At 42.8% G+C, this 144,179-nt stretch overlaps 1 protein-coding gene and 1 long non-coding RNA gene across 9 annotated transcripts; both read left to right on the top strand.

Moving 5' to 3' along the window:
- The first annotated feature begins 1,618 nt into the window (after window positions 1–1,618).
- EMSY (EMSY transcriptional repressor, BRCA2 interacting) lies at window positions 1,619–78,006 on the top strand. Of its 8 annotated transcripts, none has more exons than XM_024572542.3 (21): window positions 1,619–1,834; window positions 3,531–3,639; window positions 9,163–9,262; window positions 10,883–10,957; window positions 12,261–12,302; window positions 15,688–15,863; window positions 17,495–17,647; window positions 19,572–19,831; window positions 28,260–28,536; window positions 35,618–35,872; window positions 41,405–41,554; window positions 44,141–44,311; window positions 48,230–48,366; window positions 50,784–50,957; window positions 52,804–53,002; window positions 62,845–63,009; window positions 64,763–64,918; window positions 68,098–68,249; window positions 70,120–70,683; window positions 71,634–72,134; window positions 74,912–78,006. In XM_024572542.3, the coding sequence occupies exons 2-21, from the start codon at window positions 3,570–3,572 to the stop codon at window positions 75,104–75,106; spliced, it is 3,972 nt and encodes a 1,323-aa protein (XP_024428310.2). In that variant the 5' UTR covers window positions 1,619–1,834; window positions 3,531–3,569; the 3' UTR covers window positions 75,107–78,006. The 8 variants fall into 8 exon arrangements, with proteins under 8 accessions (XP_024428310.2, XP_045037766.2, XP_045037768.2 ...); XM_045181831.3 differs by having other exon boundaries at window positions 17,498–17,647; window positions 74,912–77,508; XM_045181833.2 differs by lacking the exon at window positions 17,495–17,647 and having other exon boundaries at window positions 74,912–77,509.
- Window positions 78,007–136,326: 58,320 nt separating this feature from the next.
- Window positions 136,327–138,428, top strand: LOC123477920 (uncharacterized). Its single transcript, XR_008426996.1, has 3 exons — window positions 136,327–136,396; window positions 136,492–136,739; window positions 137,824–138,428. It is a non-coding gene; the product is annotated as an uncharacterized lncRNA (long non-coding RNA).
- The last annotated feature ends 5,751 nt before the right edge of the window (window positions 138,429–144,179 follow it).

Raw genomic sequence — 144,179 nt, forward strand, 5'->3', positions numbered from 1 at the left:
TAGCTGTGTGAAATTGGGTGAGTTCTTGAATATCCGTGTTTTTCTCACTCATAGTAGGAAGGAATCTTACACCTGCTTCACTGAGATGCTGTGAGGCTGAATTCAAAGAATGTATGTTAAACTGCAAAATCTTCTACTAAGGTTTCATTTACCACCTTTCCAAGAGTTCTTAAACAGGACTGTTTAGAGGTGGTACCTCAAATTAGAGGGGAAGAGCTGGAAGAGAATTCATTGGCAGATCACAGAGGGCAAGGACGGAGAGCTGGCAATAACTTGCCCCATTTCATGACTTTCTGAAGGGGGAGGCTTGGGTTTCAACAATAACCATTTTTTCTGGACCTCAGAGAGTATTTTTGGCTAATGGGTGAATAGAGGGAAACTTAAATACTGTTATTTATTTTCTAACCTACAGCACCATTCAAGATCATGAAGAGTTTCACGTTTGTAGAGTGGTCCACAATGTACAAATGATTCTTCCACGTTGTGCACCACAACTTCTCCACGGGGCAATATATACAAATTTAAGATTTTATTTCTTGTTAGAGAGAGGGGAAAGGAGGGAGTGAGAGAGAGAGCAAAGCATCGATGGGTCGCCTCTCTCACAACTCCAAGCCGGGAGCTGGCCTGGGTGGATTCCAGGACAGGGCCAGCAACCCAGGCCTGCGCCCCGACCTGGGACGGACCCAGCCACCCCTCCGGTTTGCGGGATGCCGCCCAACCCCCTGAGCCACACCAGTCAGGGCTCCAAAGCGTAGTATTGTCCCCATTTGTTTCAAGAACACTTTGTTAATATCAGAAGACTTATCAAAAACCACTTTTACCAAATGTTCCCAAAAGTACAAAATTTAAGACGGCAATCACAAAATTTGACGGAATCTTCAACACCAGGCACTCGCTTCGATTTTATGGCCGCGAGTAATTATACATTGGGTCCCTTTTCGATCTGCACAACTGGGAAAATACCTTCACACAATTGTCCTGTGTTTAAGAACAAAGGCTAAATTGTAAACATACCACGGGATAAGGCCTCAAATAAACCCCTTTTCCTTCTTGACTTTGGCAGATACAGCACGACACATCACTGTCTTTCCCACTTCACACGTGGAGAACCCCGAAGTCAAGGACGCTCGGGTTCCCCGACTCCGCAACCCCCACATCAGGCACAGGCCAACTGTGAAGGCTACTACATCAGCTCTCGTAGCGCAGACTGTGTCTCCCCGAACTGCGTCTGGGGGGAGGGGACGGAAGCCGCTGATCATGGCTCCTGCCGCTCCGATGAAAACGATCCTAATCCTCCAGGTCGCTTCAGGGACTAGGCTGCTTTTCCAGCGTCCCTAACCTCGCTTAGGATAAAGGTCGCGGTAAAACTTCAGCTACAGTCACGAAAGCCATTTTGGCCGTTTCGTGTGACGCCCCACGTAGCACAGAGCGCAGCTAATTGGCTGGAGACGACGGCTGGAGGCCAGGCGCGCGAAGGCTCAGAGGAGCGGGTGGAGGAGAAGTCAAGGAAACTACAGTCCCAGTCCTCCTTGCGCGTGCGACAGCGCGAGTTTGGGCTCGGACCACAACTCCCAGTACCCCTCGCGATGCCTATCGTTTCCTTTCACAACGCGGAGGATCAGAGGGACCGGGAACATGGAAGCCTTCTGCTGTCTGTTCTCCCAAAGGCGGGAAAGGCGAACTACCTTTCCCGATTGGCAGCGCGCGCCTGCGCCTGCGCCTTGACGCCTGTCGCCATCTTGCCCCTTCTGAGGCACCGCAAACAAACCCAATTCCTGGTGTCCCTTAGTCTTGGCGAAGGAGCTTTTTAGATGAGCCCCGAAAGGCCGGGCAGGTGGGTGACTCTGAGACACGGTGCTGGGAAGAGCTGGCAGATTAGCCAGGCTGGAGGAGCGCTGGGCCGAGCATTCAGAGCCCGGCTTGGGGCGCCCAGCCTCATCCTCCGTTGTCTCCTAACGGGTTCGTTGGGCTCCCGAGGTGGGTTGAGGGGGACTCTGGCAGGCCTCGTGCTGGGATCTCGGAGGTCCAGCTCAGGGACCTTCCCGGTGAGTCTCGGTCGCCTGCCTGCTGTCCACGAGTCTACTCTCCTTGATGTCCTCTCGCAGAGGAGGGAGCGAAGCGCTCATGTTGGCCGGGGCCCCTTGACACCGGCTACTGGTCCGAAGGGCTTGGGTCGTGGGCTTGACATCAAGGTCGGGGCTGAGCGGCCGCGGTGAGGAGGGTGGGCTGGCTGCTCTGGCGGTGCTGCGGGAGTGCGTGTTTGGGGAGGGGGCGGGGCGGGCTTGTCTCCTTGACACTTGAGCAGGGGAAGGATTATACAAATCTCGGTTCCGGGATCCGGCGGCTGTAACTGCTGCCCGGGTTTCCAGTGCGATGCGGTGGGGTCCGCTGGCGGGGACTCGTCGGGATGCCGTTACGTGGTGCTTGACTCCGGCGGTCGCTGGCCGCCTCCGAGATCCTGCCGGGAGGCGGGGACTGGGTTGTGGAGGGAGCGGATTCCTTTGGCTCTGCCCCTTGTTTCTCCTCCCCACCCCTTTTCTTTATGTCATCCTGCCGGCTAGGGCGCGCTGTCCACTTCTCCTCGCTCGGCGTCGGTTCTTAGTTGAGAGGACTGGGAAGCAGGGGGATGGGGACTCAACTCCGGGTGAGGAGTTGGAATTTAGCAGCCCCAGTGACCGGAACGGGATATAGTAGTTCAGTGCTCAGGCTTTGATGTCTGACTCCTAGACCAGACAGTGAGCTCGCTCCTTCGTTCATTCTTTTCACTCATTCATTCATTTTGCTCTTCTCAGTCCTTCATTTATCTATATGACAGATATTTACAGCTGACCTACTGTGTGCTAAGCAGGTGTTGTGCGGGTGCCCAGCTCTGTTGTCTTTTTATCCTCCAGATTAGGGAATTCCATTACCAAGTAAGTTCCTGGCATCTAAACTTTTGGTAAATGGTTGTTTAAAAACTATAGGGTGTACATTCATCTTTTGTTATGATAGAGGAGAATGTTCTTCATTAAGATCCAGTAACCCACTTATCGTGCTAGGATCTTTGCATATTTTATCTCATGTAACTCATAAGTTGAAAAAGCCAGCAGAAGTCAAGTAACTTCAGGGTTAACACACGTAGTAGTGCCTGTTTATTCAACAACGTAGCAGCCACGGTGATAAGAACTTCGCAGAGACAGTTCTCCAATCCTCATAACAAACCGGGTGATGATACCTCTGTTTTAAAGATGAGTAAACCATATGCTCAGATATATCAATTTTCCTAGGATCACACAACCAGGCAGTTGAAACCTGAAACTAGAATTTAGAGGTGCCTGACTCCACTGTCAGAGGTGCCTTTTCCACTGTCATAGACTGGAATAGTAAGCTCCCAAATGGTGGTTTAGTTCTTCATTTGTCAGAAGTTGGAAAAGTGTGGTGGTGAAATAGGATTGTGAGATATCCTTACTGGTTTTACTTCTTAGCCTTTGTTTCTCCAGGTGAGTGGCCTTTTGAATGTACTTTGGTAATTTGATTTTTTGTTTTGATAGAAAAGACAAGCTCTTTGGGGCTACCAAAAAGAAGCAACAATGCCTGTTGTGTGGCCCACCCTTTTGGATCTCAGCAGGGATGAATGCAAAAGGATTCTTCGAAAATTGGGTATGCTCTTCATTTTTGATGTTTTATACCTCAGTGATACTTTTCTCTTTTTGTTTGGATCATGGCCATTTGCATGGATGACATATCCTTTTTTGCACTAGAAATTCTTTGTAGAGGTATAGTCCCATCTTACTCATTGTTATTTCCCCAATGCCTGTCATAGTGCTTTGTACGTAGTAGCTGCATGAATCATAATAATCATAGCAACTAAGAGTTCTTGAGGGTTACTGGGCTATTCTGAGTTCTTTACATTCTCATTTAATCCTCAAACCAAAACGGTAGGTTTTTTGGGGTTTTTTTGTCCCCATTTTACAGATGACAAAACTGAACCTTAGAATTCAAGGTAATACTGACAGTAAGTCCTGGAGTCAGGATTTCAACCCAGGGAATATGGTTCCTGTCATATTCCCTGGCAATTTGAATGTGTGAATTACATGTTGTTTCTCATTTGTAAGTTAATAAACTATGCTGACTTTCCCAAATTGTATTTCACTATCAGTAATAAAACACTCTACATGGTTATAATGAATTATATAGGATATATTTCTTTTCTGTTTACAGCAGCCTTGCTCAACTAGTATTTAGGGAATTAAGCCCCAGTGCTAAGGCATCCATTGCATGTAATGAACTAACTTCTCCTCATGCAACTAGAATGGTATTTGTTATGGAAAAAGTGAGAAAAAGAGTTACTCAAATCATTTTCTATATTCTCTGGTTCAAAATGAGGATACTTGGTTGAGAAATGCTGCCTTAGCCTGTAAGATCCAAGAAAGACCTTATCATCTGTCTTATTTACCACTGTAGTCTTAGGCTAGCACATAGTAAGTGCTCAATAAATGAAAAAATACTTGAAAATAATATTAAATATTTAGCAATAGATGTGAATTATTTAGATATCTATGATTTTGAAGGGGAAAGTGTAGGCCTTTAATTCAGACTGACCCTTGCGTCTTGGTTCTGTTACTGATGACCCACATAATCAAGGACAAGTTATTTAGTCTTCCTAAATCTGTTAACACTTTTGTAAGGGAAGGCTAACGATACCTGCTGCCTGAGCTTGTTTTGCGGATTAACCATCTATAAAAAGGGCGTATCACAGTGCCTGACATCTGAGATGATAGTATTTTAAAGCAGTTGCTTTCAGACATTAATTAATTTTTTTTCAGATGAATCTTTTCTTCAAAGGAAATGTTTGTTGGGAACCCCTATGTATAAATCTGGTCATAGCTGTTCTGGCACTGCCTGCTAATAACTTTGGCCATTTTTATTTCCCCTCAGGCCACTGTGAGAATTTCTCTATTTTAAACTACTACTTAGCATTGTATTTTAGCACAACTAGAGAATTTTTTTTTTTTGGTCAATCATTCCTTTATCTTTTCTTTAATCTTATATTCAAACTTTTAGTACCAATTTGAGTTGGTTTTCTATTCACTTACATTCAACTGCTTTAACTTGCTAGCTATCAACTACACAGTTGGGCTTATATTTATTTCATAGCTGAAGTAACCACAGAGGAACAGATCACAACTACAGCAGACTGATTAAAGTTTCTGGGCTTTGGGGGCCATGAATCAAGACATTAAGTTTAAATATAAAAATGGTAACCTTTAAGTCTAAATTATTCCTTAATTTTAGTAAAAGCCGGGTGAGTAATGCTACTGGAGAGCTGCTCTATACAAAAGAAAACAGCCTTCCTACAGGCTAGTGTCATCTACAATGACCCTTTTACTTTGGGAGTTGAGCCTTGACGGTGATTTGCAGAGAGACTTCCTCTCCACCCACTGGCTAATTATCATAATAATGAAACCTTTTTTTCCAATGCTAGCTCTAGGTTCGAAGTTTAGAGAAGGTACTGTATTTAAGAATTGGCTTAAAATATTTTAAGAATTAGCTTTGTCCTTTTAAAAATAGTTATAAATCATTGTAAGGTAAGATGCTGAACATACAGATTTTACTTAAATATGAAGAAACTGGGATAGAGAATGTTTTTTATGATCTACTGACCATAACAGTGATAGTTAAATGCTTCCTTTTTTTTATCCTGCCCTCCCCCACCTCCCTGTTTAAAATGAGGATTCTTGAGCTACAACTCGTAACAGGGGGCTTTATGGACTATAGTATAATTAAATGGCTGATGTGTTTAAATGGAATGGGTTGAGAGCTTTATAAAAATGATTTGGTAAATCTTATATTTTCTGTAGTGTTTGCATGTGTTTATTATTTCACTGTACTTATGTGTCATTAGAATTCACATTACAATAGAATGGCATCAAAATTAATATCAGAAATTGATATTTGTCAGTATCTGAGGATACCCATCAAAGTAGAAATCAACAAATGTGAAGGAGGTTGGGAAGCTATTAAAGGTCTTTACAATGAGTGAGTTTCTGGAGAAGGAGAAGTACCTTGGCGTTTGTAGCTATGATAACTGTTCTGAGTCTCAGTATTGTGTGAGGTTGCCACCTCTTACTTTTGTGCATGATTTTTTAGTTAGACTTGGAGTGAGATTTGAGATGTCAAAAATCTTTGTCACATTTCTGAAGAAGTTAATTTCACTTCTTTTGAAATAGTGTCACCCTCACCATAAATTTCAAAGGCAAAAAGTCAACTTCTTTTTCCTTAAACCACTTTCCCCTTTCTGACCTCTCAATTTCCTATGATATTGACATTCTCCTAAATATTCTGTAAACTGCAAAACCTGATTTCTTTCTTTCTGCCATTCCTTCCACATTCAATTACTGAGTCCTATCAAATAAAAACTTTTTAGACTGGAATTAGAGGCTTTTCTTAGTCTGGCACCAAACTACTTTTCCGTTTTTATCCTTCTGTATTCCCTTACATGTGCCCCTTTTTGAATTTTAATCACCTGAGGATAGAGACTTTGTTTTGTTTATATAAATATTCTCCATGGTATCTAGTAGTACCATGTTCAACTGGGAATTTGGTTTGAATTAGTGACTGTCCAAATACAGAGATGTTTTTATTCCCTATAGTATAAAACTCTCAAAATAGTCACTTACTGGAAGTTTGATGTCTGTATGAAGTATTGTCTGCTCTCTTATTCTCTATCCCTTTTGCACATTTGCCTTTTTCTTCTCTTGCCTTTTCTCCCCTTGCCTGCCTTCCTGGAGCACAGTTCTTTTTCTGATTAAAGCTTATGCTTTCAGACTAGATGATGAGTTTCTCCCCTGTGCCTTTACCATTGTATTATAAACTGTATTATAATTATCTGATGACTTGTCTCATTGTAGCTTTATTCTAGAGTTAACTCCTTGAGGGCAAGATTTAGCATACTATCTGGTATATATAGTAGGACTCAAAACTGACTTGTTGAATAAAATATTTCATAAATGGGGCATAAACATTAGAGTATAGTGGTTTCTTAGTTTGTTATCCCCAGAGCCTTTCTGAACTCTGCTTGGGTCCTGATAATAGCTAAAATATATTTTCTGGAGCTAAGGATCTCCTTCACTACTCCAGAGCATCAGAGCTTTGTCCTTCCAGAGAGACCTTGTGAAACATCGCCCTAGTATCCAGCGCAGATTGGACATGTGGGATGTTTACATCTGGGATAATTCAGTTGGACCAGAAATAAAGCTTTTTTTTCTTTTCTTCTTCTTCTTCTTTTTTTTTTTTTTTACAGAATTGTGAGTAGTATGACCTGAATGAGGCTATTAGTTTATTATTCATGTAGTGCTTAGGATACAGGTACCCTTGCTTTCATTACTGGCTGACATTGAGTGTCTCTCGTGTGTCAGGCATTGGCTATAGCAAATTCTGGTAGCAACTTGCATTTAGTAAGAAGATAACTGTAGGCTGGACACTTACTTTCCATCATTTTGTTTTACTCAGCTATAACTGTCCTATAGTATTACTAATTTAAAATAACCACTATTTTATAATTTCTCAAGATTCTGTGGGTTACTGGTCTTACCTGAACTGTCTCATTTGGCTGTATTCAGTTGGTAGCTTAGCTGACTGACTGGGCTCAGCTGAGATGGCTGTACCTCTCTCTCCATGTGGCCATTTATTCTGGGGTTTTACATGGCTTGGTGATTTCAGGGTTCCAAGGGAGCCATGCCCTGTGTGCAAGTGCTTATCTGTTTGTATCACGTATACTGATGTTTCATGGATGAAAGCAAGTCACGTGCCAAATCATTGTGGGAGGGGATCAGTGTATATGAGTGTACCTCATATACAAAGGTAGTACACAAGGAGTGCCCTGGAAGGCAGGCATGGTTCATTGGGAGCCTTTGAGGACTTTCTGGTTTTATATTTTAACCTGCATTAGGGATTGACAGTCTCATTTCATGGTGGCTGTTGCTGTGAAAAGATAGTGAAATGAAACTATCTGGCAATAGGGTTCAGTATATTAAGTCCTGGTTGCTGTAAGAGCAATTCATGTTCCCTAATCTGCCTTAATTATTTTTAAATTTTATTTATTATTTTCAGAGAGAGGGGTGCAGGGGAGAAACATCAATGTGTGGTTGCCTCTTGCATACCCCCAACTGGGGACCTGGCCTGCAACCCAGGCATGTGCCTTTACTGGGAATTGAACCAGTGACCCTTTGGTTCACAGGTTGGCGCTGAATCCACTGATCCACACCAGCCAGGGCTTAATGGTGGTTTTCATAGAAGATCTTAGCTCTGGGAGGAACCTTTAAAGTCTCTTCTAGATAAAGAAACTGAGGCTCAGAGATGAGAGAGGGCTTGCTCAAGGTCACACAACTAGTAAATGGCAGTGCTGGAGCCAGAATTTGTTCCAGTAGTTTTTCTCTTCTTTCTTTCTTTTTTTAAAATCCTCACTCAAGGATATGTTTATTGACTTTAGAAAGAGATGGAGGAAGAGTGGGGGTGGACAGACAGACATACAGACATTGATGTGGGACAGAAACATTGATTGGTTGCCTCCTGTACATACCCTGAGTGGGGATTGAACCTGCATCGTAGGTATGTGCCCTGACAGAGATCGAACCTGCAACCTTTTGGTGTATGGGGACAATGCTCCAACCAACTGAGCCACCTGGCCAGGGCTCTAGTAGTTTTTTCAGTGGCACTGTACTCAGTACTCTCACCTACCCAGGGGGTATGTGGAATACAGTTTGAATTCTTAAGCAAGCTTAAGGAATTGTTTAAAGGATTGTAGTGAGGGCACCTTACAGTAATGCTAAGAACTTCTTTTATCAGCCTTATATCATTTAGAGCCTGTTTCCAGTTGTTGGTAGCATCTGAGTTAAATGTTCTTTAGTGATAATGTGGGAGGCAAAATATTTACTATTAGGTTGTTCTACTTATACATTTTATATATATGACTTCTTGAGGCAGTAAAAAAATGATATAAAATTATGAAAGCCACATTTTAATCTGTGTTATTAGATAAAACTTTTTAGAGGAATTTTAAAAAGTATTTATATATTGATTTTTAATTGATTTTTAGGTTTCTTGACCTGAAGTTTCACTATATGTAGCCACAGTATCGAAATATTGAAGGCCTTTCTTGATAAAATAATTTTCTTTTTCTAGAATTGGAGGCATATGCTGGAGTTATCAGTGCACTTCGGGCACAGGGGGATCTCACCAAGGAAAAGAAAGATCTTCTTGGAGAACTCTCAAAAGTTCTTAGGTAAATTATCACAAAAATTTGTGAGACATGACTCTAGAATGTTCACTTTGAGGGCTGTCAGTACTTTCCACACTCAGGTTGAAGACAGACCTTGAAGTTGTTGGTGCTTAAACATCCCATCCCAGTTGTGTGCTTTGTTATAGAAAGTTACGCAGTTTACCATTTATTCTGTAACATAATCAGAAAGGCTTTAAGGGAAGTTACTTTTGGCTTGTGCCCTCTAGGAAAGGGGGGTATTTTTGACATGGGTGGAGGAAAGAAGGGCTGGCAACAACTGGATATGAAGATCTAGGGTGGCCCAGTCACATTTTTTTTCAAAGATTTTATGTAGAGAGAGGGAAAGGGAGGAAGAAAGAGAGGGAGAAAAACATCAATGAGTGGTTGCCTTTCACGCACTCCCTACTGGGGACCTGGCCTGCAACCCAGACATGTGCCCTGACTGGGAATTGAACTGGCGACCCTCTGGTTCACCAGTCACATTTTTTGAGGGGAAAGAGGAGACACTAGAAAGTTGCCTTAATTTATAGAAATGGGTGGTGTTTTTGTAGTCAAAACCTTAATGATAGTTTATTCCTTTAGCTTCCCATTGTTAGAGTGGCACTTGAATTCATTAAAAAATTATCATGAAAAGGGTTCTTTGATATTTTAATTAATCCATTCTAACATCTTGAGCTTTCTCAAAAAATGTTCTGTTTTAATAGAAGTTTCCTTTCTACATTTAAAACAAATTTTTTAAAAAGTGAAAGTAGGGAACAGGCTTTTCCTATATTTAACATTAGCATAGGGGCATTATTAAGACAAATCCTCAATCTTATTGTCTTCATATTTAACAGTTTATATTTTCTTGTTTGTTGTTTATACTTCCTCATAAGTTCTGCTTTCTAGCCCCTTAAATTTTATTTTAGTCCATAAGGCTTATGTAATAAAGATTACAATTTGAAGAGTGGCATTTAGTTTATTGAGTATTTGTGAATGGAATGGGTGTAGCCTTTTTTCAATTGTTTAGTAGTATTCATTTTACCTGTATTTAACCAGGGTCAATTTAAGCACATTTTTACCATAGTGGTAACATGATATACTGTAGAAGACACACAGCTCAAATGTGGCCTAATAAAGGGGTAATGTCCTGGTGTTAAGTTTCGTAGTATCTAGCCACCAGAAGCAGATTATTTTGTCACTTTTATTTCTTTATTATATTCATTGAACATAAAATTATGGACTCTTGAGCTTTAGAAGGACTTCAGAAGACTTTCTCCTGCGTGATTAGGGGTCATTCATTGGCTGTATATTTAAATAATAGGAACCTCTGCTAATCTTGAACATGGTCTAACATTACTGAGTTTTGGAGGTAATGATTTGATATCAGGCTGAATTTGTCTTCCTGGGATTTCTCATTTGTAGCTAATTCTCTCTGCAGTTACACAGAATCAGTATGAATCCTTTTCTATGACTTTAATTCAATAAAGCATTTGAAGATATATGTTAGGCCCCATCTTTACCTTTTCAGAAATTCATCTTGAGTCCCCCTCCTTCAAGCAAAATGTTGACTTAAACATTAATGAAAGTATAGAAAGAGCTGCCTGCTTGGCAGAGTTCTATAATGGCTATTTTTTTTCATAGCATCTCAACAGAACGCCACCGTGCTGAAGTTCGGAGAGCAGTAAATGATGAACGGTTAACAACAATTGCACATAAGTAAGCCATTAGTCATACCACCCCTGATTTTTTATGATGCAGTATAATATAGTTTTGAAACAGTCTTCTTATTGTGTAGCAGATTCCTGAGTCTTTTATCCTAATACTAATACGTCTATACTCAGGGATCCTGACCATAATGGTATTAACTGTTTATTCAATTGGTTATGGTTTTGCACTTGGCTAGGCAAGCTCTAATACTCAGGTCAAATCCCGTTACAATGTAATCTCTATATAACCAAAGACCACCACAATTTAGCCCATGATTCACTTGAAATAAAGTTCAGTTACAAAGTGATGTGCTGCTCCCCAAATTTGACATTACCTCAGAGGTTCTTTGTAATGGTATTTGATATATATATTGCCTTATAAATTGGCATTATAAATTTTTTGATAACATTTCATGTGTTTTGAGATTCACAAAAAGATTATAAAATAGGCTCTGCTTTTAAGAAATATGAATACAGTATATTCTTAAAATCCAACAAAATAAAATTAGAAAGCATTCTTATCAAATTGTTTTTAGATCATTGTAACTACTTGACAGATGGGGTGGAGGGTGGTGGAGGACTAAGGGCATGGATCTAGCATTAGTAGAGTGCATATGGAGACAGTGCCTCCTAAAGAATAGAAAAAGAAATATAGATTATCCTTTAAATGTGAATGCAAGATGATAGGAATATTTCATAAAATACGTTATAGCATAACATTTTTAAAAATTTTATGTCTTAATGTGCAATAAAACTAAAGGAAAAAATTCAGTGCATTTTCATAATGTGATAAATAGTGCATTTAAACTAGTTGACCTCAAAGATTCCTTAGCTTCATGTTGTGCTTCACTGTTCCTCATTTTACTTAAACTATAAAATGGGGTACTTCCTTTTTAACTGCAAAGTTTGAAACGTTAGCTATTTGAATTTTGAGTTTTCAGTGGCAGATATATGCACTGCAGAAATTTAAAAGGGAAAAAAAAGAAAGAAATTTTCCATTAGAGATATTAAGTATTTAGTTGTCAGGCCAGCATGATTGAAACATAATATTAATGGGTTCCTTCTTTAATTTTGAATTGGGATGCTCTAAAAGTAATTACTGAACCTAGATTCTAATTTTAGAACTGGTAATAGGAAATGTATGTACTAGATAATGGAGTAGTTAACAATAGCTTGCATTCAGAGGCACTTAGATACAAAATTGAAACCATTGGAACAGTATTGTGGGGCAATTAGTTGTAAGTTGATGCATCAGTGTCATACGTAAAGGATAACATTTATTTAGTCTCCTTTTCCTTTTTTCCCCTTTAAAGAATGAATTTATCCTTATATTTGGGTGAAAGACCAAGTTACAGGTATGCAAATAGGTTATTATTATTTCAGGCTTTTTCTTGTATTTATTTCAAAATTGAAGCTCTCAATTATTCAGGGGCGCATATTCCATTTACAAATTAACCGTGCCCCTCGCTTTTCCTTCTCTTCCCCTCCTCCCCATCTAATACTGCCCACCCTTTAGCCATTTTGCTGCTTGGGAGTACCTCTAGTCAGAGGGTGGGAAGGGAGAGGAGGTGAAAATTTTAATTAGTCATTTTACGACTTACTAGTTGTCTTGGAAAAAGTTTGCTGGAAGAATTTTCAAGTATTTGACAAAGTATTTTTAGATAATATGAGTTTCTTTAATCTGTTTGACCTCTCCCTTTCCCTCCTCTATCTATTAGCATGGATAATTGAGAGTTGGCTTTTATCTGCCTGTGTTTCTTTTTTTTCCCCCTCTTCTTTCTGATTTCTTTAATACATGAATTTAATTTTTTGAAAAGAGTTTATCTCAGTGTCTATTTTAAAAGTACTTAGGTCTTTCAATATTCCTGTTTTAATATTTTATATTGTGATTTAATTTGACCAGATGTCACATTTACTTGTTGAGCCCAAAGGTCAGTGAGTGGGAATTGTGAGGAAGTCATAGATCCCTCATTCTCTCCGTCTCCTCTGCCTTTCCCTCAGAGGTAGCAACAGAGCCTAGTTTCAAAGAATATCCATAGGAGGGGGTCATACTCTAAGCCTGAAAAAAGCAACTTAAGCCAAGGAGGAATGCATCTGAACTGACTGCATTCCCCTTCTCCTCTCCCTTTCCTCCCCTCCCCCACTCAAAACAGCAGTTAGGCCCTAGGAATGTGGTTGAAAGGTGAAGAGAAAGCTGAGAAGATTGAGCACAAAGGAGGTAGAAACAAAAGGCGTGGGATGTGTGGAATCAAAAAAAAAAAACAACCCCCCCCCCCCAAAACTTGCCTGTGGCTTGAAGCATAACACTTGTTTATTATTTTGCACCAGACCATACATTAAGTTTAATTCAGTTCAGAAACATGTCAGAATATTATAGTATTAAAGCCTGGAATGTCAAGGGGCTTCAGAGTTTTTAATTAAGCCACTTTTGCCAGCATTGTCTCTAGAGTTCACAGAAAGTGGCAGTCTTGAATTTTTGTTCTTTTAACTCCTTCGCGAGCCCAGCATCATAGGATACTGTGTGATTTTCTATGTGAAGATGAGGATTTCTTGCTGATGCCCTGTACACCAAAGGATGTCATGTTAGATTTCTCAGAACAGGGGCTGGAGCCAGGTTTCCATCTTAGTATAACTCAGGTATGCCAGGGAAGCCCTGGAGTAAGATGTTAAAAACTTCTAAAATTTAGTTTAGATGATTAGTGCAACTAATGCATATTTACACCCTCATTACTAAGCAGATAGGAATTTTTTATCTAAATTTAACATGATGTTTAATTTTTCATCACTTACAAAGTTTGAGCATGTTTGCATAAGTCGAAATTTGGAAGATTTATAGATTAAAAGTTGTAGTTGTGTCTTTTGCGCTGCAAATTTTATCTTTTCAATAGCATATATTTGTGTGTTTCAAATTATCAATCTTCCATAATTTCTGCCACCATTTAAACAATGAACCAGGTAAGTGTAGATACCACTTTATTTGTGTGGTAAACTCTCACCAAGCAAATTTATTAGTGATATTCTAATAAAATGATAGCAAAATAGGAGTTAGCCAAGAAAATGCTGAATAGCTTTTAGAACTTTTTCCTTTGACAATTAGCGGTAGTTGTTTTCTGTGTCTCTTGTTTATACCACTCTGTTTCAGAACTAGAATCAACTTGGAGATAATGTAACACATATGTGAGAGTTACTGGGGTCCTAGGAACTCTTGTCTTGTCTTAGGTAGGACTGTGTTAAGTCAGGAGGGAATTTTCAGGTTTCTCATAGTAACCCAGTTGAATTCTTTAACTCCTAGAAATTCCTTTCTGAAGTGAAAGAAAATCCTTCTCAAGCTGTAAAGTAATTTATTTGTTCCATTCAGTGAAAGTTGGTAGTAATTAGATAGCAGTGCCCCATTAGTATAAATCAAAGACAAAAGTTAGACATAAAACACATTTGAACATTTTAATACTTTCTACTTATAATGTGGTGAATAGTTTTAGTAGCATGATATATAATTATTGAAGGAGACATTTAGTAGCTGTGTGACCTTAGGCAAGTTAGTTAAACTTTCAGTTTCCCCATCTGTAAAATGAAGATTAGTGATTTCATAGGATTTTTGAGAGAATTACATGAGTTAGTGATACATGTAAAATGTTTAGAACAATGCCTGACATATAATAAGTGCTTAGTTGATGTTAGCTATCATTATTACCGTCATTATTATTATCATTCCCCTATCCCTTAATTAAGGGCTTTTATGTACTCTAAATATGAAGAATCAGTGGACATAGAGAATCTTAAACTCTAGGTTGGGTTGTAAAATCTTTGATTTTGAAAAAGGTACAGAAATACTTCTGATTTAGTGAAGAGGTTGATTGATTCTGAGTGGCTTTTCAACCTCAACCCTAGACATTAATTAGTCAGGAGAAGTGACACAGCTACCTTTTACGGAGCCAAGTAATGAGAGGTGATGCAACTATCTTTTCATATTTCAACCGCTGTTTGGATTTCTGGGATAAAATTTGCTCAGAAAGTTTAGAGAAACTGAGAGTAGTGTCTGCTTAAGGTAGAGTTCAACAGCCTCAAATACTTAGAGTGAAGACTGGTATAAATAAACAAAATTAAAGTAGTGGCAGATTTCTTCTGGCGTCCTCAGATCTAGTCTATTTTAGTAAAAATAATAATATAACACATTGCCAGGGAAACGTGCAGTGATACATTCAGTCCTCTTCTACCTCTCCTGGCTCTCTTGTTTACTGCCTCAGTTGCCCATCTTTGAAAGCCTTAGAATCTCTGACCATGCAGGCAGTCAGATAATTTTGTAAAGGTTCACTGAATTCCATCCTTAATTATTAAGGAAAATCTGATTTTAAAAATTATGAATACTTTTTACCTTTCTAGTTTAACTACAAAGTTTTTAAAGTTAGTAGAAATGCTGGTTTTTATTAGCACCACTGAATTTAAACTAATGAAAATAATGTCGATATTTATTTAGAAGGCATAGGAAAAATTTTTATAGTTTCAATTATGTTCACTGTAAGATTCAGATTATAGAATAAAAATATGTAAGAAACTAAGTATATGTAAAATTCCTTGAATTCTGATTATTGTTCATAATTTTGGTCTTGCTTAAAATGAACCCTCTCGTATTCATCTAGGATATTTTATAAATTTAAAAAGTTATATTTGTTTGAGAAAACATATTTTATTCTCCTTTTGGTGATTAAGAATTCTTGTAGCAGCATTTTCTTTTTTGTTCAGTATGTCTGGACCTAATAGCTCTTCAGAATGGTCCATTGAAGGTCGTCGTTTGGTACCACTGATGCCTCGGCTGGTTCCCCAAACTGCCTTCACTGTAACAGCTAATGCTGTTGCCAATGCAGCTATCCAGCACAACGCATCTCTTCCAGTGCCTGCAGAAACAGGAAGCAAGGAAGGTGAGTAGAAAAATATTTGTGAATAGAGATGACTTTTCTTAGATTCTTCAAGAAAAGCTGTCTTATTTTTTTCATCTGTTTTTATCCCGATGTTTAAAGGTTGCAAAACACTGAGCAATTCCTATTCTGAAACTATAAACTAAGTTTTTAGTCTCAGCCAGAACTAAATCTCTCTTTTGTTCAAAGTGTAAATTATATTAATCACAAAATTGCAAAAATTTTTGGAATGAATTTTTGTTATCAGTGTATTTTGTTAGGAGTGAGTAAAAGGTCTTAATGGGTAACATGGAAAATAAATAAGATGATAGAAGTCATTCATTTAGCTGCTGGGGAAAGATGCTGAACTTGTACTTTAGAATATAAAGCTCTGTTTTGTCTTCTGGAATCAATGGTATATGTTGCTTCTCTGTTCTAGTCAATGTGCCAAATCAAATAGGGATTACCTGGCAGATGGAGAAAGCTTTCTTATTGTTATTTAATCTAGTGATTGATATGTAGTTTAAAAACCTGTGAATTCTCCTGAGGTCACCGAGCGTAATATTAAATTTGAGAGCACACATTTGGATTGACTTAGGTAGCTTACTTTGGTGTTACATGAAAATCACCCTGAAAATAATGTGGTTGTCAGCTGACTTTAGGGAAGTGTCTTTTCTGGACTTGCAGTGGGCTGTGGAACAGAGTGAAACACGCTTTTCATGCATGCCAGGCTCTCTTTTTAAGCTGAAGAAAGCTATATTCAGAGAGAGACAGTTGCCAGTGTACCAGTGTGCAAACCTGACCTCCATTGAGTTTCTGCTTTGTTGTAGAAGAGGTGTCTTTTCTTCCACTTTACCTTTTCTATCCACCAACTCTCTAGTGGAGCGGAAAGAATATAGGATTTCCAATAGTGGAAACTATGTTTGAATCTTAGTTTTGCCATTTCCTAGCTGTGTGACCTCCAGTGAATTTTTTAGCTGCTGTGAACCTTGGGTTCCTCACCCTTAAAATGTGGGTGTGGTATTGTGACAATTAGTAATAATATATGATAAGATTTAGCATAGTGCATGGTACTCAGTAAATAAATACCTTAGAGCTATTTTTGCTTCTTGTTATTCAAGATACTGAAGTATGATGTTGTCATTACTTTAGTTGAGTTATTGTTGCACTGCTTGGATGGCAAGTGACTAGTGAGTTGGTTTATAATACTGGAACCTTGCCTTGGTTTCCCCCCAGTAGCCAAGTTGGAAATTGCTATGGTTAGGAAAAAAATTATCCATCACCCCATCAGTGGTGCTGCTATTAATATGAAAAGGGAATACAAGTCCTGCCTATTTAACTCCTACCGTGAATGAAAAAGGATTTTCATTTTTCTCAGTATAGTTTTAGACTTGATTTCTTTGTAACTGTGCTCTTCTCCATTAGCAGTGTCACCTCTAGAAAGCTGTTAAATACTTAGGGGAAACCCAGTTAAGTGATAATTTTCAGGAAAGGATATTAATGCCTATTAACTTACAGAACTAATACCTAGCACTGGCCTCTAACTTCTCATCATTTGAAAATGTTAAAATTGGCCTGCAGTAAAAGCTGATTTTTCTGTATGAGTGGACAGTTTTGGTGAAAGTTAACAGCAAACTTTTTTATCGTTCCTTCAGTAGTGGTTTGCTATTCCTACACAAGTACCACGTCAACCCCAACCTCTACCCCTGTTCCAAGTGGCAGCATAGCAACGGTTAAGTCTCCAAGACCTGCCAGTCCTGCCTCCAATGTAGTTGTCTTGCCAAGTGGAAGTACTGTTTATGTCAAAAGTAAGTGATTTTCTCAGTGTTATTAGGGCCTTCTTGGCTAAATGCTACACAATAGGCTCTGATTAGATCTGCCTTCCTGGATTAAATTACTGATCCACTGGCTATTAGCAGTGGTTAGTTTTTGAAGGTTCTAAATAATTTTTTTCTTTACATGTGACTAGATATATATTGCTTTTTAATCCGTTATGGGGGTTGAGAATATTACTTCTTTTTAGTTCTGTGGGGAGTCTACCTTGAACAGTGCTATCTTTCAAGTATTTGCTTGTTTTGATTGTCCTGGAATAGAAATGTGAGTAGAAATGAAGGAATAAGCTTATTTGATTTATTCAGTGTTTATTCCTATAATTGTAATCTTTGTAGTATTTAAGAAAATTCTTTATGTAACAGCTTAGATTCAGTGAAGTGTTCTGGAGAATCCATCTTTTATATTTCTAATTGACTAATTTTTTAAAATTTGTTTGCAGTTTTAAACCCCTTGATTCTACCTTGTAAAGTAGTTTGATGTCCAGTTCGATTTTTTTGTTTTTAATGTCTTTGTCTGTTTTTCTGCTTTTGATATCAACTGGAGATCATTAATATTTGATTTACATTTTTCTCAATATCATTATAAACTTGATTTTTTTGTGTAACTTTTAGAGGTGGAGTTTGCCGTTTTAGACAAGAATGATTTTCGGTTATTGCCGACCTCGTTTAAATTAGAGTCTAAAAGTTGAATGTGTAAGGAGTTGTGTTTTATTACCAGTTTCATGAGTCATGCTGTATACTTTTTAAATGTCTGCTCCAGAGATTTTCTGTGTATGTTGCAAGGTTTTATGTTTCTCACTTGATTTTTTAAAAAAATTCTACAAAACTACTACTTGAGGCTTTAGTACATAAAGAAAAAACTAAAAATTTGGGACTATTAAGTTTATATCTGTTTTCTGTGGATTTAGCGAAGATGATCTTTTAAAATAACTTTAGAGATCTACTTTTTAATCATTTTGTAAAACCTTGAGAGTGAATCCCAAACATGAAGAAGCCATTTTATATAATATGTAGTTTGAAGTAACAGGAAGCTTATTGCTTTATTCTTAGAAGTCAGTCACACAGGCAGCATTAGTTTGGGATATAATCATTCATTCACCTAACTTTATACATGCAAGACATTATACCAAGGAAATCAACCAATGAGACTTAGTCACTCTGGGAGCCCATTAATTATGGGAGACACTCAGACTGACAGTCACATTGCCATGAGACAAGTGATACAGAAGAGAATGTGCAAAGTGCTTTATAAGCTCAGAGGAGAGGCGAATTCACTGAGGAGATGGCTTGCAAGATAGTGATTGCAAAATGGCGAGGTGGCCATTGATGCGAGGTGGTATTCCCAAAGGTCAGTAGTATGTAGAGACTTCAGATGGAAAGAATGTGGCAAGGCTTTGGGGAATGGTGAGCAGTTAGTTCAGTGTGCCAGGATTACAGAGATACACAGGTTTGAGTGGAACAGGACACTGACTTCTTGTAAAGAAATGGGACTTTGAATGATACAATAATGATTTTGTGCCTCATCTTGTAGGGAGATTAAAACTGTTGAAGAATTTGAAGCAGGGTGTTAGCATGAAGTAGATGTGAGATTTATAACTGATAGTAGGTTGGAGGGTGGAAGAGAAGTGGAGATTAAAGGCATGAAAACCTTTTAGGAGGTTGTTACTAAAATATAGGCAGGGGATAAGAAGGTCTTGACATGGCCACAGGGTTAAATAAAAAGGAGGGAAGACATTCACAGCCAACTTCTCTGAGGGAGGGTTTATAGTACTTACTGTCTGGTTGGACATGAGGCAAAGGGACAGATCAAGGATGATTTGATAACACAAAGATTTTAAAATAAAGTATAAATGCAATGTTAGATTGGTATAAATACAGCAATATTGTTATTGCCTTTCAGGTGTTAGCTGTTCAGATGAAGATGAAAAACCCAGAAAACGAAGGCGAACAAACTCTTCTAGCTCCTCCCCTGTTGTTCTAAAGGAAGTTCCAAAGGCTGTTGTTCCCGTCTCGAAGACCATCACTGTGCCTGTGAGTGGCAGTCCTAAGATGAGCAATATCATGCAGAGCATTGCCAACTCCTTACCGCCCCACATGTCTCCTGTGAAAATAACCTTCACCAAACCATCGACGCAGACGACAAACACAACAACACAGAAGGTATGTGGTGGAGGGAGTCTCTGCCTGCCAATTGTTATTTCTGTCTCTTTCAGTCAGTATTCAGATTTAACAAACATGCACTGAGTGCTTACTATGTGCTTGGCATTATGCTGGGAATGTTCACATCTCTTATTTTAATTCTGCACATAAAGCTTTGGGATAGGTATTACTTCATTTTTTTCTAGATGAGGCTCAGAGATGTCAAATGACTTGCTTAATATGTCATAGCTAGCAGATCTTTTACTTCTAAGACTTTCATTCTATTCTATTATTGTGATGCTATTTGGAAAAATTTAAAATACAAAAGATTTTTTAAATCTGAAATAAGAATAGGATGACTTTACCTTTACAAACTCAGTTTTCACTTTGCCTGAGTAACAAAGTTGTCAGTTAGGTGTTTCATAGAAGAAGGAAGCATATGATTAAGTGAGTAATTGTTGTCTTCTTTTTTGTTTGCGATCATCAGTTTATTCCTAAACTCGTGTCTCAGTACGTTCGAATCATCTGTCTTCTGTCAACTTCATGTTACTAGAACCCTCTAACACCCCACACTAATCTGGATGCTGATGGCATGCTAGATTGGTTGGATGCACATCTGTGTTTCTGGGATCTCCCTTCACCACATTCTGATCTTCCTCTTCCTTGGTTTATTTACTCATTTACTAGACCGTGTCCTGTAGTAGCTTCTTGGTGTACAAATGGATGGAGGGTATATTTTTGAGACCTTGCATGGTAGACTGAAAATTTCTTTATTCTACCCTCCCACTTTCTTGATGGGGACATATTTGAGGATTGCAGTCATTTTCCCTAAGAATTTTGAAGATACTGCTCCATTGGCTGTTGGCTTCCAGTATTGCTTTTGAGAAGCCTAATTCCATTCTAATTTCAGATTCTCTTTTTCTTTTTGAAAACTCAGTAACTTTCAGAGTTCTGAAATTTCAAGGTAATTTTTCTTAGTGTGAGTCCTTATTTTATCCACTGGGTTAAGTACTCAGTGGCCTCTTTCATTTATTTCTTCGATTTTTCTCTGTTCTCTCTTTTTGGATCACCTGTTATTCAGGATATTGAACTGCCTGGATCAATCCTTTAATTTTTCTTATCCTTTCTCATGTACGTTTTTCATTTGTTTGTGTTTTCTCTCTACTGTAGTGTAATGGTTAAAAGTCTGGATTTTGGAATTAGACTTTCTGAATTCAAATTCCAGTATTTGCCACTTACTATCTATATGGCTATGGGAAAACTAAATTCTAGACCTAAGTTTTCTCATTTGTAAAATAGGAAAAACAATATATCTATTTTATAGAGTTTGGTGGTATAAATAAATGAGATAATAAGTATAAAACTGCTAGAAAAGAGCCTAATACATAATAGTGTTTTGTAAGTATTATTTTTCTTTATCCTTTACTACTTTATGGAATTTATAAAAGTTTGCTGTCATACTTTAAATTTCTTGTCACTCTTTTTTGTTCTCTAAAAGTTCTTTTTTTAAAAAAAGTAGCGTCCACATCCTGCTCTTTCTTATAATCACTATATTCTCTTTGTCTGATGATAATTCAGGGTAATTTTCTTGATGTTTCTTTCATGTTTTCTCTTTAACCTGTAAGTTTCTTTGATCTCTCTCATATCAGAGTTTCCTTAAATGCTGGGTATCTATTTATATATGAAAGTGGACATTAAAAACCTGATAGAAAGCTCAGTATATAGGGTGGGCTATGTTGGCTGGTGACTTTCATTATAGGTTGACCTAGATGGGATGCTTTGTTGAGAAACACCCACTATCCCTGTACCTCCATCAAGCTGCCACTCTCACTAAGGCTTTTCATGGACTGGTCACTTTCCGTAGAGAATCTTTCCATCTCATACCTAGAGCAAGTCTTTCTGCCCTTATTTTGAGAGTAGTAAATGGAGAGAGAGGGCTGGATAATCCCACCATTCAGTATACAGACTTTACCTCTGCTTTCAGAATAGCACCCACTCCATCCAGCCTGGTGTCATCATACTCCCTTGGATTTAGTCTTTCTTTAAAATGAGGGAGGATAACTGGGATTTAAATGCTATTTAAATGGACTCTCAACTAATTTTTTTCTCTCTAGTTCCACTTTTATCCCCACTTCAGAAGTATCTGGTGCTTTCAGCTCCCAAGTCCTTCTGGAGTTCTCTGATGCAAGTTGCCTTGTTTTTTGTTCTTCTGTTTGCTGTTTTAGGTTTTTACTTTCTTGGGAATGCTTGCTTGCTTACCGCTTGTCTGTTTGTCTTCCAGTTTCCAAAACCTTTATCACTGTTGTCTCCTTTCCATTTTGACCTTACAGGTTTATGCTCTTCCCTTTAAAAAAAAAAAAAAAAAAATCCCTGCATACTTTCAGAGGGATTTGGGGGAAAGAGTGGAGGTAAATTTTTGTGTTCAGTGTGTGGTCTTCCCCATCTTTGAATCTTCATATCCATGATAACTTTCATTTAAAGAATCTCCTTGACTTTCCTAGAAAGATGTCATTAGATAATATATAAAAAAGATCATTTTCTTAATAAACTGGAAGTGATAATGAGTTCATCTGTGGAATATAATTCTATTTTCAGTCTTAGAATGAGGCATTATGGTATAGTATTAAAATCAAGCAAGAATTTTTGTCATTGAAGCGGCCAGGGTTGGACCCCAGCTCTTCCAGTCTGAACTAAGATAAATTAGTCTTTCTAAATTTGTTTATTCATCTGTGAGTTGAGAATAATGCCAATCTTTAAAGGTTATTGTGAGTATTAAATGAGATTAGATGTTTTAAACTGCAATATAACATATGTACTCAAAAAAATGTTAGCTCCTTCCTTTGCAGTTATTTTATGGAATGCAGTGCTTTTTTTATTTGCACCTTTATCAGTGAGCTATTCCAAAAAACTGAATTCATCACTTAAACTTACCTCTTAATATATAGAAGTTGACTATTTTTAATGACTTCTTAAATGTTACACTGAACATAATTTTTGCATTTGTATTTGATGACTCCAAGGTAATCTTTCTGAGTATCACTTTTTATGTGTTATTATAATATAGTTATTCTTTCTGGGCTAGCCCTATATTAGGTGGCATCACACGCTATACTCAGCTATACTGAGTTTTTACGTCAACATATTGTAATTTTTTTACTGTCCCTTCTTTGCAGGATCTTATTTTATCAGTAATTCTCTCCTTCCCCATACCTACTTTTTAAAATTTGGTATTTGAGAAATAGTGTAGCAAAGTTTTAGCTAAAAGAGAACTCACTTCCCATCCATGTCCTTCTATTCCCTTACTGTTTTATTTTTATTTGTTATGCTTACAACTAATTGACATTATATTACATATTTGTTTATTTCCTATCAGTATAAATTGCGAAAGGTAGGGACTTTGTCTTATCATTCCTTGGTGGTTAGAATAGTGTCTGGCATGTAGTAGATATTAATTAATATTTGTTGGAATAAATGAATAAGTTTGGTTCCACTACTGGCTCTATTACCTTTCTTGAGCCTCAGTTTGCTATAAAACAAAGTTACTGTCAGTACTTACTTCCTAGGGTTATCAGGATAATTAAATGAGATGATTCATAGAAAGTGCTTTACATAATGCATACGCCAAGCTCTCAGTAAATGTCACCTAACATTATTAACTTTTGAATTTTCTTTGGTAGACCTATATAAAGATACTTAGAATAGATGGGGGTTCACATGTAAGTGAAGTTGGTGATTTTTTTTATTTAGTGACTTTACCATATCTTTATTTTTGTTTTTTCCTTCTGACTGGTCAAATGAAAATGGATAGTTGAGGTTGTCACACTTACGATGTTTATAAGTTGGCATATTTATCTCCTGTATGAGCCATACTATGAGATTTGAAGCTCAGAATCTTAGATTCTACTGTGTTTAAAAGATAAATATTTAAAACAAATTTTGTTAAAAGCAAGACTTTTATTCATTCCACAAATATTATTTACTGAGTTCCAGATGCAAAGCTACTCTTTATTTATACTCAGTACCATTAGTTTTATTATTTTTTGGACAAGCTGTGTATGGGTAGGACTAACAGATACTCTTTGGGATTTTTGTTTGTTTTTGGAATTTTCCTTTTGCTGGGTAGTTGGATTTTTGAAATCTTTGTAAGGCTGTCAATATTACTGCATTCACCTTGGATTTCCCACTAATCCTATATAAGTTAAATTAGGAATTATTTTAGGTGAAGTGACTTTTACATTGAATATAATTATTTATGGTTTTGTGGACTTGGTTCAAATTCAGATAGGTCATATATTTTCAAGATAAATTTCCACCTATGTTAATGTGGTGCCATCATTTTAAGTATAACATTGGTATAGCACTTATATAAACAAAGCAACAGAATATAGCTTTGTGCTTTCATGTGCTTGATTGATATTTTTCATTTTATCCTTAGGGTGCAAGTCCCAGCACTCTTAAGGAGTTTTTGTGAGTGCTAGAAGGTCAGTAATTTGAATTATGGCCTGAATAAACACTGTTTGGTACTTGGTTTCAACATCCCTTTATTTTTCCCTGTTGTAATAAGTAACTTTAAAGTGCAAGTAAATTTTCTTCAAGGTAGATCTCTAATTTCGGATAACCCCTTTTCAGATCAGAAATCAGTTTGCAGACTGAAATCCCAAAATATGTTTTATCTTTGTATCTATAACCTAAAATATGCTCTGAAAGACTTGAGATTTATTTTCTGAAACTTTGTTACCTTAATGTTAGAAGCCTACAAGCATAGTCCATTCTGAAACTGCAAATATTTCACACAAGTGTGAATGCTTCCCCTTCCCTTGCCCATGACAGGCACTGCTAATTAATTGTGTCATACTTTTTTGCCAAGCCTTGGTGAATCCTCATCTGTACTGCAAAGTCCTTATAAACACTGTAGTCTAGAAAGCTGCCACTGTTACTGTAGTTCAGAATCAGCAAATGTGAAACCTAATTGCTATTACTACTCTAATTGGTTTGGCTATGATAGTAGCTATGTGAGTTTTTTTGATTCTCAGGGGTATCAGAATTTTGGGAAAAGGTATCTAAAATTTTTTAATGAAACAAAAGTAGAGTACACTAAAATATATTTCCAGATTGATTTGATATGTAACGTCTTTCCTATATTCTTTTAACATTTATTAAGCAGTAATAATAAGCTACTAATAAATACCATTTGTTGACTGTCAAATATTGATCACCTGCTATGTGCCTAGCACTGTGTTAGATGCTTCACATCATTACCTCCTTGAATCCTTGTAATGATTTGCAAGGTAGGTATTATCATCCCTATTTTACAGATGAAAGTTGGAACCCAGAGATTTGAAACTTATCCAGAGGTCTTTCAGTTGTCAGTGGCAGAGGCAGGATAAGCTCAGGTCCCTTTGACTCTTAAGTTTCTGCTCTTTTTACCATATTTGTCTACTTCTCCGTTTATATGATGGCTGATGGTTGTTTTTGTAATAATACTGTATCAGTATTTGCTGATCAAGTCTATACAGAAGTATGCTGGTCAGCTCTATTTAGGTGTTTGCTGGTCAAGACTTGTCTCGACTGCTCAAATAATTAACAAACTCCTTAAAGTTATGGACATGCACTAATTTTCTGTAATACTTGAAATATATATAATAATAATATAGTCAAAGCTTCTTGAGATGTAAGTACTGAGTAAAGACATAGTAATTTGACTGATTTAACTTCAGGCCCTCTTTAGGACTAATAAAAATTAAAAAGAATTTCCCCCTTAAATCCTTTGGAGTTTTCAAAACAATTTTCTGCCCTTGTATAAGAAATTTTGGTGCCCTGGCTGGTGTAGCTCAGTGGATTGAGCACTGGCCTATAAACCACAGGGTCACTGGTTTGATTCCCAGTCAGGGCACATGCCTGGGTTGCAGGCCAGGTCCCCAGCAGGGGGTGCGTGAAAGGCAACCACACATGGATGTTTCTCTTCTTCTCTCTCCTTCCCTTCCCCTCTCTCTAAAAATAAATAAATAAACTCTTAAAAAAAAAAGAAAAGAAATTTTGGTGAAAGAGGAAAAAGACACTCTATTCTGATTTGGATATCACTGTAACCACCATTATACTCACCCACAAAAAAATTGTGATACTACACATTTGTAAATTATTTTTGTGTTCTTAACTGTAAGATAGGGATAATAATAGTATCTGTGTCATAGAATTGTTGGTAAATTTAAATAAGTTAATGCATGTTAGCTCTAGGAGCTAATCTGGATTCTTTTCCTTAACACTGCCATTTCCATACATCAAGTCCTATCGACTCTACCTCTCAAAATAATCTAACACTGCTCACTTCTCTTTATTTCCACTGACACCCCAGTGCAAGCAGCCTCTGTCATTGCCAAGTCTACTGCAATAGCTTCTTTACTAGTTTCACAGCCTCCACTCTTGCCTCCTATCACATAGCAGCTAGAGTGATCTTTTAAAATAAAAATCAGATATTTTTGTTTTCCTACTTAAAAGCATCCCATGATTTCCATTATACTTAGTATAAAATTTAAATTTTTTACTCTGGCTTACAAATTTGATATGGCCTCTGCTTGCTTTTCCACTCCATCCTTGCCCTACATAGATGGTTTTACTACACTAGCTTGCTCTCTGTTTTCAAGTACATTGAGCTAATTCCCACCTTAGGACCTTAGCTCCATCCTCTTCTCTTTGAAATGATTTATGCCTATGTTACAATGTTTTAGCCATACTGGCTAAACTTGAAGTTGCTTTCTTGCCCTTTATTTTTCCTCTGTTCTCTATATCACCCTATGAGCAAATCTTATTGGTTTTATCTTTAAATATATTCAGAATCTGTTAACTTTTCGGTACTTCTACCACACACACTTTGGTCACCATCATCTCTGCTTTGTTTATTGCAAGAGCCTCCTGATCTGTCTCCCTGTTTCTATGTTTCTACTGTGTCTGCTATACCATACCTACAGAGTAATGGTTCCTATTTATTTATTTATTTATTTATTTATTTATTTGTGGAGGGAAATGGAGGGAGAGAAACATCAGTGTGTGAGAGAAACATCAGTCGGGTGCCTCTCGCGTGCCCCCACCCCAAGGCCCAGAGTCCAGGCATGTGCCCTGACTGAGAAATCGAACCAGCGACCTTTTGCTTTACAGGACGATGCCTAACCAACTGAGCCACACCAGCCAGGGCTAGAGTAATGTTTTCTTTTTAAAAATACTTTAGTTTTTGGACACTTTTAGATTTACAGAAAACTTAAGAATAGTACAGAGAGCTCTCATATACCTTGCACTGTTTCTATTATTTTTAACATTTTATATTAGTATGGTACATTTGTTACAATTAATAAACCAAATTGATGCATTGATATTAGCTGAAGTCCATGGTTTATTTAGATTTTATTTTTTGTTTAACCTATTACCATTTTTTGTTCTGGGATACCATATTATATTTACTTACCATGTCTTCTTAGGCTCCTCTTCGCTATGAAAGTTTCTCAGACTTTCCTTAATGTTTGATGACCTTGACAGTTTTGAGGATTATTATTCAGTATTTTGTAGGATGTTCCACTATTGGAATTTGTCTAATGTTTTTCTCATGACTGGACAAGGGTTATGGATTTTCAAAAGGAGACCACAGATGGAAAGTGCCGTTTTCATCCTGTCAGATTAAGGAAATGTACTGTCAACATGGTCTTCCATCATCTAGTCCTCCATTACTGCTCTGAGTCTGTCTTCTATTGTGCTCTGCTTAATAAATTCCAGTTTCATTTATTAGTCCTTGAAGTTTCTTGAACATACCAACTTTGCTTCTGCCTCAGGGCCCTTGTGTTTACTGCTCCCTGTGCCATAGGATGCTCTTCCTCTAGGTGGTCACATGTTTCACACCCTTTGGTTGTTTACATCTAGTTTCTGCTCAGATGTCACCTTATCAGAGAGATCTTTAAATACTTTATAAAAAGTCATAAAGCACTCCCATTATTTTTTATGTCCTACCCTGCTTTATTGTCTTTTCCAACATGACATTTATTTACTTTTTTATTTGTTTATTGTTACTCTCTCCCTGCTAGAATGTAGTTCCATGAAAGTACACATTTTGTTTTGTTCATCCCACTATCCCCAGCATCTAGAATCATGCCTGGCACATAGTAGATGCTCAACAAATATTTGTAAATGAACAACTATTTAAATTACTTTCTAGAAAGATTGTGCCAATATATATTCCCTTAGCAGTATATTAAAGGTCTATGTCTTGAGCATTATTGAATGTTGTCTTTTAAAATATTTGATTGGTAAAAATTTTTTATTTAAATATTTTTAGTTGTATATTTGTTGAATTGTTTCTTCATGCTTCGTGTTTTGTAAGCTATTTTTGAATTATATAAAACTGTGAGTCTAGATAACAATAGTTGTCTAGTAGGTATATGAAAATAACTTCTTTTTCCTTTCTTAGGTTATTATAGTGACCACATCACCAAGTTCAACCTTCGTACCCAACATTCTCTCCAAATCCCATAACTATGCAGCAGTCACTAAGCTTGTACCAACGTCAGTAATTGCTTCCACAACCCAGAAGCCACCGGTGGTTATAAGTGCTTCACAGTCCTCTCTGGTCAGTAGTAGCAGCAGTGGCAGCAGCAGTTCTACCCCATCACCTGTTCCTAATACAGTTGCAGTAACAGCTGTGGTATCTTCCACACCGTCTGTGGTCATGTCAACAGTAGCACAAGGTGAGCGGTGATTCAACCTGTAATTCTGTCCCTCTGGTATAAGAGAATTTTGAAGAAAACTCGACGGGTTTATTTTTCTTCTTTGGGTCTGAAGGTCCCTCCTGTTTTATCACAGATTACCACTCTCCCTCTCCGAGTTTAAGAATGTCAAGACAGTGGGTTACTTCGGTTTTTTATATTAGTATGCTCACTCCAAAATTTTTTTTCACATGCATAGTATCTATTCACATAGGCAAATAACATTCCCAAAATGTAGGTTAAATCTTGACACAACAAATTTCAAAGGTATATATAAATATCTTTAATATAGTAGGATTTTTAAATAAGAAACATAATTATTTTACTGTAGGTTCTTTAGAACAGATATTAAGTATATAACCTCTTCAAAGTAAGTCACCTGATGATAAGAAGTAGGGGGGAGAGAATGATTTCAAAGACCTGTCATTGGCCTTTTTTCAGTTTCCTAAATTTTTCTGTATGGGTGGGTCATGGGAGGTATTGAGAGGCACTGCGGCTGAACTGAAGGACAATTGCTTCCTTATAGTAGAGGAAAGGATAGGTGGAAACCTGTTTTCTGTTAGCTTAAATCAGTTTAGACCTCTTCTATACTTTTGTGTTCCTCCCAGATGAAAGGCAAATAGCACATTGTTAGAAATTGTTTTTTTACCGTGTTGGTAAAGTCTTCAGATGGGGATCAGAGAGAAATATTTACTATACAGAATTCATACCCATGGGAATATTTATTGTACAGAATTCATACCAAAGGGAGCATAGAAGCAATATAGAAGAGTACTTAGTATTTTCATTGAATTTTATTTAAGCAATATATAGCTCAAGATAGACTGAGACTTGGAAATATCCTAGTTTATGAACTAGTAGCAAATGCAGTTGAATAGGGAAATAGTGTCTTTTATAATTGCTTTAGTCATGTTCATTCTGTTCTGTATCACTGTGTTAGTAAGGAAGAGGTTACATAGGTGTGGTCAGTATTCCTTTTCTATAGCCCTAATGGTAGAGTGTGAGAACAGCTGTCATTATTTTCTAACTCTAATACCCATTTAATGTCTCAGTCAATAAAAGGAAATAGCAGGCTTGAAATGTTCTTTTATTTATTAACTAATTTTTTTTGAAAACAACATTCTAACTTTTCTATTTGTGCAGCAGTAAACTATAATGTAGTATTATTAAAAATATAAATAATTTCTCTACAGAAAGTTTGTTTAAAATGCTGGTTGCAAACATGATCTAAATTCATCATTTCAAAATTTGAAGGTGCGAGAAGGAAAGGCCACCTGTCTCTCAGAACTATCACCCATTGACAGTTGTTTTTCCCCTCTAGTCCTGATTACACAGTTTGCTAAAGTTTTACTATATTAGAAAGTTTACCATTCTTACAAGTTATTATATGAGATAAAAGGAGTATCCCTCTTAGTTACTAATGAAATATCTTTAGACAAAATGACTATTCCATGCTTCTGTTTTTGATTCTTAATTTTTTCCAGGTACCCTCTGAAGCTCTTGGGAACTTATGACTTCCCTATTTTCTTCTTTGCTTGTGTCATCCTGTATTTCTTTGAGCCTTAACTAGTTATAGGGGAGCTGGATAAGATGCCTCAGAGATTTCTTATAAATTCACTGGAATTCAGTAGAGCATGAGAGATGTAAAAGTATCTGAATGTAGGTACTCATGGAAACTATATGATTATTTTGAGTTTTCTGTTTGAGATATTAATTTAGAAATTATTAGTGCTAAAAAATTAAGTCACCTTCTCTTTAACAAACTATAGAAATGATCCCTGAAAGTATAGTCTTTTTTTTTTTTTATTGTTATTCAATTACAGTTGTATGCCTTTTCTCCCCATCCCTCCACCCCACGAAAGTATAGTCTTAAGGTAACTTATTTTGGAAAAGGTAAAGTTTAGTGGAAGTGGTAATACACAGATTGTAGTTGTGATTCTGACTACAGGGCTTCTGTAGCAGCTCCTGTGTAGGTGGGCACCTGGGGGACAAGTGCATTGAGTGTCTGCTTTTGTTGGAGTTTAACGACCAGCTGTTTAGAGCGGATGTATCCATCTCTGGTTATTCTTGTAGGGGCAGATGATGGTGGTAGAGGGGGAAGATTCTTAGTAGCAGTAACTTAGCTGAGTGATTCCTTATTTATAAATGTAGAGATGGTTTCAAACATAGGGAGTTGGGAGATTGTATATGGTTGGCTCATGCTGCAGGAAGGAAAAGGAACTCCTTAGTATTTGGAATGTGGGAATTCTTAAAGTTCTGATTAGAATGGTTGTTCTGAGTTGGTCATCTAGAAGAAAGGATAATTTTAAAAATTTATTATGGAAAATGCCAAACATATATAAGTAGAGAGAATAGTAAAAATACAGAGTATTTACAGGTTTTGGTATTATAGATTAACGCTAGTGAACATCTCTATGAATTTAATTGAGACCTTTATTTTCTTAGATCCAGCTCTCAAGAGCAGGATTACCATATTAAAAGGTTAGAAATTTTTAGTAGGGTTTTTGCTAAATGATATATTTTAGCTCTAAGAACTGTATCATCTTGGAACATTTCCCTAATATGTGTTCCACTGTTAAATCCTTGTTCTTCCTGTTTACCAGAAAAGGGAGGAGTATAATAACAAGGATTTTAAAAAATGCATGACATGCTATTTAACCAGTCAGTTTAATATCTGATTTTTTTCTTTAAACTCTGTGGGTATAAGACAAAACACAGTTAATATCCTTAGAGTCATGTATTCTTTCCCCTTTATTTACATGACTTTGTTTTTTGGTGTTTTCTGGGCATCTTTCTTTAGAGTTATTAAAACTATAAACTAAGTATTTTACATTCAGAATGAAAATGTCGCCTGAACTGTGTGTAATTCCTCCAAAAATGGACTATAATGTTTGCCTCACAGGTATTAACAGTAGCATATAACCTTTTAGGCATTCAGATCTCATAGGTAGTATGTGTTCATGTGTTGAAGGCATGATTTGAATACTGTTCTCTGATTCTGAAGTCATCCTGACTGCTTTTATTTATTTTTTATTTTTTATATATATTTTATTGATTATGCTATTACAGTTGTACCAATTTTTCCCCTTTTGCCCCTCTCCAGCCAGTACCCCCATTCCCTCAGGCAATCCCCCTGTTAGTTCCTGTCCATGGGTCATGCATATAAGTTCTTTGGCTACTCCATTACCTATACTGTTTTTAACATCCCCCAATTTCGTACCTACCAATTTGTACTTGTTAATCCCTGTGCCTTTTTCCCCATTCTCTCCCCTCCCCCTCCCAACTGATAACCCTCCAAATGACCTCCATGTCTGTGATTCTGTTTCTGTTCCACTTGTTTGCTTAGTTTGATTTTTAGATTCAATTGTAGATAGTTAGGAATTTATTGCCATTTTAATGTTCATAGTTTTAATTTTCTTCCTTTTCTTATACAGTTCCCTTTATCATTTCATATAATAATGGCTTAGTGATGATGAATTCCTTTAGTTTTTTTCTTGTCTGGGAAGCATTTTATCTGCGCTTTGATTCTAAATGATAGCTTTGCTAATAGAGTAATGTAGGTTGTAGGTCCTTGCCTTGCATGATTTTGAATACGTCTTGCCAGTCCCTTCTAACCTGCAAAGTTTCTTTTGAGAAATCAGCTGAAAGTCTTAGGGGGATTCCTTTGTAAGTAACTCTCTGCTTTTCTCTTGCTGCTCTTCAGATTCTCTCTCTATCTTTAACCTTTGGCATTTTAATTATGACGTGTCTTGGTGTGGTCCTCTTTGGGTCCAATGGGTCCAACTTGTTTGGGACTCCGAGCTTCCTGGACTTGCATGTCTATTTCCTTCACCAAAGGAAAGTTTCTTAGGGAAGTTTTCTTTCGATATTTTTTCAAATAAGTGTTCAATTTCTTGTTCTTCCTCTTTTCTTTCTGTCATCCCTATGATTTGGATGTTGGTATGTTTGAAGATGTCCCAGAGGCTCCTTACACAGTCCTCATCTTTTTAAATTCTTTTTTTTCTTGCTCTTCTGATCAAATGTTTTTTTTTATTCCTTATGTTGCAAATCATTGATTTGATTCTCGGCTTTATCCCCTGTTGGTTCCCTGTAGATTTTTTTTTTAAGATTTTTATTGTTTTATTTTTTAAAGAGAGAGGAAAGGGAGGGAGAGAAACATCAATGTGTGGTTGCTCACACACCCCCAATGCGGGGCCTGGCCCACAACCCCAGCATGTGCCCTGACTGGAAATAGAACTGGTGACCCTTTGGTCTGCAGGCTGGCACTTAATCCACCGAGCCACACCAGCTAGAGCTCCTATAGATTTTTCTTTATCTCACTTAATGTAACCTTTATTTCTGCTTGGGTCTTTTTTATGCTGTTGAGGTACCCAATATGTTCTTGGAGCATCCTGATAACCAGTGTTTTGAACTCTGCGTGTGATAGGTTGCTTATCTTCATTTTGTTTAGTTCTTTTACTGGGGTTTTGTTCTCTTCTTTAATCTGGGCCATATTTCTTTGTGTCCTCACTTTAGCAGCTTCCCTGTGTTTGTTTCTGTGTATTAGGTAGAGCTGCTTTGACTCCCCATTGTAGTATCGTTGCCTAATGTAGGAAAGTACACCTCTAAGTTGTATGGGGTGGAGCCTTACGTAATTGCCAGGGCAGAGTAACCTGTGTCCCTGCTCTGTGGCTCTGTGTGTGGGAGGGCTCAGAGAGGGGACAATGCTGCTGCCTGGCTTGTGGTGTTTTGCCCTGGAGGAAGGTGTCTCCCGGCACTCACCCTGATGCCAGTCATTTCAGTTACTCCCTGTATGCCACTTGTACCCTTCCAACTGTTGCCCTGGTGCTGAATCCCAGAGAGAGGGAGCCTTTGTTAAGTCCTAAATCTATTGAGGGCCCTTTAAGAGGAGACTCCTAATAATCCTGCAGTTTCTTCTGCAGCCCCAATCCCCAGTGGTTTTTACAGCCAGAAGTTATGGGGACTTACCTTCCTGGTGCTAGAACCCTGGGCTTGATGGTCTGGTCTGGGGCTGGGATCCCTCACTCCTGAGGTATCCCTCCCGATTTTTATCAACCACACGTAGATGAGGGACCACCCATTCTGCATCTCTGCATCTTTGACCTCTCCACCTTTAGCGCCTCTCCTTGTGTCTCTGCATCTCTGCTCCTCCTACCTGCCCCTAATTCCTTGGTTATTGGACTTTTATACAGCTCAGTTTTCTGATGTTTCTGGGTGACACTTGTTTTGTAGTCTATTTGTAATTTTTGCAGTAGTTGTGTGAGAAGGTGAGGTGTGTTTGTTTACCTATAGCTCTATCTTGACCAGAAGTCCCCTACTTTTACACGAGACACTTTTTGTGTACAGAAGTATATGGAGAACATAGTTCAGGTAGGGAGTTTCTCATGCACAATTTACCTAATAGAGTTCTTTAGGAATGCAATATAAAGGTTAAGGCTTTTAAATAGTTTAAAAATAACTTCCACTTGTATAACATATTATACTTACATAGTCACAAAATGTTGGTGCCTAAAGGGGCTCCAGACATAGCCTAGTTCAGCCTAACTAATCAATATAACACACATGTCACCCAAACTAGTGTTCAGTGGGGGGTTGGAAGTGGGCAAGGTGGGGTCCCGTGTAAGTAATTGAGCCCCCCATTTTGTAGACAAAAATATGACTATACCTTTTGTCTGCTTTCAAGTATTTCTCATTCTGTGAGTTTACCTGACCCACAGAGCAACTATAAGACTTGTAGGACAAGGAAAATTCAACAAATGGGGAAGCTGAGGCCCAGTGAGTCTGAGTGACTTCTCAAGGTTTCTTCTTCATCTTCATCATTCTCCAGAAACATTTTACTAAAGGATATGATATTATTTTAAAATCTTTCTGTAATGCAGTGTCATAGTGGGGTGGTGGTGGAAGAGGGTGTGAAGTAGCCTGAGTACTTGATAATTAGGGTATTAATTTATCAAGTTCTTTTCATTGTTTCAGCAGTGTTCAGCAAGTTGAGTATGGTGGGTTATATTCTAGGTTCTTTTTGTTAGGAATATTAATTCATTTACAAATAGCAGTCCTATTGTGTTGTTGATGAATTATAAGATTATTGACGAAATATCTGGGAGAGGGAAGAATTTCAGATTCATAGATTTTAGTGGAAGTTATTGGTACTCTTAAATTATTCATGCATTCTAATATTAGTTTTGCACTGAAAAGAAATGTCTTACAGCCTTTTTTCATCAGAGTTTTTTTGCTGTGGATAAACTGAGTATGCCTACTTGTAAATTTTCATATGATTATTTAATGACCCAGTTAGAGGGTTTTTTTTATTATTTTATTTTTGATTTTAGGGAGATAGGAAGGGAAGGAGAAAGAGAGGACAAGAAACTTTGGTGTGAGAGGAAAACATCAATTGCCTTCTGCACTTGCCCCAGGGGATGGTACCTGCAATCCAGGCATGTGCCCCACTGGGAATAGAACCGGTGACCTTTTGGTTCACTGGGCAGTGCCTAATCAACTAAGCTACACCAGCTGGGGCCCAGTTAGAGTTCCTAAGAAATGACTTTAATTTATAGATTATTGGGAATGAGATATAGAAAATCTACTTTACCATGCTAAGTAGTTCAAAAGATAAATGTTTCATTGTGAGTTATTTTATTTCATGCCATGCTTAAATTGGTTCACTAGAACCTGAAAAGTCATTTCTGAAAAAAATATATTAGAAGTAAGATTCAAAACTTAGTTTACTTTGTTGTTATATTACATTGAGAAACCTGTGTTTTCTAACAGGAAATTTACTGAGACATCTGTGAGAATGTCCTGCATGCTACTTTGTTCCTTTTGTGTTAACTCTTCACCAAGAGAAAATCAGTTTTTTTTAATGTGAGAGCAGTGATGCCTCTCTTGCAGAGTTTGGTGATTAGATACCAAATGTGTAAAATAACACACATTATATCTGACAGTAGGTGCTTAATAAATTACTGCTTTTATTGATTTGCCTAGTCTGTATTATCTACTACAATAATCAGAAGTAACTTTAATTATGCTTCACTGTTGAATTTTCTTTTCCCCAACTCTTCTGCAGGTGTATCTACATCAGCAATCAAAATGGCATCAACCAGACTTCCTTCCCCCAAAAGCTTAGTGGGTGCCCCAACTCAGATTCTTGCACAGTTTCCTAAACAGCAACAACAGTCTCCTAAGCAGCAACTACATCAAGTACAGCAACAGACACAGCAACAGGTGGCCCAGTCGTCTTCAGTATCTCATCAGCAACAGCCTCAGCAGTCTCCTTTGCCACCTGGTATCAAGCCTACCATTCAAATCAAACAGGAGTCAGGTAACTGGGAAATGCTTACACAATATGATAATCCTCCTGTCACCAGGTCTCTGCAAAAATACATGGATTTACTTCCATGTACAGTTTCCTTGAGCACAAGATTTTTAAGTTCCAAAATGTATTTTCAGACCCTCCTATTGGAAATACCTATATATAAAAAATTGGAGCTTGGGAATAGAAAAGGAATAAAAAGTAGGTTGCACTGCAGGAGGAGTCTTTTGTTTGTTTGTTTTTTCTCCTAATGAACTCTGAGGAGAGATAAAGAAAGTGAGGAAATAAACCCAGAATTATACTCTGGGGCACACTGTGGTTATGGGAAGTGGGCAGTGGAAAAACTAGTCTGGGGAGTCTTGTGTTAGAGGGCAGTTCAGATATACGAATATGATGTAGCATTGTCATGAGCAGAAGAGGTGCTAAGACTATAGGACATTGTGTACAATGTGGAAGTTTGTGGTTTGTGTAATGACAATTTAGCAGTTTATCGAAAGCATTCCAGCCCAGTGGGAACTCAGATATAGGAGTCAATTACTGTAAGTTATCAAATCATAAAAGTATTGAATAGAAAGGTAGATAGGATGGAGGCTGAGTCAAATGGAAATTAAAAAGCCTCTTAACATACTTAATATCTTTAAGAAAATGGATATTTTTCTCCAATGAACCTGTACTTTATTTGGTAGTAGAGCAGGAATTTGGAGGATGCTGACATTTTCAATTTGTTTTGTTTTATTTTTTGATAGGAACATGTAATTTTTTGAGATAATATTGTCATGTAACATTGTATTAGTTTAAGGTGTATAACATAATGACTTGATGTATGTATACAGGCGTAGGCAAAAGTAGGTTTACAGTTGTGAGTATGTGAATGACAGAATTATTTATTATTGCACTATTTTCCATATGAACAATTGTACCTATTTGCCCACCTCTGTATATTGCAGTGATGACCCTAATAAATTTAGCTAACATCCATCATCACACATAGTTACAAACTCCTTTCCTTGTGATGCGACTTTGAAGATCTCCTCTCTCAGCAACCTTCAAATATGCAATACAGTTTCATTAGCTGTAGTCACCATGCTGTACATTGCATCCCCAGGACTTACTTACCTTTTAACTGGGAGTCTGTGCCTTTTGGCCACCTTCCCAATTCAGCCAACCGCTTTACCTATTGTTTGTTCTCTTGTACCTATGAGCTCTGCTTTTTTTGTGTGGGCTTTTTGTTTGTTTTTTAGTTTCTGCATATAAGTGAGATCATACAGTATTTATGTTTCTCTGACTTATTTCACTTAGCATAATGCCATCCTGTTGTTGTAAATGGAAGAATTATATCTATATACCACATTCTCTTTTTTATTATTCAGATTTAATGTTTTATTTTTTTAAGTATTTTCAAAAATTTTCCACATGATTTTTCACTCACGTGTAAGCAAACCTTAACATAATGTGTGATAAAATCAGTGATGAAAGAAATAAAGACTTGTGTGAGTGAGGATTATTGCCAGTTCACCGCAGGCATCAGTTACAACTTTGTCAGCAGCAAAACTGGAGAGAGCAGTAACATATGCCATACCATTTATTTTAGCTTTATCTACATTATCCGTGAAAGGAAAGAAGGCATCAGAGCTGATAGAAACTTCACTAAGTTTGTAAGACCATTCCTTCTTTTCATCTTTGGTTAATAATTCAGGGACTTCCTGAAACAGTGTGTTCCACTTTACTAAATCTTCATCCTCAGGTTACTAGAACCTGATGGTTCTAGTAACATATCGATCGATGGCATTGGAGATTTCTGCTCTGTTCGCTACAGTTTTAGACTTCATTAAGAGCACTCGCGGATGATGTCTAAGCCACCAAAAGTTTGCCGTATCTTCTGCAAGGCATGTGCAGTGTATCCGAGATGGCTGTCCTGCTCCAATGCCAATAACCTGACTGGGCTTGGCGTAGCACACAGAGTCGAACTGAGTATACCTGACAGTAGTGGTGGCCACGATGAGGTCTCCGAGTGCAGATTCCAGCAAATCTTTACTCTTGGTAACAACATTGCTAAATAATGACCTGTCGATGACAACATTATTTCTCTTCTGACTTCAGCGAAGACTAAAGAGAGTCAAACTTTGTTTTCATTTGAACTATAAAACTGATCCATTTGGAGAACACAGTAGTTCCCATTTTTTTTCTCTTTAGGTTGCATAATCTGATCTATTTTCAGTTTTGCTAATTATTTTTTCTGCCAGTTTAAATTTATCGTGAGCCTCTCTAGTGAATCTTTTTACTTCAGTTATTGTACTCTTCAGCTCCAGATTTTTCATGTTTTTATTATTTCTGTCATTTTACTAATATTCTCTATTTGATGCCACTTTGTCAGTACTCTTTTACTTCTGAAATCATGCTTTTCTTCAGTTTTGTGAACATATTTATAATGACTACTTTGATTTCTTTTGTTGTTGTTGGATCTGACATCTGGTCATTCTCATAGGCAATTTCTGTTGCTTTTTTTTTTTATAGTCTATGGGTTATATATTTCTGTTACTTTTCATGCCTCCTAATGATTTTTGTTGGAAACTAGACATTTAGATGTTTATGTTGATATTTTAGGTAATAGATATAGCTGGATACTACTCTTCTCCTATCCCTACGCCCCTGATGTATTATTTTTATTCTCTTGGTTGTTCATTGTTTAGTAACTAGATCAATTATCTTAGTGAAGTTAAACTTCTGATGTTGTTCCTCAGGGAGGTACAGCTTTGGTTCTGCCCAGTCATTCTGAGATGACACTAGTGTTGTTCTCTTTCTTTCCATGGCCACACTCAGCTGTTAAACTCTACTAACTGATTGATCTATTGATTTCAACAATGCCCTGGAGCGTAAGTTGCTCTCTATAAACTAATGAAAATTGTGGCTTCTTTGAAGGAATAGTTTCAGAGGTCTATTTTTGATATTTGTTCTGACCACAAGAGGATTCCTCTCAAGCTTCTTTATTCCTCAGTTTTTTTCTTGCAAACTGGCCTATAGTCTCTAGAACATGCCTTTATTAAATCCGTGAATCTCCTTGCAGTTGCCTTTTATCACATCCTCCTCTGTTCTCAATGCCCTGTTACAAATGATGTCAGTTCCTTTGGGAAGAGATTAAGAGTTAGGTTTTATGACCTATTTCTGCTTCAGACATCCCTGGAGCTCTGGGGATAGGGTCAGTGGCATGCTTCTCTGAAGGACACCCCTGCCATAGGAGTTGAGCACTCGGTGAAGGCAGGGGTAGAGGATGGGTATCTGTCTGAGATCCTCTTAGCTTTCTTTTCCTGGCATTGGAGCCGCCGCCTCACAAGCCATGGCAGTGGTGATCAGGACCCCAGTATTCTCAGTGGTACCATGCCTGAGATGGAGCCGTGGATTCATGAACTGGGGGCTGGGCTGAAGAGGGGAGCAGCCACCTCTTGACTGTACTTGGCCAGGACTTAGTCCTAGCAATAGGTATCTGGGGACAGGATGCAATAAGGTGAAGTCCTGTTGCTCCTCAAAAGAAAGCCTTCCAAATGGAAGCTGGAGGAAGAGGAAACCCTGTCTTCTTGACTGCAGCAGTCTGGAGAGGAATCTGCCTCACTTATAGCAGGGGCAGGAGGAACTAAGCTGTGTATAGTTAAAATGCACAGATCTTGCCTTTCTTACTGAATTTCTCTACATTTTCTTGAATATGTTTCTTCATTTGTCTTTGGGACCATTTCCAGAGCTTTTCATTGGTGGTTTTATCATTTTTTTCAGTTTCGTCGTGCTACCTTTCCAGAAATTCATCTCTGGAATGGCTTTTGTTTATTTGTTTTTAATTGAGATATAATTGACTCATAACATTGTATTAGTTTTAGTTGTACAACATAATGATTTGATACAGATTTAGTTAATCTCCATCGTCACACACAGATTTTTCTGTGTGTGTGACGAGCACTTGTAAGAGGAGTGGTTTTTAAATACATTATAATTACTTTCTTTTTAAAGGACTGTAGAATTATTCTGTGAAAATATCTGGGCCTGCTATTTCTTGGTAAAGGGGGGGAATTTATCTTAAGGAAATTTATCCATGCAGACATCTCTTTTTTTTGAGGTCAGTTTTGATAAATAATATTTTTCTAGAAAATTATGTTTTATCCAAATTTTCAGCCTATTTATAGGACTGAGCAAAGTAGTCTCTTACGATTCCCTTAAACTTTTCTGTCTGTGATTATTTCTTTGGGGACTTCTTATGTGCCTCAAGTATTATCATAAATTCACTAATGTGATAATATTAATGCTAGAAGTAATTTCTCCCCACAGCTTCACTGTTTTTGATTTATTATAATCAGGATTTCTTTATTTCTATGATAATAATACTTTATTGAATTCTTGATATGTACTAGGCCCTTTACAGTTTTGATTTAATTTAATCTTCACAATAGCTCTAGAAGGTATATGCTAATAGTATCTTTATTTTGGATGAGCCAACTGAGTCGTAGAGATTAAGTTATTTGCCTAATTATGCTTAGAAGTCATAATTTTAACTTCTTTGTTGGCATATGAAATTTAAAATTATTTAAAGCTATTAAGGAAATAGCTTTGTTTGTTCCCTAATGTCTCAACCTAATCACCATTTTAAAAAGTAGTAAACTTTTTAATTGTCTATGACAGTACACTCAATTCCATGAAAATAAGCTCCTAGTGCAATACATTCAGTTCCATGAATTATTTCAGTGACATTAATGGGAGAAAAAGTGTTCCTAAATTTTTCTTCCTCAGTTAACAGTTATTAATACTTAAATTTGTAGTTAGCATGAAATATTTCTTTTAAATTCACATTTTACATTTGAAAAGTCAATGTAACAATTATAACATTTAAATAAAATTTTTGAAAAATGTAAAGAAAAAATCATAACCTCACCACCCTAACATAATTGCCTTCAAATTCTTGTCCACATGCACATTTTTTGTAGATGCAATAATGTTTCCTTTATTTTGTATTTGACAAAGTGAGCTACTAAAAATACTTTTAAAAGCAATTAATTTAAAATAAAGGTTCAAAAAGAAAATGTTACTGCTCATTTATAGTTTTCAACAGCCTTTATCATTTAAGAGGTTAGAGAACTGTTTAGTGTAGTTGGGAATATATAAAAACTACATTAGTGTTTGTTTTTGACTTCTTATCCTAATTCTTTTACCCCTTCTCTGCATGGAACAGATTGTTTATTTGTCTGTAAAAGTTCAGGTCAATGAATAATTTGGTTTGAAAAGTCTTATATAACATGATCATAGACAAAAGAAAAAGATGTTTTTCCCTAAGAATTTAATAGCTTCTGTAATGTTTTAATTGTGTTCTTGAATGAGAGGAGTTAGGAAAGAAAGGGGAATTTGAGGAATAAAAGTTGGGAAAAGGTTCTTATCCATATGAAGAAAGCTTCTCTTTAGGCAAGGCAAAGTAAACGTGTGTAACTACTGCCCTCTTGGGTTGGTATATAAGGCACATGTATTTTAAATAGTCTGTACTGATATTTATTTTTTCTTCTTTCAAAGGTGTTAAAATCATCACACAACAAGTTCAACCAAGTAAAATCTTACCCAAACCAGTGACAGCAACTCTGCCAACAAGCAGCAATTCTCCTATTATGGTGGTTAGCAGTAATGGTGCAATAATGACAACTAAACTGGTAACCACTCCTACTGGTAAGTTTTCTTGAGCATCAGTCCATTCATTCATCATATTACTCACTGAGTAATTTCTCTGTACCAGCAAAATGTTTGACACTGGTTACAGAGATTATTGAGACAGGTCTTCATAGAGGCCTTTCTTGACATCCCACTTCCCTCCAACTAAAAATAGTTCTCTCTCTTATTGCTGTACAGTCCTCTATTCTTTTCCTTCATAGCATGTACTGCAGTTTCTAATTACTTAGCTACTATTTGTTGATTTATTCTTGTTCACCTTATTAGATCATAAGCTCCCATAAGGATAAGGGACCATATCTATTTTATTACCTGTGTATATAGAGAGAGCTAGTCTGTACATAAATGTTTAGTAGGATTTGTTGAATGAATGAAAACACAGTCTCCACCCACAAGGATCTCACTTTGATGAGGTTGAGAGTCTGTATTACATTACAGGGTAGTGAGCATTACTCAGACTAAGGGAAGCACAGGATGACATTTTGCCTAGAAATGAGAGCAACCAGGTTATGCCCAATGAAATGACAGTGTAGATCATTTAAAATAATACCACCCTTTGTGACCCTGAATAGTTACTTAATCCCTCAATATTTTCACTTGTCTATTTAAATGGGATAATAATATCTATGCTATACAGTTATTGTAGGTGTTACATGAAATCAAGTATGTAAAGTCCCCAACAGAGTGCTCAATAGCTATTACTATTAATTAATATTAGAATTACCCATTGCTATTATTTTGAATTTGTATAGCTCTTACCAATTGTTTTGGAGGATGGCCAGTATTTAGATAATAGAATCTAACTAATGTAAGATGATAACCATCTGAAGCTTATAAGCTATCATCTATTGGCCACTATGTAAAGATCTGTACAAACAGTGCACTTAATTCCCCTTGGGCTTTATTATCTCCATTTTCAGCAATAAAACAAAGACTTACGTTAAGCAACTTGCCCAAGTTTGCATAGTCAATAAAAGGCAGAAGTGGGATTTGAACCCAGATCTGTTTGACCCCAAACCAGTGCTTTAAAAAAAATTGTACTAAAATATACATAAAATTTATACATAAAAAATATACATGAAATTTATCGTTTTCACCATTTTAAGTGTACAGTTTGTTAGCATTAAGTACATCCACATTATTTTGCAACCATCACCACCATCTAGCTCCAGAACTTTTTCATCTTCCCAAACTGAAACTCTGGTCTCACCTTCTCCCAGACTTTGGGCAGCCACCATTCTACTTTCTGTCTCCATGCAAAATCTGTGCTTTAGAAATACTGTTATTCTTATATTAAATCTATCATACTTCTCCCCAAACTTTTTACCTTTTGGTCCAAAAATAGTAGTGTTAGGTATTTATAATTCCTCATGTTGGGGAAAGGTAGCGAAAGTCATGTGCCTGTGCTTATGTATCTATATTGGAATAAGTGTTTCTTTTTTTAATAAACAAAAGCTTAAGTTGAAATTCTTTTCTGGTTATAATTTAACTGATTCAAACTATGTATCTATATAACATATTTACTTTGCACTAGTTTTTTTTTTCTGACTCTGTAACCAATTTAAACTAATTCTACTTAACATTCTTTCCTTCCTCCTTCTTTTGGACAGGGATTATATTTTTAAATGGTGAATACTGTGCTAAAAGAATTTTGGGGAGGAGGGTATTGTTGAAAATGTTTATCACAGTGACCTCTGAATCTAATTATCATGAAAAAAATTTTTTCAGTTGAAGAAAGTGTTATCTGAGTCATTTTCATTCTCCCTAGGACTAATAGTTCTTAGCTTATAATGGTATTTCTGAGTTACCAAAGTTGTAAGAAAGTATAACAGGCTCATCTGGTTAGTTTTTAATTCCTCTTTGGGGAAAAAAACCCTAGTTCTAGAAATAGTGGGGAAGAGTGTAAAATCCTTTGAGAGATATGAAGAAAAATGTCTTCTTCATTTAACAGGTCAGTTAAAGTTGAGGAAATATGTAAATAATGAACTTTTTAGGCTAAAAAGAAATATTCCTGGCAATTCTTGGCAGCTTCAATTTTAATGTCTAGTAAAATGATGGCATAACTCTTTAAAGGATGGAAATATATGTACAGGGTAGCACAGTACAAAACAGTAAAAGTTTCTAACATTTTAGGCAAACAGTATTGCCTTATTTGCTGAGTGCTGACATGGGGCTTGGCACTGAGACAGCATAAAACAGATGCAGAGACCTTAAAATCTATAACAAATGGCTAAAATGCTCTGGCAGGAAAGATAGTTAAATTTATGTTTCTTTTGACATAAAACTAATGGGAGAAGAATAGTGGAAGAAGCAACAGAATTAGTTATACTTTTTCTTGGGGTTCGTAATTTGACACAACATATCATAGTATTTGATGTGCAAAATTGATTCAAATCAACTTGGCTATAGTTCTTAGCTATGTTTGTTGAAAACTGGCTATAAATTATTACTTAAGTCTTGACACTTTGAAGTTCTATTTTCAAGTTAAAGCAATGTAGGTTACATGGAATTATAGTTAAACTGTATAAATTGTCATTCTTCTATAAGTAATGACAAATTTTTCTTTTGGCTTTTCCCTTTTTATAGGCACACAGGCAACCTATACCCGGCCAACAGTAAGCCCATCCATAGGTCGGATGGCTGCAACCCCTGGAGCTGCAACCTACGTGAAAACTACCAGTGGTAGCATCATTACAGTAGTACCCAAATCATTAGCTACCTTGGGGGGCAAGATAATTAGCAGTAATATAGTTTCTGGTAGGTATATCTGAAACATAAAAGGTATAGGCGGTTCATAAGAGGAAAAAACATTTCAACTGTTGAAGGATTCTGTTTGGTCTCAGTTTTCCGCTTAGAAATCTACAGCTTATTTTTTGGGGGGTAGTCCTGATGTTTAATGATTATAGGTTTTTTAGTTCTGGTATTAAATCTTCACATATTAAGCTTTTGATATTTTAAAACCAGAACATAAATTTGTTTTTAATCAGAATGGAAAGATTATGGTTTACATTTGCATAGAAATTTTTCATTTATAAAATATTCTGCCATTTGTTAATCTGTTCAGACCTCATTACTCTGAAATTGTTGGTATCATCTCCAGTTTACAGAAACAAACAGATTTAAGGTTAGAGATGAAATTGACCTGTCCAAGACCACACAAGCTAGATACTGGAAGAACTAGTATTTATTTATCTAAGTATGTTTGAGGAACCATAACTCATCATTTCAATTGCTAATGTCACTTTAGCTTATTAAAAATAAAAATACTTGAATACCTTATTTGCTTTTCACCATTTGAATTGACTGTTTACTCTTAAAAAATATTTTACTTAGGTAGTGAAGGCTAATATTTATTGGAACCTTACCTGGTTTTTATTGGCTCATTAGTTCCTGAAGTATTTGGGTTGTGGATCCTGAAGTGGAATGTTAACATGGCATTTGTGTTCACTGATTATTATTTTTTAATTAAAATGATGTAAATAACCTTTGGTCAGGCAATCCCTCTTGACTTTAACTGTTTACTGTTTTTGTAGACTAGCCATATTTTGTATGCCCCAGGTAAGTTGTTGTAACATTTTAAAGTGAAGGGATTGAAGTTCCTAGCAGTAACATGATGTTGCTGATAACTCAGAGAGTGAAGAAAAGCAAAGCAGGGCATGGTATTGGCATCAAGTACTCTATTTAAAGCTGTTAATTTTGGCTCTACTTTTAAGTATAAGTGATAAAATCCAATGTTTGCCAAACTGAGGAGGGTAAAACCAGTAGGGAAAGAATTATTGTACTCCAGATTTTTAAGAGGATATTTTAAATAACATAGTTAAAATTCAAATTATGATTTATTACTTGACAATATCTGTACTATAGAACACATAATTAAACATTTCTTAAAAAATGGTCATGTTTTTCATTAGTATGTAGCTTTATATGAATATAAGGTTTTTTCTTTACTTACCTACATGAATTCAGGTTCTGTAGAGCTTGAAGGGATGTTCAGATGTTATAAGACCTCTGTTTTCAAACATTATTTATGATTTAGCTGCTTTGTACCAGGTTAGAGCAATGCAAAATAAGCACGTTTTTCTGGAAGCAAAGAGGTGGTCAGATACAACATTTCTAAATTTTATCATGTATGTAATTTATCCACCTTTCTGTTTTAATATAAAGCAACTCATAATTAGTTGTTCTTTGAAGTGTATGCATATACATGGGTTTTCTGATACACTATGAGCCAGATGCTAGGCGGGTTGCTATGATACATAGGGATGTACATGAGGTACATTCTCTGCCCTAAAGAATGCTCAACTTACATACATTCTGTTGTAGCGTGAGGATTATAACTGAATTCTATGAAAGCATAGATGAAGGCCTTTTTAAAAAATGAGTACTACTACTTTCTTCAATATGAAAGATATCACCCAAGATAAAGAAACATGCTCACTGGAATCCTAAGAGTTTGATAATTCTAGTCGCAAATTATATTGTATTTTAATGTAATGCTGTCCTTGCTTTGCTTTATGTTACGCTTCTTTTTTCTGTTTTCTCACACACACACCCCACACACACATGCACATTTTGTTAAGCTGATGGTCCTTTGTACTTTGATACAGAGTTAAAGCTTAGTTTATATTTCCTTGAGGTAGCTTTTAATGTTTACTTTCTAAAAAGTTTTTTATTAGCCAAAATTTGGTGAGGCTGCATTGTCAAAGGAGACATAATCACACATAAGGGATTAGAGTTAAGAGCTAAAGCTGATATAACTGAATAATGGACAGTTTGGTTTTTGTGGCTCTTATCCTACCATGTACATCCTACAGATAAAGGAAGAAACATTTTTGAAGCTGGGGTGCATAGATGAAAGTGCTTTGTTGTGTAACCTGAGGGTTGCCTTGGACTGATGAGATATCAGGTGACGGCCAGTATACTACAAAGACATTGTAACAAGATTACCAAAAATTGACATATAACTAGAATAAGAACTAATAAGAATAAGCATTAAGAACATTCTTGTTCTTAGTACAATCTTATTTCTAAATCTCAAGTAAGGAATGCTGAGGTTTTTCAGTCAAAAACATTTAAATTTTCTCCTTTAGAATATATTAATAAGTCATGATGCTTTATGGCTTACTCATGAGTTCTGTGCTTAGTCATTAATAAATGATATGTAAGCCTATAGGAGAAAAATATGACTTGCCTGTTTTCATAGGCAGAGGGAATTGCAAGAGCAAAAGTTGCATGGGGACTGGTATGCTCAAGGACCAATGTGAAAACCAACACTGAAGGAGAGGTATATATATTGGATAACCCAGAAAATTAAAGTCTGACAGAACCTGGAAAGCTAAGCAGAAGAGTTTGGGCTCTCTGTGGTAGGTAATAGGAAGCCATAGTGAAGAAGTTACATGTTAGACTAGAGTTAATGGTGTGTATTGTGGAGTAGGAACAAATAAGATCAAATCAGTAGATTAAGGGCCAGATCATACAAGAGTTTGAAAATCAAAGTGGGAAGTAGGAACTAGATGCAAGAGGGATTAGGAAGGTTTTTAACCTATTTCACATGTTCTGGGTTCTTGACGTGATGAAATTAGGGTTGTTTTAGATGTTTGATATGATAAGGACCATCCTCTGATGCTATTTGTATGAGAGAAAGTTGAAATAGGAAGAAAAAGACAACATAAAAGAGATGAGGACTTGTCTCTTGGGCTGATAAGGATAACATGTTGGAAGAAGACATATGGTGGTGACAAATTAAGTTAATTCACGTATTTATTACTGAGTAATTGCCATGCACTGTGTGCCTAGCACTGAGGAATCAATGACATGAAAAAATAACCAACGTGGCTCTCAAGAGGCTTTCATTTTGTGAGGGGTGCGTGGAGTGAAGACAAGGCATGAATCAGAGATTCGCACCAGGAGTTCCAACTTGGACAATTAGAAGAACATAGGGTTCAAATTTGATAGGTAGATAGAATTCATAGGTAGGAGGGAAGCAGATGTGGAAGGATGTGGGGGAGAGGGTAAGATAATACGATATTTGGGTCAGTAGATATACCTCTACTAAGTAGAGGTAATAATTGGAAATACAAATTTATGTATATGTATATAAAGTAGAGTTTCATCCTCATTCCTTAGAGTGTTATAGATTATAAGAGCACATGTTGGTCTGTGAGTCAGTGTTGGTTTTGTCTTTTTTGATCACATAAAAATACATGACATTTCATAAGTTTTTTTGTAGAGTCTGGTGTTATGTGGATTTTGATAAGCATTTAACTACCTCTTTTTTATGATCTTGAAGAGTTTTCCCATCACATTAGTAATATAGATACATAATACTGAGTTTAGGGGAAATATATGTCATGGAATAAAGATCTTGATTTGTTTCAGTTAACTAGTTGGGAGAATATTGGTGGGGACACTGAGAGTGATAGTTTTAGGTTCTGAGTTTGGTGTGCAGGTCCTCAGATCCCAAAAAGATACCTTATTGTGAGAGTCAATTCTTAATATTCTCTCATTCTAGGACAACTTGTAACTTATTGTTCTAAGCCTTCATTCTCATCCTCATGACAGCCTTCATGTCATCTTGGGATGACATTCTCACAAGTATTTTGTACAACATAAAGAGAAATAATCAAATATCACTAGTCCTTAACTCAGGCCTCCTTTTCTCCCCCCTTCTCTAAGGAACGACTACCAAAATCACTACAATCCCAATGACTTCCAAGCCCAATGTGATTGTTGTGCAAAAGACCACAGGAAAAGGAACGACCATTCAAGGCCTCCCGGGCAAAAACGTTGTCACAACATTGCTAAATGCTGGAGTAAGTAAGAGCTTGAACTGCAGACTCAGCAATACACTGAGGACTTGAAAGACCAGCTATATAAATATTTGCTTAAGAACTTCAGAACCCCACAATGGCCAGAATGGCTTGATTTACCACCACTGTGATACAACAACTGCTAAAACACCATCTACTGATCTCATTTTTCACAGTATTTCTAAAATATGTTGCTTATAGCCAGGTTCCTTAAACCATGATTTAGATGCTTGGTTTGGTTCAAATGGAGGATTCCACTGGCCTATTAACTAAAGGGGGACCTCTGTCAGAGAATTTTATTGCTGCATGTGGCCAGTAGATAGCGGCTTAGTATTTGGCCTAGATTGGACAAAGAAAGATGTATGGGATTAAGACTAAATTAATTGACAGGGAATTGTTACTTTCATTTTTACCTTAGAGCTAGTGAAAATATTCAAATAACAGATTTACTTATAACTTTGCTAGTTTATATGCAGTTGTTAAGAGCTTTCGAGCTAGGTTAACCTCGGGTCTCTCAGTATCGTAGTTGTTTGACCTTGGCTAACTTACTCAACTTCTCTTAGACTCAGTTTCCTCTTTTGTATGTTGGGGGTGATAGTCTCTACCAGGGAGTTTTTTCACTAGCTAGTAGCTTTTTTGAAAGTGCTTAGAACAGTGCTTGGCACATAGGAAGTCCTCAATAAGTGGGTTTTTTTAATTGTTATTAATCTTGGTACTTAACTGTTTAGGCTTGGTAATGTCCCTACTTTTCTGGAAAAAGAATACTATACTTCATTATAGTAGATCTCTAATAGTTTCCTAGGCAGCACAATCTATACAGTGTTGACAGAGGTGCAGCATAGATTTTTTTTCATCATGTGGGAAGTCAGATTGTTTCTAGCCGGAGTTCACATAGTAAGCCAAAAGTAAAGCCAGGATTAGAATTTAGTGTTTCAGAATTGTGTATAGTCTGGTTTGCAATTTTATAGAATTTTATATACAAGAGGGGTTGCCGTGTAACTTAGGTCCTGTGGTCATGTAGATCTAAAAGTTATTTGTGAATCCTAGCTGCTAGATACATCTAATAGCAACAGCTTGACACAAGAAATGATAGTTACAAGCAGAAAAGAGTATAAGACTGTCCTTTTTACCACACATGTATATGCACTTGTACTTAACTGCTTATTCTTCAGTGCATACACACACATACATCAGAAGAGCTTTTGCAAAAAATAGCCTGCCACTTGGTTTTGAATTGGCTTTGAGTGGCTCAATTTACTTGGACAGGGGCCATTAAGCCATTTTAATAGATAGACATGCCCATTTGCAAACCAGCCATTCTTGGCAAATGAACTAGATAAGCTCATGCCAGAGATGCTGCTGTGAAAGAGGTGTGTGTGTTAAAATAAGGAAGCACACAATTCGCAGCCACTTCACGTTTCCCTTAGGTGATTATAGCAGACAGTTCACCTTGTGATTTTTGTAATAATATTTAGCTCTAAATTCATAATGACTACCTTTCTGCCAGCTCACCCAGGTGCTTTGTTTTTCCTGGCTGTTAAGTTTAGACAGACACTAAAAAATAAGAAAAACTGGTAAGGTAAAAAATTTAAGATCCTTTCCTTTTTATTTATGGATTTTAATTTTTTAAATTTTAATAATTTAGTAAAATCACTGTTAAGGTCAAGTATTGATTCCATAAATGACCAGAAAATGATACTTAAGAATAAAGCAGATGAAAATGTACAAAAATGGTGAAAAGTTAATGGGCTTAAGCTATCTAGTCAATAAACTAAAGTGATATTAGTAACATACTGGTAATAAAATGTGGGAAATGCCCTAAGTCTTTCTTTGGATTTTCCCATGTAATCTCAGAAAGAATGTTAAATCTTTGCTGATTTTATCTCTTGCCCATTCTTTTTCACATAGACCTTCTGCTATTTATCCTTCTAATTTATATGTGGGAACTGTGGCAGTTTATTTTGTATGTGTACATTTAGCTATTGGTTTAATGCACAGTAATTTTTTATTATATAAATGGTCATTTTCGATAAATTAGAAAATAAAGATGAGTGTGGGGGTGGGGCAAAATATAATCCCAACTCTGTTAACATTTTAGTATATTATTTTTCTATAGTTTTCTGACTTTTCGTATAATATAGTCTGTGAATAGAGTATAATAAGATTTGTGTCAGTAATTTTTAAAATTTACTCATTAGGAAATAATTAATGCCTTCTTTGGATAGAAAGTTAGATGACTTCTAAGATCATTTCAAATAAGTCTGAGATTTTTGATCACCTGGAAACATTGTACTTTGTTACACAATTTATAGTTCTTTTTCCCATCATCTTGGTAAAATCTTTCTGTGGTTTTTCAGTAAAAAGACAGTTTTTATCATTTAAGTGCTTATAAATCTCATATATTACTAATTTCAATCCAGGGAGAAAAGACTATTCAGACAGTGCCAACGGGAGCAAAGCCAGCTATCATCACTGCTACAAGACCCATCACCAAAATGATTGTAACTCAGCCAAAAGGAATAGGCTCCACAGTTCAACCAGCAGCTAAAATCATCCCAACAAAAATTGTTTATGGGCAGCAAGGGAAAACACAGGTATGCTATAAAATATGGTGATTTTTCTTGGCTTAGGTATATTTTAAATTCCTAAAATTCCAAGGTAAAAATTTGAATGAAAAGATCAGTAATATTTAAAAAGTCAAATTATTTAAAGATATGACTGCATGTATATAATTTATCCATCTATTTTCAAAACCTGTGTTTCACAGGTTTTGGTACTTTTTTTTTGATATCTAAATATTTGTGTCATCATGAGCAAATATTGGCAGAAAACCAATATTTATCCCTGGGAATAAAATTTGTTGAAGGTATATATTGTTATTTGAGGAGTATATTGTTGAGGAAGAACAGTAGTTATTAATAATCTCTCAGAGAAAAGTATTTACTTTTTGTAAGCTAATGTGGTCTTCAAAAGCAATTGATTTACTTATAAAATTTGCTTTATTTGAAACCTAAATATGTAGAAGCTAGAGATCTCTTTGTTTTTCAACCACTAAAGTAACTTTACAGGAGATTTGCCAGGGAAATTGAGGCTCAGGATTTAACCTTATGTTGCTGGGCTCCTGTTTATTGTACATGATGTATGACATACCAAAGGAAGCAAAGTCAGCTTTGGTTGAGAAATGCTATCCTAGAATTTTTGTCAGAGGTAGTAATTTACCTATAAACTAATAATTTACCTTTTGAATACTTTCCTCAGAATTATAATCAAATAGTTTACTATCTAAACAAGTAAGTTTGGTGATTAGAAATAAGTCCAAATTGTCTTTAAGATTCAACTGGAACAATTTTATTTGCTCCATTATCTAAGTTGTTATGTATTTCATTCTTGAATTCTTAGAAATAGGTGACTTAATAGAGTCTGAAAAGGTTTAGAATCTTCCCCTGTTGGTTGGGTATCATCCTGCAAAGCAAAAGGTTGCTGGTTCAGTTCCTGGTCAGGGCACATGCTTGGGTTGAGGGTTCAGTCCCCTGTTGGGGCACCTATGAGAAGCACATTGATGTGTCTCTCTATTTCTCCCTCCCTTCACCTCTCCCTAAAAATAAATAAAATCTTTTTTAAAAAATAAAAGGTTTAGAATCTTACATATGGGAGAAGTGAAAAAAAAAAATGTGGTGAGTTAATATTTTCTTCCATGCACTCAATTGAAGTCAACTACTAGAGTCCAAATTTTGAAGTGTAATGGTTCAGTTTGAAAATGTTTTTCCCATTTCACTTCTTTTAGAGTCTGTGGCTTTCACCTTTGCCAAGAGTTGATCTACCACATGTTCTGTGTTGCTTCTAATAGTTGACTACATCATTGTTCCTCTGGGGAATTCTTCAAAGATGATTTAGGTCCCAGGCAAGTTTACCTTGTGCACATGTGTCAGTTAGGAACTTCATTTGGTTGCTAATGATAGAAAGCCAAAGAACAGTGGCTTAAACAAATTACAGTTTTATTTTCTTGTTAATTCACTTTCAGGCTGGGGAAATCCAAGACTGTTATTGCGGCACAGAAATTGCACAGGGAATCTAGTTTCCTTGTATCTTTCTCTTCTGTCATCCTTAGCTTGTGACTGTCATTGCTGCTATATAGCCAACAATTGTAATGACTCCTGGAGACATCATAGGCAAGAAGAAAACAGGGGCAAAGAAAGGTTCTTGTCAGAATCATGGCTGTTGTAATCTGGCATGTACCACTTAAATGTTATATGTGGCCTGGCTATAATTTGTTCGTAGATTGAATTAGTCTTTGACGTACAATGTTGTGTCCAAAGCATAGTAAATGAACGGAATGCGGTTTTCCACATCAGGAAAATATTATTGTTCATGACCTAGAAATTTAACATTTTATATAGTGCTTTAAAATTTAAACTGGATATATTTCTGCTTTTCTTCTAGGTTCTTATTAAACCCAAACCAGTGACATTTCAAGCCACAGTTGTTAGTGAACAAACAAGGCAGCTGGTCACAGAAACATTGCAACAAGCCTCCAGGGTGGCAGAGGCCGGTAATTCTTCTCTTCAGGAGGGAAAAGAAGAACCACAGAGTTATACAGATAGTAGTTCCTCTTCCACAGAGTCCTCCCAAAGTTCCCAAGGTAAGACCCTTTTTTTATAATTACTGCTGACATAGTGCCCTAGTTCCAAAATAGTTGCATCTAGGAGTTTCAAACAAACATGTATGCTTTGATTTTTCAGTTCTTTTGATTTTATTCTCTGTTGTTTGATATATTTGTAGTAAGCCTCACCATTCTTGACTGCATGGCAGATGTTCTTCAAATAATTGGTAAACTTTAGATGATGATTTTGACATACAGGTATTATCAAACTGCTTAGGGCTGTGATTCCTCCTGTTTTCTTTGGGTAAGTAGTAGGAGTATGCAAAAAGTGAATATACCTTTTGAAATGGTTGTTGCTGAATTTTGAGAAATAATCAAGGTGGCCAGGGTGGACTATAAGTAGGCTGTAAGTAGGGTGATCATACACTGCAGTTTGCATGGGACAAGTCCTAGTTCCCAGGTGGCAAACACAAGGCCCGTGGGCCAAATCCAGCCCTCCGCCTTATTTCTACCCAGCGGCAGCACTGAGCTCTTGATTAACTGTTAAGGAGTAGTTACATTTACACAGTCCTAAAATTACATTTGGCCCTTTGAAGGCAACCACAAGGCTGATGTAGCCCCTGGTGAAAATGAGTTTGACACCCCTGTGACCTAGTTTCTGTCTGTTCTAGCATAATTATTAAATAGTATTCCTTTTCACTCTCAAAGGTATCCCAGTTTAAATAATAATTGTATGGCTCTCCTAATTATAAGGAAGGGACTATGAAGTCATACTTCATATTAGGGATGCTCTTTGTCCTCAGTGCTGTTTTAATTATGTTGTTGTTCTAGGAAGTCTCTTGAAAGTAACTTATGATCATAATCTTTGAGACCTTCTACAAATCTACTCAGTTACCTTAAAACCACCTGAATTGTCAGTGCAGTATGTTAATGCCTATGCTCATACACTCTGATTTTTCTAAGCAGAGCTGTTTATCTTCCCTTGATCATTCCTCATTCACTCTCTTCCCTCTCCCCACCTGCCCATTATCCTTTCTGGAGTGCTTTGTTAGCACTTTTCTAATAGAGATTCTTCATATTGTGCAAACACTTTATCACTTTAAGTCTTAGGGAGAATCTTCCCAAGTTGGTTTTACATGATTCAAATTGTTCATTATTTCATTAATTAACTTTGAGAATATTTATGAGTTTATACTATGTAATAAGTATTATGCTAGAGTAAATTTTGTATCTTTTACAAAGACTGAGTAAAATATAGTTCTTGCCACCTAGGAGCTTAAACTCTAGAATAGGAAATTTTGAAAACATCATGTACAACTTCAGTATAAGAATTTTATTAGTAACAAAAAAAACGCCAAAGACTGAAAGTTCATACTCCAGTAAGGAGCGGATGAGAAAGCTTCAAGAAGGAAGTAGCATTTGAAATGGTCTTTGAAAACTCACCAATTCAAAGTAAATAAAAATGTTGATTTTAACAAATAGTATGTCATTTATTTTATAAAATATGTAAAATATTTGGCTTATGAGTTGGTGCTCAAAGGGAGACAGACATGTGCAGTAGATGTCTGTGTGTGTATACTTATATATAACATCTCAGAGTGTCTTTTGAAATTGCTCTTCTTTTCCTAAGGGAGGTGTAAGCCAACCAGTACTACCCAAACATGTCATTTCATTAGTGAGTCTTTGGTTTTATTTCTAAGAATTGTACAAAAGTTAAGCTGTTTTTAGAAGTGATTGAGTATAAGGTTTTCTGCTCTTTGATCTGTTATACAGGCATCATCTCTCTTTTTTTTAAGGTTTTATTTATTTTTGGAGGAAGGGGAATGGAGGGAGAAAGAGAGGGAGACAAACATCAATGTGTGGTTGCCCCCCATGTGGCCCCCACTGGGGACCTGGCCTGCAATCCAGGCGTGTGCTCTAACTGGGAATTGAACTGGTGACCCTTTGGTTCGCAGCCCATGCTCAATCCACTGAGTTATACCAGGCAGGGCAGCATCATCTCTTTTTATTTATTCTCTATCTTTCATTCTGTATTTTTAAAAAATATTCGGTAGTGCTGAATATTGTGTAATTTAGAATAGGTGTATCTAATATAATTCACTGTAAAGCCAGTTTTTATAATTTGCATTTGCCCCTCTCCCCATATCCTTTTATAGCTCTTTAGTACATTCTCAAAAAGACAAGGAGCTGGGAATAGATATGCTGCGATCTCAAGAGAAGGAGAGAAAGGGATAAAGGTTTGGGACGGTCTAAGATAATGCTGTTTTTCAGAGTATATGAGGATCATAACTACTAAGAATGTAAATACTAGATAGCGGTCCTTTTTTCTTTTATATTGTTTTTGTGGTCTTTTAGCCCCCTCCCCCCTGCACTTATAGCTGTGTTTTCTTTTAATGTAATTCCAAAATTATGAAAAAGTAACCAGAAGAGTAAAAAGAACTGTTTATTCTCTTTACCTAGATTCACTACTAGTTTACATTTTGCCCTATTATTGGCTTTGTTGTTGATTCTCTTTATGTCTCCCATATATGCCATGTATTTACAGTTTTTAAATTTTTTCTAGTGTGTTTCATCAATTATGCTATTATAGTTGTCCCAATTTTTCCCCCTTTGCCTCTCTCCACCCAGTACCCCCATTCCTTCCAGCATTCTCCCCCCTTAGTTCAAGTCCATGGGTCGTGCATATAAGTTCTTTGGCTTCTCCATTTCCTGTACTGTTCTTAAAATCCCCATGTTTATTTTATGCCTATCATTTATTCCCTGCTCCTTTTCCCCCATTCTCCCCATTCCCTTTCCCAGCTCATAACCCTCCAAATGATTTCCATAACTGTGATTCTGTTCCTGTTCTGATTGTTGACTTAGTTTGTTTTTCAGATTCAATCATAGATAGTTGTGAATTTATTGCCATTTTAATGTCCATAGTTTTTATCTTCTTTTTCTTAAATAAGCCCCTTTAACATTTCATGTAATAATGGCTTGATGATGATGAACTCCTTTTGCTTTTCCTTGTCTGGGAAGCACTTTATCTGCCCTTCCATTCTAAATGATAGCTTTGCTGGATAGAGTAATGTAGGTTGTAGGTCCTTGCTTTTCATCACTTGGAATGCTTCTTGCCAGTGCCTTCTAGCCTTCAGAGTTTCTTTTGAGAAATCAGCTGACAGTCTTATGGGAACTCCTTTGTAGGTAACTCCTTGTCTCTTGCTGTTTTTAAGATTCTCTCCTCATCTTTAACCTTTAGCATTTTAATTATGATGTGTCTTGGTATGGTCCTCTTTGGGTCCAACTTGTTTGAGACTCTTCATGATTCTTGTACTTGAATGTCTGTTTTCCGCATCAAATTAAGGAAGATTTTTTTCATTATTTTTTCAAATAAGTGTTCAAATTCATGTTCTTGTTCTTCCTCTTCTCTTTCTGGCACCCCTGTGATTCGGATGTTGGTACGTTTGGAGATGTCCCAGATGTTCCTAATACTATCCTCATTTTTTGAATTTCTTTCTTATGTTCCAAGTTATTGATTTGAACTTTGGTGTCATCCCCTCCATTGTTGGCTCCCTGTATATTTTTCTTTATTTCATTCAGTGTAATCCTTCATTTTTTCCTGGGTCTTTTTTTTTTTCTTGCTGTTGCTGTACTCAGTGAGTTCTGTGAGCATCCTGATAACCAGTGTTTTGAACTCTGCATCTACTAGGTTGGTTATCTCTGTTTTGTTTAGTTATTTTTCTAGGGTTTTGTTCTGTTCTTTCAGTTGGGCCATATTTCTTTGTCTCCTCAATTTGGCAGCCTCCCTGTGTTTGTTTCTCTGTGTTAAGTAAAGTTGCTTCGACTCCTACTTTTACTAGCATGGCCTGTTGTAGAAAAGGCACTGTAAATTGTGAGTTCTAAGTCCGTGCTGGCCCTTTAAGTGGAGTCTCCTGAAAATCCTGCAATTTCTTCTGACATCTCAACCCCCACTGATTTTTACAGCCAGAAGTTACGGGGATTTATCTTCCTGGCACTGGAACCCTGGGCTGTGTGGTCTGGCCTGGGGCTGGGATCCTTTGCTCCTGTGGTGACCCTCTCGATTTTTATTCACCATACATGAACATGAGGCTGCCCATTCCACCACCTCTCTGTGCCACACTGAGTCTCCATGCCTCTATGCGTGTCTCCATGTCTCCATCCCTCCTACCCATCTGGATGAATGTGGTTTCTTTAAATCTTTGGTTGTTGGACTCCCACACAGCTTGATTTTCTGACAGTTCTGGGTGCTACTTGTTTTGAGGTCTGGTTGTAGTTTTTTCTGTAGTTTTACAAGGAGGTAAGCATGTTTATGTATGCCTCCATCTTGACCAGAAGTCCAATTTTTAAATTTCTTAGCCATTTGAGAGCAAGTTGTAGATATCATGCCCTTTACCCCTAAATTCTTAAATTTGTAGGTCTATATTCCTTTTTTTTTAAATTTTATTTATTTATTTTTTAAGAGAGGGGAAGAGAGGGAGCAAAACATCAATGTGAGAGAGAAACAGAGAAAATCAATTGATTGCCTCTTATACATACCCCAACTGGGAACGAAACCCGCCACCCAGGCATATGCCCTGGTTGGGAATCGAACCAGTGACTTTTGCTTTGCAGGATCAGGCCCAACCAACTGAGCCACACCAGTCAGGGCTGTAGGTTTATATTTCCTAAGGGTTAGTCTCTTCGTAACTGTAGTGCAGTTATTGAAATCAAGAAGTTCAGTGCTGTGATTCTGTAATCTGCAGTCTGTTCAAATGTCATCAACTGCCCAATAATGTTCTTTATATATTTTTCCCCAGTCCACAGTCTTAATTCAGGACCACACATTGCATTTTAGTTGCATTTAATTGTCATGAATCTATTTTGCTTTCATGAATCTTTATTTTGGTTTAACTAGGATAATCCTACAGTCTGTCTTGGTGTTTCTTGACCTTGACAATTTTGAAGGGTATTGATCAGTTACTTTGTAGAATATTCTTCAGTTAGTTTTTGTCTGATGTTTCCTACTGATTAGATTCAGCAGGAATTCCACAGACATGATGTTGTCTCCTTAATTTGATCTCATCAGTAGGCATATGATGTCAGTTTGTCCCCAAATTGATGATGTTAATGTTGATCACTTGTCTTCCCTTTTTTTTGCGTTATGAAGTTACTATATTTTCTTTTGAGATTTATATTAATTTGTGGGGAGATACTTTGAGACCATATAAATATCATGTTTCTTTGAGACCATATAAATATATCTTTAAACATTTATGTACTAATTTTAGCATCCATTGATGATTTTCGAAAATCCATTATTTATATATTTGATTGTTGGCATTCTACTATAAAAATGAAACAACGTTGCCCTGGCTGGTTTGGCTCAGTGGATTGAGTGCCGGCCTGCAGACCAAAGGGTCACCAGTTTAATTCCCAGTCAGGGCACATGCCTTGGTTGCAATCCAGGTCCCCACTAGGGGGTGCACAAGAGGCAAGCACACATTGGTGTTTCTCTCCCTTTTTCTCCCTCCCTTTCCCTCTTTGTCTAAAAATAAAATAAATAAAATCTTTTAAAAAAATGAGTCAACCTTTTTGTGACTTCATATCTTTTTTGTGATGACTTCCCTTACACAAGTCCTGGAAATAAGGGTGTCTCTTAATGCCCAGGTAATTTCTTGATTCTACTTATGATTTCTAAATTTTCCCCACCATCTCCCACCCCCAAGAAGGAGCAGTTTAGTTCTTATACCTTATTCCTGAACTATCTCCTCACAGATTAGGAGTCCTTCATCTTCACCTTGCTGTACCACAATTTTAGATCACCCTGGGAAGATTTCATAATTCCTTTTACACTATGCTTCTAGAATTGCTTTGTATACCAGCTATTTTATCATTGATCATTTTATGTTGTGCTTTTTGTTTGTTTATAGTAATTGTTTTTCACAAGGCTACTAGCTTCTCAAGGGCAAGGGTCATATTTATTTCTCTATCTCCAAATATTAGCAAATAGGTTAACTGGCACTTAGTAGATACTCAGTAAATGTTTCACTGAATGAACAAACAGCAAAACAGCAATCGTAGTATCTGTGGCATAGTGTTAAGCTTCAGCCTTATAAACTCATTTTTGTTGCCTGATTCTAAAATGTTGTTTCCTTTCAGGAGTTCCCTCTAACCTTGTGGGTGGGCCTATTAAGTGGTATACATGTGGAGTATTTTTAGATCATGTTAGACTGTTAGATGGCCAAGGCTAATGCATCAAGACCATTCTTGCCTGGGTCACTGATGCAGATTGGACCATAGGCCTTCCATAGCTCCTGAACTTTTCTTCCTAATTAGATCTTTTTTCTTTCCCTTTCTTGCTGGGGAATAGGCTAGACTTAATGGGTCCCAGATTTTTTAAAAAGAAAAACTATTAAAGTTTTCTTTTCTCATATTCTATTTATTTCCAAAAAGTTTTAAGGTAGGTTAGATAGAATACAAGATTATGTTGAAGTAAAATGGAAGAGAACAAGGAGACAAAACCAAGGGTGGGGATTTAAGATGGTACAAAGCATGAGGAAAATACAAAAATGCATCCTGTCAAGACCTTGCTTTAAGCAGGTCACAACTTAGTTTCTAGGGTGATTTTTCATGATCTGGGTAGTCATGGTGAGGATGGGGAATAAATACAAGTTAAGTAAAACATACTTGTTGCAGAACTTCTCAGAGCTTTTATGTGCTAATAATACATATTGTGAAAGATGAAGAGTGGAGGAAATAATGTAAAATGCTCCCCAACTTTTTTTTTACCATGGAACCCTTTTTTGTAGAACACCTTGAGAAACTAATGTTGTCTGGGACCTTTTGGGCGATGCGGTCTAGGCATTTAAATACTGGGAAGGCCTTAGGCTTTATGACAGTACTTCAGAGGGAAGGTACATCCTACGTCGTAGAAGGGATATAGACATCTTGGGTTCAGTTTAAAAGAGATAGTTCAGATGGGTAAGACATTTGGGAATCATATTATATGAGGAGTGGTTAGTGGAGATTGACTGTTTATCGTGGAGAAGAGAAGATGAAGATTGGGTTGGGTTGGGGGAACATGGGAGCTCTCATCAGTTATCTTGAGGACTGTGATGTGGAAGAGGGAAAAGAATTGGTCTTTGTGGGTGTATGGATAGCAACTAGAACCATTGGGTAGAAGTCACAGGAAAACTTGCCTCTACTCCATAAGAGAACATTTTTTCTCTTATGGAAGGAAACTGTCTTGGAAAGTTGTGAGTTCTCAGGTGCTAGAGTTCCAGACTGGCAGTGAAGATTTCAGCATAGGATTGATGATAGTGTTAAACGGATTTTTTGGTCTTTTCTAGTTGACAGGTCTTACAATTTTATGAACATGTGATATAGGAATTTTATAGTAAACCTGTAAGAGACATTTTTCCATAGAGATGCCTGAGTCTGCCTTTGAATATAATAGTGCAGTGTCTATCTCTAAGTACCTAACATGTGGTAGGTATTAAATAGTATTTGTTGAGTGACTTGTAGGGAAAGATATCTGAAGGTTAGCAGCCCACCATCTTCAAGAAAGATAAGGAAGTCATTAAAAAAAAATAACAGCCTTCCCAAAGAAAACAAAATCAACATACAACAGATCTGGAATTTTTAATTACCATTTACAAACTATTCCTACCCACCCCTGCAAAAAGAAAAACAAAAAACACTGAGTAGAATATGTGCCACACTGGGAATATATAATTTTCATTACACTTCCAAAAAATCTGGAAGATAAATGCACACCACATAATCACATGGTACTGTGAGATCAGCCTCCTGGGAGCACAGTCATTACTGTCCAACCCCAGCGTCAGAGGTGATAGGCAGTAGATTTATCCAGACTAAGCATAGCCAAAGGTAGAGAGGAAAATCACTCAAGAAATGGTTTGCACATCTAAATTCACTCTCTCATGTGTCACAGTTGCTCAGGTTGTTGCAATAATACTTTGTGATGGTCAACTACTCTTTCTGAGTATGGGCAGAAAGAGTGAGCAATCTCTCCAGTCTCAATGGGGTGATGTTATTTCTGGTAATGTCTCTGACAGGCGCTTCTATGTGGAAATTTGTGTTCCTTTTCAAGTCTCTTTCTACCATATCCCTCTACACATACAATCCTTGCTTTCTTCTAAGTACTCAATGTGTATAGAGTGGGGTTGCCAAGTCATTCTTTGCCTATAGGTCCTCTCACTTAACAAGAGGGTACTTATATCATCAATGGAATTTTTTAAATTTGAGAACTTCGGTTATTTAAAAAGAGTGATTCTTTAATATAATTCTCTTAAGTTTAAGTTCTATATATCTATTTAAAATGAGTAAAGGAAAATTGTTATATGCTTCATATAGCATTTGGTATTGCAGGATAGTATCCTTCAATTTTCTAGATTTTTGGAGATGTTTAATGAAAATTATACATCCCACATGTGACATATGTCCTACCCAGTGGGTTCTTTTGGGGGGCGGGGCAAGTTGGAGGGGGATACAGTTTGCTAATGGAAATGGATACAGTTTGCTGTTGTAAAGTGATTTCATTTTCTTTGTTAAGGTTATCGTTTGTTTGTTTTTGAAGGGTTTTTACCCCTACTCCAACCTTTTTGGACAACTTTATGGTTTTCAAAAATATAATAGTGTTCATAGAAGGTAGAACTTACATCGTATTTAGTCTTGTTTTGGCAGCTACATGAACTCTTTTTATTCTTCTGTGATGCTTTCACTGACATTCTAATTTAAAGCAGTCTTTTTCTTTTTATATATTTATCTTATTTGCCCTAATCATTTGTTTTTACTCAAAAATACAAAGCTGTATGTGTCTTTATTTTGTGTCTCCTCCATTGTAATCCAAACTTGGGAATAGGGATCGTACCTTTGTCCTGCATAATTTTCTCTGTGGTGTCTTGGACAAAGGAGTTTAGGAACTTAACAATAGTCTAGTCCAACCTGCTAAATAGATGGAAAACTCATAAATAATTTGTTGCTTGATTTGATGTACATTTAGTATTTATGTGCATACCTGTATAGCAGGAATATAATAAATTTTGAATTAGTATATAGTTTATCTTGAAACTAACAAAAAGTCTTAGAATTGAGAACTTTCAGGCCACCACCACCACAATAATAACATTTCTATTGTCCTTCATAGTTAATGAAGCTCTTTTACATATATCATTTCCTTACATCCTCAGATCCTCAAATTTTGTGAGGTAGAAAGGTGATTTTATTGCTGCCATTTTAGAAATAATGGTACTAAGACCCAAAGAGTCAACTTGCTAATAATTAATAGAGCTGGGGCTGTGACCTAAGACTTTGAACTCCAAATGTATGTGTCCTATTTAGTCATGCTGCTTCTAGATTATCTAGTCATTCTTGTTGTCAGTGGACAGGGTTTCCTTTCAGTAAAATCAGTCATCCGAAGAGTGTTGACTGAATGCTGAAGTTGTAATGCAGAGCACATTTTTCAGGTGCCTTGGGGGAAGTAATACTCCTACAGCATTTTGTTCTTACTCTCCACAAATATGCACCCACCTACACAAATGCACACCTATTTATTACAGCAATGATCACACTGAATTGTAATTTGTCTTTTTACATGTCTGTCTCCCCAAACAGATTGTGTGCTTCTTGAGAATCCTCTGACTATTCTGTGAGCTCCTTTGTATCCTCAATGCCAAATAGAGATCTTGGCACATAGGTGCCCGGTTTGTTGAATCAATGAATGAATGATTAAGTGAATACAGACATGAAAAGACATTATGCCCTTTGGGGGCTTACAGTCTTCTTGGGGAGATAAAGCATGAAATTTACAATAAATACAAAGATTTTTTAAAAAACAAAAATTTATAGGGTTTGTTTTTTTTTTAACTAATATAAAACAGATTCCCAGCCTGTAGTTCATGTAATTGCTTCCCGGCGTCAGGACTGGTCAGAACATGAGATTGCAGTGGAGACTAGCCCCACCGTAATTTATCAGGACGTGTCCAGTGAATCACAATCAGCCACTTCAACAATCAAAGCTCTGTTAGAACTCCAACAGACAACAGGTATGAATTCACATGCTCGACTGAATGAAGCATGGTTTCTCTAGAGATGGGTTGTGCTAAAAATACTACCACTGTTCTATTTTCTTTGTTATTGTTTGAGCACATTTCCTCCTCTGGACTTGTCTATAGTCATTGGTGCAGTCTGTTTACTTGTCAGTTCATTAAGATGTGCACAGGAGTAACGAAGGGTAGATACAGTCAGCAGAAAGGAGGGGGAAATGGCAGAGCTCTTTCTTCTCTGTCTCATGATTAGAATGAACAGTCCTGTTGCATTTTGTCACCAGAAAGGAGAAGATCCGTTGCTTCTAAGTGGAAAGATAGGTGCAGTGCAGTTGCCAGTTCTATTCAAAAATAGTAGGAGATAGGTTAAAGGGCCCCTGCCATCCTCTTTGATATTGGTGGAGCAGTTTTATGTTCATAAAACACCATTAATGGCCCTTTCTAGCACTCTAATTTGTTTTAATTATATCTTCATATTTCCTCGTATACTTTAACCACTTGAACGTCCATGCAAAGCTATCCTTGTTTAAAAAGATCTTATCAGTATTTCTAGTCATTAATATCTTCACTGAACTCTAGGCAAAACGTGTGTTATAAATACCGACTTTTCTATTATAATAGGTCAAAGACTATCAGAGTATTTAAGGGACCTTAGCAATGATCTTATCCAACCAACCCTTTTCATTTTATGCATAAGTAAACTGATATCTAGAGAGGTTACCCAGTTGGTTAGTGGCAGAGTGAGACTTCATGTCTTGATTTCTAGCTCAGTGACCTCTCTACTTGTGGGGTGACTCTTGTATTCTTTTGGTTTTGTTTTACTTTCTTTGTTTAAATGATTATTTTGATTTTGTCACATTATATGCATTGTTGGAATAATCTGAGTGATCATTCAGTGGACTTAATTACTGGTTATTACTGTTTTTTATAACAGCCACTCTACACTACCCAAAGAATACTAGCATTTAATGTAAGTCTTTGGTTAACATTTCTATATATTGATGTTATTTTTGGCCTTAGTCATTTCCTCAGCTCCTTGTTTTTAACGTACTCGGCCATTTCCATTAATGCCTTATAGAGAGGGTAGAAACTGAATGAATAGATTTTGTAGGAAAAGTGATTAAGATAGAAAAGTAAATCTATCCACGGAAACTATATCCTGATGCCAAACTATTCCATAAGACGTTTTTCTGCAGGTCATTTGACCTACAGAGAGGTCATTTTTTCCTAACATTGAAAATTTTTATTCTTTAAGAGTCATTGAAAACATTGTAACATTTCTTTAGAGATTATCTCAAGTTTTTAATAGATCAAATTAAACTGATCGTTGCATTGCACTGTTCTGGGTAGGTGTGCCTGAGAGGGAATTATGCTTTGTACTGCTTATTCACCCTTTATTTTCAGGTTGGTGAATTCAAGGGTACCAGGGACTACCTTGAAGGAAGGATAAAGGAAATACTCTAAGAGGAATGTGTACACAGGAAACAGAACCAGTTGTTTGGCCTAGTGACGACAGGGGGGATTTCACTCTGATTGCATATGTGGCCTTTTGCTAGGCTCTGGGTATGATTGCACAAGTTGTGGACTCTCTAGCCCTGCAGAGCAGTCTGCTTTGTTCTTTTCAAACCATTGTCTCCTTAGTTGCTGCCAGGGTAGCACCCCAGAGGTCTGGCTCATTATTCTCATGGACAGCTCTGGTTTTTGATACTTGTTTGTAATAAAAGTTAACTTTTCCCCTGACTTTTTTATGCAGTAAAGGAAAAATTGGAATCAAAACCAAGACAACCCACTATTGACCTGAGTCAAATGGCAGTGCCTATTCAGATGACCCAGGAAAAAAGACATTCTCCTGAGAGTCCATCAATTGCTGTGGTAGAGTCAGAACTAGTGGCTGAATACATCACTACTGGTAGGTGTCCTCTTAAAAAATTGTGTTAAGGTAGGAGAACTACCTTCCTGGATTTCATGAGATAGTTATTTGGGGGAGAATATTTCTTTTGCAGTTTGCTCTAAGAACACATTCACTTTGTCCTTGGGATTTACTCTTTTACGACTGGGGGAAAATCAACAGAGTTCCAGTGTTTGCAAATAATATAAAACTGCAGTTTGGCCATTTATAATATCTGTGAATATAGGGCAACATTTGTAGACAGAGGATAAAATCTTTTTTATTTAAGAATAAGCATTTTTAGGCATCTGAATTTTTTTTAATTTGGGGAGAGGGGAGGTGGATCATGGAAAAAAAAATCCAACCATTTTTTAATGTACAGGAAAAAATGTGGAAAATTTTAAATTCTTATAAATACTTAGGAGTTCTAGTGGAAAGTGAATTAGGTATTTGTTTAAAATATAGTCTGGCAGCAAAACACTAATGAGATTTTTGGATGGCATATGTAGAGAAGGGTGCAGGAAGGATAATAGATTCATTTTCTGATTCTGGTGAGACCATACCTGGAATACTGCTTTCTGTTTTGGACACTTCATTACCTCGAGATCTGAAATAGTTGAGTGAGTAGTCATGTGAATAATTAGGGGTTAGGAGAGGGGGCTTATGAGGCACTATTTAAAGAATACTTATCTTAAGTGTTCTTTAGCAATAATTAAAAGAAAACATAAGATTACAAATATTTGAAGGATGTAAATACCAAAGCAGAAAAGGAATTATTTGGCATCATTTTAGGAGATATTAAGACTATTTGGTTAAAATTGCCAAATAGGGAAACCCACTTAAAGATTCTGGAAAGCCACCTAGCATCTTTCTTTAGAGAAATTTAGCAGAAAGCGAAATGGAACAGAGCACAGTATGTTAGTGAAGTCAGTATTGACCTCTGGGGTAGACTAGATTTTCAAAAGTAGGTGAAAAGACCTATGATTTCTTCCCATACGTATCCTTTCCAGAGCACACTGATGAGGGGAGAGGTTGCTTTTCCCCTTCTCGGTAAGTGGTGTGTGTCCATTTGTAGTTTAACTAATGGCGAAAGGTGATTGGGGAAAACCACCTGAATGGATGTGCTCTACTCTGGTCTGGTAGAGGAAAGGGAAGCTTCAACCAGTGAAAGAAAGGAAGAGAGATTTTCTTTCTCAGAAATGAGCAGTTTGACATTGGGAAAAAATAAGATTTTTTTAAAGAAATAAGTGACTATTTATGGTATTTATTTAGCACAGTTAAAGTAACTTCAGCTGTTTTCCAAATGTTCACTGTGACCTCATTCCATAGTCTCCTTCCATCATATCCTCAGTCACAGGAGCATTTCCTTTGACTTCAGAGCCAGCTTAGTGGCCCTGGCCTCTTGTAGTATCCCGCACTGGATGTTAGCTTTGTCTGAACTTTCCTACGCTCTGGGGAAGAATTTATAGTATCTTGAATAAAGGTTATTTTTAAATGGTTTTAGTCAGTTTTCTATTAAGTCCATTTTATTTCTTAATAAAATTAATGTAATAATTATAAAGATTATATGAACAGCAGAAATATTTCATATAATCTGATAATTTCATCAGAAATTGTCTTTACTTTTCAAATGTCATTCATTTCTGATGATGCTTTTATCAATAAAAACTACATTAATTTGATTGCTTAATTTTAATATTAGTATGATTGTTTTTCTTTTATTTAGTCATATTGTAAATGATTTCAGTAGTTGTTTTGATATGAACCCTAACTCCCTTTTTTTCCAGTTCGGTTGAGCATATGTGCACATATGGAAGATTTATTAATTCATATAATTTAAAATGTACATATAAAACAAACTGTGATACTACAGTGCATTTATAAAAGAAGAGTAGCAATGCTGCCCATAATCTCTTACATTAGATGGAGGCATGTGTGCAAGTATAGCAATAATTCATTTGTGAATATAGATAGAATGTGTTATAGAAATAAATAAAGCTTGTTTCTGTTTCACTGGATAGTTTTAGAGTCCTGTATTTATGACATATAAATGTCATTTTTACATTGACTTCTGTGGTGATCATCTTGCCCTTGGACACCCCACTAATGACTTTTCTAAGTATGGAACCACTACTACTTGAAATTGTAAGTCAAAATATATGAGCATTAGAATCATGGATTATTGAGAGAGTTTTGATACTTTTCTATATTTTTTTCTCAGTAAACATAATCATTTTTAAAGCTCTGTAGAATAAGGAGTGGTGAATGTATATACTGTTTAAAGCATTGAAATTATGATCGATTGGCATCAATATAGATGAATAGTTTACTCAATGGGATCTTTGTAGCAAGAGATCATTTCAATCTATACTCTTATCCATTTGTGTCAGATGAGCTAAATTTGAGAAGATGAAAGAACACTGATTTTTCTATTATTTTTTTAAATTTATGTTTTAGTACTTAATAATTTAAGGACTGTTTTCAGTCCATTACTTCATTTAGTCCTCTTCTAGGTAGAAACAAATTTTTATTATCCCTTAAAAAATAAAACTAAGTTTTAGAGGTTAAATAGAGTTTAAGTGACCCCTTCAAATTGACCCAGCTGGCTGGTGGCAGAGTGGTACGGAATCCAAGCGTGACTCCTGGTCCTGCTCTTTCTGCAATGTCACCTTGGCCTCTGACATCTTTAGGAACTGTAAGGGATTAAAGTGTCACTTCATGTAAAGGAGTGGATGTCTCTGGTTTTTGTTACATTTGGAACTGGGATAAAGAGATTAAATTTGTATTATTTTACTATCCTTAAATTAATCTGGCATCTATTACAGAAACAAGTGACTGTTCTTTTACCTTAGTGGGAGAAAGGACATTGGAGAAAGTGAGTACAACTCATAGGAGGTTGTAACTCTAAGGGATTTGTTCCTCCTTTATGGTAGTATTTTTCATCATGCTTCCACATACATTGTTTATATCATCCTTATAATAGCTCTGTTATTCCCATTTTACAGATGAGGATAGAGTCTCAGAGAAGTGACTTTCTCAGAGTCACATAGCTCATAGATGGGCAGACTCTGGTCTTCCGCCTCCTAGTTCACAGTATCACATTTGTGATACAGTATCGCAGACATTTGTTTAAAAACAGCTACTGCTTACAGATGCTCTAATGATTTCTGGAGAAAGATCATCACCTCCTCTATTTTCAGTCAGCCATCGCTCCCAGCCTCAGCAGCCCTCCCAGCCCCAGCGGACGCTGCTCCAGCATGTGGCTCAGTCACAGACTGCAACTCAGACGTCAGTGGTGGTGAAGTCCATCCCAGCCTCTTCCCCGGGAGCTATCACCCACATTATGCAGCAGGTTGTATCTCCACTTTTTCTCCCTACCTTCTGTAACTGCAGTTTGCCCGAAATGAGGTTCAGTTTCTTCCCCTATTGCAAGAGGAGAAATAACTGAATCAGAGTGTCTGTGTATTTCTTTCATCTCTGAGGAGTGAATAGAGGAAATGAATTGAGAGCGTTAACAGAAAATAATTAAGAAGTAGTATTCTTGGATTTCCTGTGAACTCTTACTATTTCAAAAGGGTGGGGCTATCTAGATGAATCTATGGCATCAGAATTGGTCACTGCTTCTAAGAGTTTTATTGTCATGTAAGAATTTATCACTGAGGTAAGATTTTCAAATGAAATAGAAGTTGGCTTGTTTTGCTGTTTGTTGCTTTATTGTTTGTTTGTTTTACTTTCTTTTATAATGAATCCTTGTGGGAACATAGGAATAAGTAGGTAAATAAATATTTGACTTATTTTTACTATATGTGACCAGTTAAGAAGGAAAAGACTCAACAGTAAGGAGAATGAATTAGTTCAAACAAAATCTGGTACCAGTGATGTGGGGAAAGGAAACATGTTGATTAAGTTGATTTTGTGTCAGATACTGTGCTTTGAGCTTTCAATACACTAACTTATTTAATTCTCACTATTATCCTGTAGGGTGGGTATATTATCCCTCTTACAAATGAGGAAACTCATGCTCACAGAAGTTAAATAATTTATCCTAGGTGGCAGAGCCAGGATTTAAACCCCAAGCAGCTTGCCTTTATTTTAAAGTAATATCATAGTTATCAGATATTCACATGACTTACTAGTATTTGCATAAATCACTATCACTCGACTGGTAACAGTTGACCCTAATGGTAGGCAATGAAGAGATTGTTGAATTAAAAACCTATGTGTGTAAGTTCATTATGAGATAGGGGAAGGCTTCGATTGAATCTCAAAGCCTTAAAGTTTAGGGTGGAGGTGTAGTAAGAAGGATGGGGTTGGGCTGGATCTTGTGACACTGAGGGAAACCAGATGGCCAGAGGTTTTGCTGGGTGCCAGATCTCAGCCTGGAGTCTGGCCCTTACCTGGCCAGTTCTGACACTGACTTTTCTCAAGATAGCCAGAGAGGTCAGGCAGGCTGGCCCTGTCACTCAAGATCAAGACCTCCTTCCAACACTATTATAACCAACACCAGACAATCTCCCGTTCCACTGACAGGAGTTCTGGTCCCCTCCTCCCGCCCTCTTCCCTCCTGGGAACCAGGTCTCTGGGAAACTATTGCCTTGTGGGCCTGTAATCTGAGCAAAGGGGCAAGGAGGGATAGTGCAGAGGGTTTTTTTCCAGAGGGTTTTATCAAACTTTGTGAAGTTTGGTAAACCATCTCCATTCTCACCAGAGAGGCCCTCTGTGGGGACTAGGATAAGCAGGTTACTCTTACCTTCTGGACAGCAGTGGAAATGCACATGGCCAAAGTGGGCTTCTCTGAACCTCGGCTTTTCTCTGGACGCCTCTTCCTGGGTTGTTGCATCTTTCTTTGGATGGTTAACATTAATGACCAGGCTTAAGAGCTGTTTCTTTAGCCAGGGAGTCTTTTCTTCTTTTTATGTGTTGGCCTGTGCTTACAGAGCAATCTTATTCTTGCCTGTAAGTTCTGGTCCCTCTTGAACTTTTCTTATAAAAGTGAGCAGACCAGTTTTTATAGTACTTAACACCTAAGAATTGAAATTACAAGAGTCTCAATGTGAAGTCCCCTTTAGATTTGGAAAACTTAAGGTTTCTTGGTCTTTTTAGGCTCTTCCCTCTGAAAATTTTTGCATGAGTCTTATAACCAAGTCTTTTCCAATTTGAGGAAAATGTAGCAAGTAGGTGTTTTCCTTATTTCATTCTTACTTTGTGCCTTTTTTACTTAGGCATTAAGCAGTCACACTGCTTTTACCAAACACAGCGAGGAACTTGGAACTGAGGAGGGCGAGGTTGAAGAGATGGACACTTTAGACCCTCAGACAGGTCTGTTTTACCGATCCGCCCTGACTCAGTCACAGTCCGCTAAACAGCAGAAACTTAGCCAGCCCCAGCTGGAACAGACTCAGCTGCAAGTGAAAACTCTGCAGTGCTTCCAGACTAAACAGAAGCAGACCATCCACCTGCAGGCAGACCAGCTCCAGCACAAACTCCCGCAAATGCCCCAGCTTTCCATCAGGCATCAAAAACTCACCCCTCTCCAGCAAGAACAAGCACAGCCCAAGCCAGATGTACAGCACACACAGCATCCTATCGTGGCCAAAGACAGGCAGCTTCCTACCTTAATGGCACAGCCCCCGCAAACTGTAGTACAGGTGCTTGCAGTGAAAACCACACAGCAGCTCCCTAAACTGCAGCAGGCTCCGAACCAACCAAAAATCTACGTGCAACCCCAAACCCCCCAGAGCCAAATGGCGCTCCCAGCCTCGTCAGAGAAACAGCCGACAAGCCAGGTAACGGAATATTGATAGCATGCAAAGTTAAACTTCTCTGTTCACGGAAAAAATGAGACCATCACGACCCTAATGTGATTAGCAGTGCTTTCTCCTGGCAAGAGGAAACTCAAAAGCCTCATTATACTGGTGTTAGTTTACCCCATCAGGAGGTTGGCATTAGGGAAGAAATGCACACCTTAGTATAGGAAGGGAAAAAAGTCATATCACTCAGAACTTTCCAGGCATTTTTTAAATCAAGTCACTTCAGCATTGATCAACAGTGCGTAGAAGTGATATCCCTAAATTATTTTTATTCTTTCTGTATAAAATATTTATTTCCATGCCTGTAAACTCCTATTTCTGTGACAATAATGCTAACTATAGTCTTTTAAGGAGCTTCATTGAACATCTTCCTTCGTAGTTTACGTCATTACCATGTAGTTAATAAATTGTCTTCTAGACTACAGAGGAATTATCTGTGTGGATATTTGAAAGAAAGACTATATTCGGGAAAGTCAGTTGCTTTGGAGTGACGTGTGTATGTGTAAATTATAAATATATATAGAGAGAATATGTTTGTGTAAATGTATTTTGAAGCAACAGATTTTTAAAACACTTTTTATTTTAAAAAGCTGAAGATTATATGAAATAATTTGAGACAGGTTGAAGGTATACTGTGTGGGAATATAAGTCCCAAAGGAAAACAAGGCTGCTGTGACTTTTTTTTCCTTTATTGCTATGAACCTTGGCTGGCTGAACAAAGGTTGTTTCAACCCCTTCTCGTTCCCTAGATTCCTTAAAAGTAAGCAGTTACTTTCCTACCCAGCCCTCTTGTCAAAACACCAAGCTTCACAATGTCTTCCCAGTATACCGCACGAATGTTTCTTTTGCCATATTGTCTGGGGTGTTTGATAGATTTTTCTCAAAGAGATGTAGCTGTAACACACACAACCCCAATTTGTTTTCAGGTGGAGCAGCCAATTATAACCCAAGGATCCTCTGTTACAAAGATAACTTTTGAGGGGCGCCAGCCACCCACAGTTACAAAGATAACTGGTGGCAGTTCTGTGCCTAAGCTGACATCACCAGTTACAAGCATATCTCCCATTCAGGCCTCTGAGAAGACAGCAGTGTCAGACATTTTGAAAATGTCTTTGATGGAAGCTCAGATTGATACAAATGTAGAGCATATGGTAGTGGATCCCCCAAAGAAGGCTCTTGCCACTAGTATGCTCACTGGTGAAGCAGGATCATTATCCTCCACCCACGTGGTAGTGACAGGGATGGCGAATTGCACTCCTCAGCAACAGAAATGTAGAGAGTCCTGTTCAAGTCCATCTGCCGTTGGCCCTCCCCTAACAACAAGGAAAATCGATGCACCAGGAGTGCCTGCGACAGGCCAGTTCATGCGTATTCAAAATGTAGGCCAAAAGAAAGCTGAAGAGAGCCCAGCAGAAATTATCATCCAGGTAAGAATTAGAGCTCTTGAGAACTCTTAAACATGAGAACCCTTGGGCATCTTGGGGGTGGTGGGTTTGGTGTGTTTGGGGCCGTCACAGGAGGAGTCAGGCCAAGATGGGAAAAAGACGGATTATCTTGATACGCTACGATGTTTGACAAATTTGGTTTAATACTATTCAAATGTACAATTTTATATTTATTTTTTGGAAGTGACTCCTAGAAAATTGATGGACATTGTCACAAGGCAACCCATATGTCAGCTGGGTTTATAAGTACAAGCCACACTTCCCAGTCTTAACTCAGCAAGTCACCCCTGAAGACTGGCAACTTCCTGAGGTCAATTTTGGGCTCCCTAATCTTTGCTCAAACACTCCTGGGATATAATTGGGTTATACTTCTATTTCAAGTACATTTCAGGGACCCTTTTCCTTGGAAAAACACAATTCTTGATTTTGGTCCAAATTTATGGTTTTCAGGACAATAAACCTTAATTAGCTGAAATGTCTGGAGAAATATGTTGTAAGAAAATTTTCTAAGTAATTTAATTTTGTATCTAACTTGGGATTAACCATAAAGCTTTGCTTTTTGTTTCAATCATTGTTATTGAAAAATTTTGTTATGGTTACTGTTCTGCCTTGGTAAGTACAGGCTAGTGAACATAATGTCTTACATTCCCTTCATTCTAAACTCATCTTCCATCATGCATAATAGGTCAAGACCAAAGAATTACTTGGTTCAGACTAGCCCTTAGAAATTGTGTTTTATTTCCCTCTCGCCTTGCAGGGTGCCATGCTATATTCTTGACAGTTGTCATCTTTTGTAAGCTGACAGATGTCTTAAAAGGTATCAGAGCAGCACATTTTAGTTAATTGAGAACTTTTGGATTTATGAAATGTAGATAGTCAAGGACTCACCGTAGATTCAGACTTGGAAATTTCTGTGCTAAACTTATCCTTTTCCATGATGCCAAGCTGTGAGAGAATGCAAATTAACTAATATTAATCCAAATATGATATAATTAAGTATGGGGGAAATGCTTAAAGGCACAGAGAACTGGCTGTTGGATTATTCAAATAATTTGGTTTTCCCTGTTAAAACAAATGCTAGCAAATTAAATAATCTTTAACAAAGAGATTTCTTTTCCTCTAAAGAGAGAGTACAGTGAAAAAGAATGGTGTCCTGGCTTTACCATTGACTGTGACTTTGGGCAAAGCTACTTAACCTCACTGAGCCTTAGTCTCCTCATCAGTAGAACGGGAATAAGGTACACCTACTTTACGTGATGGATGCACGGATTGCATAAAATTGAAATGAAGCACCTAGCACAGTACCTGGCTCATAGTGATTGCCCAACAGATGGTAACTTGTTTTATTTTTACTAAAATTTACTGTGGCTCCTGGGGGTTTAAATTCATATACTCACTAAATTGAAAATGATTTTGGATAGCTTAACTGGAGATTATTTTCTGTACTTTATGAACAGGGGTGAAAATACAGTTTGTTTCGTGTATCAAGGATAATAGCTAATTAATAGTTTCTCTACAGAATACTCAGCTAACTTTTAGCATGTATCATGTACTAGATTGCGGTATCAGAGGCAAGGGCAGCATAGTGCTTAGCAATCAAACTTTTGGAGTCAGAAATAACTAGATTTGAATCTCACCTGTACTCCTTACCAAGATTTTGGCCTTGAGCAATAGTTAACCTCTGTGCCTCAGTTTCATTATCTGTGAAATGGAAACAGTAGCATTCACTCCACTGGGTGAATTAGGTGAGAAGATGTGTATAAAGCAGCTGGTCAGGTGTCTGATAGGAAAATTCAATAAAGATAGTCCTTGTTTTAATCATCATTAATACATTGTGAGAACATTTTCAGATCATATTAGTAATACTTAGCTTTGACCTGAAGTACTGATTTTGCTGATTCAGTAAAATGCCTGGGGGGATGAATGAAAGAAGTCTGCAGAAGTGCTTTAATATTAAATGCTTTGAATGAAAAGCAGTGTCCTTTTAGACAGCAGTAGTGTGTATTTCATTCATTTGTACATTCATTCCACATGTATTATTTAACCTTTTATGTTCCAGGCACTGTGCTAGGTACTGGGAATAAAATAACGACAAGATGAATCTACTGTCCTGAAGGAGTCTATATTGTGGGATTCATAGTATTTTAGAACTGCAGGGGTCTTTAGAGCATATCTTAGTTTACACAAGCTCAAACGAAAGCTCAAGGAAGTGAAGTCACTTTTCAGAGGTCCACAAGTAGAGCCAGAGCTGAACAACAATCCTGGTCTCCTGACTCTGAGACTTTTTCACAATGATTAGCTGTATGAAACGGGAACAAACACAAAAAATCTGACTGTATTTACATTTAAAATGTGCTTAATGATCAAATTAAAGTGTCCTTCAAAGTCTCTCTCTAATTAAGCACAGACTTCAGGCTCCTTTATTAGAAGAGGAGCGCCATCAAGGAGTAGCAAGATTACTTTGAGTTTTATAGGACTTAGCTTTGAATCCTGACATTCACCCTGACCAGCGGTGAGACCTTAATTAAGTCACTGACACTCTTGGTTTCCTCATTTGTAAAATGGGAGTAATGTTTTCCCGATAGTGTTCGTATGGGGATTTAGTAGGGTATCATAGGTGAAAGGACCTAGCACAGTGCCTAGTGTGTAGTAGTTGTCTAATAAATGTCAGATCCCTTTTCCTTCTTTAGTGTTGTTGCAAAAATCCTTCTGTTACCTTTTTTTACCGTAAAGCTTCTCTCCTGTGTCTTCTCTTCCAGGCCATTCCCCAATATGCTATTCCTTGTCACTCCAGCTCCAATGTAGTGGTAGAGCCCAGCGGGCTCCTTGAGCTGAACAACTTCACCAGTCAGCAGTTGGACGATGACGAAACAGCAATGGAGCAGGACATAGACAGTAGCACGGAGGATGGAACTGAGCCCAGCCCCTCTCAGAGTTCTGCTGAACGGTCCTAGTGTTTTGGACACAGGAATGCACTTTAAAGCCTACTTGGTTACCAAGTGTCCAGGGAAGCCCTTGTATTTTGATGTCTAAAGAGAGCACTTTGCCCACGCTTAGGCTGTAGACAGACCCTGCAGCAGCAGTGTTTCAACAAGAATTGCTGTAGGAGCAGCATTTTAAAACAAGATAAAACTCACAGGGGAATGAATGTACTTTTTAAAAAAAGAAAGAAGAAAGGAAAAAGAAAAGAAAAGGATGCACATCCACACTGGCATAAGACCTGGTATTCTTCCTCTGTTGGACCATGGCTGGTGAAAGTTTACCTTGCAGCGGGAAAACTTTTTCTGTGAATGTTCCTCAACTGGTTTCTGCTGAGCAAAACACCATCAAAAAAGGAGACTGTGAATAGTTTGTACTTTGAAACAGTGTTTCAGGAACAGGTGTTTTTTTTTTTTTAAATCATATTTTTGCAAATCCTTGGAAGTGTTAAATTGGTTAACATTTTACATTTGCTCAGATCATAGTTTATAAAATAACTAGAAAAATACTGGCATTAAAGAATCCTTGCTGGATGGTGAAAATCAGATCCCTAATGGGTGGGAAGTGCTTTTTTGGGCGGCTTGTACATTCTCACCAATTGTATGCTAATTTATTGTGTTGTTGGTCTTTTGTGCTCTAGTCTGGCACACTTGCCTTCTATTTATTTAAATGTAAACATTTCAAAGCAGACTATATTTCTTGTGACAAATTTCCTGTAAACCAGGATTGCCTACCTTTCCACCTCCCCACTCCCCACTGTAAGAGAGCTTAACAAGAAAAATGTTTCATTGTGAAGCAGAGGAAAAAAACATTTTCTGACCCAAAGGAAATGTTCACTTATATTCAGGAAAACAAAATACTCATATGATGCTATCTTTACATTGAAATTGCACATTCACGTTGGACTGAGAGTTTGAAAATCTTTTCCATACTTTTGTTTAACCCCCTTTGAAATGTATAAAAAGTTCCTTTACAGTTCTAAATGTAATGTTTTTAAGCATTCTACGTTTTTAGGACACAGTTTGTTTAAGCAATATGTTTGGGTCTTGTGATTACCGTCTGTCACAGGTAGAGTGAGGGGTAAGAGGGTGGGGGGGGTAAGAAGCAGTTTTGACAAGTTGTGGCAAAGGAAACTACTTTTCATTTTTTAAAAAAATGTAAATAGAAAAGTTTTTAACGGTTTTATATAGATTTCACTATAAATAAGCGTTTTAAGACTGACAAATGTTGAACTGTACATACATATATCAGCATAACTGCCCAATTATTTTGGTGCTGAAGTACTGTAAGTAGAATTCATCAACAGTCTCCTGACTTTTGCATCTATGTCTGGAAAGAAAAACTGTGATACTGTAGTTAATAAATTCCCACTAGAGTGACACTGAAAATTGAAACACAAGCGTTCATAAGATGCACTGGTCTCTGGTAGTTGTCATTGTTCCTGTTAGGTGACAATGACTTACCCATAGATGGAGCTGTTGGATATTATTTTATTGTACAAATTCATGTTTAAAAGACTTTGTGACTGTTTATAGTTAAGTAATTTTTTAACCTCTCGGGTCATAGACTTTGAAAATCTAATTACACTATGAACTCTCTCACCAAAAAGATACACATGCCAATATACATGTTAGATTTTGCATACAATTTTAGGGGTTCGTGGGCCCCTCAGTCTATCCTGTATTCTAGGTTAAGCCTTCTGTTATCGGTCAATCCATTACTTACAGATGTAAGTTTTGATAAAATAAAATATCTTAAATATCTGTGAATCAGGTAATATGCGCGAACTTGAATAAAATTATGCGTTCCGCTTCTGTGTATTTTGGCAGCATAGCATACCCGTGTCCCTTTGAGAATTTAGCTTTAATATGTTTCAGCAACCAGAATGGCAAGTGAAGCTTTCACAGTCTACATTTTAAAAAATTAGTGTATATATTAACAAATTATCAAATGAGGAATTTAATTTTTTTCTTTTAAAGATTTGTTCATTTCAAGGACAGCATGAACTATTTTATTCAACAAATACTAATTGAGCATCTCATGTTCCAGGTACTATTCTAAGCACCAGGGATACTGCGGTGAATGAACAAAGTTCTATCCTTACGGAGCTCACAAGCAGGGCTTCCTGCGGATGACATGGACGTATGTGAGGGCTAAAGAGCGAGGGGACAAGAGGGACTCTTAGGCTTCTTGATTAAGCAGATGGTGATACCACATATGGATCTCCAGCCATCCTTTTGTGTAAAGTCTTAGCAATAGTAATTTCATTTTTAAGTCCATGAGCTAAATGTAATTTTCAGTCATTCCTGTGACAGATATTCAAAGATAATGCTGCAAAATTACCAGAATCCTAACAACTGGTATAGATGGTGATAAGAAAAATGTATTTGAATTAAAGAACTTAGATAATACTTCATATTACAAATGCAGTTTATGGTGAACTTAGAGAATTTTTTTTAAAAACAGCTTTATTGAGATTAATTCACATGCCATATAATTCACCCATTTGAAGCGTGTGGTTCAATGGCTTTTAGTATTAAGTCACAGAGTTGGGCACCCATCACTACAGTCAACTTTAGAAACACCTGTGTACTCCCCAGTAGAAGCCCTGTACTCCTTAGCTGTCACCCCTGAAACCCTCACCACTGCCCCCCGCCCCAGCCCTAGGTGACCACTGCTTTCTGTCTCTGGATTTGCCTAGTCTGGACATTTCATTTAAAGGGAATCACACAATATGTGGTCTTTTGTGACTGGTTTCTTTCACTTAGCAAGTATTTTCAAGGTACATCATGTTGCAGCATGGATCGGTGTTCCATTCCTTTTCATGGCTCAGTAATATTCCACCGCAGGGATATAGACCATATTTTATTTGCCCATCCAACAGTTGATGGACATTTGGGTTGTTCCCAATGTTTGGCTATTATGAGTAATGCTGCTATGAAAATTTGTTTACAAATTTTACCTATGCTTTCAGTTCTCTTGGGTATCTAGGAGTGCAATTGCTGGTCATACAGTAGCTATATTTAATGACTTGAGGAACTGCCTAATTGTTCTCCACAGCAATTGTACGTTTTACACTCTTTGCAGCAGTGTAGGAGAGCTCCTATTTCTCTACATATCTTTTTAGTTATAGCCATCCTAGTATGTGAGGTGGTACCTCGTTGTGTCTCTGATTTACACTTCCCTGATGGCTAATGATGAGCATCTTTTCATTTGCTTGTTGGCCGTCGGCCATTCATGATAGCTTTGGAGAAATGTCTGCTCGGGTCATTTGCCCATTTTTCAATTGAATTATTTTCTATTTTATTATTTAAATTGAAAACTCTTGAAGTATAGGAAATATTTCAACTCTTAAAAGTAAGCTTTTCTCTGGTAATTAATTCATCATCCTTAAAATCTTAATCAGATTCTAGTTCTTCCTCTGTAATGTAACAAATTGCTTAATGTTCCTAAAACTACAGACCTCTACAGTTGGAAACACGTTTACATACGTTTTTTTTTGGTGAGGTGGTTCTCTCAAAGCTTCTGGGCTAGGAGACATAGTAAAAAGGAGATAGTGGTCAGGTGGTCTGGATTTGAGTCCCAGACCCCTCTTTTTTTATTGATTATATGAACTTGAGCAAGTCATATTATTCATAATACACTGTGTTTCTGACACCACGGGGTTATTGTGAAGACTAGGCGTAATAGTACATGTAAAATGCCAGGCCCAGAGTTAGGTGCTCCATTTTTGAAGTCTGGTATTTACATCATCCTCACTTTCTATTGAATAAATAGAAGATTCAGAGACTAATGATGTACCAAACTCACAGATTAAATGGCAATAGGCATCATGCCGAGCCATGAGTCGCTGCTCTCTATAGAGGAGTGTGTGTGTGCCACCAAACACGAGACTGACCTTTGGAAGGGTTAGAGGAACTTGGCGTCGGTCTACAAGGAGGGACCCCCAAAAATCTGTAATTATCTTCTGGATCATGGTCCCCTTGTAGTACAGGCTTCCCCCACTAGGTGAGTGTTCTAGGAACCCATCTGTACCAGTATACCAGCTGGCATTTTTGTAAGAGGCTGCGTTCGGCTTCAGTGAGTTTTTTTGCATATGCTTTTAACATTTGCCCATCTCATGATGGGTGATTTACAAACACACCTGCCCACACCACCTGAGTGTTCAGCAGTTTTTGACCAAAAATAGTATGACCTCTGTGCCTCACCACCCCTATTCAGCCGTTCCCCCCGAGCGACTTTTGTTTCCCTGGATGAAAAAAGTCCTCAAAGGGAAACGTTTTGCTGATGTGGAAAAGATGAAACAAAAAACAGCAGAAGTACTAAAAGGCATCAAAATCGACGAGTTCAAAACTTGAGCGGTGGAAAAAACATCTCGATAGGTGTATTGCATCAAATGGAGAGTACTTTGAAGGTGACTGAAGTTTAAATGTAAGAATAAATACACAGATTTTTATAAATAAATTCCACTTTTATGGGGGGAACTCCCCCTTATATAACATCTCTTTACCGGCCTTGGGTAATTTCACACAGGTGCTCGATTTAAGTTTGTTTTTTGAGTTCAATTATGTGTCACAAATCCCAGATAAGAGGATGTAAAGTGAAAAAGCACCATATAAGCAAGGCCTTTCCAAGAAAGGACAGTGAAAAAAACAGTCTGATGTGTCTGCTTGTAGGTTTATAAACCTTTAAATAGGCAAGGCTTGATGACCTATATTGAAAAAAGAAACACAATAGGGTCAGATTAGCAGAGAAACGCTTGTGAGAAGCCTTGCTCCACGTGCTTCCCTCTTCCTTATGTATACACACTAGCTAAAAATATGTGCTTGCTTTTTCTTTTTTAACCAGACAAGCCCGGGTTTGAATCCTGGCAAGCCATGTGAACTTGGACAAACTCTAAGAGGCTCCAAACAGCGGAAGATGGCAAGAATTATAATGCCACATTATCTAATTCCCACTTAAAAAAAAAAAAGACTGATCTGGTATCTTGGCTTTTCTTTCTCTTTTAACAAATAGTTAATTGGGTACTTTTCACATGCAGACATTGAGGATGTAGTTGTCTGCCAATGGGAAAAGCCCCTACCCTGATGGAGCTTCAGCCCAGTAAAGGAGATACGGTAAAGTTCACAAGTAAGTATATTGCTGAACACACCACATGTGGTGGAGAAATACGTGGTGCCGTGGTAGCATAGAAATGGGGTGAGGGGAGAGTTTCCCTCAAGATGGAATGCTTAAGCCGTGATCTGAAGGAAGATGGAACTAGGCAAGAAGGACAGAGACCACTGTCCAGGCAGATGGACAGCAGGCACGGAGGCCCTGGTGGGAGGGGAACTTGCAGTAGGCCAGTGCGCAGCAGCACAGACAGCAAGGGCAGCCAGCGTGGTGGGAGCAGAAAGTACGGAGTGAACTGTATGTGGGTTATGATAAAGGTTTGGGTCTTTATTCTAAGAATGAGATGTCATTGAAAAGTTTCCAGGCATTGGAGCTGGTAAAAGGAATTACTACATTTACAAGTTATTTGGAGTTGTGTTGGTCCATTAGAACAGAAAAATATATTTGACATTTCTTTTTTGGGTGCCAGTCTCAACTCCTTACATCCTTTTATCAGGCATCTTCAGTGGTTTCCCCAATACTGTACTGTGAGTCTGGTGTACAAGCGTCTCGGCCAAAGCTTCAACCGATGTTTGTAGATTCAAAACCCTTTTCACTATCCTGACCTACTGCCTGTCCTCCAGCAAACATACATTTTAGGCTCTGCGGCTGAAAGTCTCACTCATTACTCAAAGCCCAGCTTGAATTCCCCCCTCTTCACCAAGACTGCCCAGATCTCTTCAGTGAGGACTCATCCCACTGCACTGCGGGGTTCCTTTAGCATTTGGGGAGAAATACACGCTCACTTAGTACTTAGCATTAATTACCTACTGTGGATTACTTACATTGCATGATGGATCTCTGTGTAGGCCAGGATTCACATTTTACTTTTTTGAAGTCACGCAATTTCTTGTATGATACCTGATAGGAATTCTAGGTGTGCGCTATCACACAATTTGAGGGTTCCTTTCTAATTCCCTGCAATGTGTCTTTCTGTTATTTTAAAAAATTCTTTCAGCCTAAAGTGAGAGGTTTCTACATTTTTCTCTTATGCCTTTGAATCTCAAGGCTTAGTATTCAAGTTTGTTAGAATTTAGTGAGCTCATTGATAATCTTCGTAGGATTCACTCATATTCAGCCAACAGCATTCATTCTGTTTGGTTCTCCACAGGACCAACTGCTTTTCCCTGTAGGGTAGAGTTCGATGCCACCTGCTCACCCAGTGCAGTCTTCCTGACGCTGTCCTTTACACTGGCTGCGGGGGCCCACCTTTTGGCGTCTCTGGGCCAAACTGGAAGAAGAGTTGTCTTGGGCCACACACTAAATGTACAAACACTAACGAAAACTGATGAGCAAACAATAGGTCCGTGCATAATTGACATGGGATCTGCCACCACAGAGAAGCAAAAACGTCCTTACATAATAACCCTAATGATGCAGCGGGCCCTTTGATAATCTTTTAAAATCGTTGAGCAGGTTCCAAGTATGGGATCCCTAATATAGAAAATGTACATGTACTTAAATAGTAATAAAACTTCGTATAAAACTTAGTAATAAAACTAAGTAATGTTTTAAGTAAATTTACGATTTTGTGTCTGGCCGCATTTACAGCCATCCTGGGCTGCGTGCAGTGAGCCACGGGTTGGACACCCCTGCACTATGGCTTCAACCTCCACCTACATATGGGTTAAATCATTGAATATATACTTTTTGAACAGTTATTATGTCCCAGGAGCTGTTCTAGCCACTGAGGATATAGCAGTGAACAAAATAGTGGGGGGCGGGGGGGACTTCTGCCCTATATATATATAGTTTACATTCTAAATGGACTATAAATATAAATTTAAAAATACATAGCATCTTAGTGATAAAAAAAATAGAGGAGAATATTAAGTTCTAGGGCCTATGGGTGTGAAATTTTAGGCAGGATAGACAGGGAAGTAATCACATGAAGGCCACTTGGAAAAACTCTGAAGAACGTGAGGGATTCAGCCAGGCTGATGTCTCTAGGAGGAGTGCTGAAGGCAGAGGGAACAGCAAGTGCAAAGGCCCTGAGATGTGTATCTGGCATGTTCAAAGAACCGTAAGGAGAATAATGAGATCAGATCAGGGTGAATGGGGAGAGAGGATGCAGTGGAATAGAAGATCCTAGGGAGAGCTAGAAACTATTCATGTTTTTATTATGAAAAAATGTTGGATTTTGTGAAGTGCTTTTTATGTATTATTTGAGATGATCGTGTGGGTTTGTCCCATTTATTAATGTTAAGTGGATTGATTTTTCTTATGTTGAACTATTCTTAAATTCCTGTTATAAATCCCACCTGGTTATGCTATATAACCCTTTTAATATGCTGTTGGTTTTGATTTGCTAGCATTTTGTTGAACGTGCTTGTGTTTATATTCATGAGGGATATTGTTCTGTAATTTTCTTGTTATATCTTCAGCTGGCTTTGGTATCAGAGTAATATTGGCCTCATAGAATTAATAAGGAAGCGTTCCCTTTTATTTTCTGGAAGAGTTTGATAAGGATTGATGTTATTTCTTTAAATGTTTGGTGAAATTCACCAGTAAAGCCATCTTGGTCCTGGAATTTTCTTGGTTGGGAGGTTTTTGATTAGTGATTCAACATTTTTTCTTGTTATAAGTCTGTTGAGATTTTCTATTTCTTTTAAAGCCAGTTTATATAACGTGTGTGTTTCTAGGAATTTGTTCATTATTCTCCATGATCTGATTTGTTGGGTTCCAATTGTGCATAGTATTCTTACACATTTACTTCTGTAAGGAAGCAGTCAGGCCCCTGCCTTCATTTCCAGTTTTAGTTATTTGTGTCTTCTATTTTCTCTGTCAGTAGCTAAAGGATTGTCAATTGATCTTTTTCAAGAACTGGGGTTTTTTCCATCAAAACTTCGTGTTATTTTTCTCTTCTCTATTTTATTTATCTCCATTCTGTTCTATATTATTTCCTTCCTTTTGCTAGTTTTGGGTTTAGGTTTGAGATATTTCTCCTTTGCTAATGTAGGCATTTATGAGTAAAATTCCCCTCTGAGCACTGCTTTTGCTGTATTCCATAAATTTAAGTATGTTGTGACTTTAAAAAAAAATTATCTCAAGGTATTTTCTAGTTCCTCGTGTTTTCTCTAGATTTCTTCAATCTTGGTTAAGAATGTGTTGTTTAATTTCCACGTATTTGTGAATTTTCCAGTTTTACTTCTATTATTGATATCTATCTTTATTCCACTGTAGATGTTCTATCCGCAGTGGACAGGGGTATGCAGAAGTCTCCACGTCTCCATTAATGCAGAACTGCCTATTTCTCCCTTCAATTCTGTTACTATTTGCCTCAGATATTTTGGGACTTTGGGTGCATATATGTTTATAATTGTTACATCTTCTTAATGACTTAAATCCTTTATTTAGTGTCCTTCTTTGTCTCCAGTAACAATTTTTGACTTGAAGTCTATTTTGTCGGTAGACTTTTGTTTGATATTAATGTAGTCATCTCAGCTCTCTTTTGCTTATCACTTACATGGAATGTATTTTTCCATATTTTCACTTGCAAGCTATTTGGGTCTTTAGATCTAAAATAAGTCTCATGATAGCATCTTAGATCTTTTTAAAAAAAAAATTCAATCTGCCAATCTCTGCTTATTGATCAGAGAGTTTAATCCATTTACATTTAATGTAATTACCAATAAGGAAGGATTTACTTCTGCCATTTGGTATTTGTTTTTCATATGTGTTATACATTTTTTCATCCCTCATTTTCCCCATTGCAATCTTCTTTGGTGTTTAGTTTATTTATTTATTTATTTTGTAGTGAAATGTTTTGATTCCCTTCTCCTTTCCTTAGTGTATTTTTTTTTTTTAGGTATTTAGATATTTCCTTCATGGTTAACATAGAGGTTCCATTGAACATCCTAAATTTATATCAGTCTCGTTGGAATGATACCAACTTAACTTCAATCGCATACAAAACGCTGCCCATTCGGCTTTGTCCCGTCTTTATGTTGTTGTCATCACAAATCACAGCTTTGTAGACTGTGTGTCTACAAATAACATAGATCTGTAATTATTCTATGCATTTGTCTTTTAAATTGTGAAGGAAATAAAAAATAGAGTTGCAAACCAAAAAATACAATATATGCAGAGTTTTATATTTGCCCATAGCTACTTTTACCTGGAAATGTTTATGTCTTCATTGGCTTCATAAAGGCCATTCAAGTGGCCTTTAATTTCAACTTGAAGAACTTACTTTAGCATTTATTTTAGGGAATATTTGGTGGTAATGAACTCCCTGAGCTTTTGTTTACCTGAGAATGTTTTAACTTCTCTCTCTCATTTTCAAAGGACAGTTTTGCCAGATATTGGATTCTCGACTAACAGGATTTCCCCCCAGCACTTAAATATGTTACCCCAGCCCTGGCTGGTACGCCTCAGTTGGTTGGCGCATCATCCCATAAGCCAAAGGTCAAATATGTTATCCCAGCCCTGGCTGGTACGCCTCAGTTGGTTGGCGCATCATCCCATAAGCCAAAGGTCACGGTTTGATCCCTGCCCAGGGAATATACCTGGGTTGGGGGTTTGATCCCCGATCAGGGCACCTATGAGGCAACCGATCAATGTTTCTCTCTCACATCGATGTTTCTCGCTCTCTCCCCCATCCCTTCCCCCCCCCTCTAAAATCAATAAGCATGTCCTCGGGTGAGGATAAAAATAAATAAATAATCCCACTGCTTTTGGACTTCATGGTTTCTGGTGAGAATGGGCTTCCATCTTTTTGAGGAGTACTTGTACGTGACAAGTTGCTGCCCTCCTGCTTCTTTCAAGAATTCTCTGTCTCAACAGTTTGATTATAATGTGTCTTAGTTTGGATCTTTAAGTTTATCATCCTTGGATTTCTTTGAATATCTTGAATGTACAGATTCATGTGTTTCATCAATCTTGGGAAATTTTCAGTTACTACTCAAATATTTTTTCTGTCCCCCCTTTCCCTCTCTTGTCATTTTGGGACTCTCAAAATGAATATATTCCTTTTGATGGTATCCCTCAGGTCCCATAGACTCTGGTTACTTTTCTTAATTTTTCTTTCTGCTTCTTGGACTGGATAATTTCAGTTATCCTATCTTTAAGATCACTGATTCTGTCTTCTGCACGCTCAAATTTTTGTTAGACCCCTCAAGAGGTTTTTAAATTTTTTTTTTTACCAATACTTCCCATTTTCCCAGCCCCTGGCAATCACTGTTTATTCTCTGTTTCGATGGCTGTGACATTTTTACATTCCACCTGTAAGTGATATCATGCACTGTTTGTCTTTCTGTGTCTGGCTTATTTTATTATACTTTTCATGATTACCTCCAGGCTCATCTATGTTGTCGCAAATGACAAGATTTTCTTTTCTTTTAAAGGCTGAATAATATTACATTGTGTGTGTGTGTGTGTTGCACATTTACTTTATCCATCTGTTGACAGGCACTTAGGTTGTTTCCACATCTTCGCTATTTTGAACATCGCTGCAGTGAACACGGGAACGCAGGTATCTCTTTGAGACCCTGATGTCATTTTATTTGGAAATATCCAGCAGTGGGATTGCTGGACCCTATGGTAGTTCCATTTGTAATTGTTTGAAGAAGTGCTATGCTGTTTCCATGAAGTTTTTATTTTAATAATTATACTTTTCATCTCCAGAATTATCATTTGTTTCCTTTAGATAATTTATCTTTCTTGATATTCTCATTTTGTTCATACATCACTTTTCATATTCCTATAGTTATTTGTCCATGTTATCCTTTAGTCCTTTATGCATATTTAAGAATTATTTTAAAGTCTTTGTGTAGTAAGTCCAATGTATGGATTTTCTTGGAGACTGTTTCAGTCAATTTTTTTCCTTGAATGGGCCGTTCTTTCCTGTTTATTTGTATATTTGTGACTTTTTTGTTGTTGAAAACTGAAACATTTGAACATTATGATGTGGTAACCCTAGAAATTAGATTTTCCCATCCCCTCAGTGTTTTCTGGGGCTTGGTTTTGTTTGCTTATTTGGGTTTCGTTTAAAATACATTGTATTTATTTACTTTTAGAGAGAGGGGAAGGGAGAGAAAAAGAGGAGAGAAACATTGATGTGAGAGAGAAACATTAATTGGTTGCCTCTCGTACACACCCCATCCAGGGACCGAACCTACAACCCAGGCATGTGCTCTGACCAGGAATGGAACCAGTGACTTCTTGCTTCGCAGACCAATACCCAACCAACTGAACTGGTTAGGGCTGGTGTGGCTTTTTTGATTGTTAAAGGCCGTAGTGGTTCGAGGGTCCAGTGACTGCTTCTAACTGTGTTTTTCCCGAGCCCATCTTCCTTTTCGTGTGTGGTCACTGAAGTCTGTTTCTCAGCATGTGTTCAACTAGTGTTTTGACAGAGGTTTTCCTGAGCTGCAGAAGTTAAGCACGCAAATGAGTGAACAAACACTCTTCTTGTCTTTGCAGATTGGCTTTGTGCTGTGGCCCTTCTTCAGCACTTGCCCAGACTTCTGCTGAGCCTAGGGCCCAACTTGAGGTGAAACCTGAGGTCTTCTCAATTCTTCTCTAACTGTGTGTGGTTTTAAATTCCTCCTTCTACATAGGTGCTTTTGAATGCGCCAGTTTCTCAAAGAAATTCTCCCCTTGGATTCTCCTCCCAGGCCTTAAGTGGTCATTATATGTCTTAACCATAGTCTTTTGCCTCAGGTGTCTGAGGTTTGTTAGCCTTAACATGTTTTCAAGCAATTTCTGTTGCTTTTCCAGCCTGGGTGAGTTCTACTTTAGGTAAAACAGAGAGACATGGCTTGCATTAGCTCTTCAAATGGCCCAGAGGCAGGTTAGAGCGGTCGTGCACAGTAATGTGCAAATAGGCCTGCTGTGCTCCCTCCAGAAGCAGGGCGCAGGACCGCGCGCGGGCAGCACGGGCATCATCCAGACTGCTGCCGAGCTAGGGAGTGGGTAGCGCAAAGGCTACTAAAAATCGCCGCAAAGCTTTCCTACAGTTTTTTTCTGTTTCACTTTTTATTGTGATAAAATAGACATGGCGTAAACTTGACCATTTTAACCATTCCGAGTGTACAGTTCGGTGGCATTATACATGTGCCACCACACTGTTGTGCGGCCGTCACTGGTACCCATCTCCAAAACTACTCATCATCCCAGACCGGACCTCTGTACCCATGTAAATGGCCTCCCATTCCCATCTCCCCAGCCCCCACCAACCACCTTATACTTTGGAAGTTGCTGTTTTCTTGATTCAGCACTTGGTGGCTGACTATGTTCCAGAGTTCCGACAAAGTTGGTTCTGATCATTTCCGCTTGTTTTTCAATGTCTCTGTCAGGGAGAGGAGCTTGGGCTGCCTATGCTGCCGTTTGCTGACGTCACTCTCGACACCGAGGTTTTGTCCTGAGCAACTTAGAAGAGCAGAATGGCCATTCACTGAGATGGGAAAGACTGGGAACATCTCATTTTGAAGGAGAATATCAAGGGCTCAGTTTGGAATAAATTAAATGCAACATACCTATTTGACATCCAGTGGAGGAGTCATTTAGATAGTCAGAAAAGAGGTCCAAGGGCCCGTCCCTGGGCAGTCTAGCCCCCAGAGGTCAGGAAGGTGAGGCGGGACCAGAGAAGATAGGGAGGGGTAGCCGGAAGTGTGAGCAGTAAAGCTGGAGACAGATCGTAGGGGCTTGGAAACAGATAAAGGAGGCTGCTAAGTCGATCAGATGACGATGGAGTTAGCCAAGTGCAGTCATGGGTGACCTTGGGAAGAGCAGTTTTGGTGGGGTTGGGGACAAGAGGGAGAGGAAAATGTGAGGAGGGAATTGGAGACTGAGAATACGAAGAATCCAATGAGTGGCAATGAGAGGTGCAGAGATATGGGGCAGTTGCTGGAAAGGCAAGTGAGATCAAGGTGTTTCTGGTTTTTTAAAAAAAATAATTTAAAGAAATGGGATTCCCAGTGGCATTGATGCAGTGGAGAGAAGAAGGTGTTGAAAGCAGGAGAGGAGAAGGCTGGTGCACTGTGCTTGAGTAGTGGGAGGGCACGGGGTTCGTGGAGGCGCTGGGTCCATCCATTACAACGGAGCAGAAAGAAGACTTGCAGCGGCAGAAACACGCAGGTGGCAGACACCTCTGCTCCAGCTTCATGAGTCTCAAACCCATATCTACAGTCCCTTTCTCTCTCCTGACCCCAAAACCCACTCCTGGGTCATCGCAGCCAGATTCCCTCCAAGTGCTTCAGCCTCACGTTGTCCCAGACAGAGATCATCACCTTTTCTCCCGATTCACGCTTTCTGCTGCACTGCTGCCCGTCCATGGTGCGGAGGGGAAGAGTCAGGTTTATGGGTGGGGTGGAGGCCTCAAAAACAAGGCAACCCCCGAGCTGAAGCTGGAAGACCCGTAGATAGCTTCCAAGGCCAAGGAGATAGGAGAATGAAACAGAGCACCCAAAGGGGGTTGGGAAACTGGGTTCGGGCATGGGGTGATTCGGGAGGAGTGAGCTCGGAAGAGTCACCTGCAGGCTGTTACACACCCAGAGGCCAACAAAACACTCTGGCAGGGCCCATGGGGTTAACCAGAGTCTGTTACATGGTTCGAGGGGCTACTTGAGTTTTTCTCCCGTAGCATCAGTTGTTGTCCTACTGGAAGAACACTCCCAAGCACTTTCTCTCCACCGGCCTTGCACGGGCTGTTCTCACGCTCCCCTCTGATTATTGACCAAGCCCCCTTCTCACCCTGCATCCCCAAGGTCACCTCCGGGGATGCCTTCCAAGACTCTTTCCTGCTTCACCTCCTTATCTGTGTCCTCATGGCGGCTCCCAATTTCTGCTCCGTGACAGTTTTGCTCTGAGAGCTGGATTCATCTTCATGTTTTTAGAACAGGACCGCGTGTGGAGGAAGCATCAACAAGTTTGCTGAGCGACTGTGCAACCCCCCCCCCCCCCCCCGCAGACCATCCTGGTCCCGGGGCTCTCCCCGCAGGTGCACGAGTGCTTGTTAACTGAAATGCACAAGCAAATCCCAGAAATAGCATCCTCGTTGTGGGTTATTTTGGGGTAAGGATGTTATTGTTGTGAGATGTTTGTGTATCGGCCTTTCTGGACTTCGGGGACAGTGCCCATCTCTGCTGTCATTTGTTCTGTCACTTCAAAGTGCAGGAAAACCATGGGAGGCGATTTTAGAATCTTACTTAAAACCCTCAGGGAATGAGTCATTTTGCACTGACGACTTTTCCGGAGAGCCACGGCGCCAATCAATTAAGCAATAGGATATTGTTGTTAGTGTTAATTTTAATCATTTTAGATGGTAAATTTAAGAAATTCATTATCATACTTTTCTGAACATGATTCTACCATTTCTTATTTCTTCAGAATTATTTTTATGAGCATAGTTATTATCATTTTCCTGCTCAGGAAGGAGAATACTGAACCTTGCTAAAGGAGTAAGAGCAGGTTAACTCTTGCTCAGTTTCTCTCTAGAATGGATCTGGATAAGAGCCCAAACTCTAAGGTGGAGGCAGCTAAGCTGCCCCAGAAATCAGACGGGCACATGAGGGAGAAGAGGCAGGCCCTGACCCCGAGACAGGACCATGTCTCGGCGTCAGCGTGCATTCACACCGCCAGGGGATCTTGCTGTAGTGCGGATTCTGATTCAGTACATTTGGATTCAGTTCTGAGCTGGGATTTGAGGTTTACATTTTTAACAAGACCCCAGAAGATGCCGATGCTGCTGGACCACAGACTATTCTTTCAGTATCAAGTCTTAGTTGACCTCCCAGAGACTGTCTTGTGATTGTGCATCAGTTTTATTGGGAATCTTATCTGTAGCAACTTTCTCTGGGGCATCTTACAAGTACCAGGCTTCTAGTTGTAGTGATTCCTCCACGTGCACCGTGCTGTCAAGTTCACAGAGTGGTCTCACGTTCCATGTTTCTCTTCATTCTCACAATAGTCCGAGGGGTGAGTTAGCACCCTTTTACCGACTGGAAAACCAATTGTTGACATCCCACAGCTCACGGAGGGGCCCACCCGGAGCCCGTGGTTCCCCTTTGTGCTCTTTCACTGCGTCCGTACCGTGTGCCGTACACAGCCCTGTGGCTTCACATGCTGTGGGGACGCTGGGGGGGGGGTGCGTGTGTGTGCACACGTGCCTGTGTTAAAGTGAGAGAGTGAGCTGTATGGCTGGAGCATGTGGGGTCTGTGCAGTCTCATGAGGACACCCCACCTGAGAATCCCCCCTCTCAGATGACGTTGCCTTGTGTTGTATAGATTAAATACTGGACCCACAACAGCAAGATGGGATGCTAAGTGACATGTGGAGATACCGTCAGTGCCCCAGCCGTCACCCCTTTAAGACTTTCCATTTCAGGGTAGGCTGGCCAGACTGGATCTGCTAACAGCTGTCTCTGGCCCGCTCTCCCTGTGCAGGCTCGGGGAAATTTACACCCCTCAGTCAACCAAGGGCCAGTGGGAGTGGATAAAACAAATTATCCAGCTCTCTTGCCTCTCTATTTGGTGTAACAGAGGGACTTCCCCCACATTAAGGCCCAGTTACCCAGAGTAGTAACTTGCTTGATAATGTTGCCTTTATTTGCTGCTTCCTCCTCCATGTCTCACTTCCCCACTCCTGTAATAGCATTTCTGGGGATCCTCTCCTACGTGGGTAACTTGCAGCTCCTTATCTTGGGATCTGCTGGGGGAACCCAAGTTCAGACACTCGCCCAACCACTATTTCTACTGATCTAGTAACATCTTGACCTACATACCCGACTTTCCTCAGTCACAGTGGAAGAAGTATCCCAGTTCCTTGATCAGGTTGCACCCTCAACCAGGGACCTGGATTACATCCCTCAGCTTCTCAAGGACTTCCCTCCTGCTCTTACCCCCTTCTCCTTGCCACAGCAGCTGCAGCATCTTCATCTCCCTCTCTCTCCCCTAGATCATTCCAACCTGCACACATGCCTCAGTACGACCCCCAGGCCATGGTCTGCTGGTTCTGGCCAATGTAGAGTGGCAGGGACCGGGTTTTCTCTTCTGCCCGGAACAATGACAAACAAACAAAACACATGACACAATGATTTTCAGGACACTGGACATCAAGCAACGAAGGACAGTGATTCTTGGTTATTTGGGATGTTGTCATTAAGGGAAGTGGGTGAGCAAACTTGGGAACAAAAAGATATAAGTCATATAGCAAGCTGATAAATTTCCATCTAGCCACATAATTGCATTAAGTGTAAATAATCTACCCCTAATTGAGAGGCATAGATCATTAGATTAAATATAAAAGCAAGACCCAAGTATATGCTGCCTACAAGAAACACACTTTAAAAATAAATTCATAAATAGATTAATAGATTAGGAAAATATATACCATGCTATCACGGAAAGTTGGAAGAACTATGTTAATGTTGAGCAGAGTAGAGTTCAGAGCAAAGAATGTTATTGAGGATAATGCGTATCGTTTTCTAATGAGAAAGAGGTGAATCTCAAGAGGACATAACCCTGAAATAATATGCACCTGATAACAACGTTTCAAACTATATTAGAGAAAAACGAATAGAACTGCAAAGAGAAATAGACCAATCCGCAGTTCTGTCTAGATACTTGAACTTGCCTTTCTTATGGATTAATAGAAGAAACAGACAGAAAATAGGGACATAAGTAACACTATCAGCCAACCTGACCTAATAGACATTTTAGAACACCCCACCCAACAACAGCTACGTACACATTGTTTTCGAGTACACATGGCGTATTTACCAATATAGACCGAGACCAAATTCTCGGTTAAGTTGAAAGGATTCAAGTGATACAAAGTATGTTTTCTGATGATAATGGATTAAATTAGAAATCAATAGCATAAACATTTCTGAAAAATCTGCAAATATTTAGAAACTAAATAGCACACTTCTAAATAACCCAAGGATCAAATAATAAATTGAAAGATAAATTGCAAAGTATTGTCACTGAAGAAAATAAAAACATATCAAAACTAATTTATGGGATGCCACCAGAGCAGTTCTTCAGAGAAATTTATGACATTAGAAACCTATATTACAGAAAAAAAGTGGCCTTAAATCAATGGCCTAAGCTTCCACCTTAAGAAACTAGGAAAAAAAAAAAAAGGAACAAATTAAGCCCAAAGTAAGCAGAAATAAAATGACAAAGATTAGAGCAGAAATTAGTGAAATAGAAAACAAACCAAAAAAAATAGAGAAAATAAGTGAAACAAGAAGCTAGTTTTTTTAAAATTCATTAAAGTTGGTAAATCCTAGTCAAACTATTCAGGAAAAGGGAGAAAAGGACTCAATTACCAATATTAGGAATCAAAGTGTTGATATCACTACAGAGTCCAAAAATATTAAAAAGATAATAAGCCTTGGCCCAGTGGCTCCGTTGGTTGGAGCCTCATCCCGTATACTAGAAAGGTTGTGGGTTCCGTCCCCGGTCAGGGCACATGCCTAGGTTCTGGGTTCGATCCCCAGCGGGGCATGTAAGGGAAGCAACCAACTGTTGTTTCTCTCTCACACCGATGTTTCTCTTTCTCTCTCTCCCTTCCTCTCTCTCTAAAATCAATGAATATATCCTCGAGTGAGGATTAAAAAAAAAAGCCCTCTATAGTTCTTAGCTTTGTGCTTCTAAGTAATTTCTATATTTCCCCCCCTGCTGTCTGTCCTTCAGGATTTTCTCTTTACATTTAGTTTTGAGTAGGGTGTATCTAGGGTCTCTTGTTTAATTTTTTTTCTTCTTAATGTTATCTTAACTTCTTGGATCTGTAGGTTTATCTGTGTTTTTTTAATGGTAAAGACCATTGTTTATTATAGAATATTTTATCATTTAATGGTATATTTTAGCTATATAATTATTATCAAGATTCCCAATTTTTTTCTTTCTTAAATAATTTTTTATTTTCCGATTACAGTCGACATGCAATATTATATTAGTTTCAGGTGTACGACCCAGTGATTAGGCATTTGTAACTTATGAAGTTACCACCTGATAAAACTAGGACCCACCTGACACCACACAGAGTTATTACAATAGTGCTGATTATATTTCCTATCTTATACTTTACAGCCCCGTGACTATTCTCTAACTACCAGTCTGTACTTCTTAACAACTTCACCTTTTTCACCCATCCCCCCAGCACCCCTCCCATTTGACACCCATCAAGGTGTATCTATAAGTCTGGTTCCAGTCAGCTTGTTCCTTTATTTTGCTTTCAGGATTCTACATATAAGTAAAATCCTATGGCATCTGTCTTTCTCTGTCTGACTGATATCACTCTGCACAATACCCTCTAGGTCCGTCCACGTTGTTGCAAATGGCAGGGTTTTATTCTCTCTTGTGGCTGAGTCATATTCCACTGTATATACATGCCACTTCTTCTGTATCCACTCATCTGCTGGTGGGCACTTGGGCTGCTTCCATGTCTTGGCTGTTGTAAATAACGCTGCAATGAACATATGGGTGTATATATCTTTTCAATTTAGTGTTTTGGGTTTCCTTGGATAAATACCCAGAAGTCGAATTGCTGGGTTCTTCTTTGTCTCTTGTGGCCTTTGTTTTAAAGTCTGTTTGCCTGGTATAGATATTGCTACTCCAGATTATCCTTTTTTCTTTTCCATTTTCATGAAATATCCTTTCCCATCCCTTTGCTTTCAGTCTGTGTGTGTTTCTCAATCTGAAGTGAGTCTCTTGTAGGCGCGCATGCAAAGGTCTTGTTTTCTTATCCATTCAACCGCCCTGTTCTTTTAAAATAATTTTTTAACTTTTTAAATTACAGTTTACATTGAATATTATTTTGTATTAGTTTCAGGTGAACAGCCTAATACCCTATGTCTTTTGTTTGGAGCATTTAATCCTTTTTTTGAGCATTTAAAATAATTGTTGATAGATATGCAATTATTGCCATTTTATTATTCATATTTAACTTTTTTTCATGAAGAAGACCTTTTAATATTTCCTGTAATACTGATTTGGTGATGATGAACTCCATTAGCTTTTTCTTATCTGGGAAGTTCTTTATCTGTCTTTCAATTCTAAATGATAGCTTTGCTGGGCAGTCTTGGTTGTAAGTCCTTGTTTTTTTACCACTTTAAATATTTTATACCAGTTCCTTCTGGCCTGCAAAGTTTCTGTTGAGAAATCAGCTCTTAGTCTTATGGAAGCTCCCTTGTCAGTTACTAACTGCTTTTCAGATTCTTTCTTTGTCTTTAACCTTTGCCATTTTAATTATGATGTGTCTTGGTGTGGACCTCTTTGGGTTCATCTTGTTTGGGGTTCTCTGCACTTTCTGGACTTGTGTGTCTATTTCCTTCACCAGGTTAGGAAAGTTTTCAGTCTATTTCTTCAAATAGATTCTCAATCTCTTGCTCTGTTTCTTTCCTTTTGCTACCCTTATGATGCAGATGTTGTTACACTCAATATTGTCCTAGAGGTTCCTTAAATTATTCTCATTTAAAAAAAAGGGTTTTTTTCTCATTGTTCTGATTCGGTGTTTTTGCTACCTTGTCTTCTAAATCGCTGATTTGATCCTCTGCTTCATCTAATGGCCTGTTGATTACTTCTAGTGTGTTCCTTATTTCTGGCTGGTTCTTTTTTATGGTTTCTATGTCCTTTTTTATGCTGTTGAAATTCTCACTAAGTTCTTTGAGGATCCTCATAACCATTGTTTTGAACTCTGTATCTGGCGGTTTGCTTGCCTCCATTTGATTTAGTTCTTTTTCTGGATATTTCTCCTGTTCTTTCATTTGGTATCTGTTTCTTTGTCTCCCCACTTTGGCTGCTTCTCTGTGTTTGTTTTTAGGTATCAGGTAGATCTGCCATGACTCCAGGCGTGATAGAGCGGTTTACATAATAGTGGGTGTCCTGTAGGGCCCAGTGACGCAGTCTCCCTAACTGCCCGAGCTGGGAGCTCCAGGTGCACCCCCTATGTGGGCTGTGTACACCCCCCTTGATTGAGCTTTGATTGCTGTTGGCACAGCAGTGACAGGGATCGACCTCCAGGCCAGCTGGCTATGAGGACAAGCCACAACTTCAACAGAAGAGCTGCTGTGTAGGGACTGACTCCAAGGAGTAGAACTTGCTTTGTTGGGGTTCTGGTGCCTGCCTAGTCTGCCCTCCTAGTGTGTTGCTCATGAGGTGGTTGGGTAGTGCTCCAGCAAGGTCTGAAGCTGACCACCAGCTATCTCTGGTACGTCCTGGGAGGTGCAGGCCAAGGTCTGCTTCTGCCTATGCCATGCTGCAGACCACCTGGCATGAACTACAAAGTGACCTGCAGATGATGCTAATAATGCTGGGCTTGGAGTTGCCTGGGAGGGGCCAAGCTGCAAACCAAGGCTGGCTGCCACTAGTGCTGAGCCTGGGGCCACTGAGCAAGAGGTACATGGCTCACCAAGTCCAGATGCTACTTGTTTGGGGTTTGTGAACATTTGAGAGAATTTAGGAAAGTCCACAGCATGAGCCAAGACAGGCCATTTGAATGGAAAAGCCACTGGAAGTTGCTTGGGTTAACCAGATTAATGGAGACTCAGATATGGTGCCTGCCTATATGGGAAGGGGGGCTGTTCAGCATAAGGTACAATGGCTTCTGCCAGCACTTCTGTCTGGGAGAAAGCTGCCCCTCTAGTCCTCATCCCAAAGCCAGATGATTCAGCTCCTCCCCATGTGTCCCTGGCAGCTTTCAAGCTGCTGCCCCACCTCTGGGGCTCAGAGTGAGGGTATCTGCCAATAAGTCTACTGATGAGCCATTGAAGTAATTCTTCATTTTTAGTACTGTGATTTTTATTTTTAGGATGTCCATTAGACTCAATCTTATAGTGTCCATTCTTTGCTGAAACTCCATCAATTTTTGATATTGCCCATCTTTTCCACTAGATTCTATCATGTATCATTTTTAGTTGTTTTAAAGTCCCCTCTGATAGTTTCAACATTTGGATTATTTCTGAGTTTGGTTTTATTGATTGCTTTGTCTCTGGCAATGGGTCATTTGTTTCTTGCTTTTTTGATGTCTCGTATGTTTGATTGAATGTTAGACATTGTCTGTGGAACAGTAGATACTGAGATGAATAGAACTTACACCTGAAAATGGGCATGTCTCTTGTTCTGTCAAAATTCCAGTGCATGGGATTGAATTGGGACTTGAGCTGGGTTTGGGGTTTTGTTGTTTCTATGGTTATCTTCAGTACATCACAGGTTTCAAATTCCTCTGGAATTATTTTGTGTTTAGGATTGGAACTAGGATGGTGGGGGATTTTTCTCAGTAATCTCTTCTCTTGCTTTAACCATCCTCTTTCTCCTTCACCACAGAAGGACTCACCGTCGGCGTTCTTGCTCCTTCCCCAGTAGTAGACTGTTACTCAGTGCTTGTGAGGCTCCCTGTGAGTACAGGGAGGTGCTCTTTTTGTTGTGATCCCACCTTGGTCTTGGGCAGGCACTGTGTGCCTGGGCCTCAGAGCTGGGTATTTTTCAGCATTCCTGCCCGTCCTCCTCTGAAAGCCGATGTCTGCCTTCCATCTGCGGTGCAGCTCGCACCAGATGGAATTTCCTTCCCTCTTCCAGCAGTAAGAGACCTCCAGTCATGTGAGTTTAGGATTCTAGGCCTGGGACAGTTTCCTGCCCTCTACCAGAGTAGAGAGAGTTTTCTTTTATCCTTCTCATCAGAGGTAGAATTTTGCCTGTGCCCTTGGGGACTACAGGTTTGATGCTCTTCCCAAGTAGCTTACGGGATTTGTCCCACAGACGAGAAGGGTCTCGGCAGGGTGACAGCAGTGTGGCTTTCCTGCAGTGCTGGGCCCCTCCTGCATATCTGCACTCCTGAGAGTGGCTCCCTATAGTCTCCCACCCCTCCTCCCATCTTTCTCATGGCTACCCTGTAGAGGTGCATGAATATAAACCTAAAGAGTAGAGTTTGGGGCTCTGTACTATCATGCTAGCCAACACTCGGCTGTTGGCAGGTATTAAAGTCCTAGCTGTTTTCTTCTTATCTGCTTGTATGGTGGCCAGTGCCTCTTCCTCCTGGGCTCCGTCCCAGGTAAGCCAGTCCCTGGTTTCATCTCTCCTTGGAGGCGCCCCTCGTTCCTGAGGAGTCAAGGACTGAGGTGTCCTCCAACTCAGATTTCTGATGGGTTCCAGTTCTGTCTGTAGTTTAACTCGCCTTTTCTTGTGAGGATGGGAGCAACAGTCTCCGGCCCTCTGCACCCCGGGCGGTAGTGAACAGTGCCTCCTGTAATCTTCAGAGTAAACAGGCTTAGTCTCCTCTGCCAAGTCCTTCCCCTTCCCTGCCGCGCTCTGATCTGGTTCTTCTCTGCTTGCCCTGCAATGCCAGTCTCCATTCCCAAAGTAAAAGATCCTGCCTGGCTGTGCAAGACCTTCCTTAGAGGACCAGGGTGGGAAGAAACTGAAGGAGAAAAGCAGAATCTTGTTAGTGGGCAGGGCGTAGAGGAAGCCCTTTAACACTCATGTGTTAACAATTGTTGCTCTGCCACAGCTTTAAATAATAGTAATAAATAGGATGGACAGATCACTATGCAGGGTGCCCATCCTGCTAAAGGGAATCCTCTGAGGGACCTGCAGATTTCCCCCTTATTTCCCCTACCACTGGATGAGGGGCCAAGCTGATCCACATGATAAAGTACTGGGGTTGAGGGGAGGGAGAGCGGTAGCGGAGACAAAGCTGAATAGTTTAGGGTTGGAGAATTTTCAGGACTTTTGGGGAGAGTGAAGCCAAGCCAGGCACAGGACAGAAGTGGACCGCAGAAGAAAGTGGCTCTGAGAGCACTGCATGCTCTCTGTTTAGATTCCCTTTTCTCTTCGAGAGCACCAGGTAAAGAACGCCTCATCCTATGGCTTTATCTGTTCAGGTGAACTTCTCCTCAGATGCAAAGCCACCCTGAGGCTGAGCCTTGGGGGTCCCTGGCTCCGTGAGGCTTATTCTGCATGTGCCAGTCTGCTTGAAGTACCGTACAGATGAAGAAACGGAGGCTCAGGGATGGCAGCCGACTTGGCCCCAGTCACACAACTACGAAATAAATATCAAAGCTTGGACAAAAAATCCAGCCAGGTCTGACTTTGTAGCCTGAGGTCTTTCAGTGTCGCTGCTCAGACGGCTTTCCTCTGACTAGCCACTGACCCCGAGCCCGCTCCTGCCCCCTCACACTCCCTGCCCTGCCCCCCTCCACCTCCAATCCACAACAAGGGTGGGGCTGAGTCTGCACCCTATTAAGCTCCTGCAATATCAGCCTCTAGAGGAACCCTCCTCCCCTGCCCCCATCAGTGAGAAGGAAAGTTCTTAGCTTCCTGACACTTTCTAGACAGCCCGGCCCCAGGGGTTGCAGCCAAGCAGAACCCCTCTGGGTGCCCCAGCCTGGTCCGGGTGTGCTCCCTGTCACAGCCCAGGAATGTGGGCATCCAAGCATCAGCAGCAGACACGCTGGCTGTCAGCCGAGCCGGGGCCCCTGATAACTGACAGGAGCTCAAAGAGCCATTAGAGAGGGAGGCTGGGTGGGGGGAACACATTTCAGTGTCGTCTGGGCTGTGCAGAATGGTGAAGGGCAGCGGGGACAGCAGCCTCCAGTTCACAGCTGCCGTTCAACAGCCCCATCCGCAGAGTAGGGATGATCTCTCTCGGCCTGCCTGGCTCACCCAGCAGCTGTGAGAAAAATGCACGTGCTTGTTATACCCTCAGCCGGTAACAGAGTAACAGAGCTGGGACCGGACTCCAGGCCCCTGCCTCCCCTATCAGGACTCTTCTACCCCAGTTTCAGTCCTTTCTGTCCTCCGAGCACCCAGAGAGGGAGCACAGCTCCCGGAATGGAGGGCCCGGGTGAGGCAGGACTAGTGCTAGGACCCAGGAGCTGGACTCCAGACTTAGTGCCGTCAGGAACTCACTCTGGAAACACTGGGTAGAGGGCTTCTCCTCTTAGGATCTCGGTCCATCACATTGCCAGAAACCGTTCTTCGACTCTCCTGTGCTTGTGAGTCACTGGGATCGTGTTAATAGGCAGATTCTGATTTAGCAGGTCTGGGGCAGGGCCTGAGATTCTGCGTTTCTAACGAGCTTCCAAAACCTGCTGATGTTGCTGGCCCCTGGACCGCATTTTAAGCACAATGGCCTGGTGGAGCTCTAAGGGCTTCCAGGTCTGGCCGTTGTAGGCTGCTGGCGTCTGAGATGCTGCCTTTTCCTCATCGCAGCGAACCCCCTCCTGAGGGCTGTCTAGAGGTTCTCAAAGCCCCTCCTTGGGCGCACTTCCTCCTGCTCTGGGATTCTCCCCACCATCCGCTCCTGCTTCCCCTCTGGATCCAGAAGGCTCAAGTTGCTCCTTCCTCCTGCTGGGACTTGCCTGGAGAGCACCCTCCTCTGGTTTTTGTAGGAGTCAGAGCCCCATCTCCACTGAGGATGCGGGAGCTCATTGCATAGCTCCCTGGCTCTGCGGTGCAGGCTGGGAAAGCATGGAGAGCAGGGCTCCCGGGAGCCTCCCATCCGAGGACCCTGGCCCACTGGCTAGTGTGGGGCTCCCTGGGCTTTCCTGCCCCTCCCCGCTTACGCCCACCCAATAGTTGCGGCTGCTGGACTGAGATTTATGTGGATACCACTGGTGTTTTGTAAAGAAAAAAGGGTGTGTGTTCATAAGGAAGGAAGAAAGCCAACATTTATTAAGGTCCCATTGTGCGGCAGACACATTCGAAAACATCACTTCCAGCCAACCCTTGGCCCTGGAAGGAACAATTGCCTTGAAGGTCACGGTGAGGATGAAATAAGATGAAGCATGTGAAACTCCTGGGTGGCTGGTCAGCAGTTTGAGGAGCAGAAGGAGCCAGCCTGGCTTCCTTCAGGGCACAAAGAAAGAGGAGTCTGGGGCAGGCAGATGCGGGGGCGTACCGCTCAAACGGCGCCGGCAGACCGCAGGGTGAATTAGATTTCTTCTGAGGTATAGTGGGAGTCTGGTAAAGAACTCGGCAAGTTTGGGGCCAAATCAGACTGGCCATCCGGAGGTACAGTTTGGCCACTGAGTGGAGGTGGACAGGAGAGAACACGGCTTGATGCGTGGAGGTGCGCGAGGTCCCTTCCACCTCTGGGATCTCAAGCTGGACAAGCTGTGTGGAAGTTCTGTGGCTTGTCTATAGCCTCAGTGTCCCCACAGCACATTCATATCCACTGTTTGAGTCCCCCAGTTAAAATCCCCAGAAGGGGACAGCCCAAGCTTCCCATGTGGCAGATAAGGTCTAAGCAGCATGAAAGGCTTCCCCACAATCCCCTCGGGTGAGTCTCTGGGCTGGCGTTGGGCCCTGGGCTCCCAGAGGCCGCGCTGCTGCCAGGGCCTGGGCCTGGGAGGGAGAGAGGCCGGAAGGCTGGGGTCCGGCCTGGGTCAGCCAGCGTCCGTCACCAGGAGCATCACCCGGCTGGCCTGGCTCAAAATAGCTCTCCAGACACAAGGAAATATTTTATCTTACTCTGTTTCCCACCAAAAAATAAATAAATAAACATTTCCAAATCTCCATGGGGCCAGACTCCAAAGAGGGGTAGAAGGGAACAAGAACATGCCCGGCCTCCCACTGAGAAGTCCAGTTTCTGTCCTTTTAGGTTTTTTCTTGAGGTCACGGCTTTGCTTCATGACATGAGTGAGGAGGCTCCCATGGCTTTCCCAGCAGTGACTGGCTTTCTTTTGGTGTCAGGCTGCCCTTTCCCAGGGGTCACCCATCTCAGACATGGAGCTGCTGATGGGGCGCTGCAGGGACCACCGTGGGGGTGTGAAGAAGTATAGGACACAGCTCTGCCCTCGGAGTCGCTGGGTAACTCCGGGCTGGGTAGCAGGGCTGGGCTTCCTCTCTCCCTGAGAAGCTCTTAGAAACTGGAGGAGAGAGTACTAACATCTACTGAGAGCCAACCACGTGCCCGGTACATTCCAGGCACTTCCACACACATCATTCCATGTGAGCTTCCAACTAGCCTTTGAGGTACAGACGTCATCACTCTCCAAGAGATGGACTTTCACACCTCAAAAACTGAATGATTTTCTAATGTAATCAAATAGCCAATGCGTTCAGTTTCCCTGGTTGTCTTTTTAAAGTGTGTGCTTGAATAAGGGTCCAAAATAAGAGGCAGGTACTGCCTCTGATTGTTTCTTCAAATTCTTTTTAATTTGGAAACAATCACAAACACAAAAAGTTGCAAGCACGTTACCAAGAACCTTCCTTCCTGTGAACCTTCTGAGAGTGAGCTGCGGACCTGGTTTCCCCTCACCCCCGAACCTATCATGTTTCCTGCAAACGAGGACTGTCTTCTCTGTAACTACACTACGACCAGCAAAACCGGGAGGTTAGCGTGGAAGCGTCGCTGTCACTTACTCCTCCGACCCCATTCAGATGGTCAATTGCCCCAATCACGTCTTTTATAACCTCAGGCTCCGTGTTCAGACACTTACACTGTATGTGGTTGTCGTGGCTCTTTAGGCTCCTCCAGTCTGGAGAAGCTTCTCAACTTTTGCTTGACTTGAAAACTTTTTTAAATTAAATGTACTGGGGTGGCATTGGTTAATAACATCGCGCAAGTTTCAAGGGCACAGTTCTGTAATACGTCCTCTGCGCATCGCCTTGTGTGCCCAGCACCGACCTGGCTTTTTCAGGCCTTGACAACTCGGAAGTTGTTTCATAGCTCTCCCACAGTTGAGTGAGCCTGACGTCGTCTCGTGGTCACCCGTCTTTAGCAGGAATGTCACAGAAGGGGTTCCATATTTTCCTTGCTGCACCTTCAGGTGGCCTTTGATCTTGTTCAGTCCCATCACGGGTGACGATTATCAGGGCGCTGTCTTCCATCTCCACCTGAAGCTACTCTTTTCTCCTTTGTGATTTTATGGAGACTCTGAAACAATGCACTCACTCCTCACCAAACTTTCAATTTATTCATTTGTTTATGTCAGTATGAATTTACGGTTACTCAGTGGGTTATAATCTCTTACTGTCTTGATTTATTTTGATACTCAAAGGGCCCCCAGGTTGGCCAGTGGGAGGCCCTGTAAGCTGACTTCCGCGTCCATGTGAAAAGTCCCCGTCGTGCTCCGACCACTTCCTTACTTTCTGGCACAACACGATGTTCCTAGTGGATCTTGGACCTTTCCTGTCCCTATCCTGTAATCAGGAATTCTCTAAGGAAATGTAAAATGGTGATATTCTAATCCTATTATTCTTTGCCTGCTAAAATTCCTTAATTCAAAAACAAAAACTTCCTTTTCATCAACTACACTGGTTCGTTTCCTTGAGGTACCCTTTAAATAGCAGGTCAGGATAAATTTTTGAGTCTTTCCTTTTACTCACCCGTTTTCATCATAACGCGTTCATTTTCTAGCATTCTCTAAATGTGTTCGATAAGAGTTTTTAAAGTGTTACTATGAACTTATTAACGTTTATACATTTCAATCTATTTATTATTATTCTTACTGATGTTCAAATGATCCTGTCTTTGGTCAGTGGGAGCATGTCTTGGACCTTTTTCTTCCACATGAATCTGATCATGAGCAAACAGGAGAAAACAGACGCAGACCGAGTTTCTTCCCAATGAGAAAGGTCACTGGGAGTTTTGTTTGAGATTGCACTGAGTCTTCGGGCCAATTTGGGGATAATGGACGTCGGAGATGGCGAGCCTTCCTGTTTGTGAGTGGTACACAGCCCTGTTCATTGCGGCCTCCGCCAGTGCCTTTCACTGACGGTTCGGGAGCGACCTTTCACATCTTTTGTTAGATTTATTAAAATATATTGCATGTTTATTGCTAGTACAAATTGTATCCTTTTAAAAATACATTTTCTAACTGAAAAAATGGAAAATGGTGGTACATAAAAGTGCAATTTGGCTTTTGTGTGTTGATTTCCCCTCAACTGCTAAACTCCTTAAGACTAATAATTTCATGGTAGATTATTTTGCTTTTCTATATAAAAATTATATTAAATCATAATACAAATCATGACACAGATTGTTCCTCCCTTTTCAGTCCTTCTAATTTTATTTCTCTTTTGTCTCGTTGTATTTTCTGAAGCCACTAGTGCAATGTTGAATAGAAATGGCAACAATAGGCATCCTTACTTATTCCTGTTGTCAAAATAAATATTTTTAATGTTTCAGGATGTAGTAAAATTCTGTAGAACTGGGTTTTTTTTCTTTGGTAGCTCTTAGGTTTAGAATGTTTGTTTATATTACTGATATGCTAAAAGTTGTATTTTTAACCATGAATGAAGGTTGAATTTTATGTTTTCTATATATCTACTGATATAATTCTAATTTTTCTTCTTTAATCTGTTAATAAAGAGCAAGTCATTAATAGGTTTGTCTAATGGCGAACACTGTGGTCAGAGAGCGTGGTTTGTAATAGGCTGATTCTTGGGAATGCGTTGACAGTCGCTTTACGGCCCCGGGCGCTGTCAGGGTGCCACGGCTGACCTGCCCGCAGCTGCTTTGGACTGGCTTCACCCTTCAGTCCCCGGCTCTGCATCCATGCGTCAGGTCGCTAAAGTCTTCCTGATGTTTTTGTAAACATAATCTATCAAATCCTGACCAATCTCCCACTACATATATTATACTCATGTATGTGTATCTATTATATGTGTATGTGATACATATCTATTAGATATATTATGTTAAGTGCTTATGAATTAAACAGTTTTATATCTCCCTGGGTAATTGAATCTCTAATCATCTCGTAACGGCTTACTTTACCTCTAGTAATGCTTTGGCCTTCAAGTCTGTTTTGTCTGATACTAATCTGGCTATACCAGATTTCTTTTGGATAATATTTGTCCTGTCTTTTGACTTTCAACTTTACTGTGTTCTTTGAGCTGATTTTTTTTTTCTTGCTCTGACAATCTTCTTGTTATTGTGATGCTGATGTATTCAATTTATTTCTACCTACAGCGCGTAGCAGGTGCTTAGGAGATGAGCCATCACTCACCTCAGGTCTCTCAGAGGCCTGCTGGGGGCAGGGGGCAGGGGGGAGAAGTGCGCCTCTTCTCCCTCTGACCCCTTCATCGGGGGGGCCAACAGGACATGGTTTTTCCTGAGAAAAGCATGGCGTTTCCAGAAATACTTGGCTGAGAAAACCCCAGCCTCGTCTGCAGCCACATAACTGTTTCCTAGAAACTAGATGTGAGTGAAACGCGGCCGGTGCCCGAGTCACAGCATTCGTTTCCTGTTTTTCATCCACGAGCTAATAAAGTTATTTCCTTCGTATGCTGCACCGCTGAGCAGGAAGGTCCCGCTGCCTGAAGGCTTGAGGCCAGCGGTTATCCACCACCCGGCTCCAAGCAGAGGGAGGAAGTGGCCTGGGCTCCCAGGTGGAGGGCTTCCGCTCATTCAGGGTTGTCAACTTTTCTCTCCACATGTGCTTCGCGGGGACATCAGAACCCTCTCTCCCTGACAGCCGCCGAGGCTCTGTCCCTGGCCCAAAGCCTCCTGTGGATCATCTGACCCATCTATCTGGTCCCCTTGGAACTCCCCCAAGATGCCTGACCAGTACCTCAAATCCCACATGTCCCACACAGACTTCCTCTTGGCTCAACATGTTCTTCTGGGTGTTCCTCGTGTTTCCCATCTCTGTGGTCTGTCACCACCTACCTGGCTGCTCAATCACAAGTAAGGGCATCACTGTGCCCCCTGTCCAATCCCCGTAGCCTGTCAGCCAGCTGTCTTGGTCTGGGCTCCCTGGCCCATTCATAGCAGTGTGGGAGGGCACTTGTCTGGCCCAGCCCCAACTCCCACTCACTGGGCATTCTCCAGGGAAGGGGTAGGGTAGATTCATCTCTGTGCCCCAGCATCCAGCACAGAGTGCAGCATGAATGAATGAATGAATGAATGAATGAGCAGACTCCTACGAAGTCTTCTCCAGGATAACACCCTGTTACCCGACCTCCCCTAGCCATTCTCCCTGGTTGTGGTTTCCAGAATACTCTGTCTCCTACCCCTTCCTCTGAATCTGCTCCAGGCCTCCGCTTTCTGCCCCACAAATGGAATCCAGCTGCATACACTGTCCTGGCCACTGCTCTGGGGCAGGGCCCTGCTCCAGCTCTGGAGGTGGCATGGCCCTGCACAGACAGCACCGGCTCTGGGCTCCAGAGCTGTCTCACTGGGTCATTCATGTTTTTAAAATAATACTTCATTGATTATACTATTATTCTTGTCCTGATTTTTCCCTCTTTGCCCCCCTCCACCCAGCACCCCCTACTCCCTCAGGCCATCCCTACACCATTGTTCATGTCCAGGGTCATGTGTATAAGTTCTTTGACTGCTCCATTTCCTGTGCTGTACTTTACATCCCCATGGCTATGCTGTAACTACCTATTTGTATTTCTTAATCCCCTCACTTCTTCACCCATTCCCCAAACCCCCCTCCCATCTGGCAACCATCAAAATGCTGTCAGTATCCATGATTCTCTGTTCTTCTTGTTTGCTTAGTTTGTTTTTTAGATTCAATTGTTGATAGATAATGTATTTTTGGCATTTTATTGTTCATAGTTTTGATCTTTCTCTTAAATAGGTCCCTTTTACATTTCATATAATAATGGTTTAGTGACGATGAACTCCTTTAGTTTTTTCTTGTCTGGGAAGCTCTTTATCTGCCCTTCCATTCTAAATGACAGCTTTGCTGGGTAGAGCAATCTTGGCTGTAGGTCCCTGCTTGTCATGACTTTGAGTATTTCTTGCCAGCCCCTTCTTGCCTGCAAAGTTTCTTTTGAGAAATCTTATGGGAAGTCTTATGGGAACTCCTCTGTAAGTAACTAACTGCTTTTTTCTTGCTGCTTTTAAGATTCTCTCCTTATCTTTAACTTCAGCATTTTAATTATGATGTGTCTTGGAGTGGGCCTCTTTGCATCCATCCTGTCTGGGACTCTCTGTGCTTCCTGGACTTGCATGTCTATTTCCTTCACCAAATTAGGGATGCTTTCTTTGATTATTTTTTCAAATGGATTTCCAATTTCTTGCTCTTTCTTTTCTCCTTCTGGCACCCTTATGATGTGAATGTCAGATCTCCTGAAGTTGTCCCAGAGGCCACTTATACTGTCCTCGTTCTTTTTTTTTTTTTAATTCTTTTTTCTTCTTGTTTTGCATGGTTGGTTTTTGCTTCCTTATGTTTCAAATCATTGATTTGATTCTTGGCTTAATCCACTCTACTGTTCTTTCCCTGTAAATTGTTCTTTATTTCACTTAGTGTATCCTTCATTTCTGACTGGATGTTTTTATGCTGCTGAGGTCCTCACTAAGTTCCTTGAGCATCCTTATAACCAGTGTTTTGAACTCTGCATCTGATAGATTGCTTATCTCCATTTTGTTTCTTCTTCTGGAGTTTTGTTCTGTTCTTTCATTTGGGCCATGTTTATCTCCTCGTTTTGGCAGCCTCCCTGTGTTTGCTTCTATGTATTAGGTAGAGCTGCTTTGACTCCATGTCTTGGTAGTGTGACCTAATGTAGTAGGTGTCCTATAGAGTTCAGTGGCACAGCCTCCCGTATCACCCAAGCTGGGTACTCAAGGTGTGCCCTTTGTGTGGGTTGAGTGCACCCTTCTCTTGTAGTTGAGTCTTGGTTGCTGTTGGCAGATCAACGGGAGGGATTTACCCAGGACTGTCAGCTGGAAGGATTGGCTCTGATCACTTACCACCAACCTCTGCCCTCTGTGGAGGATCAGCTCAGCTGTACAGGGGCAGGGTGGTCTGTAGCTGTCTACTGGGTGCCTAGGGTTTTCTGGGTGGCGCAGGCCAAGGTCAGCCCCCACCTGCGTTTTGCCCAGGGCCACCCTGCCTGAACTATAACCGAGATGGGTGCTACTAGTGCTGAGCTTGGAGATTCCCTGGTGAAGCCAAGCTGTGAATCTAGGCTAGCTGCTGCTACTGCTGGGCCTGGGGCTCACTCACTAAGGCCAGCTGTTGCTTATTTGAGAGGATTTAGGAAGTTGTGAAGCATGAGCCAAGACCAGTCATTCATATGGAAAAGCAGCTTGGGTGGGCCTTACGTTAGGTGGGGAGGAGTCTCTGGAGATCTCCAAGATGGGTCAAACAGTCTTAGCCAGTTTGATGGAGTCTCAGATATGGCACAAGCTTGCCAGATCTGTGGCTCTGTGGGGGAAGGGTTTAGAAAAGGGACAATGGCCTCTGCTCACCTTGACGCCAGGCACTTGAGTATTTCCCAATATGCCACTGGTGCCTTTTAAGCTGCTACCCCAGTGCTGGGGCACAGAGGGAGTAAATCTGATAAGTCCATGTGTGGGTCTTTAAGAGGAAATGTTTGGGGCTCCACCAGTTTCTTCTACCAACTCAATTCCTGCTGGGTTTTGCAGCCAGAAGTTGTGGGGACTTATCTTCTGGGTACTGGAACCCTGGGCTGGGGGGCCTGCTGTGGGGCTGAACTCCTCACTCCTGAGATATCCCTCCCAAATTTTTATCCACCACACGTGGGTGTGGGACCAGCGCATTTGCATCTCCACCCCTCCCATCAGTCTGGATGGGTGTGGTTTCTTTAATTCTGCAGTTGTCAGACTTCCATTCAATTCGATTTCTGGTGGTTCTGAGTGATGGTTGCTCTATATTTTAATTGTAATTTTGATGTAGTTGTGTGAAGAGGTGAGCCATGTCTGCCTACACCACCATCTTGACCAGAAGTCCAGGTAATTCATTTTTTATTCACACAAACATTCATGGAGCCCGGAGCATATGCCATGGCTCCATGGCACCATGCACTGGGGATACAGTGCAACAAAAACAGACAAGATCCCTTCCCCTTGAAGCTTACTCACCAGAGTGGAGAGCAGAGGGCCCAGCAGCACCCAGTCACTAGCAAGGTCCAGTTGAGCTGGGGCACCTGCAGGTGTGTGGTGGGTACAGCCTCACAATAACAGGACAGGAGGGCTGTGGGAAGCTTGTGCAGGTACCAGCCCAGACAGCAGGCTGGGCTGCAGGGCTGAGTCTGGCTCCCAGGATGAAGGTGGCGAAAGGATGGAGGGCAACAGCCCAGGGGGGTGGGGTCCACTGAAGACGGCCCAAACAGATGATGGAGTGGGAAGGTCACAGTTTGGGAGTTGGGCAGCCCTGACACACTGTAGGGGTTGCTCTCTGAGCCCAGTTTCCTTTTCTGTGAAATGGATGTTAACAATCCTCACCTCGCTAGAGGATGAAATAAATGCACACCAGGAAAGGAGTTTTAGCACAGCTCCTGGCAAGTAGGAAGAGCTCAAGCCAGAGCCCAGGCGGCACGGAGCCCACAGTCAGCCCTGGAGCATGGGGCTGGGCCCCTCCTGCCCTCCTCTGCTCAGGGGTATCTTGAAGCTAAGACAGGGGCATGGTAGACGGGCAGGAATTCACGAGGATTAGAGGGAGGGGGGGGAGGAGATTCAGTTTGGAGCTGGGCAATTTATGTGTATGAACAACATCCTCACAAGCCTAAGGCAGAGTTTGTCTTGCCCCCAGGGAACCGAGTCTTGGGGAGGAAGAGACCTGCCACAGGGGACTGGCAGAGCTGGGCTCACATCCAGGTTTGCAGGGGCCCCACGCTCATGCCCCTGGCCTCGCACTGAGGTTGGGGCTTCATCAAGGCCTTCACATCCTTCTCGCAGAGTTATGGCCCTGGGGTTGACTGAGCGGCCCTGCCTGCCCTGGCCGTGTGCTGCTGTGGGTTTGAACATCTTATTCATCCCTGATCAGTTCACCTTTGTTTCCCAAGTCAAGGTGATGCACCTAAGAGTGGGTGGTTTGTTCCCACTTTGGCACAGGTCAGCCCCTCAAAGAGATTCCTAAAGGGCAATACGGCACATGTTCAATAACGATAATGAGAGTTACAGTCCAACCATAAGAGTGAGGTGTTGAGGAGAGGACCCTGGCCCATGAGACAGTGGAGACCTGGCCACTAAACCTGCTCTGCTGTGAACTAGCTCTGTGGCCCTGGCCAAGTCCTTGACCATTCTGGGCCTCAGCTTCCTCCTTGCACAAAGTCAGGATGCACTAGGGGACACTTTCTTCTGTAGTTCCCAAGGCCCCTTCTCTTCTGTTGTCAACCTCAGTCCTCACCTGCCCTGGGCCAGGAGGCTGGGTAGGCAGTTCCCTGTGTGTGAGGAGGGGAAAGAAGTTCTTCCCAAGGCCCTCTGCTCCCTGAACGTCTTGTCTGCTTGTCTGTCAGAGCCTCAAGGACAAGGTTCCTGGCTTTTTCTCATTCATTCATTCATTGTTTCACTCACTTATTCACTCATGTATTTAATGAGCCCTAGTCTATGCCAGGCCCTATGCTGGGCTGGCTGTGGGGGACCTGGGGCCTGCCTGCCAAGGGTTCCCAGTCTGGTGGGCTGTTGGAGCCAGGCATACATGGTGTGGCACGTTGCTGGGCCTGCAGGGACAAGATGAGATCCCAGAGCCCTCTGCCCTGCAGAAGGGTGGGGTGGGGAGTGGCCTGTGATGTGGACAAGCTGTGGCAAATGCTTGTCTCCTTCAAACTCTGTCTCCTCATCTGCAAAGCAGGCGCAAATACAGCAGCCACCCCAGAAGGCTGTTGTGAGGAGCAATGAGGAGGGAAGGTAAAGGACCGAGTGTGGCTGCCCAGTAAACGCCGGGTCTCATGTGAACAGCCCATGGGTGGGGTGGACCCTGCTGGAAAATGCTGCACTTATATGTGCATTTCATCCCTCAGCCAAACACTTCCCAGCGCCTGTCAGGTGCAAGCATATTTCAGGTGCGGCGTTGCACACAGCCCAGACAGCGCTGCTCTGTGCTGGGAGGCACTTCTCGAGAACCTGTAGAGATGCTTATCTCCACTGCTGCGGTTCTCAGAAGGGACCTACTTACTGTTGGTTGAGCAGAAACCTTGGGTCGGGGACACAGAAGTACAAGACCCAGGGCACTCCCTCCAGATCCTTGGTCTCATGGGGAGGAGACAGGTCTGAAACTACAGTCGGCCTGCCCTGTGTGGATGTTGTGACCCCAGGACCATGCCCCCAGCAAGGCTGGGAGGTGTGGAGCAGTGGGAGGACTCAGCCCATGGACGGAGGAGAGGGCTGAGACCGAGGTACCAGACTGTTGTGGCCAGTTCCGATGTTAATTCTCACAATACCACACACACACACACACACACACACACACACGATTTAGGCATTGTATCTACAATTCCCACTTTACAGACATGGAAGCTGAGACTTAGAAAAGTGTTCCACTTGCCGACGATCACACGGCTGGTAGGTGGCAAGGTCAGGAGTTGAATGTCTGCCTGTACATGTGACACCGGAGGCCACCCCACTCAGCTCCACAGTCTCCCAGTCTTTCTGTCTCCCCTTCTGGGTCCCCACCCTCTGCTTTTCCCCTCTTCACCAGCCCATTCTCTGCGCTCCTTCAGGTTTGGCCAGAGGCTCCCTCCCCTTTCTGTCACAGGCATCAGGCAGGGACTTCCTGGGTGCAATCCCCAGGAGAGCGGCAATTTCATAATTCCAGTCCTCCCACACCACAGCCTGAGAATGTCCTGCTGAGGTGCAGCCCAGGCACATAGGCTCCACCCTGGGGTGTGGGGCTGGGGACAAAGCCTCTTTGTTCCATTGTCTGCCCCCAGGAGGCCCCACCCTGAGCAGCCTGGATTTGGGGAAGGCCCGGCCGCTCCGCCAACCAAGCATGGGTTTGCTGATTAGGCAGCAGAGCCCGTGTAACCACGATTTAGTACAAAGGCTCCCACCCCACCTTTGTATCAGAGTCACCCCGGAGCTTATGAAAAATTCCCCATATTCCCCAGATCAGGGCCCCAGCCCAGGCCAATTAAAACAGGGAGTGGGTGGGGCCCGGGCATCGGCATTCTCTGAAAGCTCCTTATGGAACTCCCTGTGCAGCCAGGTCCATCTGAGTGGGCTGCGCTTCGGTCCTGACGGTCATGGCAGAGGGCATAGCCTGGGCAGCAATTCGCACTGATCCTCAAACCTCCTCACCGCATTGGTTTCATTTCACCTCATGTTGTGTGTTGAGTTTTATCCCCTGCAAATTCATGTGAAGTCCTGACCCCGAGTTCCTCAGAGCACGGCCTTATTTGGGGGTTGGATCGTTACAGAAGTAGTGGAGGCAAAATGTGGTCACTGGGGTGGGTCCTGATCCAGTATGACTGGTGTCCTTAGGTAAAGGGGAGACGTGGGCCTAGCCTTGCACAGGGAAATGCCGTGTGAAGACAGAGCCAGAGCCCCAGCAGGTGTGGCTCAGTGGACTGAACCAAAGGGTCACTGGTTCGATTCCCAGTCAGGGCACGTGACTGGGTTGCAGGCCAGGCCCTCAGTGGGGGGCACTCGAGAGGCAACCACACTTTGATGTTTCTCTCCCTCTCTTCCCCTCTCTCTAAAAATAAATAAATAAGATCTTTTTTAAAAATGATGGAGGCAGAGATTAAGATGATGCTTCGACATGCCAAGGGATGCCAAAGATTGCCAGCAAACCCCCAGAAGCTGAGGAGAGGAGTGGGATTGACATAAGGTTAAGCAAACATATTATTGAAATTAAGTTCACCTGTTTCCTTTTACATTCAGAGGCCGCTCTCGGGGAGACATAACACGGTGTGTGACTGGCACCGTACTTGATCTGGAGAGCCCTGCTCTGCAACTCAGACAGGCCGTTAACCAGGACATCTTCCTGGTGGCTCCCAGGAAAGGCAGCCTTGGAATTCTCTCTGAATTCCACTCAACCTCAGCCTCTGAAGAATGTCTGCTTCCCAGACAGCCTCTGGGTTCCAGAACCCACTCAGGGAATGCACTCACTTCGCCCCAGCTCCCCATGTGTCACGCAGCCTCCCAGGAAGCTGTCCCAGCTGGGGGGTCTGTGTCACCGTGAAAGTGTAACCACCAAAGCCTGCTGCCCCCTGTTCAAACTGGAGCTGCCCAGCCAGTTAGAACCTCAAGCGCATGGGAACTTCCACGGTGTCACTTTCTCCCTCCCCGCGGGCCCCAGGGATGTGGCTTTTCCTTGCCCCAGGCCCTGAGTCAGCTCCAAGGAATCCCCTCTTCTCTCAAGAGGGTTCTGAGGGTGAAAAGCAGGGCCATGTGGTGAGCAAGAGCATGGCTTTAGGGGCCAGAGATCTGGACAGGAAACCAGGCTCTGCCTCAGACCGCCACACAGGCAAGGCCCCTCTTCCCTGCGCCTCAGTTTCTGCATTGTGAAATGGGCATAATCATGGGATCAGATGACATCATCAGCTCATGGTCCCCAGCACAGCGCCTGGTTTGTAGTGAGTGGTAGGTGTTAGAGGACAGGGAAGAGTCAGGGATTCGGCTTTGGGCACAGCTTTACGCAGGCAGCCCCAGACAGAGAGGAGGCAGGTGCCGGGGGCAGGGCCCGCGGTGGGAAGGAGGCGGTAGGACTGTAGTTCCCTTCAGAGGTGCCCAACTCAAGGCCTGCAGGCTGCATGCAGCCCAACACAAGATCATAAATTTACTTAAAACACTGAGATTATTTTGTTTTCGTTAGTGTTTGTGTATTTAATGTGTGGCCCAAGACAGCTCTTCTTCTTCCAGTGTGGCCCAGAGACGCCAAAAGTTTGGATACCCCGGCATTAGATGTTGGGCCACATGAAGCCCAACAGATGGTCTAGCTGGCCCATTTCCCCATGAGGGAATTCGGGCTTAGGAGGAAAAGTGACCCGCCCAAGGCCGGCGCCGGGGCTGTCCGTCCCCAAAGCCTGTGCTCTTTCTGTCACACTGCATCGTGAAATCTGTGAGTAGTATCTGGGGAAGTGGACTCAAGAGTGTTAGAGAAGAAATAAGCTAATATGACCCCTTTCCCACCAGTGGTTTTGAGCCTTTGAAAGAAAATATTTACAACTGCCGTCCTAAAGTGGGTTCCCCAAAACAGACCCCGAGCCAAGGACTCGAGTGCACGTTCATTCAGGAGGCGACCCCAGGAAACACAGTGTGGACAGAGAAGCAAGACAGGGAGGGAGAGAACCCAAGAAAGCGTGCTTTGATGGGCAGCTCACCGCTGTGGGCACCTGGGCTCAAGCCCGCTGGGCACCCTCTGAGCTGGTGTTTAGGACATACACCGGGCCTTCCAAACTGGGAAGCTGGAGCCTGGGGTGTTTGTCCAGCTTCCGCCCCTGGTGACCAAGTCCCTGGGGGTCCAGTCTCTGGCACTTCCCTGCACAAGGTCTGCTGGTGCTGGAGGAAACTCTTGGATAGAGAGGGAGGAGAGAAGCTGAAGCTGGGATGCTATGGAAGGGGGCGTCCACGGGGTCAGCCTCGGCCTGTGGCTGGAGAGTTTCCTTGAGAAAAACTTTCTCCCTTACTTTTCCTTTATTTTTTTCCTTTCCTTTCCTTCCCTTTCCTTCCCTTCCCTTCCCTTCCCTTCCCTTCCCTTCCCTTCCCTTCCCTTCCTTTTCCTTCCCTTTCCTTGCCTTCTTTCCTTTCCTTTCTCTTTCTTTCTTTCTTTCTTTCTTTCTTTCTTTCTTTCTTTCTTTCTTTCTTTCTTTCTTTCTTTCTTTCCTTCCTTCCTTCCTTCCTTCCTTCCTTCCTTCCTTCTCTTTCTTTCCTTCTTTCTTTAAAAGATTTTATTTATTTATTTTAGAGGGAGGGGAAGAGAGGGAGAAAGAAAGGGAGAGGAGCATGGATGTGAGAGAGAAACATCAATGTGTGGTTGCCTCTCGTATGCTCCCCCACTGGGGTCCAGGCCCGAAACCCAGGCACATGCCCTGACAGGGAATCAAACTGATGACCTTTTGTTTGCGGGATGATGCCCACCCCACTGAGCCACGCGGGCCAGGGCGAGAAGAATTTTCAAACTGTGACAACACTCACAGCAGTTCCAAAAGTATTCGTGCATCATGGAGGGTTTTAGAACTAACCTGGATAGCCAGCAGGAGGGGATCGGCTTAGCAGATTATGGTGCATCAACAAGATGGAATATTCTGCAGCCAACATGGAAAAGTGAGAGGGAATGGTCAGTCAGAGCCCCATCAGAGACGAGCGTTAGAGGAGATGAACGCTGAGAGGCGTATTACCAGAAATCGGCTGTGGAGTGGGGGGCTGGCTAGGCAAGTCGGAAGGACTCAGTCGGGGACCAGTGTGGGCTTGCCTGAGGCCATGAGCCATCAGGCTGGTACCTCTCTAGCCTGAGGCTGGATCCTTCCAGAGCTTCCCCCTCCTTCACTTCCCCGACAGTAGACCCAAGGTGGCCAGGGTGGGGGCCACTTTCTCTCCTTGTTCTCAGCCTCAGCCTCAGCCTCATCACTTCTGGGCTCAGTGCCCGCACTGACACACCACAGTCCTCTCCCCTCCTTACCTCCCAGGCCTCCTGGGACAGGGTGGGGAGATCTGGAGGAGAGATAAGGCCTGAACACAGGGGTCCCATCAGTGACATCACTCGGACAAGCCATCGCCAGACTTTCCTGGCCTGGGGAGGTCTGGCTCTCACCCCAGGTGTGAGATTTGTTCAGCCTCCAGCCCCAGAGAATGGACCTACACCGAGTAGAAAGTGAGCCAGGCTATGGTTGGCTACCTTGGGCAAGGCTCTGCCCCTCTCTGGGCTCTCTGGCTATCCGTCATTCTAACACGGGAAATGTGTGATTGTGCCACGGTTAGCCCCTGTGCCTCTTGGGGTGGGCATCCAGAGTTGAGCTGCCCAAAGCAGGCCTGTGTGAGCTTGGGGGCTGGGCCAGCTGGCCTGAGGCAGGGGCCTTTATGGCTGGAGTCTGATCTGTCCCTACTGGTCCCACGCCTTGTACCTTGTCCTAGGCTGAGCTCAACAGATCCAGGGACCCTGTAGGATCCACCTCTGAGGCCTCAGTGCCGAGCCCAGGGTTGGCACAAAAAGGGGCACTTGGTGAGTAGAGAAAGGGAGGGAAAGGAATGGAGGGAGGGAGGGGATAGGGGAGTGAAAAGGGAGAGAGGAAAGAGTAAGATGAAAAAGGGAAATGAAGGGAGGAAGGAAGGAAAAAAGGAAGGAAAGGAAAAGATAGAGGGGCCGTGGAGAGGAAGCGAAGAAGACGAGGGAGTGAATGAGTGACAGAGTGGGTGGGAGAAGAGGCCGTGTCCTGAGAAGCCTCTGTAGCCCCGTTCCGCTGCTGACTCGGAGTGCAGAGCAGGATGGGCAAGCCTGGCCCTTTCCACAGACACAGGAAGGGCAGAAAAGATGCTTGAGGTTGAACAGAGGCAGAGACAGAGCCAAGGGTCTGGTCCAGTACTCTTCCTACCTCCCAATGCCACCCCCAGAGAAATGATTTCCTAGAGCCAGTGGGAAGGTGATTGCGGGCACAGGGCCCTGGGCAGGAGGCAAGAGGGAGGGCGGCTTCGGGCAGGTTGCAATGGCAAGACCTGGCTTCTGACAGGTCAGCGGGCAAGAGCTGACCTACGCTGTGACCGTGGCTGCCCCAGTACTGGCTGCAGCGGTGCCACCTGGGCTGGGGCACTCTAGCTGCTCGGGGATGTCTGGAGGTCCTCTGGTCTCACCAGCCCTGCTGTCCCAGCATTTTCTCAGCCTTGTTCTGTCCCTCTTCTTCCCCTCCTCCTTCCTCCCTCTCCTTTTCTCCCTTGCCATCTCTCCTCCTCTGCTGCTCAGCTCTCTCTGCTCCCCTCTGAGGGTTCATCCCTCAACGTCTTTCGCCTTTCTCCCCCTGTCTTGCTCTCCATGGATGTCACTCCCTCCGTCTGTCCCTACTGTCACATCTACTTTAACTCACCTCTGTCTTGTCCTGTCCTATCTCAGTGTCTCCCTCTGTCTCTCCATCATCTTCTGCCTCCGATTTCCTCTGTGTCTCACACTCCCTCTTTTCAAGTCACCAAAGGCCCACTGGCTGCTCTGGGCAGTGCCCTACCCTGTCCCCTCTGCTCCTACCTCTGGTAACCATTACTCTGGGCTGGAGCGGAATCCCACTGTGCCCCAGACATACCCACAAGCAGCACATGGGGACCAGATGGCGACAGATTCCTCAAGAAACTAACCACTGTGGGCAAGGGAGCAGGGGCCCCAGGGGAGGCCAGGCCAACCAGAGAGCAGAGACCCACAGTCCTGCTCTGCCACCCCCACACGGGAGCCTCTGGGGCTGCCCTGGCCATCGGACCAGGAGGCTCAGGGGTGGTGCTGGTACCCAGGGCACGGACACCAGGAGCAGCCAAAGGCAGGGGAGCAGGAAATCGAGTCATCCCGACCCACTTCACAGGTCACCAGCATTGGAGTGATTACACCCAAAGCCTGAGTCTGAATCCAGGCTCTGCTCCCCTCCCTGGAGTGAGCTGTTTCTTTCTCTGGAGCCTACCCGTCTGCGTTCTAGGCCCAGCTCTACCTCTTCCTGTGTGGCCTTGGGCAAGTCGCTGAACCTCTGAACGTCTTCACCTGTAAATCAGAAATAATAGTAGTACCTGTCACCTAGGAATGAGGGGGAAACTAATGAGTTAATATGTATAATGTACTAGCTCAGGGCTTGGCCAGGGCAAAGGTTCAATCAACGATAAATAATCCATAATATAATAATAAATAGCAATTGTTATTAATCTTCCTAAAGCATAGCTCAGCTCAAGCCACTTGCTGCTCAGAACCCTACCATGCCCCAGTGCCCCCTGCGTAAGTCTCAGCACACGCCAAAGGTCCGTTCTCTTCCCTCATCTTGTTCAGCTGAGCCCTGCGGATCTCTCCCTCCAGGTCTAGAGGCATTTGCTCCCCCGCCCCTGGGTCCCGGCCCATCCTTCTGGCAGCGCACTCTCCCTCTCCTGCAGAGAACTCCGGACCAGTGCCACCCACCCCTTTCACGTGGCCTCGCCCCAGGGCGCTTTCCATCCACCCTGGGCCATCTCAGGCAGGCGGGTGTTCAGGGTTCCTAAGACGCCCCTGCAAATCTGCAGGCTGGGCCCCGCCCCAGACTCCTCACTGTTCCCAACCAGTCAGTCTCCTCCGGACTCTCTCACTCAGCTCGTTTGAGCCAGAACTCGTGATTTTCTCTCCAGACTTTTTTCTTTTCTGTCTCCCACTTTCCATTGCTCAGGCCAGGAACCTCGCCGTCATGCTTCCGTCCTCTTTTTCTCACCCCCACTTCCGAATGTCAGCGAGTCCATCAGCTCAGCCTTCAGAACTGCCCTCTGTGGCCCCCCACCCCCATCCCCGGTCCTCCCCGTCTCACCTGGGCTATTTCAACAGCCTCCAGCTGATCCCCGCTGAGGCCACCTTTGCCCTAGAAAGGGATACTTTACTGTATGTAAATTTTGTATTAACGTTTTAAACAGTGGAACAAAAAAGCAAACGGACCACATCACCCCTCTGCACAAATGTGTTTAATGGCTCCCAGCTCATCCTTTACCGCGAAGGGTCTGTGAAGCCCCCAGTCCGTGGGTTTCACACTGCGGGCCGTGACCCTTTACTAGGCCAGGAAATCGATTTAAGGCTCATGACCAACATTACATTTTTAGATAAACTAGAATAAAATAAAACATATAAGTGTATACCTATAGTAAAGGTATGTTTCATGAGATGACTACTTTGGTTTTATTTTTGTATATGTGTTCGTACCGAATTGCAATATAAAATTTATTTCTTACTGTGGGTCATAATCAACAATATTAAGGCAGCCCAGCATGGTCTGCCCCTCACCCTCCAGCCCCCCTTATTCTACCTCTTCCTTCGCTCCCGCACTCACCCTGCTGTAGCCTCCGTGACTCTCTGGCTGTTCCCAGCACAAGCCTGCCTCAGGGCCTTTGCACCGGCTGTCTTCTCCAGCTGGGCCATTCCTCCTCCAGATGTCCCCATGGGTATCTCTTACCTCCTCCCCGTCTTGAATCCAGTGCCACCCTCCAGAGAGAAGCCTCCCGGACTGGCCTGTCTGAAATAGACTCCGTTTCAGTGCCCTCGTCATTCCCTTGTCTGGCTTTGTTGTCCTTCACAGCACTTGGACCACCTGGAACGTTACACATTTATTTGTCTACTTCCCTCTGCTGGAACGCCAGCTCCATGAGGCAGGGACGGTGTCAGTTTCACTCACTGTTGCACCCCAGTGCCTAGAACAGTGCTCTGCACACAGAGGACATTTACTGTATAAATTACTGCTGAATAATTACTCTCCTTGCCCTGAAGGAACCTACCATCTGGTTTAGGAGGCCTCTTACAGTTCTCTTTAAATGGTAAAGTTCCTGGATGCCACTTCCATTCTCTGCTGAAAGGAGAGAGAGCACACCTGTGAATTCACAGGGGTCCAAGGCCCGGTGAGACTGGAACACCCTCTGGGATCATCGTTGCCTCCCTGGAATCTCAGGGAGAACTGGCGCCCTCTCCGAGTTCCAGGGCACCTCTGCTGGAGTCCCCTATCGTCCTGCCGAGACCCCGGCGGTCTGTGCAGGACCCCTGGGCCTGTGCCCTGCCAAAGTCAGCAGCAGGGAAATGCTGTGCTTGGCACGTTTCATTAAGTTGATGATACTGTGTGCTGAGTGCTCTGGCTGAGACAGAAACACAGAAAGCTGGACCAGATGGGTGGCGGGAGAGAGGCCTCCTCTCCTGTGAGGCTGCCTTGCTGGTCTGGAAGCCTCACCGTAGCACCCCATCCCACTGGCGGCCAACGGAGAACCCCCTGAGGAGCCCACACCTGCCTCAGGGAGACTGGCTTTGGGGAGAAGGGAGGGGGAAGAGGAGAGGACCAAACGTTCAACAGCTTGAGGGTGAGAGCAAGTCCCTCTACCAAAATGGCCTATTTCCCCAGAGGGTGAATCATGGGCTCGGAACGCACTTTTCCTTTTCCAGGCGGGACAGGGGAGCGACAGCCCCAGAGTCACACAGCAAGCTGAGGCTACAACTGGCATCCAGCAAACATCCGTCAGGAGGTTTTAAACCGAGCAGAAGCTACAGGGTGGGCAGGCCTGGGGCCATGGGCAGAGCGCGAATGCAGGACCACCTGCCCTGAGCTGTGATACGGAAGACCTTGGGGCCCAGGTGGCATTTGAACTGACTCTTTGTAGGTTTACTGGATTTCAACATGTAACAAAGGCAGGGGCGGGGGCCAGAGGGGAGGCTGCTTAAGCCAAGTTGCAGAGGTTCGGAGGTGGGAGGCTCATGTGGGACCCGCGTGGAACAGTGCGGCTCGTGTCCAGATTGCGCACCAGTGGGGAGTGGTTGGAGCTGAGGCGCAAGGCCTTGTTTGTGCATCGGCAGTAGCCTCTCCACCACACAGAATTAGGGGCCAGGGACTTCATGCCTGGAAGGGCTCAGGGAACGAGGAGTGTGCTGCCCGGGAGTTTTCTGTCCAGGCAACATCCCCCTCTTCCCGCCCCCCCCACTCCCAGCACTGTCCCTGCAGGCGGCCATCTCTCTTTGTCAAGTGCTGATGCTATTTAAAGACTTAGAACCTGCCACTTGAGAGGGGCCTGGGCTTGGGGCCCCACCTCCTGCAGAGAGGCCAAGGGTCTGGGAAGCAGGAGCCGGGCCTGGGAAAACAGGCCATCAGAGCAGCCTGGGCAATTCCCTCTGGCCATGGAGAGGAGAGGGCTGCAGGGTCACAGCGGACAGCTAAATATAGGGACACGGGGAGGTGGAACAGTTCCTGCCAGCCGCAGGGGGCCGTTCGGTCCCTTCCCACAGGGGCAGGGACGAGGCCGTCGGGAACGGTGTGGGTGAGACAGGGCTCTGCATGCCGGGCCAGCCCGTGGTGGACTCAGGCACTTGCTTTTAGACCCTCAGTCCAGATTTGGTGTCACGTCTTTGCCCATGGTGGGGACAGTGACAAGGGTTCCCCCCTTATTATTACCCTTTAATTCCAACCATTATCCTTTGGGCCTCTGTTCTGGCCTAGGACTTGTGCTTAGAGCTCAGGCTCACAGACCCTGCTTTTAGGAGCAAATGCTTTCCTGGGGAGACAAAGTGATAAGTGGCCAACCCACCTTGTGGGTAAAGGAAGTCAGGGCTAACCCTAGAACGTCAGCATCTGCCTCACTAGAATGTGAGCTCCCAGAGGGAGGGGTTCTTGTCTGTTTGGTTCACGGCTGTAATCCCGGCAGCTCCTAGACCAGTGCCCGGCACGTGGCAGGTGCTCAATACGTAGGCGTTGAATAGCCGAAGGGAGGCCTCTGCCCACAGAATCAGAGCAGACGTCATGGGGGGAGAGTGGCCTGGGGCTGGCTCTTGAAGAAATAATAAATTTTCAAGCCAGTCCACTAGAGACGGGCATATCGGGCAAAAAGACTTGCGTTGGGAAGACACGAAAATGTGCGATGTTCTCAGAAACATTGAATCTGGGTTTCCGCAGGAGTCAAGGTGGGAGACGGACTGGAACAGACCCCGAGGGGCTCTGTGAACCTGGCCGAGGGCCCTGCTGTACAGTCCAGAGGCGTCCAACAGGGGGGTGCACAAGGGGCTCCGTTCAGGTGGAAAGAACATTCTAGAACTTTGATGTATGTTTATTTTTACCTTTGTTTAAAAGGGAAGAAAAACTTAAACTCTACTAATACTTAATAAATAGACTGGCCTTGTCCACGCCATGGTCAGTATTGTGTCCCACATCGCCCGCCTGCCGAGGAGGGCAGTGCGGGGTCCCCTGTGTGGGCTTGGCTGACAATGGTGCCCCCACCCCCGGCGGTGCCTTCAGCCAGGCACTCCATTTTGTAAAAACAAAGTCTTCAAATTGTAGCATCTTTACAAAACTTACTTTTGACAGAGAGGTACAGGCACAAAGTAGGAATTTGCTGACTTCTCAGAGCAAAATTCTTAAAAGAGTTACCACCTTCAAGATGAGTTTTACCTTTTTGTTTTATGAAAAGACACATGGCCCATGTGTGCCGGCTCTTTCCGTGACAGCAGTTAACTGTCCAGCAGATGCTAAAACCAATAGATGGCGTGGGTACAGGTGCTGTTTTAAAACCGAGTAAGAAAGTAACCGCCTCGGAAAGAAACTCACGCCCTAGAGAGAACACGTGGCAGTAAGGTATTTTGGACTGCGTCTGTGGCTGAAGTGATGGTTAGAACGTCCCCTGTCTGATGCTTCTAAGTGCAGACGTGCACCGCTTAATGTCGGGGGTGAGTCCTGAAAAACGCGTCATTGGGCGATGTCATCACTGAGCGAACATCACAGGTTGCACGTACGTAAATCTACACGGCACAGCCTACTGCACACCTAGGCTGTACGGTACAGCCCGCTGCGCCCAGGCTACAAGCCTGTACAGCATGTCACTGTACAGAACAACACGAAATTAAATCAATCACAAGAGACTATGGCACAGTCAAGAGACACGGTAAACACGAGAGCTGGGAGGCTGCTGCTGGGGTGCCACGGAGAGGAGTTTCACAGCACGCTTGTTTTATCAGTGTCCGGGCCAGCGGCCCGCATGGGGAGGCCGAAGCCCTAGGTTCCAGGCCACCAGATCTGGAGGTTGCCCTGGCGACAGGCTGTGTTGTGATGTTAGTCGGAACCCCACAGGAAGGTCCCCTGTAGCCCTGGAAGGCCTGGCAGACCAAATCTGGACATGCCTGGAAGTGGCCCGAGGACTGACCATTGTCTGGTTTGGCTCTGGCCACCAGGCCAGGGGAAAAGCAGCTGGTCACGGCGAGAGGTGAGTCCAGCAGGGATCATCAGGGTTCAAAAATCAAACTACTGTCCATTAACAAACTGTACCCAGCAGGCAAATCAGGCCCTACCCTCGGTGGGGGGCAGAGGGTCCTTGTCTATCATCTGAGATGGGTATCAGGGACGTCACCAGCACAGCTAGGACGCACCCTAACAAATAGACCTCACCCCTTGAAGCAGTCCGCTTGGGAGGTTGCTGAGCGTATGCCAGATGCTCCTGGGGAGCCACTGGGCAAAGGCAACTCACTTCAGACTGGGCTGCAATATTCCAATATAGAACAGGGGGAGACAATCCTCCTTTTCCTGGCCTCAGTCTCCCCATGGATGTCAGTGGATTGCCCAGGCGACTTGCCCCTTGTCCCTTGTTGAAGCCCACCTCCCTCACCGGCCCCTACAAGCCCCCACTCCACCCACCCCGAGCTTGCTCGTGCCACCCGGGCCTCACTGCCGCGTTTCCGCTGTTCCAGTTTGCGGCTCCAGCTGTGGGGTCTGAGCTGACGGCAACGAGAGGCCTTGGGCTCAGCCACCACCCACCTTCATCCCTCTCAAGACTGGGGTAAAATTCCCAGGCAGTGGTCACTCATCTGCTGTGCCCACGCCCCGCCCCTCACAACGCACGCACAAATGCCCCCGCCTCCACGTCAGGGCACAGGTTCCTAATGACTGTCCTCAGTGGAGCCACTTCCCTCCCTGAGTCTCCGTTTCCTCACTGTGGAAGGAGGGTAACGAAAGTGACCTCACTGGGAGGCACGCCTCTGCCCTTAGCTCCCATGCTTCTGATCACATTTAAGGAATTGCTATTTTTATTATTAACGTGGGCGGCTCCTGTTGGCTTTTTTGGGGCTGTTGGATGAATAATTCAGGCATGGGTTGGACCCCACTCCCCTTGACCCTTCTGTGGGTCACTCAAGACTGCGAGGGTGGTGTGTGGGAGGCCGAGTTCTCCCGGGACCTGCCCCTCCACACGCAGGTCAGGAAGCTGTGTCAACAACAGCAGACCTGAATCACTGGGCCCTCCCCACCCCCTGGGACCTCTGAGAATAGGTCCAGGAGCTCTTCCCAGAAGCAGCCCAGAGCACTAGAAGGGCTGCCCAGCCTCAGTCAGAATCCTGCTTCTGCAGGTGCCTTGGCGCAGGTCACCTGAGCTCCCGGCCGCATCCTCATGCCCATCCTCACCTTCCTGGTCTGCCTTCCTGGTCTTCACCATCCCTATTGCAACTATCTCTGGCAGCCTCGTGGCTTCCCACTGCCAGATTCTTGCCTAAGCTGTTCCATCTCCCTGGACTGCCTTCTCCATTCTTCAGGGCCCAGGCACTGCCCCCAGGTTCCTCTGCCCGGAAGGGATCTTTTCCTAGGGACCTTGTAGACATCATTCTAAAGGCCCCAAATAGGAGCTTCAGTGCAGCAGCTGGAACAGTGGCTGGGGCCTTCACACGCACCAGCTCACCTTTCTCTAGTCTACAGGTGAGGAAACCGAGGCTCATAAATGTGAGTGACTAGCCCTGGAGAATTTACAGAGCTAGGATTCAAAGCAAGGTGGCCGGGCAACCCCTGTCCTCACCCCACCTCCCCACGTCTGTACCCTTTGTCTTCACTAGACTAATGAAGGTGATGTCCTGAAGGAAATCTGAACTTTGAAAAATTAAAAGTTAACCCAAGGTGACTCCCTGCTTAACCAGTCAGTCTCCCAAGTTCTTTTTTCTCCAATATAGTCCCTAGAACAACGTGCACTCAGCGAGCTCAATGACGGGGACAGATGAAGTCCGAGTCTCCTTTAGGAGCCTGGATCAGCCTCCTCACCGGGGCTCCTGAGGGGCCTGGCGGACAGCTTCCCCAGCTTCCCCGGCACTAACGGCACTAATAGCAATGGTGTCCGTCCGCACCAGGCAAACAGGGGTAAGGTCTTTGGCTCATTTCACCCCCACAACAACCCAGCTATGGGTTATTATTGTCTTATGTCATGGGGTGTGGGGACACTGAGGCTCAGAGAGGTTCGGGATAACTCCAACAGATTTGTTGGGCCCAAAGCTCATGTTCTTAACCTGCCAAGTGGGGGCCTCCCTCCAACCCAGGGTAGCCATTCCCACCGTGGCCAGGGACCTCTGCCTGGGGGGTGAATTAGGTCTCTTGTCAGAGGAACTGGCTTGGGGACCTGCCCCAGGGCTTTCCCTCTTCCCAAGGGCCACAGAGCTTGGCTGACCCCAGCACCTACCTGCTGGCCTGAGCCTGCCCCGTTGTAGTGTATTGGAAGAGAGAATCCAGACCCGAAGTCAAGAACCTGGGGTTCAAATCTTTGCTCTGCCATTTATTTGCTGCGTCGTGACTTTAAATGAGTCACTCACCTCTCTAAGCCTCTGAAGTGAAATGAGGGCATGGAGGGGACTTGGGCAGGAGTAGAGTGGGACTCCCTGGAAGTGAGCTGGGTCTGAGATCAGGGTGGTGGGGCAGGCAGGAGGAATCTGGACCCAGGAAGCCAGGTCATCCCAGATCGGGGGCAGGAAAGCGAGGAGGGAGGGAAGGAGTGGCATCTGTGCTTGGGCAACCTCAGGGTGCATCTGGTCCTCCCATGGGTAGACGGAAGAAAGAGCTTTCCCCTTTGGAATGTGCGCCTCCCCCCTCCCATGCCGCAAGACACAGACCTCCAGCATTTGGGCTGAATTAAGAGCCTCAGACGTCAGCTGCCTCTGAATCATGGGCTGCTAGGAGCCCTGGGGAGCACGTAAGATCCCGTTCCAGATGGCGATTTTCACATTGTGTCCTGCAGGCTCTGGGGGGGCCTTGGGGGTGCCCAGGAGAGGGGGTCTGGGCCCTGCCCTGGCTTCTCACAGCAGCTCCCTTGATCTGCCTTATCTATTGGGTTCCTCTTACTTCAAGAGAAGAGAGAGTTCTGCGTCCACATAGAGAAAGGAAGTAAGCCACTTGATTTTAGAGTGCCAGAGAAGTCACACAGCCAGGCGGTGTGCGGGCGGGGCTGGCACCCCCGTTCCTTCACGCACCTGAGCCTCTGTGCACTAACTCACTCAGCAAGCACACGCTGAATGCCCTGCCTGTGCCAGGCATGGCACTGCCCACGGGAGTTCCGTGAAAGACACCCTGGACCGGGTTCCTGTCCTCACGGAGTTTAGAATCTAAGGAGACGACACTGAGTTTTAAGCTCTCACACTTCAATCTCATTACCACCTGCCACATACTTTGTATGTTGTCACTCATGTGACAAACCTGTGAGGTAGGTAAACCCCCATTTCCAGAGGAGGAAATTGAGGTACGGAGAAGTGAAACAAGGAATCAGGCAGCTAGGAAGTGGCGGGGCTGGGATTTGCACCCCAGCTATCCGGCTTCAGAGCATGAGCTCATGACGGCCGTGTCATGCGGATAAATATAACCCCCGGTGCTCTGGGTTTTAGACAGATACAGGGGAACTTGGCTAAGAGGAGGCTGGGTGGGGAGGGGAGTCAGCAAAGGCTTCCCTGAGGAAGTGATGCATGAGTTAAGCTGAAGGGATGACGTTTACAGGCCATCAGTTTTTGACAATGGAGTCGAGGAAACTCCTTGAGAGAAAGAATGGTCTTTTCAATCAACGGTGCTGAAACAATTTGATATCCACAGGCAACAGAATGAATTCGACCCCTTAACTCACACCATAAGCCACAATTAATTCAAAATGGTCAAAGACCTCTATAAAAAAAAAAAGTACAGCTATAAAACTCTTAGAAGAAAACATAGTTATAAGTCTTTTTGACTGTGGATTAAGCAATGATTTCTTGGAAATGACACCACAAGCATAAGCAACAGAAAGAAAATTGAAAACATTGGATATCATCAAAATTAAAAACTTTCACGCCTCAGAGAACACAATGAAGAATGGGAAAAAATTTTCAAATCATATTATCTGATGAGGGACTTGTATGTAGAATATATAAGAAATTCTTATAAATCAATAATAAAAAGATAAACAACATAATTTAACAATAGGCAAAGGATTTGGGTAGGCGTCTCTCCAAAGAAGAGATCCAAAGGGCCAATAAGCCCGTGAAAAGATGTTCTGACCTTTTAACCATCAGAGAAACGCAGCTGAAAGCCACAGTGAGGTACCGCTTCACACTCATTACAATGCCTATTAAAAATGAAAGATATATAGTTAAAAGCATTGATGAGGATGTGGAGAAATCAGGACCCTAAAAAACTGCTAGTTGCAGGGGCAATGACGTGGCCTCTGTGGAAAACAGTCTGGCAGTTCCTCAGAAGGTTAAACATAGAGTTAACTATGTGATCAGCGACTTCACTCCTAGGAACATGGTCAAAAGAAATGGAAGCTTATGTGCACACAAAGATTTGTACACGAATGTTCATTGGAACATTTTTCATACTCACTGAAAAGCAAATGCAACCCAAATGCCTATCAACTGATGGATACCATCCCTGCAATGGAACATTGTTTTTCACTAAAAAGGAAGGAAGCACGTATATATAGGCCTTGAAAACATTACGCTACGTGAAAGACAACAGTTACAAAGACCACATATTGTGTGATCCCATTTATATGAAATGTCCAGAATAGGCAAATCGTGGAGACAGAAATCAGACTATGGTCTCCAAAGTGGAGGTGGGGAGAGTGACTACTGATGAGAACAGGCTAGGGGGAGGTGACACACATCTTCTACAACTGATGGGGTGACGGTGACCCAAACCTATGTATGCAAGGAAGACTGTTGAGTTTTATACTTTAAACAGGTGAATTACATGATGTATGACTTCTATCTGAATAAGTCTGTTATTTCTAGAAGATGGAAGGATGAAGAGGCCTTAACTTTGGACATGGAAGGGGCTGGGGCTTGGAGTATGCCTTCGAAGCTAAGGGGACTGTCATGCCAAGGCCCTGTGGCTGGGACCCTGGTGTGTTTAAGAAGGTAAAGAAGACCATGTAGCAGGAGGAACCTGTAGGGCACACAAGGAGGAGAGGAGAGAAGAGGCTGGAGGGCCAGTGGGGCCAGGCCACCCAGGGCCTTAAAGACCACGGCAGGCCTCAAGTCCAAGTGGAGGCCGAGCAGGGTGGAGCTCTCACCAAGCACCCAGGGAGTCTGAGCACCCTGGAGCTGCCCCAGGGTGGGGCAGTGATGGCATGGGGCTCACCAAGCTCAGGTTGCCCTGGCCTTCCCTCTTCCTGGCCTTCCCTCTTCCTGGCTTCTCTCACTTGTCTGGGGGTTCCTAGGATAGGACTTGGGTTCATCAGGAACTGCAGAAATCATCACCGTCAGAAGTCTCTGTGGAGGACAGGCTTTGTGGCAGAGCCAATGTGAAAAGTCCCAGCTTTGTCCCTTGCTGTGTGCCTTGGGCAAGTTATTTCCTCTCTCAGAGGCCAGATTTCAGCATCTGTGCAGTGATGGCTCTCCCTGTTCTACCTTCCTCACAGGGCCGTGGGGGGCAGGGGTGGAGGGTCCCTGCGATGCATCCAGTGATTTGCAAGGAAAGTTTAAAAACCCAGACAAGGGTCATTATCTCTCCGCAGCCAGCTGCCTTCTTTCTGAATTCCAGGGTCTGCCGGGAGCCGCCACGCCCCCGCTCTGGGGTTGACGGGCTTTACTGAGGAGCTGGCTCTAATCCTGAGATTGGAAGGAAAGCCTCGGGCCTGTGGGCCACTCCTCCCCGGCTCCAGGGTACTCAGGGGGTCAGGGAGTGGGAGGGCTGGGGGCAGACAGGCTGCGTCCACAGCTTCGGAGCTGACTAACTGAGGGCAGGGGGGCAGGCCGACTGGCCGGCAAGGCAGGGCTGAGAGTGGATTCCTTGGAAAGGAGCAGAGCCTGGGGCCTTAGCAGCTGGAATCTGTTCGCTTGCTCTTTGAACAAACACCGAGGCCTTCTGTGCAACCTCAGAGATCAGACTCTGGATCTCTGGAGGTGGCTAAGGCCCAGAGTCAGGGAGATCTTACCCAAGGCCTTATGGTTGATAAGGGGCAGAGGAAAACCCAGAATCCAGGAAAAGTCAGGAAGAGAAGGAAGGGGCTTGGAGGCCTTCTGGTCCAGCCCCCACACTGCACACACAGGACGGAAACCCATAAAGCTCCCATCATCCACAGCTGCAGGGTCAGGCCGGCCTGCCGACAGACGTGGGCCCAGTTACCCATCCTGCCCAGGAGGTTTCTGTTGTCCTGGCCCCTGAGGCCTGCACGCGCTAGAGGAGGACTCCTTGGTACCTTCACAAGGTTCCATTTCTGGTTCCAGGCACCCCACCGTGTCCTCCCCTGTAATGGCCTTTCCTACTCTCTCCCCTCCCCTGCCTCCCACTTTGACGCCTGGAGGCTGCATTCCCAGGGTCGGAGCTGAGCCCAGGATCCAGCACCATAAACCACACTGTGTCCCAAACAGAACCTGCCACTGGGCCCGAGTGCTGTACCCCACCCTCTAGTCTCTGCCAGTGATGGACACTGTCACCCACACTGTGCCCAAGCCAGCCAGACCCCCGAGGTCACCTGCTTGCCCCCTTTTCCCCTGACAATCGCTGTGTCCCAAGGCCATCCCTTCATCTCTGAAACAGACCCTCTCTGCGCAATGCCCTCGACTGGGTCCCGGCCTCCGTTCCTCTTACCTGCATCTCTAGCCCCAGTGAGCTCTCGTCCTCCCACCTATCTCCCCACTGTGGCCCAGAGACACATTTTGGACACACAGTTCTGATCCCACTCTTCCTCTCCTCACATCTTTCCATGGCTCCCTAACACCCTCAAGGGACAGCCCTAGCTCCTCAGCCTGCCGTTCAAGATCCCCCCTCGTGTCCCTGCTGCGAGCCACACGTTCTAGCCATCCCCACCGGAAAGATTTCTGGGCTCCCACCTCTGAGCTTCGGTCCCAGCCCCCTCTGCCCAGGGCTTGCTTCTCCTTCTCCCTCTGGTCTGCCTGGAATACCTACCCATTCTTCAGGGATCATATCCCCCAGAGATTTCCCCATGAGGTGCCCCTCCCCCTGTACCCTGTCAGACCTTGTGACCCCTGGGACACTGACCATATCCCCTGCCCCACCGGGGAGCCCCTCAGCCCATGACCAGAGCTTGGGCTCAGGGGGAAGTGTAGAAGGAAGGCAGGCATGGAAGAGAAGGAAGGCATTTATTTCAGGTGCCAGCTCAATGCCTCTCTCCCCAGTCAGGCCCGCAGACAGCCGCACCCCCGTCATGGCTGCCCAGGCCCCTTGCCTGCATATCAGCTGGTGCAGTCACAGTTTCTGTGTTCCCACAGAGTCCGAGATGTCGCCATAACTTACGGCTCTGGGAGTTCATGTTGGGCCACACCTCATTTTACAGGCAGGGAAGATGAGGCACTGCTGAGCATTTAAACTCTGTCCTCCTGCCCCCAAACCCGATGCTCTTTCCCCGCTCCCGCTGCCTGATGTTGATACCTCATCATGAAGGGGCCTCAGCAGGACTGGGAGCCCCAAGCCACAGGCCCCGGCACAACAGGGCAAGTGTGCGGGGACGGGTAGGGTGGAGGAAGGGTGTGAGGAGGAAGGCAGCAAAGACTGAGCCTTGTGGGACATCCACTGGGTGCTGACCCCTCCCATCCCTTGTCTCTTCCCAGCTCAGGCCAGCTCAGCCAGGACTGGAGCTCCCCTCCCAGCCCAGCTCATGCCTCTACGGAGTCAGGCCTCCCGGGGTTGGATCGCAGCTCTGGGAACCTGTGCCGGCACCTCCCTGCGCCTCGGCTGCCTCCTCTGTGAAATGGAAATATTAGCAATGTTACACTGCGGGGCTGTGTGTGACTCCAATGAGGTTCTATGCGTAAATCCCGCAGAACTGTGCCTGGAGTGCAGTAAGTGCTCAAAAACAAGCTTGCTCTCGGTGCTGCTATGATTACGGCCTGTGTGTCCCTCTGGCCCACTAGACAGACAGCGAGCTCCAGAGGGCTGTGTTTGGGGGCCTCTCTTTACCCCAGCACCCAGCCCTGCACCTGGCCCAGCAGGGGTTTCCATGCATTTCCACGTGCGCAAGGAGAGCCCACGTGTCAATGTTCGTGTGAAGGGACTTGCTCGAGGTCACGTAGACACATCAACCTGTGCGACGCGCTTCTCCCTTCTGCCGGCAGGGTGCGCACCGTGTCGTGCCCCCATGGGGCACATTGGCCAACATGACCTTAATTTGAAGGGAGCTCCTCGAGGCCCCTCCAAATTCAGGTGTGGCTTGAAGGAAAAAAACATATCCGGGTTGGGAGCAGAGGACACCGAGGCTGGGGGTGAAGGGCTCGCCTCCTGCCCTGTGAAGCAGGTGTCTCCACAGCGCCCACCTGCAGGGCTGCAGGGCTGCAGGGCTGCAGGGAGGGGATGGGGTGATGAGGAGAAATGGCCAACCCCCTGCATGCCTGCTTTCTGTCATCCTGTGTCTGGCGCATCGCGCTGGTTTACATTCCCAAGTACTCCAGACTACAGCGGCTGATAAGGACCTAGCTGGTCTGGGAGCCTCCGCAGTGACTTATCTCCCTATTTCTCCCTAGATAGGGCCGGGCTGGCCCTGTCTGGGACAGGGAGGGTGACCTCGGTTTTTCAGGAACCTGGTGCTCAGGTGTGGCTGAGCCCACCTGGCTCTGTGCAGTTTCCCTCTCCCCCTACCTCCAGCCCCTGCCTGCTGCGCCCTCCATTCCTCCACCCCACTCCCCGCCCCATTTGCCATGGACTGCATCTTGCTGGGGCCCACCCAGTGCCACTCCTCCTATCCCCAAGTCTCAGGCAACTTGGGAGCAACCGAAGGGCGGCGCCCTCCAGCCTGCACAGAGCTGGGCTTCTCACACTCAGCATCCGCCAGAACCCATCACTTTCCAGGCTCCCTGAAGCTCAGTTGTCCTCTGTCCCTGGACTAAGTCAGAGTCAGAGTCACATCTTTGACCTCTTCTTTTCTCCCAGGTCTCACAGCCCTGCATCCACCTAGAGAGCATTCACTGTGTGCCGGGCACTTTATTTAATGAATCCTAGACTCCTGAAAGTTACTCTCAGGATTTTCATTTGATGAGGAAACAGCATCAGAGAGGGTTGGTGTCTTGCCCAAGGGCACACAGCTGGAAGCAACAGAGCTGGGCTTTGAACCAAGGCTGTGCAGCTTGGCTTGGAGGCCTCAGTAGTGGGCAGAGGACTGACTCCAGGTTCTGCCTGCGGGAGTGGGAGAGGGACACGGGGAGGAGCTTACCCGTACCTGGCCAGATGACTCAGGGTTGTAGGAGAAGAAGGAAGGCTGTTCCTGTCATTGAGTGTTGTGTGCCCAAAACTTAGTGCTTGAAACAATGACATTCATGTTCTCAAATCTGCATTTGCGTAAGGCTCAGAGGGGATAGTTCATTCTGCCCCACTTGACATTCCCTGGAACAGTTTGCACTCTGGGAGCTGGAATCATTTAAAGAGTCACTCATGCATATGCGCACAGGTTGAAGCTGGCCATTGGCTGAGGCCTTAACTGGGTTTGTTGGCCAAAGCAAGTATGTGGTCTCCTTTGTAGCTTGGGCTTCCTCACAGTGTGGTTGCTGGATTCCAGAGGGAGCAGAGAGAGTTTGGGAGACAGGGGCTCACCTGTATAGATTTAGCCTGGGAAGTTATGTAATGTCACTTCCACCACCTTCTGTCCATTGAAGCAGTCACAAAGTTCTGCCCGATTCTTGGGGGAGGAGCAACAGACTCATCTCTTGATGAAGAATGACAAGGTTTCAGAATGTCGCCCTGAAAATACTCCTGAGGCCATTTTTGGAAAAGAGACCCTACCAGAGGGACTTCCTCTCCTGACCTCTCATTAGTAATTCTACTTCCGTGACACTTCCAGAGGCTCAACCAACACTGCCCTCTCGCCCCAACTTTGAAAATGTGGTCCTAAGTTGTGCGAGGGGAGAGACAGTGAATGGCCACTTACTGAGCACCCGTGACACGCCAGGGTCTGGACCGGACACTGCCATGACTTATTTCGTTCCGGCCCCACCATGGTCCTGCCCAATGGGCCATGAGGCCCCCACGTTGCAGGTAAGAAAACAGGCTGAGACACAAGGACTCGCCAAGGCCACGAGGAGTCCCCAGTGAGGCTGGGATCTAAAGCCAATGTGGTTGCGAAGGTCCTGCCCATACCCTTGCCCCAGCTGTCCCTAGGCTCAGGATAAGGAAGGAGTGAGGAATTAAGAACATGGGCCTTGGATCAGAGCCACTTGCGTTCTGACTAAAGCCCCTTGACCTTGGGCAGATCATTTCTCTGAACCTCGATTTTCATATCTGTCCAATGGGACACCATGGGCTTTAAAAAACAAACCAATGAAATAAAATGATCTCTGTTACAACTTGGCACAGCCCCTAGCTGGTCAGCCATGGTACCCAGACCACCCAGCCCTCCCTAGACAGGATTTGCTCATTAGTGAGGCAGAGCAAGTCCCTGGGCCTTTTGCCACTCACCAAGGGGGAGCCCCCTGTCTCCAACTGGCTATTTTTAGGCCTGTGTGGGCAACCACAGAACCACATGTGGGGTTTACCACGAGCTGGCCAAGCCCGGAAGAACAAGAAATGCTTCCGATGACAGAGGGTGGGCATCTGAGGTCACGATGGGCTTCAGTCCTTCCCAGCACCTCCAGGTTGACTTCACACAAAGTCAGAAAGCCTCGTTAGGCCTCCATGTCATCATCTGTAAAATGGGGACCACTGTAAGCAAAACAGCGCCCATTTGGGGGCTGCTCACAGTGTGCCAGGTGCAAACGGAACACCTGCATATGTCGGCTCCTGTCATCTCATGTGGTGCTGGCCATGAAGGCAGCTGATCGAAGAAGGGGCAGGCGTGGAACCAGAGCCAATCATTTTTTCTGGGCTGCTTCCAGCCTCCCCACGTAGACTGGAAGAAGTCTGAGAATCAGCTGAGATGATGGGTGTGGGTATGTTCTTTCAACTATGAACTACGAAGTCAACTGAAAAGGCCCAGGAACAACCTGGGCGCAGAGCTTGGAAGTCTGTGTCCCAGAGACCCCTCTGCACCCCAGCCTCAGCCACAGCACTTCCCACTCATTCATCTGCTTTCCACGGGGAGGATCCTTGTAAAATTTTATTTTGTCTCTACTACAAAAAAAGGAAAGTCTTTGAAAGCCACTGAGGTGTGGACAGAAGACCAGAGGTGGCAGTGACATTGCCCGGGGCACACGGTGGGGTCTGAGGCCCTTGGTGTCCCTACCCCTTCACCAGCCTGGTTCACAGCAATGGCCTAGTTCTCAGAGGAGCCCAAGCCTCGGGCCCACCCCCTCCTCCCTTGCCTGGGACCTCTGAGGTTCTTACTTCTCAGGCCCAGGAAACCATGTTCCTGGAAGAACCACCAGCCACAGCAGGACTCAGAAGCCCTGTAATTCCCCAAGAGAAAAAGAAAGAAGGGGCAAGAAGGCTATGTTTGTGTGTGCACATGCTTACAACCAAATACGTCATCTCTACCACACACATCTCATAGGTGCACATGCACACTTCACACACAGACTCACCTATCCACACGTGTGCAGACCTCCAGGCACAGGTGTGCATTCAGTCACACACAAAACACTCATTTCCACAGGCACCCACACATACACCTCACACCATATTCCTACATTAAAATGCACCTACAGGGCACACACACACCTTACACCAACGTGCACACGTGTTCTATACACTCATCTGGGTTAACATAAATGCACAATATGTATTTATCAAAAAGCACAAATGAATGCATATTTACACATGCCCACACATACACAAGTCCATGGACACACAGGCGTACGTACTCAATACACTTGCATTGTGAAAGCTGGTATGCAAATGGGTGTTCACACAAATACACACACCTGTACAAACATGGGTATGCATACGTACTTCATTTACACATTTCCATACATAGTAGCAATAAACACAGGTGCATCAGTATCTGTATATTCATAACAAAATCACACATCACAGCCGTCCATACCTGCCTGTAGAAACACGTGTACACACACACACCCTTGCATGTGCACACACAAGCTCGGCAACTCTGCGTGCTCCGGGCACACACTGCCTTTTCCGGCTCCATTGTTGCTGAGCCATCTGGCAAAAGTGCAGAGGCACAGACACCTAGTTCCGCTTCACCTGAAAACCCCCAGCCCCTGCGTGCGTGGGAGGGTGAACCAGACGCCCTCCCTGCAGGGGGCACAGTGGAAAGTATGACCCGCGTTGACTTACACGGTAAGAGCAAAGGTGAGGATTTTTTCCACCCTGTTACCTCACTGTGTTGGGGTTGACCAAGGTCACCATTGCTAATCCTCATCCTATTACCCCCACCAGCTGTTGGGGACATTCAGGTCTAACATCCGTGTACTAAGAAATTAACTACCAATACCCGACCCCACTGTGTGCCAGGAGGGAGGCCAGGGGTAGAGGCAGAGAGAGTAGCTGGACCTGGGCCCTGCCCAAGGGGCTCACAGGAGCAGGCACGGAGGATGGGATCAGGGAGAGGCTCTTGCCCTCGTCCCTAAAAATATACTCACTTGACAGCCAAGTGAGTATCACTTGGAGATTTACCAAGTGATCAATCTCCAAGTGACTGATTGGCTGAACAAACCAAATCGATCAATTTACTGTTAATTTTTTCTTTCAGTTCAAAAGTATACAGCAATTTTATTGAAGGGATTGGCACTTGTTCTCCTTTTGTCTTTGTAACAGCATTTTAGGACTGTTTAGATGGCCAAAAGCTAAGGGCGGGGTGGTTTAGTTTAATAAAAGCCCTTACTATTTTTAACTGGAGAAAGACTTTCTGGGGACATCCATCAGGAGCAGGGCATTCTGGGAACCCTGCAGCATGACAGGCTTTCCGGACCTACTGGCCCCCAGGTGCCACGTGACCTGTGCTTGGGGCTGACTCGCCCAGTGATCTTGGCCATGTCCCTGCTGCAGTCTGGGCCTCAGACACCTCACGGACAAACAGCTCATCGTTAGGTCCTTGCCGATGTTGATGAGTCCCCCTGGAACTTCCTGTGGCCTCACTCTCCCAGTGTGGCCAGGCTCCTGGCTGTGGGCACCAGAGAGGGTGCTGACTCTGTTGGCGGATGGGGGAAGCCCCGCTCGGAAGTCAAAGTGGTAACAGCCAACACTCACCCATACTGTGTTGGTGTCTGCCTGCACCACGGCAGTTCCGGGTCCTGTTCCCTGCCCCAGGCAGCCGGCCTAGACGCTCTGAGAGGGGAGAATGGGCCGCAGCGGGTGGGCCCCAGCTAACTTTCCTTTCCTGGTAACACGCTTGCTAACCTCATTTCCTTTTTCTGAAGGGAAATGCCATTGACATCACACAACTGGATTTTCAGCAAGGCCAGATGAGAACTCGTGATTTTCTTGCTGGCAAAAGGATGCGTGCGTTGGCTGGGCACAGATCTGTCCAGTGGTGATTTGGGCAAGTTCTGATCTGAGACCCCTACTCGTTCCTTCAACAATGGGATCCATAGGCCAGAAAGGGGCAAAGACATGCCCTAGGGTCCACAGCCAGACAGTGGAGCGAGGGCCAGAACCCAGCCAGGGCCCTGACTCCCAGCCAGAGCTCTCCATGGAGGGGCCTAACCTGCTCCTCGAGCTCTGTCTTCATAACAGCTCTAACATCGTCCAATGTATTCCAATAGAGTTGGGATTACTGGGTCAAAGGGTAAACACATAAGTATTTTTCTAGAAATTGCCAAATGTCCCACCATATAGTATTCCCACCAGACAATGTACGAGAGGGCCTGTTTGCCCACAGTCTTGCCAACAGAATACATTGTCCGATTTTGGGGTTCCTGCCAATCTGGTAGATGAGATATGGTATTGGGGCTTAGTTTTAATTGGTGTTTCTCTGGTTATGAACAAGGTCAATCATGTTTTTATTTGTTTAGATTCTGATTCACTTTTGGGTCCATGGCCCTCAGCTGGCACAGATGAAGTTCTTAGGAGAGAGTTCTAGAATGAAGGAAGGAACAGGCGACCAAACAAACTGAGGCTTGAAGGGGGCGGCTGATGTGCTCGAGGCCGCACGTCCCGCACCAGGAGAGTTGGAACTAGAATCGTTCCCTTTCTCCTCCCTTGTCTAATTAATCTTTGTCCAAATGAAATATAAACAAGTTTATAGTAGACTTTTTCTGACTATAAAATGAATAGAAGTTTGTAGTAGAAGGTTTGGAAAGCACAGGAAAATATAAACTTAGAAAAAATTTCAATTTTTCTATCCTAAGTCGACCCATTTTAGCATTCTAGTCAATTTCCTCCCAGTCTTTATGCATTTTTCAGCTATGATTACATTACATATATGGTTCTGTATTCTTTTTTCTTCACTCAGGAATTTTCCACATTAATGACAACTTTTCACAAACATAATTTTAATGGTTGCGCATTATTTCACTATCTGAATACATGCTAGTATAGTTAAGCCTTTCGGTGACTGCTGGGCTTCTCGATTATTTCCAGATTTTTCTATTATAAATAAATTTCGCCATGTTCATCTTTGTTTGCATTCTGGATTTTCCCCTTTAGGATTGATTCCTGGAAGCGGAGCTCCTAGAATCCCAGCACTGACTTCCAAGTTCAGGGCTTTTCTTGGCTGCTCTCAGACTGATTGTTATGCTTTGTCCCATGACTTTGCAGAGCCCTGGGCGTCGCCTGGTTCTCTGTGTCTGTGGTCTTGACTAGCAATACACTCTCACCCAAGTCAGGTTAGCAGAGGGGCTGAGCTGGGTGGGATGGAACCCACTCAGGATGGACAATCAGACTCTGCCATCATTCGCCCCCATTCTCCTTGCCTTCCCAGAGCTGTGAACAGACAACCTGGAACCAACAAGGGGCAACTGCACAGGAGCAAGGTCACATCTGGTGAAGGGCGCTGGCAGGCAGCGATGCTGAGTGGATGCTACCTCTGCTGGGGAAGCCCTCACCATCCAGTGGAACAGACAGCTGGACTTGGACCCTCCTGTCCTGAGGAGGGCTCCATGGTAGACTCAGACACAGAGCCATTCACAGGAGGAGGAACCCGGGAAAGCTGACTGGAGGAGGCATCAGGTGAGTTTAGTAGTGAGAAATACAGGTCTTATTTGTCTGGTGAGGTTGGGCAGTGGTACGTCACGTGGGGCCCTGTACACTAGGTCATGGAACCTGCACCTCGTCCTAGAGGTAGTGAAGCAGGCAGATGACCGACCAGGTCAGTTTTAAGAACAAACTTCCTGGCCGCTCTGCCAGAGGCAGGGTTGCAGATGGGAAACGGACAGACTGTTAGAATGAGGCCAGCCTCCAAGCAAGAGGCCACAAAGCCGAATCAGAGCAGTGGCCATAGGATGGAAAAGGAAGATCAAGACTAGAGACACCGGGTACACAGTCACTAATCAAAGCAGAAAAAGTCATGCCAATTTAGGACCTTCCTGTCATGTATGGAAAAAGAGTCCTGGACTCAGAGTCAAGGTACCTGGGTTCCAGTCCCAGCTCATGTGACCCAGGGCAAGCCTCTTGCCTACCTCTGGGCCTCAGTTTCCACTTTTTTACACCAAGGAAGTTGTACTAGATCGTCTCCAGGGGCCCTTATGTTCTGAAACCCATAATCCTAAGGCTGCAAAGTGGCTGAGGTCTCTGTGGGGAGAGGAGGGAGAAAACCAGGCTGAGCAAAGGGAGCACCCTGGGCTGGGGCCTCAAAGTCCAGGCTCTCTGTCTCCCTGCCCCATCAATCTTGCAGCATGAATGTCAGCGGGGTGGCCTGGGCCCAGGCCAGAGACCAGCTGCAGAGAGGGAGGAATTGTCTGGCCAGAGAAACAGAGGAAAGAATGCAGAGCTCCCAAAAAGCTGAGAACAAGTCGTCAGCTCTGGCTGGGTGCCCGGGGCTTTCGTAACTGTCCTCCTAGCTCGAGTATCAAGAGTGGGTCAACATGGGGAGGGTGCTTCGTTCCTCCTCTGGGCATCAGAAACTGAAGACAACAAGGAGCACTGAAGATGCTTTGGCTGCAAGTAAGAGAACACCCTGGCTCCAATGTCTAAATAAAACAAGACAACATACCACCGCACACCAATGCAACTCCAGGGTGTGTGGCTCTGGCACCACCAGCAGCTCCTGGTGTCTCCAGGAACACAGACTTTTCTATTTCTCTCTTGTCCTCAGCTGCTTCCCTTTGTGGCCCTGTGACAGCTGTCACTCTCCTCAGGATGAAAGACAGCTGACAATGGCAATGGGAGCCACCGGCTTCCGTGTGAATGTCCAGCAGGAGAGAGCAAGAGAGGACTTCTCTCCCAACCCCAGACTGTAAGTCCTTTTCTTTGGTTCAAATAGGATGACTTGAGTCGTTCCCAACTGATAACAGTCTCTCAGTGAAAGCCATGTGCTGACTGACTTAGGTTCATTGGGATCCAATGTTAAACCTGGGGGTAGGAAGAATGGGCAGAACTGGGGTCCTCTGAGGAAGGAAGAGGTGAATGGATGCTGGATGGGCAACAGACACATCCACATGACCATGAGCCTCCATCCTCCATCAACGCATTGGATCCCCACCCAGCACAGGGGTCAGCAGGACAGCTGTCCTTTCTAGATGACCACTGAGATCATTGAGGCATCAAAGTGGAGTGGCCCGCCTGGGTCACACAGTAGGTGAGTGGCAGAGCCTGAATTGAGAAAAATAAATACACAGCAAACAAACCGAGCAGGCCAGCCTTCCCCAATCCAGCTCCTGACCCCGCTTCCTCCGGCAGGGGGCCTGCTGTCTCCTCTGGGCTTCCACAGCACCTGCCCAGCCAACTGCCCCCCGTCTCAGAGTCACCTCTCAGTAGTGGACGGCTGTCTCCCTCTGCAGCCCAAGCATGCTCTCATTCGCTCATCAGATGAGGCTGTCCAAGAGCTCAGGATCCAAGGCCAGGGGTGTGGGTTTGAAGCCCAACTTTGAGTTTGTTTGTCCTGCTCTGTGAGTTGGGACCATGTACCTCACCTCTACCTCTCAACATAACTGTTGGGCGTTCAGATGAAATGAGGAGATGGTGCTTTACTGGCTGTGAAGTGCCATGGGAACCACGAGGTTTCCCGTCTCCTGGTGGAAAAGGGTCCTTCCACGAGCCTCACTGGCACTGGAAGACGTCAGGAAAGAGGCAGCCAGTGGGATCGACGACACAGCCAGGCGTGGATCCATTCAACTGCAAACGCATAGCCCAGATCCGTCAGTTGTTAGATGAGGAGACAGGCCCTGACAGTGGCAGTGACTTGCCCAAGGTCACACAAGAGTAGAACCCAGGCCCTGGCTCCCAGCCCTGTCCTCTCTGCACCAGGCCACAAGGGTCAACTGAGGTCCACTACCCGGCCCGAGGGTGGGTGCAGCTGCAACACAGTCCGTGACCGCCTGCACGTCTCCAAGTTTCTCGGGGGCCATTCTTCAGGGGTTCACTGAGGCGAGGCTGTACTTCCCCTCGGGCGGCTTCCTGTTTTGGCCAAACAATGACTCTTGCCGGGACCTGGTGCCAGCTGGCTGCAGCTGTTGCCAAGGCCCTGATTCTTACATGCTGAGAGGGGACACCTCGGCTCCAGGGATCGGCTGCTGGCCTCCCCATGCCATGACCCCACACCCAGATGTGGCCTTTGGGCCCCACTGAATTCAGTAATCCCTTCATGTACTGATCACACACATGCAATCACCTCCTGTTTGCCAGGCTCAGTCTGAGTACGCAAAACACGGAGATACAGAAGGCAAGAGTTTAGCCATTCTACATTTATTCTCTGTCCGTGAGGAGGAGGAGATTGTGCTAGGTACCTGTGATGCAACTACGAATGAGATACACCCTATACATCTGCTGACTGATTCATCTGTTCATCCTCCCAGTGCCTTGCAGGAGCTCAGAGTTGACTGTGCCTGCCCGTGTGAACTAGTGCATCCCACTCCTTCCGGCAGGAATGTCTCAGGGCACATTGGGGAAGGGGTACCAATGGGTGTGGGTAAAAATAATAAAGATGAAAAGTTTTATGATGAGTTTTTAAATAAGTGAGTAAATCAAGATTCAGATATGTAAAGGGAGGGGGTGGAGCTGGGACCCTGACCCAGGTCCTCAGACTCCAAGCATTGCGCACCAAGGTGCTGTAAAATCCACCCAGTCCGATGTGAGGGTTGGGATGCTGGGAGTGTGCCTGTGTGTAAGTAGAATGGGAGGCGCCTGCTGATGAATAGAATATGGGGGGGGGGGGCAACCAGACCTTGGAAGGGAAGGGAAACATTGAGTGCTCTCTGTGTGCTAGACACTCAGCCCGTTGTCATTTCCACTCTACAGATGAGGGAAATAAAGAGGTGAAAAAACTTTCATCCAGATCCCACACGGGTGCTGGCAGTCTGCCCCATGTCTGTCCTCCGTCCCACCCCTCGTCCTGGAGGGCTGACTTCTGTGGATGCATCATCTTTCTGTCAGGTTCAGCCAATGGCGCACTGTGGCAGGAGACCAGCAGGAGAGGAGAGACGGGTCAAAACATTCGGTCCTCCTGCTCCTCCCTGTGGGGCCACCATGCCAGTAGCTGCTACATTCCCAGGTCATGGCTCCAAGGACCAGCCTGGCCCTGGAATGAACACACCGTTGCTGTCTCCGGAGCCTGCAGGCCTCAGCAGGTGACCGTGTCCTACTGCTGCTCGTCCGGGGCTCCTCACGTTCTGTTGGTTCTCTTCCCCACATCCATCTTTCCGTTCATCTCTCCTCAGCCCCGCACGGTGAGTGGTCCTGTTTCCTGCTGGAATCCTAGCCAGGACTGAGCTGGACCCGTCCCCCACCTTGCTGCCTTGCTCCCTATGTCCATTGGGATGTCCCCCGGCACCCCATCCACACCCGCCTAAGACAGGGCAGTGGCTTGGCAAAGTCTGTTTTGCCCTGGGCATCCTGAATAGTTTGGGGGCTGGTGCTGCTGTGAAGACAATGAAAGGAAAGTTTCCAGGTCCCTCCATATCTCCCATCTCCTGGGACAGGCTGGATCTCCTGGGCTCAGGGCCGGGGAGAAGCACAGTGTTCTGCTTGGAAGGGTGGGGGAGGGGAAAGTCTTGGGAGAGTAGTAATCAGGACCCAGGTTTGTCTGCTTCCACCTCCTGGCTGGGGGTGAAGAAGGTACTGGAGACAGGGGTGAGAAGCAGCAGAGGCTCTTCCTGCTGAGCTGCAGTACCCTTAGCAGTCACCCAAAGCAATCCTTTGGTTCAGCAGCTAAGACAGGCCCAAGAGAGAGGGGCGTGACCCAGGTCACTAGGTAGGTGCCCCTCAAGTCTGCTTTAAGCCCAGCGTCGCCCCTGAGCACCACACACAGAACTCCAAGTGCTCCAGAGACCTTTGTGAACCAGGACGACTGTGCCCAACACACCCCCTCCTCCCTACTCTTCCCCATGTCCCTCCATCAGGGAAAGACACCAGAATCCCGGAGTCAGCCTGGCGGTCTCTCTCCCACTTCTCTCTGCCCTCAACCCCTTACCTTATCCAGCTTCTCACCAAGTTCAGCAGTTCCACTTTCTCAACTGCCTTGGACTCTGTCATCTTCTCTCCAGGCCATCCCCACTTCCCTAGTCTGGGACTCAAATCTACACACAGTCACGACAATGACCTCCTCACTGGTCTCCCTGACCCTGGTCTTACTCCCTCCAATCCATCTCCATTTAGTCTTTCAGAAATACAAACAGAGGCATGTCTCTTCTGGGCTGAAACGGAGCCCACACTCGATAACCTCATGATATGTCCAGGCCTCCCTCTCCCGCTTCACCTTGAAAGCAAACGCTGGTCCATATCCATTCACCTTTGCTGGCTTCTTCACGTGTGGCTCTGAGTCTATTCAGAATGGCTGCCTTCAGAATGGGAAGGGTTCCTTCTCATTCCCTCCAGAGCCTGCATTGCTCTCTTAGTTTGGGTTCCTCCCCAAAGAGGATATAACACAAGGCTTTGGTGCAAGTAGTTTACTGAGGAGGTGACCCCAGGAAGGGGAGTACAGGAGTGGGGACAGTGACTCACGGAGGAAGAAAAGCTCATGCCAGGGCGTGTTACATTCATCTCCACAGTGGGTGACAGGACCTTCCATTCCAATAGGACCCTGCAAAGCTCACAAACGCCTCCCAGAAGCGTCCACCTGCAGGCTGGGAGGCTGGGAGTCCATCTGCTGGCTCCCGTTCTGTCGGGTGAGAGCCTTTAGTCTTCTTGGCTGCACTGCCTGCCCCAGCAAGTGACTGTGACAGTGAGGACCTGCAACCCATGTAGAAGCCCATGGCTCAGTTTGTGGTAAAACGCTGCCCATGGGAAGTGATCTCTGGCTGAAATCAGATGTGACAATGGCTTCGGAGGCGGCTGCACAGAAACACTTCTCACTCCACCAGACCTCTGGCTTGTTGGAGCTCAGCTGCCCTCAAGGTGCCCCAAGCTCTGGAAGAAGAGGCTGTGGTCAGAGGGTGCCTGAGGAGCTCTGGAAGGAGCTTGGCTGTCAGACTTTTTGAGTTCACGTCCCGCTTCGGCTGGTACCTGCTGGGGGACCCCGAACAAGCACGTCACCCTTGAGCCACTATGTCACACTCAGCAGTAAAATAAGGACAATAATTTCTACCATACGAATGCATAAAGCAGTCTGATGCCAAATACAATGTCATGTCTTTTTTCTCCCCTCACAAAGCCGCTGCCACAGACTCCTCCTCACTCTGCTCCCTCAGCTGGGAGCAGCCCCTCTCCTCCACGCCGCAGGTTTAGCCTACGCCACCCAGAAACCCTGGCCTCCTGGGGGCAGGGCTGGTCTGACCTTGGCCTGGCTTTGGGCCAGCACATTTGCCATTCCCTCCCCCACTCCACTGCGTGGAGCAGGACTAGCTTTTGTGGGAACACAGAAGGTTTGACAATGCATACCACACAGAGATAGTTTATTTTTTAAATCCCATGAGCTGTTTCTGTTTTTTTGTCCTTCCCCAAATCCCTCTTCTGACCCAGTTGCCTCTCTCACACGGCTGAGTTTAGCTTGAACCAGCACCATCGGTTCTGGTCTTCCACGCTCATCCCTGTCCTTTGGGTTCCGGCCACTACTCACACGTTACTGGCTGAATTTTGTCACCCTTCCCCCCAAAATCTTATGTTGAAGTCCAAATCCCTAGCTCCTCAGAATATGACCTTATTTGGAAATCAGGCCATGGCAGGTGTTAACTAGCTAAGACGGGACACACTGAAGTAGGGTGGACCCCTAATCCAACATGAATGGTGTCCTAATAAAAAGGGGAAATTTGGGCACAGAGACACAGACACAGGGACAATGCCATGTGAGGACTGCAACTGTGTGGCACAAGCCAGGGAACCACCAGAAGCCAGGAGACAGGCCTAGAACAGACCCTTCCCTCCCACCTTCAAAGGGAGCACAGCCATGCCAACACCTTGGTCTGGAACCTCCAGCCTCCAGGACTGAGACAACATCCTTCTGCTGTTTTAGGTTCCCACCCCCACCCCAGTTTGTGGAGCATTGTTCGGCAGTCCTAGCCAAGTTATACATGACTTACAAGAGCAACTTTTTTTTTTTTTGCTGCGAATATCATTTTCCTATCCGTCCCTTCTAATTCAACCTTTGTGTCTCTGTTTATGTGTTTATGTTTCTTCCCTCCCCCACGGACTGTGAGCCCCTTGGAGATAAGGCCTGTGTTGTTCTCACTGTTGCCTCTTCTGGGCCCGGCACGGACCGAGGTTTGCAGAAGACTCCTTAAAAGAGGTAACGTCGACGCCCTTGCAGGGTGGCCCAGGTTTGGACAGGAAGAGCTATCGGGGAAGGCATTCCAGGGAGGAGAGCGGCATAAGCAAAGGCACCTGGGCAGAAAAGGGCAGCGCAGGGGTGAGTGCGCACCCACAGTTGGCTGGGCTGTGGGATATTGGCAGGGGCGAAGGCAGGGGGGGACAGAGGGTAGGGAAACACGGATGTTGTCAGTGTTTTGGGGAAGGTATTTAGTGGAGTAGGTGGCAGGGCAGCAAGGAGCCATGGCAAGGAGGTAAAAAAACAGCAGGGGTGTGGGAAGCTTATTCAGTCACAGAGCAGACTGAAGAAGGGAGACCAGGAAATCTGTGGCCGAGGCCACAATCCAGGTGAGAGATGCTGTCGGTCTGAACCCTTGGGGCAGGAGGATGGAGAGATGAGAGACATTTAGGGGGAAGAAATGCCAGCATGGTGACTGACTTGTAGGGATTTTCCCCTTTGAGGTGCCAGCCTCCAAGCTCCTCCTCCTTCTGAAGATGCCACACTGAGAATTTCCGTGATGTCTGTAGTGACATATAAATCACTCCACCCTCATCGCCTCTCTGACAGCTGTCAGTCTTGGTGAGAGAGCAAAAAGACCAAGCCACTTCCACCCCAGGCTGCTGAGGTTTCTGGTCACAGTTCAAAATGTCAATTCATGGAAGTGGATGATTTTTTCACCTTTTTAAATATCATTTTTACCACTCAGAAATAACATAAGTTAACTGTATTATAAAAACTCTAAAAGTAAGTAGAAGGTGAAAATTGCACTCAGT

The sequence above is a fragment of the Desmodus rotundus genome, chromosome 5, assembly GCF_022682495.2.
Source record: "Desmodus rotundus isolate HL8 chromosome 5, HLdesRot8A.1, whole genome shotgun sequence".
NCBI classification, from domain to species: domain Eukaryota; kingdom Metazoa; phylum Chordata; class Mammalia; order Chiroptera; family Phyllostomidae; genus Desmodus; species Desmodus rotundus.

Excerpts from the sequence above, each read along its gene's own strand:
- EMSY (XM_024572542.3), top strand. The coding sequence starts at position 3,570 with ATGCCTGTTGTGTGGCCCACCCTTTTGGATCTCAGCAGGGATGAATGC. Across the intron at positions 41,555-44,140 it reads ACTGGTAACCACTCCTACTG|GCACACAGGCAACCTATACC; the intron begins GTAAGTTTTCTT and ends CCCTTTTTATAG. Across the intron at positions 68,250-70,119 it reads TCACCCACATTATGCAGCAG|GCATTAAGCAGTCACACTGC; the intron begins GTTGTATCTCCA and ends TTTTTTACTTAG.